This window comes from Canis lupus, chromosome X (assembly GCF_011100685.1).
Source record: "Canis lupus familiaris isolate Mischka breed German Shepherd chromosome X, alternate assembly UU_Cfam_GSD_1.0, whole genome shotgun sequence".
In the NCBI taxonomy this organism is placed as follows: Eukaryota; Metazoa; Chordata; class Mammalia; order Carnivora; family Canidae; genus Canis; species Canis lupus.
In genome coordinates, this window is record NC_049260.1 from 92,325,810 (window position 1) to 92,469,435 (window position 143,626).

A 143,626-nucleotide genomic window follows, 5' to 3' on the forward strand; every position below is an offset into this window, starting at 1 on the left:
TGAGGTTGAGGAACCCTGGATAAGAGGAGCCTAAGGTACTTCAAGTAAAGGGAAAACTCTATCCTTAATAAGGGATATGGTTTATTGAACAACCAGGTTGTTAATTTACATTAGCTCATGTAGCTTTCACAATCACCCTGCAAGAGCATTACTTCTATTTTCCTTTTATAGAGAAGTTTTTAACCCAACTTGCCCCCGAGCACACACCGACAGCAAGGGTGTCTGGCTCCAGAGCCGGTGTTTTTCCACACACACTCGGTGCCTGCCACCGCTCAGTGACGTCACAAGCCACTGCTCTCTCCTGCCCTCTAGTGTGCGAGCTGCGCATACGCAGGTCAGTGTCGTTTCCTCGGGTTCGGAGAGGATAGGAACGGCTCTCCGGGTCTCGGGTCTCAGGTCTCCAGTCTCCAGCATTGGGCCAATCGGGAAATGAAACCGAGGGGAGAAAACCCTACCTTGATCGCAACCAGAATTGTAGAAAGCTAACCCTTCTCCCCTCTTGCCCACCTTAATAATGCTGGGGGCACCAGGAGGCTTCCCTCACTGGTAGACCCAACACATACAGTCCTACTTGCTATCTATACAAGTATTTTCAAGTTTTTTTAAAATTATTTATTTATTTATGATAGACATAGAAAGAGGCAGAGACACGGGAGGAGGGAGAAGCAGGCTCCATGCAGGGAACCCGACGCGGGACTCGATCCCGGACTCCAGGATCGCGCCCTGGGACAAAGGCAGGCGCTAAACCGCTGAGCCACCCAGGGATCCCATATTTTCAAGTCTTAATGGACAGTCAGGTTCATGAATTTCCGGGCGGCTCCCATCACAAGATTGAATGAAAGATGACATGCAGTTCAGAGTTCTTTTCCTTCAGGAACTAAAACTCACCAGAATCTTGCTTGGTAGGATCTGGAACTCCACTTTCTCCACCCTTTATCCTACATGATAATCAGCTCAATGCATCAGTTAAATACATGCTAATGAAGGAAAAGTAGGACTTCCTGCTCACCCCCACACTGCCCAAGGGAATTGCAGGCCCAAATGGAGAGGGGGGCACAAAGTAGCCCACCTACGAAGTTTGTGTATGGGCTTGCCTCCCTGAGCCTCTTCAGTCACCCACGTGGAAGGCAGCTACCCACTCCTCCTGGGGCAAACCGTGGTGGAATACTTCACCTGACGATTTAAGATCAGATCACACAACCATTGAGCATTTCTTTGAATTTTATTGAAAATTGACATGGACATTAGAAAGGTATCAAGCTAAACAGTGCTGGTTTTGGGATGTTTCTCCTGGCGAATGAAAGCCCCAGAGGGGCAGGGACCCGTCACACTTTTGAACAAAAAGAACAAAGAGAAGAAAGGAAAAACAAACACAGATTCTGGAAAACATGCAAAGAGGCTCTCTCAGGAGATGCCAGGACAGTGGAATGGCAATGGTTGTAGGGATGTACGGTAATGAGCACACTCACACGGATTTTGATGCAAGTTAAGCCAATGAATTCAACTCAGATTGATCAACATGAAAGCTCTCCTTGCCAATCCTAGGTTGTGCAGAAACCTCTCTCAAAACCCCAACTGGCCCTGGAGGGTTAAATGGAGTAATTTCGCTTACTAAGCTTAAACCCCCTCCTGCCTTTCTCTTCCCCACCTGAGTGTGAGTGGATCCATTTTCCCCCTTGCTGGGGGCAGGGTGGTCTGCAGAAGGCCCGTCAATGCTGAAGACTGGACTGTCGCTTGACTTTCTCTTCCATACTCAGAAATGTTTAATAGTGGCTGTAGACTGTCAACCCTTTGAACTGGAGAATCGGTGTTTAAAAAGGAAAATTGAAAAACGTGGACAACACTTCCACACCCACAGCTGAGGTCCTCCTGCCCCAGTCACTTACACTTGGGTGAGTCGTCCTGCAGTTCTCTCTCTGAGGTTACATTTGGTCCATTCTCCAGCTTGGAAGGTTCTTTTCCTGCCTTGGTTAGGTCAGGACAAGACATTTTCATTGAAAATACCATGTAAGCCAGGAGAGAGCTTCTTGCCTGGACACAGGACCACATGAACACCTGTTGAGTGTGTGGTGTGAGTATGTGCGCAGTTTGAGGGGAGGGGATTGGGTAGTTTCTGGTTTGAGACAATATAATGGCAGTCTTCTCCTTTAGACTTAGTGCAGCTGCTGAAGACAAGATTAAAAAAAGCTGGAGAGGGAGAGAGAAAGAGAAAGAAAACAGGAAATTAGCCAAAGAAAAAGGACATTCAAAGAAAGACAAGGCAAGGGGAGTGGGCAGTGTGAGGTAGCACAGATTATACTCTTGAAGAAGACAGGTTAGAAATGGAGTCACCGATGGACCATAACCACCTGGAACTCTGCTGAGAAGGTTTTAAGAACACCACACACCGGTTGAAGCTTCTTATTTTAATGGAAAACAGCCCATGTGAATGCCAGATGATTAAAACCAAAACCAAAAGTGATCTGCACCGCAGCAAGGAAAAGCAAAGTTCTCAGCTTAAAACAAATGGCGTGTGAGTGTATGTGATCACATATGGGGATTTTTCAGGAAAGCCTTTCCATTCCAGTCTGGGAAAATTAAAAGCGCAGACCATTTCTGATGACTGGATTTGTTTCACCACAAGTTAACAGAGTACTCAGGGTATTTTAAAAAAATAACAATTGTACTGATTAAAAACCTTCTTCACTGAATGGGGGGGGGAACCCCGTTTCTGTCGACAGTGAGAAAAGCTACCCAGGAAAATAACTATTTTAATCCTTTTAATCAACTTTCTAAAGGCCTTATGTTTACTCACAAGTTAGACTTTTTTTGTTTACCAAACTTCCTTGATTACAAGGATCATGTAGGGCACCTGTTGAACATTCGCAGGCCTGGGCCCCATTCCAGACTTCCAGGAAAACTGACCAGCCAACAGGCGCCGTCAGCAGAAACGCTCAGTTCAGGAGCTGGCCTGGAGTCCTCTGCTTTGCCCGCTCCTACCCACTCCATCCTCAGATATTTTTCTATGGGGGGAAAAAACCCTCAAAGGCCCTGCAATGCTAACTATTCATTTTCTCTGAACATCAAAGGACCTTGGTATCCAGCACCACATAGGAGAGGTTGAATCCATTTGTGAAACGGATCCAGAGTCAGGGGACACTGAATTTCGCCTGGCTTCTGCCACCAAGCAGCACTGGGACATATCGCAAGTCCCTCGACTTCTCCAGGTCTGTTTCCTTTGGGTTGCGTCTGACAGACCAAAATTTCTCCCTTGACACGAAATTCCTGCTTGGTTTCTGAAGTTTTCCCAAAGGCCGGGTGGCAGTCTGCTACTTATGAAGTTTTCAGAGCTCTTCAGGCCTCAAGTAGTTAATGTGTAAACAAATGCAAATGAGGGCCCTATTATTTGTGATGCAAATAATAACCCAGGGAAAAGGAGATCAGCTGGTCCTGTAAGTTTGGGATTCTTAGGAAAGCTGTAAAACTGGATGGAGAGACAGCAAAGCAGCAAGTAAGATGCCTTTCCCAAGGAGACGTGTCAGCCCTAATTTAGCATCTCTCAGAGCTACTGGCTGAGTATTCACGTTTTTGTTTGTTTTGTTTGGAACCTCCAAGCATGGGGTCTCCTAAAATGCTCCACTGTGAGACTTGGATTTTTCTCAAGAAACTAGTGTATACTTCAAACTTGCCTCTGGCCACTAACCAATCAGTGACTCACCCCACAATACCCATCAAAACTGCACTCTTGCTCTGCCAACAAGAAAATATAAAGGGTGTGTGTACGTTTGCTTTTTGTTTGCTCTACTTTACCACTTCCTTTTATTTATTACCTATTATGGAAGAGAGAGGGAAACCCCTCCCTCCCCATTCTCAATGCTTCAAAAAGCCCTGAAAATTTGGCACAGCCAGGTTTAACTGTGTGTTTTGGAAAATTAAAAAAATAAAAGGCGATCAAAAAAAAAAAAAAAAGAGAGAGAGAAGAGTCATGATCAGTGCCAGTGGACTCGGAGGCAGAACTCAGAAGAGGTGGGACTCCAAGTGGAAGTACACGGCAGGGACAGGGGTGGGGGCTGCTGCCTGGCACCCCAAAGGAAAGCTGTCAGTTAAAATCAGAACCTTGGCTTTAAAAGGCTAAATGGAGTCCAGTCCAGCTGTAGCGGGGAATACTATTCAGTACACAGCCATGGATTACTGCAAAGGAAGGGCAGAAAAACGGAGCATTAGCCACACATCATTGCCAGGTGACCTTCAGCTCGCTCGCTTGCTCGCTCCCTCGCTCTCTCTTTCTTGCTGGCCAAATACCAAAGGCCATCGTACCTCGTGGCCCTGACAGTGGAGGGTTCTCTACTTCAAAGGGGTTCGCAAAGCCACCAGCAGATGGGTCCATTATAAAAATTGGGGCTGGAATCTTTTTTAAAATATCACATCCTTAGACTGGAGATAAAGTCAGGGAACCTTCTGAGATGCAACATGTCTTCTTTCCTCCCCAGCGGATTGTCTCACCTCTTCCTATGAGGGGGTGGGGGGGGTGGAGGGTGGGGAATGCATGCAAAATACAGATCAAAACTCATCACATGCACCAAATAAACAGACTGGAAGACTCAGCAGAGCAAAAAACTGAAAACACTGCTTCTCTGGGGTTTTTTGTTTTTTTCTATCTCTAATTTCTCTCTTGATCTCGTGGAATATCATTGCTTTAAATTTCATCTGTGTGAAGATTAATCCCTAATTTATGTTTCCCTGGTTAACACTGCTTCTTTGACCACCCAGTTTGGCAGCTTCCAACATGAACCTGCTCCTGGGCCCTGCCCGACTGGGATGGTGCAGAGCCCTAAGGGAGGTTATAGGGATAGTGAGGCACTGCAGAAGAGTTCCAGAAGTCTATTATTGAAGACACTAGGCTGGTAATAATATTCAGGTTTATTCTTCCCTCTGCATTTGTAGGGTACCCAGAATTATAGAGAGCAGAAATGTATGCCATTTTCTTCAGCAGTCATGCTTTCTGGAAAGGGCTTGGCGTAAATAAACTCGTTCTGGACTTCTAACGCAACTTTAGTGCACTTACTTAGAGCAACTCAAAACTGGGAAAGACTGGGCTGAGAGGCCAGAACAAAAGGCACCAGAGTGTCTCCTTTTGGAGCCCTCTCAGAAGGGGCCAGGCTCCCGTTGGGGGTTGGGGGTGCTCAAGGAAGCCCAGGGCCTGGACAGTAACGGGAATGATCAGCGCTTACCCAGCCCTGGTGGAGGCAGATACTTCAGGGAACCAAGCACCGATCAGAATTGGAACAGGGGAGCTGATGGTGGAGACTAGCAGATGGGACCCTTGAACACGTTAGGGTCTGGCAAAGATGGTGGGGAAGGGGTTGGTGGAGTGGGGGGGGGTTGGCAGGTTGGGGGGTGGGTGGGGCAACGGGAGGGGGACTGGGATGCACAAGCCATCTCTGAGCCATGTGACTGCTGGCTTCTTGACCAGAGGCCAGACACCATCCTCAGACCCCCAAGGCTTCTATAAACTTTGGCAGGAAGAGAGGGGAGGGCATGGGCTGTGTGCCCCTTCAGACGTGTTAAGGGGGAGTTAGAGAAAGTGAGGCCCAGCTCTGGTGCGCAGGAAAAGGGCGTCTACAGGAAGCCCAAACTGAAAATGAAAAGAGAACTTGGGTTAATGAATGGATGGATTAATGTACAACAATAACAACAACAGCAACAAAAAGGTTAGAAGAAAATTGTCATGATGACTAATGGATAAATTAGAATACAGCTATGTTAGAATAAGGTCTCATCGCATTGGCTCCTGGGAACATGCTTTCATGCGTGCGCCCCCACACACCTCTAAGTGGCAGTAGAGTGGCACGAGCTAAGCAAAATAATTATCAACAGCCCCGAGAATACTTTATCTCTTCTGAATTACTAGGTCCTAACGCCCACCCAGACACTACACAGGAGTCCTGTCACCAAATCTCTGGGGTGCCTCAGGCCACTGGGTAGAAGGCCAGGCTCTCAGCCACGAATTGCCTTGTCTTATAGGGAAAGCAGATGAGGTGGAGGTTTCTCCTCAGTTAGACTCTGGAGCAGCCCCAGTTAGCTAACTGGTACCCCCCTCCCAGGGGCAAGATTGCTTGAGAAGTATCTAGGGATGGCTGAGGGGTCTGCAATAGGGTCCAGACCACAGTTACCTGAAAACCTGAACTATGGCAATCCATTATGGGTCTGTGTTCACACAGCACTTTGACTTTTCTCTCATGTAAACTTCATGCCAGGGACATTTACAGAGCAAGTAGCATCAATCTCCATTCAACATAGGAGGAGACCGGGGAACACAGATACCAGCTGACTTTTCCGTGGTCACAAAGAAAGAGTCACAGGGTCAGAGATTGTTTCCCTTGGCTGTTTGATCAAGACTCTTTCCATCACACTGCAGTGTTGAGAACTCCTTGCCTGTGTTTCTAAGCCTCTGTTTATTGCCCAAAGAATACATCTATCTCATTAAATCAAGGCTGTTAGATGTCTAGGGGGGCTGTTACAAGCACATGCATATGGGAGTATGTTTGAACATTGAGTCACCTTCCTCAGACCGAATACATCTATACAGCTCTCCACACACGCACCTCTTTTCTCCTCTCTCTCTCTCTCTCTCTCTCTCTCTCTCTCGTAAATAGCCATTTATGCTAGGAATTAGGAGTTCTGCATTCTTGTTCCAGTTCTGCCACTAACTTGCTGTGTGACCCCTGGTAAGTCTCTGAAATTCCCCACTCCTTCATTCGCTCATTGGCAAACTGAAGATGATTCCTTTCTGCTCTACCTCACAGGACTGTTGTAAGGTGAAAATTATATGTCATCTGGGGAAACCCTTTGAAAAGCATTAAAATGCCATACGAATGCTCACCTCTTATTTTAGTCTTTGTCTACTTTCCCCGGGAAGAGAGACTTAAACAACCCGGTGATGGCCTATATTCTGGGCTGTGTCGGAAGGTGGACCTATTTTGGCACATGTATACTGTCCACATACTGTGCACACCTCCCTAAGAGCCAAGGGGCCAATAACCATTGAGGCATAGTAGCCACAACTGTGTAGGATCCCAGGGGAATTTCTCTTACAATTGCAGAGTGCGGGCCCCTAGCGCCTCCAGCAATTTCAAAACCCACTGAGGAACAGCAGGCCTCCCCTCAGCCCACACTCCAGTTAATGAGGCCTGGCCTTTGTGATCTGCGCCTGGAATGAGAGCTTTGGGGAGGGGACAGGCTGCCTCTGTGGCTTTCAGATCCCTTGGAGCCTCCCTCCCTTATTTGGTTTGGAACCGCTCTTGCGGTCCGCAGGGGAAAAGCCTGCCAGGAAAAGCCAACCTCCTTGGGGTTGGGGTTGGCTGTTCCCACTGTTGGCCAATTGCCTCTCACTTGTACAGCATGGCTTTAATTATAGTTTTGCCAGAATTCATTTTCATAATGGCTACTAACAAGGATTTGGAAACCTGAACCAAATTGTGTCAAGCCATGTGCACTGCAAGCTGAATCAACTGAAATCTAACCTCCCAGGATACATCTTTCTTGTGGTCCTTACTGAACATGGGCAAACAAATGAACTGAATTCCTACGAGTGCCAGACACTTTGCTAGGCATGAGAGTCGGCAGTAGACTGATGCTCTAGAAATTCAAAGTCTTCCCAAATGGAGTTTAATTCCCATCAACTAACAGGGGCTCCACCACTTGCCTTCAAGCCAGACGATATATCATTTCATTGTTCTTTTAGGGTTGTTTCCTTTGGCCCAATTTCAGGGGCCTTACGTTTCAGAAGCCTCTGTGGACTTCCTCTTAGAGATTTGCTTGAAAGTAGGATGTTTTGCCAGCTGCCCGAAGTCCCCAGAGCAATAGCTACAGCAATCAGTTTGGCGACTAAACAGCAGGCTCTCTATTTAAATCATAAACTACATTGGTGAGTGGGGAGAAGTCTTCTCAGTATTTTATATTCCCTGATCCAAACAAACCAAACATAAAAGGCATTTATGAGACAACCAGGGTATTCGGAGCACTGGCTAGAAATTTTATGTTAACAAATTGTTAATTTTTTAGGTGTGCTAATGGTGGTTTTGTGGTTATGTTTTTTTAAGAGTCATTATCTCTTAGAGATTCCTGCTAAAGTATCTACAGATGAAAAGATATAGCTTTTGCTTTACAATAATCCAGCAGGTTTGGGATAATAGATGAGATGGCATTGGCCATATGTTGACAGTTGTCTGGGGGCTGGGTCGTGGGCACATGGGGTTTCATTATACCATCTTCTCTCTAGTTCCTGTTTAGAAGTTTCTATGGTAAGGTTTAAAAAATAGCAATAAGCCTAATTATGTTCCTAATTATGTTCCCTCCCTACTCACTGAGTCTAAAAGAACAGATAGAAGGTGCTTAATCATTGGTATAATCAACCTATAAACTATTACAAGCTGCTTCCACTTTTATTATAGTTTTTGGGGGAGGCACACAGCGAAAGGAAATTTGAGAATTTGAACCCCTTGGATAAGAAATAGCCACCAGAGGGAAATAGAGAAGCAAGTTTCCATTGACTTGGAACATTCCCAAACCTGGGGGTCAAGGCCACTCTGACATTGTAAGACAGACTTGCAAGCCCAGTGATTTCCCTCATCGCTACACGTTAGTTAATTTTGAAAGCAATGATTAAGGCATGAGATACTGATCACAGGATCTACCTATGCTACTTAACTGTTCTAGCAGCAAGTCTGAAAACACTCCACTTTTCATCATGCAGGCAAACATTCCACATGTACACTTGAGACTACAGCAAACTATTTCTTAATACTGTCAGTCACAAGAGCTAGGAGAGTGAAGCACTTTTTTTCGTGATTAGATATTTGTGTTGGGTGGGGGGCGGGATTTGGCTTTTGTAGAAGCCACTGCCAGTTCTACTTAGAGTTAATAAAGCTTACCAGGACCCAGGGTCTCATGCAGCATGCAGCAAACAGCAGAGTTAACTGTAAAACAGTAAGAGCTGATGAAGATGGAGTGAGCTTGAGGAGAAATCCAATATTATGAGTTGACGCAAACAACGAAGGTTAGCGATCAAAGGAAACGAGGAAGAGAGGGTGGGAGAGAGGGACGGTGGGCTGGTAGGGACCCCTAAAACACCGGTACTCTCTTAATCTCTTTAAGGGCAGCCAAAGGAAGTTCTGAATGTGTGACTCCATTAGATCCAACCACCATCTTTTAAGAGTCAGTGCCCACTACCCCCACTTCTGCCCTCAAAACCTATCCCCGCCATCATCACCATGGGCCCTGAGTGGCACAGATGTAAAGAAAGGTTTTCCAGAAGTTAGCCAACTTTTCATGGAATTACAGAAGCAGCCCAGGCCTGGGGCCATTTATATATCTGGAAGGAAGGAAGAGGACAGTCTATTTTGTCAGAACCTGGTCACTAATATGAGGTGCCACATGCCAGCAAGGCCTTCACCCATCTCAGAGTTGGGAAAGGTGCTGTCACCAATCCCAAATATTCCTGGAGACTGGAGAGACATGTCTCCCTATGTAGGGTCTTCTGCCTGGAGTGGGAGAGGGGAGATCAGTTCATGTGAGACAACTAAGAGAGAGCCTGGTCTGGGAGGAACTTCCACTGAACATCTAAGTAGGGAATATTTATAGTTTAGTGTCAGTGGGGTTCAAACAAAGGAATCTCCTAATTCCTGCAAGCAGGCTGTGAGGCTGCCCCAGGGATTGAGTTAATAAATACCACAGGCCAAGAAGGCAACAGGTTAGAACGAGGAGACAAATTTAGGTTTTTCTGATCTTAAAAATAGGAACCCTTTCCTGCAGGTGCAACTAACACACAAGGCCCAATCAGTTAATATACAGTATGTCCAAAGAGGCTTTTTTTTCTGACTAGTTAAACTTTATCCATCAGGTAACACCAAATCAAGGTCATGAGTGAGTGAATCTGACACAGAGTGTGGTGACTCGGTAACAAAAATCTGTGGACTAGTGGGTGAACGTGTTCAAATTACACTTTTGAATAAATGGATCGCAAAATCGAGTGCCTTCAAATATTAACTGTCGTACTGTTGTACAGAAGTCACTGTCTCATTCCTAAGTGATCAGCCAGGCCCAGAGGAAAGGAGGATGTTTCCCTCCTTCTGGCAGATATCCAGCAGCTGAGCCAGGGACAGGTTGCTGAGAACAAAAGGTATCGACCACGGGCACTTTTTGGATCCTCAGGCCCTTTGGGTAAGGACATGGCCCAACACTCCATGTGAGGGCCCCCCAAGTCTCGCAGCACAAGCAACTCCAGCATAAGGGACCCCGGCATAGTTTCCTGGCGCTGCCCAGGTCCCACCAGAAATCCTTTCCTCTCCTCTGGTTCCGGGACGATGGATGGGGAGCTCCAGCCAGCAAAGCCTGCAGTCAGCTCAGGGTTATGGACCCACATGTAAGCAGGAGCCCCTGCTCTCCTGCCTTACCACACACCAGGGGAGATAGAGGGACAGACTGTGCCATCACTGCCCAGCTTAAGGATGGGGCACGTGGAGTCTACTACCATCTGGGGGCTCCCCAGTAAGCTCTCAGCACCTCAGGCCAGGAGCAATGAAGCAGCCAAGAGAGAGGGATGGCATAGGGTGGGAGACCTGGACTGGGCTGCAGCTAAGTGAGAAAATGGGGCTGGGGGGCTTCAGGCATGGGGAGGTGAACCCCTCAAACACAGGACAAACAAGGCGGCCTGTGAGCCAGATCAGCACCAACCTCTTGGGGAGGAAGAGGGTGCCCAGAGGCTTCCGCTTGAGGTGCCCTCTCTCCTCTACCCTCTGGGGGGGAGGGTCCCTCTTTTCATTCACCTCTTTCTTACAACACTACAGATTTCATGGTTTCCTCCTTGCTTGCTCCCCTCCCACATTCCACATTCCATTTGCCTGTCTTCTATCCCTCCCTCTCCTCCTACCTAGAGCTTACAGGGCTTTCCCAAAAGCAAAGCAGAGGGGCTGTGCCCCTGGGGACTACAACCCTCCCCTATTCTCACCTCCCCCAACTCAGGGGACACAAAGACCAGTTACAGGGACCGAAATGCATTTGTCAGTCTACAGGTCACCTCTGGCCACTACCCCTCAGCATGAGGCCTCCACCGGAGTCTCCAGGCCCTGCACTGAGGGGATGAGCAGGAGTAGGAAGGAGTCACAGGCCCAGAGCAGCCTACCACTTACTTTTTCTTTTCTTTGTCCCTTTTCAGAGTCTGTGAGCCTCCAGCCTGCGAGCCCTGGGACTGGAGCAGCTCAGCTGCTGTCTTTCTCTGTTTGAAGGCGTTCACTTCATCGTCCAGGGATTTCTTCTTATCCTCCAGCTTCTTCTTCTCGTCCTGGTGTAGTTTCTTCAGGCGGTCAAACTTCTCATGCAGCTGGCAGGGGAGCACAGGGAGTCTGAGCAGTGTCCCCTGGGAACAGCTCCTTGAGGAGCCAAGCCCAGGGTTAAGTGGGGACCGGCAGGGCTGCCATCCTGCAGGACTGGGGGACCTGAGGAGACATTTCTGCCAGGGACTGCCCCGATGGCACCAAGGCACCATGTTCTGGGGAAGTCCCTTCTCCTGTCACTTCACCTCCACATTTCTGCTCTTGAATGTAGTCACAGAACTATTATTAATGAATAGTAATTAATAATTAGCATCAAGAAATATTCTGTGATTCTCTGTGTTTTATGAGGAAACAGGAGGTCAGAGAAGTTAAGGAATTTGCCCAAGGTTAATCCATTCTTTAGAGGATTATATAGCGAGATCGCCCAATGTGAGTGGGGCCCCTGCCTTTCCTTACCCCCTCTGGTCAAGGAGGATCACCATGGGTTGCAGAGAAAACCTCAGCAATGCCAAAGCTGGTCAAAGGAAATACTTGTCCTCAGACATGGAAGGAGATAAAAGAGTTTTATAAAATGGAATGAGGGCAGAGACCTCAGCTTTGACCAAGGGGAGACTCAGCTAGCCCTGAATAGAACCAGACACCCAAAGGAGAACAGTACAAATACTGAGTATTTCTTTTGAGGATTCTGGAGAGAATTTAGGATTCCGTAGCACTCAAAGCGTACCATGTAGGAGGTCAGGTCTCCAGGTCTTACAGGTATTTGGGACTTAGTAAGGGGTGGTGGATGACAGGCCTGCTGTCTAGACCAGCTTTTTACTAGTCCCTTGGGGTACGGTGGTGGTCAGTTGCTCTAACCTAGTTTCTGTCTATTGGCTTTTCATTCATTTATCTTTGAGATCCTCTCACCTCTCCTCCAAACGTACTGGGTGGCATTTTCTTTTGGAAAGGGAAACTGAAAAAAAAAAATCCGATATCCATGCCACGGACTCTGGTCTTGACTCTTGAGCAGTATTGCCCAACAGAACTTTCTACGGTGATGAAAATGTTCTATATCTGTGCTGTCCAATAGGACACACAGTAGTTGCAGGACAACTTAGCATGTGGCTAATGGGACTGGGGGACTGAGTTTTACATTTTATTTAATTTAAATTCATTTAAATATAAGTAGCATGGCTACCATTTGGGAGAGGGTGGCTCTAGAGAATAAAGTAACCGCCTGGCCTTGGGGAATGAGGGATGAAGAAGACACAGATCTTGCTGCGGCCTTCCCTTGGTACCAGCCAAGGCAGGGCTGCAGATGCCTTGCCCCATTCCTGCCTGGAAGCTGCGGGGCTCTGCCCAAGCTCAGCCCCGTCTTCCTGCCTGTTGGACAGTCAGGGTCATATTTACCTCTTTCTCTGCCTCTTTAAGTTCAGCTTCTTTCTCTTTGACTCTCTGGACGAACATCTGTCTCATCTCCTCTTCTTTTTTCTGGAGCTCCCCTAGGAACTCATTCCTTTTGGCCTCATATGTCTCCTGTAAGCTGCAAATATGGTCAGGTTAATTCCCCTGCCTTTATTTATTTATTTATTTTCCCCTGCCTTTAGAATGGCTCTTATTCAATGAAAACTGGCTCCAGTGGTCCTCCTTGGGTTCCCCACCACCACCACCATCCTCCTTTTCCCCAATTCTGAGACAGGTGCAAAAACAGAACCACAAAGCTGTAGGCAGCTGGCCTGGCATGTGACAGCAGGGTCACAAGGCTGCTTAAGTGGGGGCGGGGCAGCCCTGGTGAACTGACATATTTACAACTGGAAGTGACTCAGAACACCTGTTTCTCTGCCCTGGTGATACAGATGAGGAAAGAGGACCAGAGAGGCAAGGTGATTTGCTCAAGACCACACAGCTAGTTACAGGCAAGGGAGGGACCCGAAGCTGGGTCTCTCATCTTAATCTGGGTCCTTCCTCTGCACTGGACTCCCAGGTTCTGGCTCTGAAACTGACCACATTAATGAACTATTTCAAAAAAACACTTGATGAGATTCCATTGTGTGCTACGCACAGGACTCAGTGATACTATGCTAGTCATTCAACATCTCAAGCCAACAGCCACTGTGCCCACCATCAAGGAACTCACGGTCTACCTGGGAGATGCCTGAGCCAAGTCTCCCTGCCCCCAGCCTCAGGTTTAAAGCAACAGGAGCCAGCCTAGTGAAGAAGAGGAGGAATCATGCTCCAAAGAGGGCAGATGTGGAAGGGCACACGTGGAGAGAGGATGATGTACTTGGGGAGCCAGGCAGAGTCCAACATGGCCGGAGACGATCACAGAAGCTGTGGAGTACAGGGAGGTGGGGTTCCTGAGTCTCGCAGGAAAGACTGGGTGTTGGATGCCACATTACAGGCCTGGTCATTTATCCATGGCAGGGTTTCAAGCAGGAGGACTGACTTCATACAATTTGAAAATGAGAAAGACCACCCTGGCTGTTGCATGAAGGAGAGACTTCCCAACAATCCAAATAAATGATTGGATCTCTCACTTCCATAAGAAAGCCATAAAAAATAATGAGATCTTGTCATATGGCCCGATATGGATGGAGCTAGGAGGTGTAAGGCTAGGTGAAATAAGTCAGTCCGAGAAAGACAAATGCCATGTAATTTCACTCATAAGTGCAACTTAAGAAACAAAACAAACGAATAAAGAAAAAAGAGGCAAACCCAGACCCTTAAATACAGAGAACAAACCGTGGTTGCCAAGGGGGCGGTGGGTGGCATATGAAGGAAACAGGATAAAAAGAAATAATGGGATCTGAATGTTAAGGGCTGGTAGAGATGAAGGATTTGGGGGAACTTAAGAACAGTGAGGGAAGCAGGACTCCTAGGACTTGGGGACGCCTGAGTGGCTCTGTGGTTGAGCATCTGCCTTTGGCTCAGGGCATGATCCCGGAATCCTTGGATCGAGTCCCACATCGGGCTCCTGGCAGGAAGCCTGCTTCTGTCTCTGTCTATGTCTCTGCCTCTTTCTCTGTGTCTCTCATAAATAAATTTTTAAAAAAATCTTTTTTAAAAAAAGGAACTCCTAGGACTTGGAAGGAATTTCAAATGATTTGAGTGTTTTGGCTTGGGCAACCAGGTGGATGGTGGAATCATGAAGTGCAGCAGGGAATGCTGGACGTTTAAAAAGGAAGATGAACTGAAACTTAGACCGCTGGACTTTTTGAGGTACGTCCTCCGTGGGATGTCTGAGCGAGAATATCTGGTAGGCAGTTGGAGCAATGGGCTTGGAGTTCAAAAGTAAGATTTTGCGTGGGAGTCATTTCTTTCTAGGTGGGAAGTAGGGCCGATAGTAGAAAGAAGCTGCTGCCAAGAGAACACAGAGTGACAGGAGCAGGGGCCTGAGGAGAGACCCCTGGGGCATACCAACATGTAAAGGAAAAAGCTGAAGAAGAGGAGTCTGCCAATGAGACCCAGAGGGTAGCGAGAGAGAAGGACTTGAACCAGCCAGGCCAGTGCTTAAAAAGCCAAAGGCTGAGGGAATTTCAGCAAAGAGGCAGTAGGGAGGAATATCTAACGTTCAGGTGAAATCGGAAAAGATGGGACTCAGAGGCCCCATCATGGCCAGTCAATGTGATTGTTGACCTCAGAGAGAGGCATTTCAGAGGCGCAGGGGTGGGGGGCAGGAGCCAGTAAATACAAACAACTCTTTTTCTCACCAGAGCTAAACTTCTTGAAAGAGCAGGGAATGGTGAGGAGGAGGAGCTAAGGGAGCTGTTTCTTCAGGATGCGCATGTTTGCATGCAATAAGGGAAGAAGACTCAGGTAAACAGGCGTTCAGAATGGAGCAGGAGGAGGGGAGGGGCCTAGAGAGGAACCGGCAGAGGCACACCTCTTCCCCCACAGATGCAGATTAAAGCTATGGGAGGGGAAGGAGAGAGCAAACCGAGGGAGTGCCCACCAGAGAGATAAGCACAATTTCCTCCATCCCAGCAGCTCCAGCAGCCCCTGCCCCTGAAGGGGAGCGAGTCCACCCTTCTGGAACCAGGCATCCCTGCAGGACTGGCCATGCTCTGCCCAGAGGCCAAGAGGCCAACTTCGTGCTCTGAAGCACCCCCCTCCCGTCCTAACTGAGGCCTGGCACTTCCTGAGGGGGCACTGAGCTGTAACAAAGAACACCACTAGGTAATTTAAAATGTGGGGCGTATGTCTTGCATCACGCATACAGATCAGACGAGGACACTTGGCAGACGGCTCCTGTGGGGCTAATAAACTGCTTTCGGAGACATGCCTCTCCTCTGAAAGCTTCTCAGATTCGGATTTGAGAAGTATAACAAGGATTAACATCTGGTGGTCAAAACAAAACTTGCACCCGAACTTCGGCACTAAGGACAGCACCTGAAGAGCCTGAAGGTCCCTGATGTGCGTGTGCAACAACTGTAACCGGGTCCCATCTGGTCCCATAGACTGGGTTTGGTAAGGGGAAGGAGGGGAAGGAGCCGCCCGGAAACCTGGCGGGGCAGAGGACAGGCACAGACTGCCATGCTGCAGAACAAAGCCTCTGGCACAACTGACCGCGGCTGATGCCCGTGCGTGTGTGTGTGTGTGTGTGTGCGCGCGCGTGTGTCTGTGTGGCAGGGAGCCCATGGGCCTTGCTGGTCGTCTGGGCCTCCTCCCTGCGCTCACCAAGCCCACTCTGCCACTGCAGAGGGGACAAGTAGAAGGGGCAAGTGACAGCCCTGCTGCTGTAGGTCCCGGCACCTGTGTCTCGCTTCCCTGGGTGATTCCTCCCCAGCCAGCCTTCCCCAGCCACTGGGTGGGCTGGGCTGGCCAGAGGGGTACCTGAAGGGTTTGCTGTCGGGGTCGGTGTCCTTGAAGCCCATCTCCTCCAGCTTGCAGCGCCGGTACAGCTCGTAGTGCCGGCTGTGGGTCTGCTCCCGGAGGTCATCCATGTTCACCCGGATCAGCATCTCCCGCAGCTTCACGAAGTCGCAGTGGGCCTCGTTCTCGACTGCACAGCAGGGGAGGGGGATTGAAAGCATACTGAAAGGAGGGCCAGAAGCAGCGGAAATGGATGAATGGAGAGGCCAGATGCCTCACAGCCACATTGCCTTTCCATCTGTGTACATGGAGCCTGTGAATTTGCCTCCTGACTCACTTTTCCACTGAAAACGCACATGGAAAGTTACAGGGCTGACAGTAGTGGAAAACTGCAAGACCATAAAAAATATCTAAGAAAACATTCAGTAGCACCTCAACCCAAATTCACCAATCAGGCACTCAGGGGAATGTTCGTTTGCTCTTCACCACTTTTAGGCTAATAGCAAATGCACATTCAGCCATCTGTCCAATAAATATTTGCAGCATCTCTGCTCCTGCTATTGTGTGACTCACCGGGAATTCAGAAACGAAGTCATGGAGTCTTGCCCTAAGGAGCTTACAGTGTAGTGGAAGAAAAGATGCAAATAGACAAATATAATACAATGCAAAAATTACCAAAATGGAGGTATATGGCCAAGGTGCAGTGCAAGCTCAGAAGAGGGGAGCCCAAGAAGCACCAGCAGAGAGAAGGCTTCACCAGAGGCAACCCTTAAGATGACTCTTGAGGGAAGAATCAGAATTTATCAGGCAGATCAGCAAATAGCCCACACAAGGTCTCAACAAGGTTAGGCAAGGTTCCATAGCTAGCAAGTTGCAGTTAGGATTGAAATGCAGGCGATCTAAAGGAGAGGCAAAGGCTCTGAGCAGGTGCCAGGTCTCCAAAGAATAAAGGGGAAGAACTAGGACATCTATAGGTGGCAGTGAGACAAGGAGGGGTGTGGACCAAGGTGTGGCCCATCTGGATGGTAGGTAGTAGCTTCAAAGGAGGTGCTTTTTAGAGGATGGATAATGGCCTGAAAGCAGCAATGATGACCAGGACAAAGTGGACCTCACTTTCTAGCCTGAATGAACAAGCCTCCCTCCTCAAAAGAGTATGGCAAAGATTTGCATTTGGGCCAGTGGCCAAGAAGGACAGAAATAGACCAAATCATAACAAAGTGGACTTCCAGTTGGAACACAAGGTTGTGAGCAGTGTTCTGGTATGTGCCTCAGCCATGGCTGCGGTGGGGTTGCCTGAGATGATAAACTGACATAGTCACCCTAGGTTCTGTCTTCCAGGGCCAGGGAGAGGGGTGTGGGGGCAGGGAGGGGGTCCAGGATGACAGGTGGGCCTTGTGGCAGAGTAACCCTTCCAAAGCTTGGATGGGCTCACATAACCCTTCTGCTGAAAATCCATTGCCTTGGGGTACCTGGCTGGCTCAGTCGGAAGAACATTGCAACCCTTGATCTTGGGGTCGTGGGTTTGAGCCCCACATTGGGTGTAGAGATTATTTAAATAAATAAAACCTTAAAAGCTTTTCTTAAAGATCCATTTCCTTGGGGATAAAGCTCCTCGCTGCCATAGAACATAAGCTAATATTAAAAATCCCATCAGTCAGGCAACTTCTCAGGAATAGTTCTTCCTCCATCTCCAGATAGTGATCCCTGGTGGCCAGTCAGGAATGACTCCAAAAACAAAAACAAAAACAAACAAAAAAACAAACAAACAAAAAACACAAAAATTTAAAAAAAAGGAGTGACTCCAAGGTCACTTGAACAGAACAGTGAACTCCAACTTATCAGAAAAACCTTCAAAAACCCTTTGTTGGTTAGGTGTGCGTGATCTAAATTAGAGGAAGTCACTGGAACCATGTCTGCTGGTTTCTCCTCATTTTACTTTAGGCTCCTGTCTCTCAGACCACAAACTCACTCCCAGTTAGGACTCTGGGTCCAGGAACCATTCACAAATGTTCCTCAGATGGCAGAGAAGACCAAAACCTAGCACAGCTCTGATAACCAGTCTTGTCCTACCTATGGAAAATCTAGCGATCACTGGAGAGTCTATGGCATGCCCTAAAGCATGCTAGCCTTGTATGCAAGATGGACAATTTCTCACCCACTTCCCGTTGTTTGTTCAGTGGCAGGGATGAGGGTGCAGTGAATCAGCCAGCCTCTCACACATGGTGCCCCTGTGCTCAGAGACCCAGCCTAGAGCTGAAGACTTGAAGACACCTCTTCCTCCAATGGCAGCGTCCCAGGCCTTGCTTCATCCATAGAACTGACTAGTCCCACGGGTAGCTTATGCCGTGGTCAGGCACACCATGAAAGGAAGTTTCCTGAGTGTATATACATCTGTTTTGAAATTGTATAATAACCATATATATATGTATATATATACAAATATATATATATATACACACATACAGAAATAAAGAAGAAATTAATAACAATGTGTCTATAACGCAGGTGAAATAGTACCAGCACCTTGTGTCTCTTGACCTGGTCTTGAAAGAGACTTAACCACTATCCTGATTTGGGCTTTATCATCCTTCCTTTCTCTCTCTTTTTTTTTTTTAAAGATTTTATTTATTTATTCATGAGAGACACACACACAGAGAGAGAGGCAGAGACACAGGCAGAAGGAGAAGCAGGCTCCATGCGGGAGCCCTATGTGGGACTCGATCCCAGGACTCCAGGATCACGCCCTGGGCTAAAGGCGGCGCTAAACTGCTGAGCCACCCGGGCTGCCTTATTATCCTTTTTCTTTATAGTTTCGTCACTTATGTACGAATTACTCAAAATATAGATCTTGTTCCATTTTGTCTACTTTGGGAATTCATATTGATGGAATCACATGGCATGCATTCTTCTATGATTTATTGCGTTCAACATTATGTTTCTGAGGTTCATTCGTGCAGCAGTAACTATAATCCATTCATTTTCGCCACTGTCTGACATCCCATTAGATGAACATTTTGCAATTCATCTGATCTATTTTTGGTGGATATCTGGGTTGTTTGCTGATCATCTGCTATATTCTTGTACGTCTCCTAGTGCCCTTGGGCCAATACACATGCTTTCTCACATATTCCTTCTTACCTGGCTCCCCCTACATGTGTTTTTGTTTTAGGAATGCTTTCTCCATGAGGGACAAAGAGAGCTTGCTCACAGCAGAGAATCCAGGTGTGGGGCCAGAGTTTGCCCATCGCTGCCAGAAGCCCAAGCCAAAGGAGTACAGACCAGGGGACAAATTAGGGACTGGTCACATAACGGCTGGAGACAAAGAACGAGGCAGATGGCAGGGGCTCCCCAGGCCCCATCTCCCAGAGACTCACTCACCCTGCACCGTGCCCCAAGGATACTGCCGTGCCTTCATCATCTTGTTGCCTATCTTCAGCTCCTCCGTGCTACCGATGACAGCAAATGGCAGATGGGCCTGGAACAGAAGGCAAACTGGCTCAGAGCAGAGCTCCGGGAGGGAGGCACCCAGCATCCCTTGATATGACCATGGCCCAGGCTCCGGGGCCTTGGGCCCATCACACTGTGGTGTCCCTCCCCATCACTATCACCAAGAGGCATTTTTTCAGCTCTGAGCTGTGTGGGGCTAAGAGGCCTAGTCCGTTCAGAAATTCTCAATGACATGGCCGAGCAGAGAGAACAGACAAAGATGAAAAATAAGCAGAATGAGCAGATACACAGATGAGCATGCTTTTCAGAATACACAGGTACTGAGGGGTAAAGCCTTTGGAAGGTGGCTAAATGGGATGAGGGGGGCTAACAGGGACTGAGAGGGCAAGGATCGCTGCCCCCTCCCTGGGGTGTGAGAGCCGCAGGAGCCGGGATGTACTGCAATCACACTGTGGACTGAGTTGTATGTTCCTCATTTTCAAGGTTCCCTGAAGCAAGAGCTCACACTGAACTCTTGAGTCTAGAAGTCCACAAGTATTTTCCCACATGCTCATAACTGTGCTGAGTTGTTTTAAATGCCCTAAGGGAGACAAAAGAAGTAGAAGACACTCTAGGAGCTTATCTTGTTCAGAGCACCTGAATTGCACACCCAGAATCATATAAGACACAGTATGACCAAGGGCTCAAATGTAGGGTCTTATACCTGCACACAGAAGGTGCTTAATAAATACTACTTGAATGGCAGTAGCAGGGCCAAAAACAGGAGAGGAAAGAAAGGCAAAGTACAGAGGCACCTGGATGGCTCAGTGGTTGAGCATCTGCCTTTGGCTCAGGTCGTGATCCCAGGGTCCTGGGATCGAGTCCTGCATCAGGCTCCCCACAGGGATCCTGCTTCTCCCTCTGCCTATGTGTCTGCCTCTCTGTGTCTCTCATGAATAAATAAATAAAATCTTAAAAAAAAAGAAAATAAAGGCACAGTACAAACTCAGGAGTATGAGTGTGGTGCCTGCAGGGTGATAAGGAGCTGGGCCTGGCTGATGAAGGCTTTGTAGGTCCAAGAAGAGGCAACTAACTGCCCCCAACAGGTAGCATGGAGCTTGGGAACTGCCTCTGGTGCCCAGTCTCTCAGGGAGCTGGCCAAGTTATAAGTGCTATGATCACTGGCTAAGAGGAACCACTGAATAAATACTGTTGACCAATATTGTTTACAAAAATAAATAGTGGGTGAAGCCTCACCCAAAAGGGCTTTACACAGACAAGGGAAAGTCCACTGGAGCAAGCTTTCTGAGCTTGCTTGGAGAAACAGGTCTCAAGCACAGATATTTGGACTCGTTTGCTTACTCATCCATGCTACAAGTATTTACTGAGTCCCTACTATGTGCTAGGTATCAATAGTACAACGTTGAAAAAAATCTGCGAGCCTGCTCCTGGGGAGTACACAGTCTGGTACGGGAGAAAGACGTGCCCATAATAATAATACAGTAAAGTCTAGACTATAGACAGAAGTTCGAGAGCTGGAGGATCAGAGGGAGCAGCTTACTTCATGAAGTCACAGCAGGCTTCACAGAGGAGGTAGTAGCAATTATACCAATAGTTGGGGCACCTGGGTGGCTCAGTGGTTGAGCGTCTGCCTTCGGATCAGGTCATGATCCCGGGGTCCTGGGATCGAGTCCCACATCAGGCTCCCCACAGGGAACCTGCTTCTCCCTCTGCCTATGTCTCTGCCACCCTCTCTGTGTCTCTCATAAATAAATCCAAAAAATTCATACCAACAGTTGTGGTAGCTATAGAACTGGTGTGAGCAGCAGCAGCAGCTTAGGCAGCTCTAGGTCCCACCTGTCAGGTCCTCTACATGGCATGGCATCATTTTGTTGACCCTTTCCAACAGCACTGTGGAGTTAGGTATTATCAGCCCCATTTTATAGACAAGGAAACTGAGGTCCAGTTGCCAGCAGGCACACAATAGCAGGGGCCAGAGTAGGGATGGGACCCAGAACTCACTGGCTTCAAAGCCCACCACTGGACTTTGAAGTGGCCTGCCACTCTCACCTAGGGGGTTTGAGCAGCAGATGATGTGAGCACTCTCAAACCCTGGAGTGCCCCTGCGGCTCAAAGCCAGGTTATCAGAAGCAGTTCAATTCTGACAAACCTACAGCAAATGTCTTTTGCTTGCTGAATCAGTGTGCTGATGTCATAGCCACTCCCTCCCCTTTATTCTCTTTAGCATCTGCCCCCCCCCACCTCCAAGAATATTCTTCAGAGTGGAAAACCACAGGACTTAACCGGGAACTCAGCTCCAGGACACCCGCAAGTTCCCGAGGCGCTCGGCCATCCTGCAGAGGTGGCTCTCCCATCACCCCCTCTCAGCTGCTCTGAGTATCACCTCAGCAGACCCCTCCAGGCCTTCCCCCTGGCTGTGCCTGAAGTGGGGATGTGGAAAGAAGGAGGGACGAGGTTATGGATATATGGAAGACGGGCCAGGCTGGACACAGCAAATGCTACATTGGTCCTGGGGTGGGGGGGGGACTGAACAAGAGGGTCATTGGGAGTGCGACACATGGGGCGTTGGGGGGCCCCGAAGTCCTGACAACCCTGCCCAAGGGCCAGAGCTTTGTCGGAGGGACATCCAGGCACCGTCCATTCCCACTCAGGGCCCCACAACATGTTGGGAAGCTCAGATCCACCCCCAAGCACTTTCTGGGGGAAAATGCTGCCCCTCCTGCCAAGACCCAACGCTTCAGCCACATAACACAAAAGAGCCAGAGGGCGACCATGGCAGAGGGCTAGACCGAGGGAGGAGGTGAGAAAGAGAACCTTCTGGAGCATCCCTGACTCTCAGCTGAAAGTGATAGAGGAGGGTGTGTGAAGTGGGTGGGGACTTCTCTGGGCTAAAGAGGAAAGGAAGGGAAAAAAATCTGAGAATAAAGGCATTAAAGAAAACACACACACACATCAGTTTTTTATTCCCTTGAGCCTGTTATATTTATCCCCGCAAGACATTGTTAGTTAGGATGACAGGGTCACTTGCTTCCTCTCTTCCTTATAGCGCTGTCAATCTGTCTGTCAATCCCCACACTAAGGCACAGCTCCCGCCACAGCAGCTTCGGGGCTCCTGAGACCTCCCCCAGCACACTCTTGGCAACTGGCATCAATGTCTGTTTCGAGAAGCATATGCCAGGGTAATTTTTCTGAGTGCTCCCAGGCAGATCTCACTGGCTTCTCATGACAACTATACAGGGCGGTTCTCAAACACCCCACTTGTGATTAGGGGGAAACGACTCGCCCAGGTCCGTAAGTCCTGTGCCCAAATCTTCCCAGGGAGCAGTAAAGCCACCATGCTTTTGCTGCCAGCCTCTCCTAGCCACCCGCAGCAGCCTGCAGCCTGCCTCCTGGCTAAACAGCATCTGCTGGAAGTCACCTAACCATGCAGGGCGGGAAATCACGGAGCCAGGCTTTGGCCCTCTTTCTGCTGCTCTTCAGAGACTGGTGGCTTTGACCACCAGGAGAGAGTCGAGCAGAGCAAGGAGACGGTAAACCATCCAACCGACCACATTCCCAGGGGTGACACTTTGTTTGTGTGGGCCCAGGGAGGAGACTCTGCTGGCTGCAGGGACTGAAACACGGGCAGATGTGCCTCCAGATGTCAGACGTCCTGTCTCCGAAAATTCCAACAGATACTCTCAAGCCTCCTCTTGGAAGCCTGTTCTCAGATTCACTACCTTTCCAGTATTGTGTCTACCTTAAATTCTTCTCTATAGGGCAGCCCCGGGGGCCCAGCAATTTAGCGCCGCCTTAGGCCCAGGGTGTGATCCTGGAGACCCAGGATCGAGTCCCACATCGGGCTCCCTTCAAGGAGCCTGCTTCTCCCTCTGCCTGTGTCTCTGCCTCTCTCTCTCTGTGTCTCTCATGAATAAATAATACCTTAAAAAAGATTCCTCTCCATATATTTTAAAGTGTTTGATGATCCAATTGGCACGAATTATTCTATTCCAGTTCCAGTACATCCTTTAGAGTTGGGAAGCTGGATGACTGTTCTCCTCGCCCTGGTGAAACAGAGACTGTTGGGACTGTTTATTCCTTGTCTGAGAATAACCTGATCAGGAGTGGCTTCCTCTCAGTGAGGACACGATTTCCGAGGCATGCTGCTGCTTATGCCCATCCCCATTTCAGGCTCCTGCTGCCGACTGAGCAAAAGCACTGCTCAATCCTCTCTCAAGTCGACCTTGGGTGATTCCCACAAAAGTACATGCAAACATTGGAAATGGCACTGCTGCCTTGGACAAGGGACAAGCTTATGGCTGTGGGTCTCCCTGTGATCCATGTGCTCTCACTGGGCTTCTATGCTTTTGGGGGAGCCAAACCCAAGACCTCACAGATGGCCAATAGACCGAGCCAAGTCAAGTAACTGGGCCTATGCCCTCCCTGGCCCCTGGCCATGGTTTGAGCCATTCAAAGAACAACATTCAATTTGAACAACATAGCAATTTTTATCATTAAAGTCTACAGCCTTGAAAGTTATCAGAGCATGGGTTGAAGAAGCATGCAACAAGACCTCTCACTCCCTTCTCTCACTGACCCCCAATCTGAAGCCATTTTTCAGACCCACCTACAGGCCGAGAGGGAGGCTGAGACCTCATTACTCTTATTTCCCACCATGCAAATCCCTAGTGGGGAGCGGTGGCATGCCTGTATGCTCTTCTCCACTTAGGCAAGAGGCTTCTTCCACTTCTAAATCCAGTCCCCATGATGATTGGCTGGAATCAAATCCAGAATTGAAAGGCCAGTACCCATTCCTCCTACCACCCGCACCAGAGATATTGATGATGCAGCTTCATACACCACAGCTTGTCTGAAGACCTTGGGGACTTTCAACAGTTGTTCTAGTGGCAGACAGGTTAAGTCATCCCACATATGCATGTTAGAGCAGCGACTCCCCACCCTTTCCCCATCACAAGAGATAACACGTGGCATTCACATGCATGCCCCTTCCCACGGACATGCCCAATTCCAGGCACATTCTTCCCCACTCAAAAAAGCACAGTGGGATGTCAAGGAATGAGTGCTGAGTGATGTTATTATGGGGATAATCCTAAATCCACTCAAATTTAGTTTTTGTTTAAATATTTCATTTATTTATTTGAGAAAGAAATAGAGCAAGTGTGTGCACAGAGTGAGAGGGAGAAGCAGACCCCTCAGTGATCAGGGAGCCCAACATGGGGCTCAGTCCCAGGACCCCCGGATCATGACCTGAGCCAAAGGCAGATACTTCACTGACTGAGCCACCCAGGCATCCCTCAAATTTAGTTTTTCAAAGTGAAACACTGGCATACTTTGGACTGTTATAAGAAATGACCCAGAACTTCTTCACATCCAAAACAGCGTGGTTGAGAACCACTGCTTCACAGCACGAGAAGTTTCCAACCCTGAGGCTGAGCCTACCTACCCTAAGTTCAATCAGGAGGGCACAGCTGGGTGCAGAACAGAGCCCAAAATGACTGTCATTCCTGATTCACAATGTAGTGAGCTGTCGTTTGGGGTGAGGTCTTGAGATTGCTGACAATCCTTTACCCTATTTATTTGTAGCAAATCAAATCACCAGTCTGAAAGCTACCTGGTAACATAGGGCACCCAAGTTTGAAGGTATCTACTAGGGCCTGATGCTCTGAAGTGACTAAGTGCTTCTAGACATCAGTGCCAGTGACACCAGAAGACGCTTCCCTCGAGGTTCCCCTTTTTCTGCAGGCTAGGCACCCTTTCAGGTTTCCTCATCACAACAGAGCCTGGTTCTCATAGAAGTGCCCAGACTGCTTGAAAGGAGAAGTGTTCATCTTTCTGTTCCCCCTTTTTTCATGCTCATGATGGGTCAGAGAGGATAGGACTCCACCCACACCAATCCATGCATCCTTACTCATAGGCCACAGGAGTCAAAAGATGATGAGGGACTCCTAATAATGAACATATCTCAGGTTGTACCGATGGGCGGGCAGGCCAGTCAAGACAAGGACTTGCTGCCCCGCTGCTCATTTGTTGGCCAAATTCTAAGAGGTAGCAACTGATACCATAATGATAACTCAGGGGCGGTGGCAGCAGCAGGAAAATTTTCTAAAAATGGCTTTTACTGCAAGGCTTTCCTGAGTTTGGTTATGCCCAGGCATTATGTCATTAGGAAAAACTGATGCCTCTCAACAGAGGGAAAAAAAAGTCTGTTCCCAAAGCAGAGGCTTTCTGAAAGCTATTAGCTGTCTCCTTGAAATCACAACATTGAAGATTTCGCAGCAACAGCATCAACATGTTGTAAAGAAGCATGAGGAGATGTTTGACTGTCCGCCTTGCTCATTACTCATTCCTCTAGTTGGGGGGGTTAGCAGAAGAGGAGGCTATATGTCATTCTCCCATTCCCAGGGGTTGAGAGCTCGATTATCTGAGTACATATTATCCTGGAAGTCTCGGAAGCCAGCCAGCTTTTTCGCTGATTGTCATGGCACTGTTTTGGTCAGAGAGGAGAACCGGTTGCCTTTCTGGCAGTCCCCACAGGGGGTGGGGGGGTGCTGGCTTAGACTGAAGCAGCACCAAAGAGGAAAGTGGAAGGAGAGGTCTGAATCTCCAGCTCCAGACTCTTCCTCAGGTTGGCCTTTCCCTCCCTCGGTCTCTGGCTATTAATCTCTGCCTCTCTGAGGCTTTGAAGCCATCACCGCTAAGGGAGAAGAGCTGTTCTGGTTCTGGATTCTTTCTCACAAACCCCTGAGATTTAGATGATCGAGAGTCGACCGCGCTAAAATGGACTGTGATGTTCAGCGGCTTGTTTGTAAAATAATGACAATAGAAATAAGCAGCAAATGGTCAGAAAGATGAACGAACCCCTGTGCTCCCACTCACGTTCATGGTTCCGTTGATCTCTGCCACAGACTCATCATCTGTAGGGAATTGGTAGATCTGGACCCCATTGCTGACAAGTTCGCTGGTGATTTTGATTTTGAACTTTGTTAGCTCACTCTTAGAGATGGCATCTGATTTGGCAATGATAGGGATGATGTTCACCTAGGGAAGGGAGGAGCAAAGCAGGATCATTGTTGGTAATCTGCAACCCATAGCAGCATGACAGAGGACTTCCACCAGGTGCCAGAAGGAACAGCTCGACCCAATGGTCCAGAACTGGCCACCTCCGTCGCCAAAGAACAATATGACAAATGACAATGGGTGCTGCTTACTAAGCGCTGAGTACTGAACTAAGTGCTTTGACATGGATTAACACAATGAGTCCTGACAACAACCCTCTCACTTTACCGATGAGAAACTGAGGCGTAGAGAGGCTAAGTAACTTGTCCAAGGCAGGTAAATAGCAGAACTGAGATCCAGATCCAAGTTTAGCCTTATTCCTAAATCCACAGTCTTAGCCAGCTCAGTTCCAAATTGATGAGCTGTGTGATATTTTCCTTATCAAGATCACCACTTGGGTGATTCCAAAGCAGAAAGATGACAGTTGGGGATCTGTGGTTGACAAGGAGGGGAGGTGGCGACTCCTTGTAAAAAGTAAATTGTCCCAACCTATCCAGTGCAGGCGAGCCCCAGGATTTTAGGGACCCATCCCCATGGGCCACGGCAGGGAAGGGAGGCAGGGCAGAGCTCCGTGCAGATGCTCACCTGGCAGCAAACATGCGAACCAGCCCAGCTGGATGAAGATGACCCTCTCAGTTACCAGTGTGATCCGAGACTTAATGCAAAAAGAGGTATACTGCCTGAGTTTCACGATTAATTTCTGCATAAAGCAAGCAGATTTATGTGCCCAATATCAGACAGCAGGATGAAGGCCTAATGCCACCCCAAAGTTCAATCCACCTGAACCCTGCTCCTTGAAGTTACTCCAAGGAGAGACAAGGCTTTTGCTGAGGGAAGGGAAAGAATGGTGAAATGCACATGCATTTGTGAGCCAGAGCACACCTAAGCTCAGGTGCCCAAGGAGAACATGGGTGTCCCCGCCAGCAGACTCCGGCGGGGCAACACGGATAGTGCTTGGGCCCCAGAAGGAGCTCTACACTTGGAACCTGAAATCGCCTGCTTTACGCTTTTGCCTTCGGAGTAGCCATAAAGGCTGCCACCAGTTTCACATGCTAGGTCAAAGAAAGATTGGACCCTATAGGCACCCTCCTTGAAGTCTTTGCAGGAGGATGGCGGGTCAAAGCCCTTGCCAAGGTAGAACAGCAGGCAGAGCCAATCCGCCCTGTCACTTTCCACCATGTCCCCATCGACACTACAAGCATATGCCAAGGCTGCTTAACTTCAACCGACCCACGCCCCAGGTCACCAGCGCATGGCTCTCTGCTGCCCTATACAGGACATGCAGGGCATAGCGACATTTCCAGAGCAGCCCCCTTACTGGTGGGTGGGGAGCTCATTGCTGTAAAAAAAAAAAAAAGAAAGAAAAGAAAAAAATCACTCCTATTTTGATTTAAGCTCAATATCGGTTTTTATCACGTATATGCTACTACATAATGCCTATCAGTTAGAAATGTCAGAAAATAAAATGCCTTGGAGTCAGAGAGAGCCAGGTCCGAATCACAGACCCATTACAAGTTGTCTGACCTGGAACGAGCTACTTCATTCTCCGTGCCTCACTCTTCTCATGAGGAAATGGGAACAACAGTATCCACCACACTGGATAATACTGGAAGGATGAAATAAAGTAATGCATACTAAGTACTCATCCCAGGGCCAGGCACATATGAAATGCTAGCGGAAAATGTATTCGGCTTTTGAAAGAATCCTGTGTCAATTCTTCTGTGCAGCCAACAGTCCTTTCACATGAAGAATCCTCGTCTGATTTCTACCTGGCATGGCACTTTCATTTTTCAGTTCCTTTTAGAGCAGGACATGACTGATTCACACAGCCATCTTTCTCAGGAATAGAGGCCATAGAACTTGGTTCCATGGATCTGAGTTCGAATCTAGCCTCTACCTGGAGCTAGCTATATGACAACAGGCAGGTCCCTGCACCTCTTAGAGCCTCGGTTTCCCCTTCCGTGAGTGGGGAATAATGATAATGCTTGCCTTACTGGCTTGTGAAAATTCAAGGAGATACTCCAGGGGGTACGTGCACAGCAGTGCTTGAGGATTTAACAAATGTTAGCTGCTGTTACTAAAATTATAATTGATAATAAAAACAATAACTTTCCAAGTCCAGTTTGCATGTCTGATTCTCGTCCAGGCCAGTTAATCCTGGGGCAAAGGAAAAACATCTTTCCGTCCCAAAAGGCTGAGCCCCTAGACCTAAACGGCCACCTTGCTCACAGTCACCCTTGACACCCCTAGATGGATCAGGGCAGAAAGACAGCTCAGGGCAAACCCATGCCATCATGCAGGGAAGACGGATCACAAAGCACACCACACAGGTGCTGGATCTATACCACCATTTTGGGACGTCTGGGTGGCTCAGTGGTTGAGTGTCTGCCTTCGGCTCAGGGCCTGATCCCAGAGTCCTGGGATCAAGTCCTGCATTGGGCTCCCCATGGGGAACCTGCTTCTCCTTCTGTCTCTGCTTCTCTCTCTGTGTCTCTTATGACTAAATAAATATTTTTTTAAATACCACCATCTTTCTGGAGGGACAGGGAATGAAGGAGAGGATGAGGCCACAAATTGTCTCCTGGAACCCGGCACATATGTGGCAAGAGAGATCAGTAAGAGTGATTCCGGTGTGCCCAGCCTCCCGCCGGCCCTCGCCCCTGCTGCGCACCTTACTATCCAGCTTCTTCATGGTCACCAGGTCCAGAGACTTCAGGGAATGGCCCGTGGGGGCGATGAAGTACAAGCAGGCGTGGATTCGGGAGTCGTGGTAGGTGTGCAGTACCCTGCGGATCTTCAGCTCCTCCTGCAGGTAGGCTTCGAACTGGGCGTCGATGAATTCTACGATGGGCTTGTAGCTGGGGGTGGGATGCGGGGCGGGGAGGGGGAGAGCAAGGAAATGGCCTGACAGCTTCCAAAACCCCGGGTTTGGAGACAGTCCCTTTCCAAAGTTTAAAATGCCCTTGGTAACCTGACTTTCCCCTCCAGCTGGGTTCCTCCATCTCCCTTCGAAGGGCCGCCCACCCACAGTTGCTGCCAGTGGGCAGGAGACCTTGGCTCTGGAATGCCCACATCTCCCCTCTCATCCCAATCCTGCCCTCCCAGACCTCGGGGTCATGGAATGTCCACCTCCTCTTCCATACAGCCTTCCCCACTTCCCCATTTCTGCCAGAAATCCCTACCGCGACCCCAGAGCATAAAAAATAATAATTATGCTATTGGATCGCTTCCTCTGGTTTTACCAGGATTGCTGTTCCCTCAGATAGACTGTATCCCTCTGAGGGGCAGAGACCATGGAGGGCACTTGTCTACACTGTGTGGGGCCCCAATGCCATGTAGAACCCACTGGCAGCGTCTGTGGGTGGACTGGTTCCACGTCTGTGCTTCATGAGTCTCACCCCAGTGCCTAGCATGGGAGCCGGCTACACAGTGGTGGCCAGGACGTCTCCTTGACCCAACGCTGGGGCATCTGGTCAGAATGCTCCGGGTGCTGCTCTGTCTTGCTGGGTTTACGGCACAGCCCACATAGCTCCCCTAAGATCCACATATTTTTCTCGTTCTCATTTCCCCCAAGAGTGTGACTTTAAAATCTAAGCATGTGGACAACATTTGGTAAAGAGTCTTCCCACCCCAACCCCCACTCCCTCCCAACCCCAGCTCACTGAGTCTCCAGGCCAGGTCCCCTTTATGACCCAGATTCTTGCCAGGGCGTCTTAAACAAGAGCCAGTCCTCCGCTCCTCCCTGTCCTGGGAAGCTTCTCTCTTCTCTCCCCGGCCATTCCTGCCACCCCTGCAGCTTCCTTCTGCTCTAACTAGGTCAGCTGGGCTTCAGCTCGGCCTCTCCCCCTCTGCCCACTGCCTTGCTGTCCAGGGCTTCCTCCCTTCAAGCCAGAGGAGGTTTGTTATCCAACCCTGGGGCAGTGAGCTTGCAGCTACCACTGCCAGATGGAAACACCATCAAAGGGAGCTGGGCCCAGCCAAGTCTTCCCACCTGCAGCAGCCCCCAACCTGAGCCTTTTTTGAAAGATCCCCGTGGTCGAGAAGGGAAAATAGCTTAAAAAAAAAAAAAAGAATCACCAAATTCTAGATTCTGAGAGCTACAGACAGAGGAGAGATCCAGGTGCAAGGTATCTCTGGAGCCCCAGAGAAGAATCTAAAAATAAAATCTTTTTTTGCTTCTTTTGATCTGAGCCAAACATCATTCTGAAGGGTAACAGCATCCAAGAAACTCTTGGTTGTAGAGATCCTTAGAAGGTTCCTGAAGAATTAGGAGCAAGGCTGGGGGATGCATCCCTTAGACTTATCTAATTAATTTTCAGATGATTGGCTCATTTAAACTATCTAATCATGGCACTGCTTCTTTTTTTTCCTCCATTACATAGCTTCTCTTACTTCATTTTTTTTTTTTTTTTTGGTCTGCAAAAGGAACCAAAGGAGGGGAAAAAAGGTGCATTCTGAGCTTTTTCTCACCCTCCCCACCACCCCCACCCCAGCCCATCCCAGTATCTAGTGATACTGGGCCTATCTTTCTACTGCTGCCAGGCTCTTAGAGGTCTTGGAAGAGGTGCCTGGATCAGACCAGCCAAACCAGCCAATCAACCCACAGCATTTGGTTTAGACTAATCATAATGGCTGATTCATCTCTGTCTTACTCATCTGTGTATCATTGGTGACCAGTGTGGTCATCTGGAATATAGTATGGTCTCCGCCCCACTCTGTTGTAGTCTGGAATACAGTATGGTTTCTGCCTCCAGTCTATGATAAACCTTACTCCCATAGGTAGGCTCTGCACAAATGTTTCCTTCTCCTAGGTGACACCTGATTCTCCTCCGTCAAAGACCTGCCTTCCTTCATAGACCTTCTCAGCTGGAAATTTCTCCATCTCTCACACCCAAGTTCATGGAGGGGTGGGGAGGGCAGCTTCCTTCTAGCTCATTACTCCCCAGCCTCCTACAATCTCTTCCATCTGCTACAAAACCCAGTCCCAAGGAGCGCCTGGGTGGCTCACTCCATCAAGCATCTGACTCTTGGTTTCTGTTCAGGTCGTGATTCAGGGTCATGAGATTGAGCCCCGCTGTGGGCTCCTCACTCAGCGGGGAGTCTGCTTGAGATTTTCCCTCGGGATGCCTGGGTGACTCAGTGGTTGAGCATCTGCCTTCGGCTCAGGTCATGATCCCGGGGCCTTGGAATCGAGTCCCACGTCGGACTCCCTGCAGGGAGTCTGCTTCTCCCTCTGCCTATGTCTCTGCCTCTCATGAATAAATAAATAATCTTAAAAAAAAAAAGTGATTCTCCCTCTCCCTCTGCCGCAACCCCCACTGGCGTGCATGCGCTCTTTTTTTCCAAAATAGTCTTTCTTTAAAAATTTTTTATTTATTTATGATAGTCACACACACACACACACACACACACACACACACACACACAGAGAAGCAGGTACAAAATAGTCTTTAAAAAAAAAAAAAAACAGCTTCAACATGATCCACCCCTCCTTGTCACTACTGTTTGGCTTTCATGTTTTAGGGCAGGAGCTCTTAACCAGGGCTCCAGACTTCCAAGGGAAGAAGACTTCCAATGGAAAGAATTCATAGGATCCACAAAGTTGGATAGGAAAAAAAAATCTTCTTCACTAAGCGCTCTCAGTGGTTCCTTCAGGTACAAACATGGGTAACAATCTATAGTAATTTTAAGCAGTACCTGTGATTTCACAGTCAATAGAAATCACTGATATTTTTGCTTCCAATCACAAGTTGTTGCAAATATCTCAAAATAGCAGTTATACTTACACGACTTCTAAATTATGATAGTTATTAGAGCTGCACACATAGGTATTATTTCAGGAACTAATAAAGAAGGACATGGATTACTAAATAACAATTTGAAAATATTTTGGGAACTGTATTTTTAGTATAACTGGCATGTTTTAGGCATTTAAAATCTAAGAATGAGGTCCATAGGCCTCACTAGATTGCTAAAGAGGCCAAAAGCACAAAGAATTCATGGTCTGGACACTACATCTTATTCCTTTCAATAACAGGGATAAAGAGTGACGGGGCAGGGGGACGCCTGGGTGGCTCAGCAGTTGGGTGTCTGCCTTTGACTCAGGGCGTGATCCCAGGGTCTGGGATCGAGTCCCACATCAGCCTCCTTGCAGGGAGCCTGCTTCTCCCTCTGCCTGTGTCTCTCCCCGTCTGTGTGTGTGTCTCTCATGAATAAATAAAATCTTTTTTTAAAAAGTGACTGGGAAGGCTTCCCAGACAATGTGATCTTTGAGCTGCATGGATGGGAATAAGAGAGCCATGGGCGAATTTGGGAGAAGAGCATTCCAGAGAGGAATAACAAAAGTAATGGTCCAGAGGCAGAAAAGAGCTTGAGGAGATTTGCCATAAAAAGAAGGCAAGGGGGGCACCTGGATGGCCCAGTGGTTGAGCATCTGCCTTTGGCTCAGGTCATGATCCCAAGGTCCTGAGATTGAGCATCACATTGGGCTCTCTGATCAGCGGGGGTCTGCTCCCTCTCCCTCTGCCCCCTCGCCCTGCCCCTGCTCTCTCTGTCTCTCAAATTACCAAAAAAAAACTTTAATATTAAAAAAAAAGAAAGAAGGCAAGGGAGCTGGGAGCTAGTAGTGCAGGAAGGAAGAATAATGAAGTACTCACAATTGCCAAAAGATGAAAACAACCCAATGGCCATCAACTGATGACTGGCTAAACAAAAGTTGGGAGATCCATACAATGGAATATTATTCAGTCTCTAAAAGGAAGACAAAAAAAAAAACAAAAACAAAAAAAAAACAAAAAAAAAACAAAAAACAAAAACAAACAAAAAAAATAAAATAAATAAAATAAAATAAAAGGAAGACAAGTCTGATGCATGCTGCCCCGGGGGGGTGAACCTCGAAAACACCTTTCAAGTGAAAGAAATCAGACACAAAAGGTCGAATGTTGTATGATTCCACTTACATGAGGTGCCTACAATAGTCAGTCATCAAGAAAGAAAATAGAATCGTGGTTACCATGGAATGAGCGGAGAGAATGGAGAGTTAGCGTTTAATGTTTCCTTTTGGGGTGATGAGAATGTTTGGAACTAGGTGGTTGCACAGCGTTTTGAATGTATTAAGTGCCACTGAATTGTTCACTTTAAAATAGTTAATTGTATATTGTGGGAATTTCTCCTTATTAAAAACAAGAACAGGGGCACCTGGGTGGCTCAGTTGGTTAACAGTCCGACTCTGGATCTCAGCTCAGGTCCTTCCTTTTTTTTAAGATTTTATTTATTTATTTATTTATTTATTTATTTATTTATTTATTTATTTATTCATGAGAGACACAGGCAGAGGGAGACGCAGGCTCCCTATGGGGAGCCTGATGCGGGACTGGATCCTAGGACCCCGGGATCACGCCCTGACCTGAAGGCAGATGCTCAACCACTGAGCCACCCAGGCGTCCCTCAGCTCAGGTCTTGATCTCAGAGTCATGGGTTCAAGCCCCACGTTGGGCTCCATGCTGGGTGTGGAGTCTACTTAAAAAAAAATAAATAAAGGAAAAAAACCCAAGAATAGTAAAAGATGAAGCAAACAAGGTAGCAGGGGATAGATCACATAGGGTTTATGAGCAGGATATAGTAAGGGGTTTTTACTGTGAACAGGGTCTTCTGTTCCATAATGTTCTCTAGTTAGTTATTGTTGCTTGATAAGAAGTCCTTGGTTTTCTTCATGTCTGCCTATTTTGAAACTGGCTACCTAACCGAACTGTTATTCATTAGAATTGTTTTCCAGGTGATTGATTACCTCGGGTTTCTTAAACAGTCCTACTATAGAAAAATAATGATTTTACCTCTCGGTGAGCACTTTTCAATTGTCATCTTTCTAGACACTGTTGACCAGTTCCTTCTTGAAACACTGCCCTCTGACTTCATTGCCACCATTATCTCCTACCTCTAGAACTCTTCTTTCTCACTCACCTCAAATCTTGGCTTGTCTCGAAGGTTCCATCCTGGACCATCTTTCGCTGTCATTCCACATATTGCACACACCTATCCCTGAGTGGTCTCCCTCATTCCGGTGGCTGCAGCTGTCACCGCCTCCCAATCACACTTCCTAGACACCTCAGGGTGATCCCGGTCCCTCCCTCTCCCATGTGCCAGTCCTCTGGGCAGACACAGCCATCAGAGCCCCCCAACTCCTGCTAGAAACTCACAAAGCCCAGTCACAGACACTGTGCTTGAGCATAACCATCTCGGGCATTGGCACCAAGGTAGCACCAGGTCAGGTCTGCAGGAACAAAGCCAAAAATGATGACAGCTAATTTAGTCTATCACCCTCCCTGCAGTCACCTCTCCTTCCCTCCTCGGGAATCCCGAGTCTGCTCTGTCCTCCACGGACTCTCCCCCTGGAGCTCTCCTGCTTCACATGCTCTTGCACTGTGACCTCTGAAACCACCACCCCCAGAACCCTGATAAACGCAACTGCCTACAGTTTTGGCACTCAGGGTCTGGTCCTTGGACCAGCAGCACAGAGACGCCACCTGAGGCTTGTTGGAAATGCACAATCCCAGTCCCCAACCCAGACCTACAGGATCAGAGTCTGCATTTTCTCAAGAGCCTCGGGGGCTTGAATGCTTGAATGCAAGATGAAAGTTTAAGCAGCGCTGACCTCTATCAGCTTCCTTTTACAGAACTTGCCTACTTCTTTGCCCTAAATGGAAACCTAATCCCCTCTGTCCTACCCCCAGGATACCACCACCCTGAAGACCTCATTACGCAGCAGCCCTCTCTGGAGGAGGCTGCTCATTCTCCCACGACCTGGGTGCCTTGGGGTCAGCGGGGTGGGCATTCGTGTAGCTTCCCAGTGCCACTTCCAGACTGTTCCTCCACTACCTCAGTGTAAAACCTTTTCTTCATCTGAGACGTATTCCATCCTCTCCTGGTGGCACCTGACCCACAGTCTCTCTCTCCCCATCCTGGGTGACGGCCATGTGCTTGTAGACAACCCATCAACCTTCAGCCTCTCTTCCCTGATTGTCTGAACTCCACAACGTTCGGGCTCCCTCTACTGCAGCCGCCTACACACCTCACCATGAGCCAGACCAGCTTCCCCCAAGACAGCCTCTAACTTCCCGCTCTCTGGCCACAGCCTCACATCTTTCCAACACTCTTACATCCTGGATCTTTCACCTCATGGAATCCTCAGGTACCTTGACCTCTTTATTATCTCACAGGTGATCAGCCCCTTGCTGGCCTCATCTCCTTCTCGGCCCTGGCTGAACCCTTAACTGATTACCCGAACCACTTTTAGCCACACTTGCATCTCCACGATACCCCTGCCATCCACCCTACTGGCCCAGCAAACTGCTGCGATGAATCAATTTCAGGATCTGTCCTTCACTCCTACACTGAGGCTGCTCAAATTAGCTAGAGGCCATCACCAAAGTCTTTGCACCCAAAGCCATGGCCTCCAGCCTCAGAGAGAACAACAAGACAATGCCATTACTTGACCTTGATTGGCTGCATTTCCCATCACCTCCATTGGGCATTCCAAACTTTCACTACTTTCCTCAAGCTCCAAAACCTACTCGTGACATCTTCATTCTCACAAGATGGTCTTACCTCCTACGTTACCAACAAAATTTGGGCCATCAGCCTCACAGCAGCTAGATTCCCCTCTCCTCTAAAACTGAATCAGCCCTTCCTGACTGCCTTCTAGTCTCAGAAGACAAAGGGCCCCTCATAGTGTGCAAGGCCCATTGTCCTTCGTGCACTAGCTCTCATTCCTTTTAGGCTCTTTGAGAATCTTGCTTCATCTATTAGCTCCTCGCCCCCTACTGACTCTTTCTCCTCAACCTATAAACATGCTTAAGTCTTCCTGCATCTCAAAAGAAAGATCTTTCCTCAACCCAACCCCCTCAACTACCCATTTCTTCCCAACTGCTGCCCTTTCTTTTCCTCCCTTAGCAATCGAGTTTGTCTTTTGCATCTACCACAGGGCTTAGCATAAAACAGAAGTTCAATAAATGTGTAATGGGTAAGTGGGGAATTTTTTTTTTTTTGGAAAGAACAATCTACTCATTCATTCCTTCTCATTCATTCCTCAACACATTGTAGACTGTTTTCTACCCTCGGCATCCTAGTTAACACATTCAATGGACACGTTTGGTCTTGAAAGATAAAAACTTAGAGGGTTTTTTTCTTTATTTTCCCCACCACATTTAGGGACAATTAGGTACTGAATACCCATGGTATGCCAGTTGGCTAACTTGCACGCATCCTAGAAGATTTCAAGACTTAGCTCAGCCATTCCTGAGCACCTCCTCTCCACCTTATCCCCCGACTGGGCTGTGCCGCTTGCCATTCTCATCCTCCATATGCCTTTGTTACTGTACTTACTACACTATGTAGAATTTGTATGCTACGTATTACCCCCTTCCACTAAACTACAAGTTCCTTATTTCTTAGTATTCCTGGCACCTGTACCTGACACACAGTTGGCATTTAGTATAATGTTATCAACTGTACTATATCCCCCAAATCAACTGGGTTACCAAGTGTGGTGGACTCTTTCTCTTTATCTGCCTCCTCCTCATCTCTGCCCTTGAAGCTTCTTATCCTGTTCAAGCTGTCTTCAGCTCAGCCTCAAAAACACGGCCCCTGGGGGGCCTGGCTGGCTCAGTAGGAAGAGCGTGCTACTCTTGATTTCGGGGTCATGAGTTCGAGCCCCACATTGGGTGTAGAGATTACTACAAAAAATAAATAAACTTAAAAAAGAAAAAAAAAGTCACCCCTGACCTCTGCCTCCCTCTAGACACTGCCTTATCTCTTTTTTCCAGTTCAGGAAATCTTTTTAAATGAGCGGTCTACACCCACTTTATCTGCTTCCTTTTAAAAAATTTCATTCTTTTAAAAAAGTTTATTCTTAATTATGTGACTGATACATGTACTTATGCTCCCCTTCTCAGAGGTAACTACTATTTTCAGTTTGTTGGTTCACCTTGCAGATCTTTTTCTATGCATTTATGTGGGGGGGGGAAGTGTTTGATGTTTCATTAGGAATGGTGGATTAAAAAAAAAAGGAATGGTGGATTTATACAATTGGTATCATGATTTTGTATATTCTGCAACCTCTATTTTCACTTGATAACACATCCACATGAGTGTGCACAGATCTACTGCATTCTTTTAAACTGCCAAATGTATGCCATAGTATATGGCTGTACCATAGCTCATTTAGTTGCCCTACTGATGGAAATTTAAGCTGTTTAAAGATTTTTTTATTCCACATCCAATGCTGCAGTGAACATCCTTTCTGTAAGTTTTTCATGAACATGTGCAATTGTTTCTCTAGGCTGTATACCTAAAAGTGGAACTGCTGGATCATAAGGTATTCACATTTGAAGTTTTAATAGGTCCCACCGAATTTGCACTCTAAAACATCTGTATCAATTTATATTCCCAGCAACATGAATGAAGTGAACTGTATTAACGGCCATTTATATTTTTATCTCTTATTTTTCAAATCTGATGGATAAAAAATATTCCATTGTTTCATTTTGCACTTCCCTAATCACTGGTGACATTGGATGAGCATCAGTTCATATGTTAATTGGCGATTTATATTTCCCCTTCTGTCAATTACCTGTTTATTTCACATTGAATTGTAGAAGTTCTTTTTACATTTTAGAAAAATCCTTTCTTTATGATATAAGTTGCAAGTATTTTCTCTCTATTCATAGTTTGTTTTTACTTTTGTTTAGTCTTTCAATATGCAAAGGGTTTTTTTTATCTTAAGTTTAAATCTGTCGATCTTTTCTTATATGGCTTTGGGATTTTGTGTCACGATCAGAAAAGCCTTCTCTACCCCTAAAGCTATAAAAACATTCTGCTATATTTTCTCTTATATTTTTAGAATTTGTTTTTAACCCATCTGGAATCTATTTTTGTGACTAGTGTTTGTGTGGGAGGGTCTCATTTTATTTTTTTCCTAATGGATTGCCTATTTTCCCAGCACATTTTCTTGAATAGTCCATTCTTTCCTTGCTCACTTACATATGCCAAATTCCCATATAAACGGGAATTTGATCTTGGTCTCGCTTTACTTATTGCTCTTTTTGCTATTCTGATGCCTTTACTAACTTATCTTCCATTCACTCATGGCAACTTAGCTTCCACCCACAACTTCCCTAGAATTATTATTCCTTAGTGTATTAATGACTTGCATGTTGCCAAACCCAAAGGATATTTTTTTCAGTTCCATTTGTCATTCCCCCCATTAAGCTACATGGTATAACTCTCCCTCGATTCTTCTACCAAAGAAAGTCATAATCGTAACAATATCTTCTATTCATTAGTTACTTAGTGCCAGGCACTGGTTTTTTTTAAGATTTGATTTATTTATTTGAGAGAGACAGAAAACGAGTGGAGGGGAGGGACAGAGGTAGAGAGGGAGAAGCAGACTCCCCGTGAAGCAGGGAGCCTGATGAGGGGCTTGATTCCAAGACCAGGGCATCATGACCTGAATCGAAGGCAGATGCTTTAACCAACTGAGCCACCCAGGTGCCACTGTGCCCAGCACTCTTGAAGCCTTTAATATGCCAAACATGTCAAGTATGCCTCACGTGACCCTCTAGGGTAGATATTAGTATTATGGTCATCCCCACTTTACAGGTGAAAAAACTGAGCCATAGAGAATTTAAGGGTCTTATAGTGTAAACTCTGAGAGTTGGTCTTTCTTTTCTGCCATGCAAGTGCCTGATTTAAGATTTATCGCTGAGGCATCCACTTCAAAGACAACTGACTATCTGGAATAAATACACTGCCAGCTACCTAAAGGTTAAGAGTCAGCCCTCCCTCCACAAACCACCCCTCACAGGGCTCCTTTGTTTTAGAAATCTTGATTGATTTCCATTAAGTGACCATTTGGGCCACTTGTTTTTTTCTCTTCTGCTGCCTTAAATTCTCGCTCTTGTGTTTTAAATTACCCCCCCCCCCCCAACCAGAGGATTCCCGGGTGGCTCAGTGGAGTCCCCGCACCGAATCCCCGGATCAAGTCCCAGGATCGAGTCCCACACTGGGCTCCCTGCATGGAGCCTGCTTCTCCCTCTGTTTGTGTCTCTGCCTCTCTCTCTCTCTGTGTCTCTCATGAATAAGTAAATAAAATCTTAAAAAATAAATAAATTCACCCACCCAGAGCAAGCCCACCAAATCCTAGCCCTAAATCCTCCATCTCAATAAAAACAGAACCCCAGACCCATGCCCTCTCTCTCTTTCTCTACCCTGTGACCTCACCATGTGGTCCCAGGTGTGCCCTGTGCTTTCCCGGACCTGTGAATAATAAAACTTTTTGGTACCCTGATGGTTATTGCTGACCGCGTCTTGCAAGAACCACAAGGGCCAGACCAGCCACAACACTAGTTACCAAGAGGCTGAGAGAGGCACAAAACACTGGTCCAACATCACCGGGCTAGTAGGTGGCAATGGGATTTGAACCCAGGTCAGTCTGAGACTGAAGCCTAAGTTCCTAAGCATGCCTCTTTCCAGCCTGCCCTGGGTCTCCCTCTTGAGTTCCTTTTGCTCCCGCATCTTTGAAATAGTGGCTTCCCCTAGAATATGGCCTTCATCTCTCCTTTTCTTAGTTGACCATGAACCCTGGGGAAAGTATCGCATTCTGGTGCTCTGCTTCCATGCAGCTGCACTGACAGATCTATGCCCAAATGATCCTGCCAGTACGGAGAAAACACTGCTTTTTATTACAAATCCCTGGAGCTTGCTCCATTCCTGCTCTCAGGCCCAATTTCGAGAGGCTTTTCATTTCTACTTATTCGAGTTTGTATTATTTGATTTTGTATTAATATGCATCTTGTTTATAATCAGGAAAAACAATAAGGACATTACAAATGTAATGGAAGTAGATTGGCCTCTAAGGGGCCAGATCAGTTCGGTCCTCCCAAACCATCATTACCAAAGCAGTTTCCAATGTCAAATATGTCAAATGTATGTTGCCGAGAATTGTGAGAAATCTAATTGAAAAGATCCTGAGCAGTCCGTGGCTGAGATGACCCCAAATATCCATCCCCTTTCCCCAGGGTCCAATTTATTCTCAACCAAACAAAATTAGCATAATAAGCAAGGCTATAAAAAGCAGAGGTGTCCGTCTAGAATTTCAAATGAAAAACAAAATTCAGTTCAATTATTAAGAAGCTAAATATATTTATTCATTATAAGGAAATGAGTATGGCTGTTGAAGCTTCAAGGGAGAGAAACAGGAGAATTTGGGATCCAGTTTATCTAGGAAGCCAGAGAATCCTCAAAGGATGAGCAGACACTGCTCAAAATGTTGAATGGCCTTTTCTGAGATGGGCACGTGTAATAACCATGTGACATCTAGTTAAATGCACATGGTGCCTGAACCCCCTCCCTGACCCCAGCCCTCAACACATTCCCTCCTCTGAGCCACTCCCCCCACTCCCACTCCATTCTCAAGCCACCCCCACCCGCTTGCAGTCCCTCCTCCTACCCCTCCGCATATTCCTGCTCAGTCTCTTTCCAGGATTTCTTTTCCTCCATCTGCTGACTTAACATCCTAAACTTTGTCTTTAGCCCAGTGTTCACCACGCTCCACTCTGATCCCTGGGTGATGCTACATGCGTCTGCGGTTGGAACATAGCACCTGTACCTTGATCATCCAAATCCATATTTCCAGGGCAGGCCTGCTGCTGATCTCTAACCCGGTATATCCAGCTGCCCACCACAAAAGGTCATCAGGTGTCTCGGTAGTCCGCAGACAGCTCAGCCTCAACAGGTCTAAAACACAGCTGAGTCTTTTAGAAACTGGCTCTCTGATATTAATTCCCCTCCTGAATGCCGCCACCATTTGTCCACCCTCCAAAGCCAGATATCTGGGCCTCATTCCAGATTCTTCTTTTGCCTTCACAATCCCACACCAAGTGTCTGCGGAGTCCCATTGATTCCATCTACTCAGTGTTTACCAAATCTGCCTCCTCCTCTTTCCTACCTTGCACCTGTGTTACCCCTGGCCTGCATCTAATTGGTCCAATAGTCTCCGAATTAGTCTTCCTGCTCTCCACCCCCTTCCAAAGAAACTTCAAGGCCAGACTATCTCATTCTTTTTTTTTTTAAGATTTTTTTTTTATTTGAGAGAGCGCAGAAGCCATGGAAGTAGCAGAGGGAGAGGGAGAAGCAGGCTCCCTGCTGAGCAGGGAGCCTGATGATGTGGGGCTCCATCCCAGGACCCCGGGATCATGACCTGAGCCAAAGGCAGAAGCCTAACTGACTAAGCCCCCAGGCTCCCTGAGACTCTCATTCCACTTCAGAAAACCTCTCAATGGCTCCATGTCTGACATTCTAGAAATTCCCCCATGATCTGACCCCTGCTTCCCTCTTCAGGCTCATCTCCCCCTCCTTTGCTCTAGCTCACGCCAAGCACCAGCCCAGGGGCAGACACAGGTACTGTGGGACCTTAAGCTCATACAATTAGAAGGGCCCTCCAAAAGACAACACAACATTATGACTAAAAATTAGTTACCGGACCTTGGAAGGGCCCATTCAAGTGAGGGCCCTAAAGCCTTAGCTTCATCAGTTCCACAGCAAATCTGCCTTTGAGCTAGCCAAACAGAGCAAGCGCCAGATCCCTGGAATATGCCATAACGTTCCACACTTCTTTGCCTTTGTACAAGCATTACCCCCCCCCCCCACCTAGACTTCCCTTCCCTCCCCTTTGTGTGGCAAAAAAGTTCTTCCTTCAAGGGCCAGCTGCGGAGGCACTTCCTCTGTGAAGGCCTCCCTGAGCTCCCCATGTGGAACTGACTGTTCCCTCCTTCATGTTTTCATGGTGACTTGTCCTTTACCTCTTCGTACCCTGTCCTTTCCAAAGCATATCACACTTGATGGAACTTATTTGTTCAAGACTGGTCTTTCCTGTGAGCACCTCAAAGGCTGAGACAAAGTTATTCCTTTTTAGCTTGACAGGGTATGGCTGCACCTGGCACAAGGCAGGAGTTCAATACGTGTCTGCCAAATGGAATGGAGACCTCACCTGTGTATATTGGAAAGACACCTTTCTTTGTCAAAGTGTGTGAGGTAAACAGGGACCCTGGGTGGAAGTGTCTGTGGCCTGCATGGGCCATTTTGGGAAGAGGTCGCAGGATTCCATGGTGAGCTCCTCCCTGCAGCCTCCCACCAGCCTCCACACCCCATCACCCTCCTTACCTGTCCTCCTTGTTGATCTGGTCCCCAAAGCCCACCGTGCTAACAATTGTGAGCTTTAGGCCCACGTTGCTCTCTTGGAGGTCGTAAGTATTGGACCGGAGCTGTACACCTGGTTGTGTGTGGGTGGCTGGCTCCCCCTCAAACTTGGTGTTAAACAAGGTGTCCATGAGGGTAGATTTGCCCAAACCTGTCTCTCCTGAAAAGCAAAAGGATAGATTATGGTCCATTCACACAACCACCACGCAGCCAGCCCACATCATGTTTTGGATGTGTATTCACAGACATGGGGATGTGTACACAATAACACATAAAACTAGATAGACTGCTCTCAGTTAAGTGAAAGAGACTGAAAGGAAGTGCATCAACGTGGCAGCAGCATCTCCGGAGAATGTGACTGGGGTGATTTTTCTTTTAGTCTCCATATTTTTGTGTCGTTTGAAGGTTGAGGACAGCTAGCTCAGTAGTTGAGTGTCTGCCTTCGGCTCCGGTCATGATCACAGGGTCCTGGGATGGAGTCCTGCATTGGGCTCCCCGCAGGAAGCCTGCTTCTCCCTCTGCCTGTGTCTCTGCCTCTGTGTGTCTCTCATGAATAAATAGAATCTATAATAATAATAATAATAATAATAATAATAATAATAATAATAATATGAAGGTTGAGGATGCACTGCTTTTGTGGTCAGAAAAAGAAACTATGGGGCAGCCCCGGTGGCTCAGCAGTTTAGTGCTGCCTGCAGCCCAGGGTGTGATCCTGGAGACCCTGGATCAAGTCCCACGTTGGGCTCCCTGCATGGGGCCTGCTTCTCCCTCTGCCTGTGTCTCTGCCTCTCTCTCTCTCTACATCTCTATGAATAAATAAATAAAATCTTAAAAAAAAAAGAAAAAGAAACTATGTTGCAGGCAGCGATGGAGAGGTAGCAGTTATGCCTGGAAAGTCTGGAAGGACATACAATATACTCTTACCAAGAGAGCTATCCCTGGGTGGTGGGGGTTATGTACAGCTTTCATTTCTCTCTGCAAGCTTTTGTGTATTTTCCAAGTTTTCTATGTGGAACATACTTAGCTTTTGTAATAAAAATTAAAGGGCTATTTTTGATTTTTTTTTAAGATTTTATTTATTTATTTATTTGTTTATTCATGAGAAAGAGAAAGAGAGGCAGAGACACAGGCTGAGGGAGAAGCAGGCTCCATGCAGGGAGCCCAACGTGGGACTTGATCCAGGGTCTCCAGGATCAGGCCCTGGGCTGAAGGCGGCCCTAAACCGCTGAGCCACCCGGGCTGCCCTATTTTTGATTTTAAAAGAAAGGGGTAGCAGTCCCTTGTCAAATAAATATCCTCTCCTTTTCATTGCCACCTCACCTCCCTGCCAGGCCCAGACTGCGCTCTGCAGATGCCGGAAGTGTATCCCAGTGGGGAGGCCATTTTTAGCTAAGGGGGAGGGAAGTTAGCAGGCCACAAATTCTTCTTCTCCTTAAATTTCAAACAAACCAGTCATTTGTTTGTTTAACTAACAGGCTGCGGGATACTAATAAATTAAACCATTGGAATTTCAAGTCTTGACTTTCACACCAGGGAGACGGAGGTGGGGGGGAGCCTGTGGAGACCGGTGAAGGTTTTTGGAGGTCATTCCTGGGAGACCTGAGGGATGTCAAGCCACTGCCAGGAGCCAAGGGGTCTTCAGGGAATTAAGATGTTGGAGAAAAATTGGTGGCTTGGGAGTTGGGCAGGAACGTGACCCAAGGCTACAAGCTAGGCTGGGTACCCACAAAGGCTTATCGTCTCCATGGATCCAGACCATATTAGGGCTTCCACCACAACCACCCCACCCCTGCGAGCAATTCAGGAATGCCAGGAATAAAAGATTCAGTAGCTAATCACCCTGGATTGCCTTTTGAATATCTAGACCACCCTGCTGTTCTGCTATCCTGACCCCAGGCTCCCCTATCCCCTCCCAACCCTTGGGAGGTCAGCGTTGCCTTGTCTCCGCATTAGGGAGTGGGTTAGCACTGGGCAAATCCTGGCCTAGCAAACCTCCCCCCCTTGTGGTCGGCAGCACAGATGATCGGCAAGGTGGTCCAGAGGCTGGCGTTAGAGCCACACAAAACGTGTGAATACAAATGGCCCACCTCCCCTCCACCCTCTGGGTGTGTCTAGCTTTGCATCTTGCATGCCTTTTATCCTGAATAATGAGCTATGAATAGAGGAAGTGCTTTTTAAAATATCTGTCTCCGATGAGAGCTTTCTGAGTGCACAGAGATTGGTGAGAGAGAGAACAAGAAGAACATTCAACTCAGCGGCTCCCCAGCCCCCCAGCCCAACTTCATAGCCAGGTCTGACTAACGTGGTGGATTGCCAGGGTGCGGGGGAAATGGTCCCTCACCCTGGACCATGTTTCCATGGTAAGATCATGTTTCCAGCCAAGGTCTGCTAGACCTATTAGCAGCAAAGATTCTCCCAGAAGAGGCCCCTTTTCCCTCCCTAAAGGAACAGGAAGTATTTGGGTCTCAAGAAAAATTTGGTGAGGTGGGGCCTTTGCAATGGGAGGTGACAGACTTGGCCAAGCAAGAGAATGTATCACCCTCCCCGCCCCGCCCGAGGTGGGGGTGCAGCTCCATTGCACAGGGGACCAGCACCTCTGAGGTGGGAACACTGGGGCGGCTCCCTCACCCCCAACTCACCTGCCCTCTGGACATGGAGGTTCAAGCTCCATTTGAGCCCATCTTTGCGGGTGCCTGATGAACTTTCCATGTCCATCCCCACCTCCACCCACTTCTGCTCCGGGAGCTCCTTGCTGAATGCCCCGCAGCTCCTAGACTGCTAGGCCTTGTCTCCCCAGCACCCAGAGCTGGCTCCCTGGCTCTTGATCCCAAGGATTCTCGGAGAGTGGGGGATGGGGCATCTTCCTGTACTCCTCAGAGGGCCTAGGCCTGGCGCACGCAGAGGCCTCTGGAGCAGACTACACAGCTCAGGCTGCTCTGTTTGCACAGCTGGAGGGATGGAGGCCGGCCAGGCAGGGCAGGGCAGGGCAGCCGGGAGGAGCGGCAGGGCAAATGACCACCCGAGTGCCTGCCAACACAAAAAGGCTGTGGAAATCAGATGCCCAGTGATGAGGGGAATAAAAGAACCCACAGGCGTCCAGGGGATTGTGATGAATGCGACATGAACAGAGGGCAGGGAATCAAGCGAGCTGGTGCCATGGCTATGGAGGGCAACCCGTCCCACTTTTCCATCCGTGTGGAGCCTGCGGGCTGCAGGGGGTCTCTCCTAATGGCTGGCACAGACCCAGCCTGAGCCTAGGACGCTGGCCCGTCCCAAGCTGCCCTAGGCCCAGCACAGAGGGGGAGCAGGTCGGCAGACTCCACACCCCTCCCACCCCTGCAGGAAGGTGGGGCCTTGGCAGATTCCAGCAGGAAACCTGGGGCATCCCCAGGGGCCAATTTCTCTCTCCTCTTCCCTTCTTAACCCTTTTAAGGTCATCACCAGGGGCCAAGAGGATTCCATCTTGCTTTGCTTAATGGAGACCGTATGCTGGAAACACCCGGTTTTTTTTTTTTTAAAGAATTTCCATTTAAAACGTGTAATGTGAAATATGCTTTTTCAAAGTACACTCCCTGGGATAATCCAACATTGACCTCTCTCCTCGGCCTTTCTCCTCATCTGCTGCTAATATCCACATCCTCTGGCACCCTGTGTAATGAAGTCCTTGCGCCAAAGGAAACGCAGAGGCCCAGCCAGGTGATCACCCGGGGCCCGGCCAGATGCCGTTCCCCACTCTGGGCCCCAGTCTCTTGCCCCAGAAAATGAACAGGTTGGACTAATAAAAATAGCACTTACCATGTGCCAGGCACAGCTGTTATACATATATTTTCTTATCTGCCCACCCCCCCCAAAAAAAACCTAGGAGGTAGATAGTACTCGTCCGTCCTTTGTCCACAGAAGGGTTAGCCACGCCGCTTCCCAGCTGTGCGAATTGGCCGCACTCCCCAGGCCCTCCACACCTTCCTTCCTCATCTGTAAAATGTGGTAAGTGGCAGAGCAGGTCCTGAACGGAGTCAGGCTGGCGCCGGAGCCCGTACTTCTAACCAGTAAATATGCCCCGGAGCGTCCCACAGGCAAGCTACGTCCGTTCATTGGTTCATTGGGTCCTACGACAACTGTCCACTGGATCTCTAGGAGGAGCTACACAGAGTGTTAGGGACCAAAGATACAAGGGTGAACAGGACCACCACGATCCCTGTCCACAGGGAGCTCACAGTCCCCTGAAGCTAAGATCTCAGCCAGCTCTGATGTTGGAATAAACTAAGAGAGACATCTCCCGAGGTCAACAAGGAGGTGTCCAAAGGGAAACTCTCCGGGAATTCCAGGGAGCCTACGGCCGGGGCAAGGTCACGGCTGGCTCTGTAACCTCGCCGTCTCCTCCTTCCTGATCTTGCCGAGCCCTGGCCGACAGGGGTGTACCGGCGCGGGCTGCCCCAGCTTCCTGCTGGATCTCCCCAATCCCACGTGCGACGATGTCCCAGCTGGCAGCTTAAGACCCGCTACAGTGGGGGCAATGACACCACGGAAATGGGCAAATGCTGCACAACCCAAAGCAGATTTTCTGCCGAGAGGGAGCTGGTACACACTGGCCGGCACAGCGCAGCTGACAGCCTGTCTCAGGTGAGCCGCTGCCTTTCCCAGACACCAACGGATGGACCAAGAGATCCTTGACCTGGACAGAATGCTAGCTGTCCCTCCCTCCTCTATAGTGAGCCTCCATCCTGCTTCTCTTGTGTGTTTTATTCCAAGTTCAACACAGCCCAGTTGAGCCTAGAATCCTGAGCAGCTTCAAAGTAAATATTATCATTATGAGTCTTTGCACTCCTCACAGGCATTACTGTTGCTGGCACATTTGGAGGGCAGCGTCTGTCTGGGGCTTTTTCCCAGCAGTGCAGAGTGATGGGCCCCAGAACATTTGTACTGCTGGCTCCGGTGGCTCCTCTGAGGCCTTCTGCATTATATCTAGGATCATGGGATCTTTGTCATTCCCAAAGCTAAGCACGAGTGTATGTTTTTTTGTCGGGGGTGAGGTGGGATGGGGAGGGAGAGGGGAACCTCACCTCACTCAGTAATTATTGTCAACCATAGAAAATCTGTTCGAGGGGCATCATAATATGCCCACACCTGTGTGCCTAGCCCTCTAAAAATAAGAAATGTAGGTGTCATTTATTGGTACCCTTACATATAAATTAGGCTCTGGATTCATAAAAATTCTCTCTCAATCCCACCATGCCCCTGTGCACACAGGCACACACATTCACAAGGGTGGAGAGGACTCACTCTCCTGGGACCTCTACAGTCAGCAGCCCAGCACCCAGATAAACAACACTGCGATAAAAATGTCCTAGGTCTCTGTCAATGATTGAAGCTAGCTCTGCTGCAATTTTACACTTAAAATGTCCTATGAGAAAAGAAAATCCTTTGGGGGAACATATTCTATGCCTAAACAGACTTGTTTGAAAACGGTCATTAAGAGAGTAAACCTGATTGTTATGCACAGGCAGTAAGCATGAAGGAACGGCCCTCGAAAGCCTCGCACGAGAGGAAAGATCACCTTCAGTAGTCAAGCCATGGACCCTTGGGCAGCCAGTGACAATACCCAGCCCCATGGCTGGGCTGAGATTGCAGCCTGAGAGCCAAGCTCAACTGCTCGTGACCTTGGCCCAAATTGTGGGTTCTCTGAGCAATGACAGGGTTGTGAGAACAGAAAGCAGGATGCACAGGCTGCTGTCTTTTTTGGATCAGGGATGGGGTGTGAAATTAACCCAGCCCAGGTGGGCACATCCAGTGTGCGTCCCCGCAGCTCTAAGACGGGGGATTCTAGGGCTATTCCCTAAGACTCGCCAAGTGAGGAAGGAGAGAGAGGGTGACTCTTTGGGGATGAGGATCTCCTTCCTATCCGTCCCCTCTTGAAGGGTCTGGGGCAGTTGACCAATTCCACTCCAGCAGGTGCATACTGAAGCGGCTGTAGCTATATAGCGCCTGGGTGGAAACTTGAGGACAGAGGTTTGCTATTTACTATCTCCCACTCACTTTGCCTTGAGCTTGACTGCTTCTTCCTCTGGGTCCTGGGGGGTCAGGAGGCCCATGGTCCCCAGGTCCAACTGCACCACACTTCTCGCGCTCGGAGAGCCATTCTGCTTTGCATGGCCTCCCCCCTAAAGTTTTACTCACCCACCCAACTGTACTTAGTTGAAAGGTTGATGAGGGTGGGCCTGTCATTTCACTTCCCAGCTCCTCAACTACAGTTCAGGTCACACCGAGCTCTGGGAGGAATGCCAAGGGAATCCAATATGTTTGTGCGGAAATTTTTCAGTAATCAAATATTATGCCAAAAAAGTTGGCCAACAGCCAAAGATCGGAGAGATCTGGCAGTGCTACTATTGAATGTGACAGTGTCTCGATGTTGATCACCGTGGCTTCTATTTATTTTGTATCCTTCTACTAATACCATCTCATCATAACCACCAGTAGACTTCTGGCATTTGAAGAATTAATGGCCCAGCTCTGGATGCTAAGGCCCATGGTATATATAATTCAATGAAGCACATATTTTCATCTCCTGGGTTCCCAAGCTGATATGTGGGAGTCATTCAGCCAGTGACTGAGCCTAGCTAACTGCTTGTCATCCACATTGAGAAGTGGCCTCATTGTTCTCTGTTCATCCCCGAATTCGCAGTTACTCTCCAACAGGAAATGATGGAGAAAGAGCACTAAGGATGGAGGAAAAGAAGAGTCCAAGGAAATGAACGCCCCTAGTTAGAAAGCAGAACTTTATTTTTTTAAAATATTTTATTTATTTATTCATGAGAGACACAGACACAGGCAGAGGGAGAAGCAGGCTCCATGCAGGGAGCCTGATATGGGACTCGATTCCGGGTCTCCAGGATCACACCCTGGGCTGAAGGCGGCGCTAAACCGCTGAGCCACCCGGGCTGCCCAGAAAGCAGAACTTTAGATTACATGAAAAAGTAAAAGATCTGGGTGCACCTGGGTGGCTCAGTGGTTGAATGGCTGCCTTTGGCTCAGCACGTGATCCCGGGGTCCTGGGATGGAGTCCTGCATCGGGCTCCCCACAGGGAGCCTGCTTCTCCCTCTGCCTGTGTCTCTCTGCTTCTCTCTGTGTCTCTCATGAATAAATAAATAAAATCTTTAAAAAAGAAAAGAATAAAATATCCAAGTCAGCAGTGGTTCAGAGCCTCAGGGTGAATGAGTTCCCCATACACTCTACAAACATAAGAAAGGGCAATTAGCAAAAGTGTCTGAGGGCTCTAACAAGCAGGAAAACAGACTCCATTACAGTATTTATGCAATCATTATTAAGGTCTGGAAGCAGGGTACTGAAAATATGCAGGTATACTCTACTATACTATAGGGTGAAAATCATATGCTGTGACCGTGTTTGCAAATTCCAGATTTTTTAAGGTTCAAGGGGAGATTCCTAAATAATGTCAAGCATCTGTTTTTCCTCCCATTTGTTTGGTTGGTGCTTGACAGTTTCCAAAGTGCCTTTGTGTTCTCAAGAGATGTCACTGGTGGCAGTTAGAGAAGCGGTGGGAGGGACAAGGGGTCAGCCAGACCTGGGGCCTTGTCCTGGCTCTGCCATTTATTCTCTGTTGCCCCGGGTAGTCCCTTATCCTCCCCAAATGTCTGAGTCTCCATCCGCTCCATGAAGATACAAATGTTACTCACTCTGCTCACTTCACAGTCCTAATCAGGACTCAAATTGCTACTACGGGCAAGTGCTGGAGAAGTATAATGAGTGGTTCCTGGGGGGTTAACTCATTTAATCGTTTCACAAACATCACTTAACTCTATTAGTGCTGTGATGAACACCTTAGGGGTGACTAAGGCATGGTTCCCACATTTGAGACTAAAGGTCCAGGTGGAAATATGCTTAAAAGGAATAAAAGAACTTGAGCTCAAGCTGTACCCAGCATTGCAGGGCTGCAGAGGAAACAGCCCCAGCCCACTGCCCACAGCCATCAACCTTCCTCCCGATTCTGCCCTGGCTCCTGTTTTCTGCAGTCCAAGTGAACCTGACAGCAGTAGCTGAGTCAGCCAGCCAGCGCCCTTACAAAATTTCCACTCGGTGTCACACGGCTCAGTTTCCCCCAAGGTACAGCCCCGTATTCTGGTCTGCCCTGAGAAAAATATAACCACAGTCGGCTGCTTACAAAAGCAAACGGAGGGAAAAAAGAGGAAGAGGGGGGAAAACGCTTTTGCAAATAGGCCAGAATGACACAGTATTTAACCTAATTACCTGCAAAGCCACATCCAGCCATTAAGGATCCATATTCTGTAATAGAATTTCCTGCTATGGAAATACTCACCCACGCACAGGATGTTGAAGCAGAAGCCCTGGCTGACTGACTTATTCACCAGCTGGTCGGGCAAGCTGTCAAACCCCACATGTCCAGCCAGGGGGACGGTTCGGCAACCTTCACCCTAATTTGGAAAGGGGAGGGAGGAGAGAAAAACGAAAATGTGCTTAAAAGCAATCTGGGCCTCACTTCTCATCCAAATGATTTGCGAGCAAGGAAGTAACTCCCCCTCCCAGGCCCAGTGTGTCATACCTTCCCTTAGCTACTCCCTGCTCCAAAGCGGAGTGGCCTGCCAGCTTGGAAGTCATGGACTCTCAGATGCAGGCGTCTCCAGACTCCGCCGTAAATATCACCATAGTTCTACACACAGCAAACTGCCCAGATGACTTACGAGAGGGCTGGGGAGGGCCAGGTTAGGGGGTAACGGTCACGAACTCGGGTTAACTCTCCACTCAACCACTTAGAAGCCAGGTGACCTCTCCGTGACTCCGTTTCCTTCCACGTCTGTCCGATGAGATAATATGACCTATCTGCCAGGTGATCGGGGGACTCAAAGGTACCACTACATGTAACGAGCGTAGCACAAGGCCTGGGCCATGCCTCAGGGTCCGGTAAATATTACAAAAGGTCTTCCCAAAGCAATTAGTCCTCTCTTGCGGGCATTTTGGGCGACTACAAAGGTGGTGCGGTGTACGGGCTAAGAGAATAGGCTTTGAAATGAGACAGGTCTCAGAGAGAGTCCCACCTCCTCCACCTTCGGACCTCAGACAAGTTACTTAGGTTCTCAGAGTTTTCCCATCTGTAAAATCAGGGCCAAGTGGTTACCAGCTCCTAGGACTGGGGCGAGGATCACACAGGCTCATGCCCTTCAAGCACTGAGCACGGGGCCTGGCATGTGGGGAGTATCCCATCAACAGAAGCTGCTCTTCCTATTGCTCTGCAAGGTGACCCCTCTACTCAGACTCTGAAAATAACACGTGATGCCATGGAACACTTGGGGCTCTCTCCCTCCGCAGCTAGAAAGAGCTGCCTCCCGGCTTCCCCCGGTTCCCTCGTCCCACGAGAGTCAGCCAAGCCATTCGCAGCCCTGGAAAGCAGAGGGCCCTTGCCTCACCTGTTAGGTCCAGAGCTCCTGACTGTTAATAGTTTTATAAAACAGGGAGAGCCTCAAACTGGGACAGGCTTGCAAGGAGCCAGGGGGAAGGAAAAAGAGGCCTGCATGTACTCCAGAAAAGTGCTAACTGCCAGCGGCCCCAGGGGAAGAGAGAAGGGGAGCTGGACACAGCCAGACAAGAGGTATGGGCCATGTAAGGAGTCGGGAATTTCTGTCGGGTGGGGCTACACCCAGATTTCAGGAACCAGAAAGGTGCCAAGAGCAATCCAAGAAGGGCATGGTTAGTGCCAGGAGGTCCGTACCAGCATCCGGGGCTGTGCTAGCAGGCAACTCTGTGCTCACCTGGACCTGCCTTTAGGCTAGGTCCCTAAGGGTACATTTGCATGCAGAGAGGGATGGCCTGAGCACCTCAGCAGCTGATATTGCCAGAACTGGTTCCCAGATAGCCCCTTCACTCAGTAGTGCCATCAGGTCTTCCAAGAGCGAGAGACAGTACTAGGGCCGGGGCTGCCATCTGGCAAATTCATGACCCTCACACATCTCACCCCCATGCACTCCCAGAGGAGCATTCCCACACCCAGCCATATGTCATCATTCAGTCTGACTTGGCGTATTCTGAGCCCCAGAGGGGCACCTGACGACAGCTGGGTTTCATGTGTGGCCCACATCACTTGGAGCTGGTTCTATGTACACCCCTTTCTGCCTCCCCTCACCCCTTCCTCCTTCTTTCTCTTAAAGCAAACAAATGAAGATGTTAAGTCTCCCACTGGTTGTTCTTGGTCCTCAACACTGCAGGGGAGACAGAGACTAAAGAGCCAATATGCTTTCTCCATGGATCCTCCTACATAGCAGGCATCGGAAATTGGGACAGACTCAGAGTTGAGGTTTCCTGAGCCATATTTTATCGCCCCTGGCTGCCTCTTCCTGTCTCCAAATTCAGCACCATGAAACTCTGGCCTCTGGTCCAACTGCCAAAAGGAGAGGAAAGGGAATTTTCAAACTGAACACAGTGGAGAGATGGAGAGAACTCCACTTCTTTTTTTTTTTTTTTTTTTTAAGAGAGGGAGACTGGAGTGCCTGAGAGGCTCAGTCGGCTGAGCGTTACACTCTTGGTTTCAGCTCAGGTCTGATCTCCCAATTGTGGGATCAAGTCCCACAACAGGCTCCGCACTAGGTGCAGAGTCCACTTCTGTTTCTCTCTCCCTCTCCCTCTGCCCCTCCCCTGCACTCTGTCTAAAATAAATTAATGGGGGGATCCCTGGGTGGCTCAGCGGTTTAGCGCCTGCCTTCGGCCCAGGGCCTGATCCTGGAGTCCCGGGATCAAGTCCCACGTCGGGCTCCCTGCATGGAGCCTGCTTCTCCCTCTGCCTGTGTCTCGGCCTCTCTCTCTCTCTCTCTCTCATGAATAAATAAATAAAATCTTAAAAAAAAAATAAAATAAATGAATGGATAAATCTTTAGGAAAAAGAGAGAGAGAGAGCAGGGGGAGGGGCAGAATCTTTTTTTTTTTCTCAGAGAGAGAGAAACCTGAGGAAGAGGGGCAGAGGGAGAGGGAGAGAGAGAATCTCAAGCATCTTAAGCGGGCTCCATGCTGGGTGTGGAGCACAACCCAAAGAGCTCGTTGCAGGGCTCAATCTCACAACCCTGAGATCATGACCTAACCCAAATTAAGAGTCGACGTTTAACCTACTGAGCCACCCAGGCTCCACACCTTAAAGACTTACTTCGTTGTCAATAATTCACCAAAAACCTCCCATGTGCCCCCCCTAATGTTACCTCCCACTTAGCACAGTTCTGTAAAGAGCCCTAAATAGCAGAAGAAAGAGGATGGGCTTTATTCCGTAGGCATCGGGGTTTGGGGGCCCTTTGAGTGTTTTGAGCAGGGAGAGCCATGATACAAGTAGCGTTTTTCAAAAGATCATTCCAGCTGCAGGACATTTGATTGATTGGAGGAGAGAGGAAGCAGAGGCAGGAAGACAGATGACTCCACTAACGTGGACCTGGCAGACTGACATGCAGGCACTGTGCCAACAAATGCTGGCTGAACTGAGCTGATCTGACTTGGGACTCAGGAGGGAGGAACACTCTTGAGACGTGTCCTAAAGAATGGTGATCACTCAATCAGTGATTGGGTACGTGGGAGCGAAGGGGGATCAAAGCTCCAAGCCTGCAAGGTTTTGAGCCTGGGAGCTTGGACTGATGGCACCATGGACAGAACAGAGAGAAGCCTGGGAAGGGTTCTTGCTTTGGGAAATGGAGGATTCTGGTTTTAAATAAGCTATTACGTAAACATTATACTTATCAGGGATTTTTCATTTCCTAAAAAGTAAGCAATGTTTGCTGTAGAGATTTTAGAACAGGGAGAAAATGATAAAGGAGAAAACAACAACTACTCATAACAGCACTCTCCAGAGGTAATCACTGTTAACATTTATATGGGTTTCCCTCCAGTCTGTATACCTTTTGTTTCTTACAAAATAGGGATAATTCTGGATATTCCTTTCCATTGCCTGACGTTTAACATAGTGTGGATGTTTTCTTGAGAAATTAAGCATAAACTTCTAAAACGTTATTTGTATTGGCCACAGCATTCCACTGAACCAATCTTCCATTGTTAGACATTTAGTGCGTTTCTGAGTTTTAAACAACATAAACATTATAATTCTTGTTCTTATAGGTTTCCATAGATCTTTGATTATTTCCTTAAGTTAAATTCCTAGAATTGAAGCTCGCTGGGTCCAAGGGCACACACGTTTGAAAGACTTCAGTATACACTGAGAAATCATTATAGTACAAATGTCTATTTCCGCCACCAATGTGCAAGAGGGTCTGTTTTACCTATACTTAGACCAACACTGAGTTTCTGAGGCTTTTTAACCACTGTGAACGGAATCATTGAAAAATGGCATCACGGGGCACCTGGATGGCTCAGTCAGGTACGTGTCTGCCTTCAGCTCAAGTCACCATCTCAGGGTCCTGGGATTGAGCCCTGTATTGGGCTCCACACTCAGCAGAGAGTCTGCTTCTCCCTTTCCCTCTGCCCCTACCCCCTGCACTCATGCTCTCTTTCTCTCTCTCTTTTTTAAGATTTATTTATTTATTTGTGAGAGACACACAGAGAGAGGCAGAGACACAGGCAGAGGGAGAAGCAGGCTTCTCAAAGAGAGCCCGATGTGGGACCAGATCTGGGATCCCAGGATCATGCCCTGAGCCGAAGGCAGATGCTCAACAGCTGAGCCACCCAGGCATCCCCCTCTCTCTCTCAAATAAATAAATAAAATCTTTATTTTTAAAAAGATTTTATTTAATTATTCATGAGAGACACAGAGAGGCAGAGACACAGGCTGAGGGAGAAGCAGGCTCCATGCAGGGAATCTGATGCGGGACTTGATCCCAGGACTCGGGAATCACACCCTGATCCAAAGGCAGACGCTCAATCACCCAGGCATCCCATAAAAGCATTTTTTTTAAAAGATTGTATTTATCTATTTATTTGAGAGTGATCGTGGGCACTCGTAGGGGAGGGGCAAGGGAGATGGCCAAGCAGACACCTCACTGATCGCATAGCCCGACATGGGGCTCGATCCCAGGACCCTGAGATCATGACCTGAGCCAAAATCAAGAGTCGGACAGACATTTAACCGACTGAACCACCCAGGTGCCCCAAAGCATTTTATGTGGTAAGGAAAATACGATGGCTTTTATTTTCTGGTGAGATATGCAGGGGAAGAAATCCAACAAGAACTTAGCAATATGGGATTGTAGGCTCAAGGAAAATTCAGGACTGGGGTATGAATTTAGGAGTGGGAGGTATGAATCTGGATGTGTTCTCCAAGAGATAGTACAGGGAGAAAAGAGCTGGAGACTGAATATAAGAAATGCCCACAAGTAAGGAATGGGAAGATGGAAAGGATTCTTCCAAGAGGAGGACATGATCAGAAAAATAAGAGATGCCCCAATAGTTTTCTATCACCAGAGGCCAAAGTTGAAGTCAGGAAGAATTACAGAGAAATAACCATCAATCTGGAATTTGGTGAAGGTCACTGGTAACTTTAGAATCCTTATTTCTTCTGTATCCTTTTATCCAATACACTGAAATTAACTGGATGTTGGGGACCAGGGAGCATGAGAGCTGGTTACTGTGTTTTTCTTGCTAAGATTTAAGGAGCAAACTTTTTGTCTCAGTGCTTATCCTCGAGAAAGCTTCAAAAATATATTTGTATATATATTTCCTGCTTTAGGAAATCCTGTCTAGCAAGCACCATTGACTCTTGTTTTGATAAATCTTATAAGATGTCAAGGTCATCATTATGAGTATTAGTCCTCATTGTTCAGAGTTAAATATGTAGAGGTAAAAAGGGCATCAGACAGAATGTATACTGACCCCAGGACAGCCCCTGGAAGTTTCTGTCTCCTCTCTCGCTAAAGCTCTGCTATCTTATCTCTTTCCTCTCTCTCCTTAAGGTGGCCTGATTAAGTGAGGTCTTAATTACTCTGATTGCAGTTAATTGAACGTTCCCTGGATTACAATGTGCACCAGAGAAGACAGAACTGATAACTCGGCCCAACGTTAAAACCTCAAGTTATCATCTCGAGTAGCAGGTGGCGTCATGTTTAAGGCCTGAATGAAGATGCCAGAAAGTCCACAAGTCACCAAAATGTTAAAGGGCCCATCTCCTGTCACCCTGCAAAGTCCCCTACGAATCTATTCTACAGAAACTCACATGTCTGTACAAAGACATATGTACAAGGAAATTCGTTACAGCCATCGATTATAATACTGGAAAACTAGGGGGGAAAACCCATAAATGTCTGATAATAGAAAAATATTTAACTACATTATGGTACATGCATATTTTAGAATACTCTGTAGCCATTAGGAAGAATGTGATCGGTCTTGGGGCGCCTGTGTGGCTCAGTCCGTTGAGCACCTGACTGTTGGTTTCGGCTCAAGACGTGACCTCTGGGTCGTGGGATCTCGCTCCATATCTCATGTCTGGGCTCTGTGCTCAGCAGGGAGTTTGCTTGAGATTCTCTCTCCCTTTCTGCCTCTGCCCCTCTCCTGCTCATGCTGTCTCTCTCTTTCTCTAAAATAAATAAATAAACCATTTTAAAAAAAAGAAGAATACAGCGGGTCTCTATGTTTTAATGCAAATATCTCCAGGACATATTATAATGTAGAAAGAAACTGTAGAACAAAAAGCACAGTAGGAGCCCCTATGTGCAAAAAAGCCCTATATATGTGTATTTGCACATAAATGCATGTGAGTGCAGAGAAAGGAGACAGAAAAGATTCCACCAAACCAGGGACATCTGCGGCCAGCTCAGGGGAGCTAAGCGGAAATAGGGGCTTACTCCAGGGGGTAGTCGGTATACTCCTGTATTGTTTGATCCTTTTACAGCAGGAATGTATTCATACATTACCCGTGTCATTTAAAAACATTTTTAATACTTCCGAGAGAAGAGACTTCTCACTCAGCTTTGCGGCAGGGGTAATTAGGATGCAGAGTCTGAGAAGAGCTAAAAGGAAGGCAAAATGAAAGAGTGCTCCTGAGAATTGAACGAGCCCCTTCCCCCTCCCCTCCCCAATTACATTTCCTGTTTTCTCCCCATCTGCAGTCACCTGCGGTTTGAAATACGTTATACCACACTTCATATCACGGGCAGAAACACCGCTCTCTTTCTCTTCCGCCTCCTCCCCTGGGGACACACCAATTTCATTTTTTAATTGAATATTCAAAGGTTCATGTTATGAAGAATGAGTTATGGCGGTTCCAGCTGTGCATCTTGCTCCCACTGCTGTTATTCTGAAAATAAAAAGTCCCGTAAGCACCCCAGTGGGCAATGCCTGTCCTGTCTTCCGCCCCCCACTCCGCCCCTCTTTCAAACTTAGTGGTATAGGAAGCAAGCAGTATTTGAGGCCTCTGGAACTGTGGGTGCATATGTGTCAAGGGAGTTTCCTGCCTCCGTTTCCAGTTGAGGTGGCTAAGTTAGTGCCTGATGTTTTGAAAGACAAGACCAAAACAAGGCACCTGGCTGGCTCAGCTGGTAGAGCATGGGACTCTTGATCGCTGGGTCCTGGGTTCAGTAACTCCGCAGTGGGGGTGGAGATTACTTAAATAAATAAATACGTAAGTATGAGGCCAAAACAAAAAGGTTGGCTCACAACTGGCCTTTCCCTAAACTTTCTCCCCTGCATGTCATAGACACACTGAAATCAGATGCACTCCAGCAGACTCGCGTGTCCCTTACTGGTGGGCCTGATCTTTCACACCTTTCCTTTTCCCCATCTCCATCCCAGCCCTGAAAACTCATCTTTGGGGGCAGGAGCGGGGACAGAGGGAGCAGAAGAGAGAGAATCTTTTTTTTTTTAAGATTTTATTTATTTATTCATGATAGACAGAGAGAGAGAGAGAGAGAGAGAGATACAGGCAGAGAGAGAAGCAGGCTCCATGCAGGGAGCCCGATGCAGGACTTGATCCCGGGACTCCAGGATCATGCCCTGGGCCAAAGGCAGGCACTGAACCACTGAGCCACCCAGGGATCCTCGAAGAGAGAGAATCTTAAGCAGGCTCCACCCCCAGTGCAGAGTCCAGCCCAGGCTCGATCCCACCACCCTGAGATCATGACCTGAACCCAAATCAAGAGCTGGATGCTTAACTGACTGAGCCATCCAGGTGCCCCTGAATACTGATCTTTGAGAGACCCTGCAAACCCTCAGGATGATTAAAATCAATTATATGTCATACATATAATATACAAAATACGTGCTAGTCTTACTATTTATGTTATTGGTAAGGCTTCCAGTCTGTAGTAGGCTGTTAGTAGTTAAATTTGGAGGGAGATGAAAGTTATATGTGGATTCCTTACTGTGCGGGGGTCGCCACCCCTTATCCCCTGCATTGTTCGAGGGTCAACCACCAAAATGGTGACAATAGTTACTTTTGAGTGGAGGGAATGTAGGTGTTGTTGCTTTTCTGTGTCTTCTGCATTTTCTACAACAGGCGTCTTTTACTTTTTTGGGGGGCAGAGTTTACTTTAATAATCAGAATAGAAATTTTATTTAAAAAAAAAGATTCTATGATGATGCTTTCCTAGGTAGGAAAGTAGCCTTGGATATTTTGGCAAAATCTTTGACCACAACTACCAAAAAGGTGCTTTACATACAGATAATCAGAAAATTCAGTTAAGTAGTCAGCTTTGGAGCAGTTTTATTGTACATAAATATTTATTTTACCAATACTACAATAAAGCCCTATTATTATCCTTATTATAACATTGTACATACATAACTTATTATTATACGGCATAACTTATTATTATAAGGATTCATGTGAACCAAAAGTCAAATCACATATCCTGAAACATGCAACAAAACTGCTCGCTGAAGCAATCAGGTGGATGATAGATAGCCCTATTTGCTGCCTCCAGTCAAGGGAGTGGATGCCACTGTATTATCAGCGGTAAGAACCACAAAAATACTGATAAGTTCTCAGAGGTTAAAAAAAATCCTCCAGTGTGCCTCACGCACCACATGTCAGGATTTCCCTCCTGAGGATTAAGCCAGGCAAAGGGGAAACTGACAATAGTAGCAATGCCCTGAATTGGGAGGAGAAATTTAGGAGCCCTTCCAAGGAGAAATAAGCCCTGCCGACACTGGCCTTTCAGTGGGGGAGCAGCTTTGGGGACCCCGGGGACACACAAAGGACATCCTCCTTATACACGGGGAAGGCCCATTTTTTTTTTTTTTTTTTTTTTTGCAAACCCAATAGAAGAAACTCTGGATTTTAATGCACCAGATCAATTCCTGAGTGGCTTTTCATTCTGTAAAAGGGTTCGCAGCAGGATTCCATTAAATGGCCAGCTCTCCTAGTGCATTTAAAATGGGATTCAATAGACAGAAATTCAGCTGTCATGTACCTTTATAGGAAGACAATAGCTATATCCACCTACAGGGACAGGCTATTTGAACGGTTGTTTCTATTCTGCTCAGGGAGACCCTGATGAGCTAAAAGCACAGACCTGCCTCTTCCACAACTCCCTCCTCACTCTGCGCAAGGAAGGAAAGCAGGGAAGAGGTGGAGTTAAGAGTCTGTTACCTCAGTGGGAAGCAGAAGCAGGCGAGACCCTAGATGAAATTAAGCTGGAGAGCAAGGAGATCCTAGAGAAAAGCTGGAGAGCAAGGAGATGTAAGGGCCATCCCGTGGGAGAGCTGGTAACACCCTGATGGCTCACCTACTCCAGCCCACTCTCTTGTTTTACCAAAGGGGAAACAAGACTCAGGGAGGGGAAGTGACTTGTCCAAGGTCACAGAGTGATTTAGGGGCAGAGAGCAAGCCGACTACCACTCCACGTGCCAGATAGATTTCTTCATGGTGTTCAAACTTTGGGGGCATTGGGCTGTGGCTTAATGGCAGTCAAGAGGGAGAAGGAGGGCAGCCTGGGTGGCTCAGCGGTTTAGCACCGCCTTCAGCCCAGAGCCTGATCCTGGAGACCCATGATCGAGTCGCACGTCGGGCTCCCTGCATGGAGCCTTCTTCTCCCTCGGCCTGTGTCTCTGCCTCTCTCTCTCCTCTCTGTATATTCTCATGAATAAATAAATAAAATCTTTACAAAAAAAAAAAAAGAGGGAGAAGGATCGGGACGCCTGGGCGGCTCTGGGGCGTGATCCCCGGGTCCTGGGACGAGTCCTACATTAGGCTCCCCACAGGGAGCCTGCTTCTCCCTCTGCCTATGTCACTGCCTCTCTGTGTGTGTGTCTCATGAATAAATAAATTAAAATCTTAAAAAAAATAATCAGGGGTGCCTGGGTGGCTCAGTGGTTGAGCATCTGCCTTCCGCTCAGGTTGTGATCCTGGGGTCCTGGGATGGAGTCTTACATCAGGCTCCCTGTGGGGTGCCTGCCTCTCCCTCTGCCTGTGTCTCTGCCTCTCTCTTTGTGTGTCTCCCATGAATAAATAAATAAAATCTTTTTTAAAAAAGGGAGAAAAAAATAAAAAATAAAAAAGGGAGAAGGGTCACGGGTCACGACCCAGAACACTGTGGGCTAATTGAAGTGACTCTGGCCCACGGAAGGCAACTGAGGCATCTGATGCCATAGAGAGGCTGGGACTTCTCTCTCTCAGGTTCTGTCATTTGCCTCTCTTGTGACTTGGGCCTAAGCCTGAGGCCCCAGGGCCACCTCAGCAACCAGCCAGATTCTAGGTAAAAACAGTTCCACCTCAGGCCACGAACAACTCCTGCTGGGAGGAGGTCACCTTTCCCACAAAAGCCAGACAGATTTCCTTCAAGCCAGGCTCTTTAAATAGTTTTCTAGGTGTGCTGGCCACTGTTATCTCCAATCTGCTAAAAAAAAAAAAAAAGAAGAAGAAGAAAAAAAAGAAAGAAAGAAAAAGAAAAAAGGTTTACTCACAGGCCTCTGGATGAATGCCCAACTGTCCTCTAGGGAGCCTGATTTTGCCTCTGCCTCCATCTGGTCTCATTTAAAGTGGATCTGAAAAAACACAGTTCCTGCCTCTGCGCCGCTGTTCAGCGCCGGGGCCTCCACTGGGAAAGGAAACCCAGCTCGGCCTCACACCTCATCAGGGTGGGAAAGCAGAGTTCTGCTCCTGTTACCCCAGGGCCTTCGCTGGGGGTCACGGGGGTGGGGGGGGGGGCGCTGGCCGGAGAAACCTGAGCCCTGAGTCCTGTTCCCCGCCCACCTCCACCCGGAGAGAGCCTGCAAATCGTTTACCGGGTCACATTTGAGTGGAAGGGATGACCCAAGTCAGGGCCAGCCAGGGCACGCGGCATCGCTCAGCAGATGGCTGTCTCTAACGGGGAGACGCAGCACAAGGGGGTAACATTATTTCTCACCCTCCTGAGCATGTGGCCTCCTTCCTCTGCGCCGGCAGCGGAGAAACCCACGGTTTCAAATCCCAGCAGCAGAAGCCTCCTCCTGCCAAAGCCAGGAGGAAGGGTCTGTGTTTCTAATTTATTCTGCTCCCCCCACCAAGTTGTTACTTAAAATAATCCATCATTACATGGCTGGTGGCTCCAAGATTTTTATTTAAAGCAATATGGGAAGAAAGGAAAAAAGAAAGAAAAAACCCACATATAACCCATGACTGAGCTCTCTGGGATTGAAGCTGAGAATATTTTTATCATCACAGAGCCTTCAGAGCACCCAAGTATACTCTCCTCTGACCCCCCGCTCCACAAGCGCACTGGGGTGGGGGACATGCAATGAAAAGAGGGGGAAGTCAGGGTAGGCAGAGTTTTTATCTCTTAGAAACGTCACGAAAAGGGCTGGTTTGGTTGTTTTTAAAGAATCTAAAAAAAATAAAAAATAAAAAATAAAAAAAAATAAAAAAAAAAAAAAAAAAAAAAAAAAGAATCTGTGTCATGGGGATCCCTGGGTGGCTCAGCGGTTTGGCGCCTGCCTTTGGCCCAGGGCGTGATCCTAGAGTTCCGGGATCGAGTCCCGCATCGGGCTCCTGACATGGAGCCTGCTTCTCCCTCTGCCTGTGTCTCTGCCTCTGTGTGTGTGTGTGTGTGTGTGTATGTGTCTATCATAAATAAATAAATAAATCTTTAAAAAAAAACAATCTGTGTCATCCAGTGTGTGCCCCATTGTTTCATCCACTGAACAGCGCTAACACTTTGAACTAAGTCACTCGGTCTCCCTGTACCCATAAAATAAGAAAACAAGAACACTTGTCCAGGCAATGTAGATAAAAGCATTTTGAGACCGTTGAAAGAAACATGTTACGCTTATCCATGGTGTTCTCTTTTCTTTCTTCTTTCTCTTTCTTGACTGTGGCCTTAAAAGTACACACAACTTAAAAGCCCTTCTCAATTGTTCATGCTAATATGAAACCACGACTCTGATAATCCAGAAACCCAGGCAAGTCTAGAAATCGGTCCTATTTAGTTTTGGAATACCTTTTTCCGGGGGACTTATCTTTCTAATTAGTTTTGCTCAGACTCATGCAACGGGTTTGTTCCTTTACAGCACACAAAGGGAGGGGCCGGGCCAGGTAACAAAGCCAGCAATTAACAGAAAATTTACAGCAGAGACGCCACAAGGTAAATGCTATGCACATGACTGCAGATCAAAATCTCATTATACTATACAGACAAATCGCTCAGCTGTAATGCAATTTTGTAATGAGAACGCTGCTAACTCTCACCATTTCCAGGATTTAGGAAATGAAAGGAAACGGGACTTATTCCTGCCTGTCATCTGGAAGCTCTCAGAGGGCACAGTCCTGTGTGCCTTGGCACCACCATATCCCTGGCACCTCAACACGTTGAAGGAATGAATGAGAATAAAAGTGTGTGAATTAGCAAATAAAGTGTTCCCAGCCCAGGAGCAGCATGAGAGCCTACTTTTCCTCATAGCTACCTCCTTTCTTAGCCAAAGCCCTCAGGAAGCCCCCAGTCGTGGCTGGATGAGGTCTGCTTGTAATGAAGTCTTTTTTTTTTTAAGATTTTATTTATTTATTTATTTATTTATTTATTTATTTATTTATTTATTTATTTATTTGAAAGAGAGAGAAAGCATGAATGGGGCAAGGGGCAGAAGGAAAAGCAGACTTCTCACTGAGCAGGGAGTCCCAATGCGGGGCTCCATCCCAGGACCCTGGGGATCATGACCTGAGTGAAAGGCAGACACTTAGCCGACTGAGCCAGCCAGGCGCCCCTGTAATGAATTCTTACAGTAGGCAGCAGCTCTTCTGTGCAGCATTGATCACAATGATAATTATAGTTATTTAAATCTGCCTCCACTACTAGAGCCCAAACTCCCTGAGGGAAGGGGCTGTATGCATTTGGTTAGGGGGAGGGGGACGTTGTCATTCCCCTCTCCCCACTTTTTCTTTGGAAAAGTCTCAAACACATAAAAAAGTTAGAAAATAGTACCATGATCACCAATGTACCCCTGATTTAGATTAAACAATTTTTAATATTTGGGGCCATGTAAATTTTCTTTTTATGTTTAAAGATGTATTTATTTGAGAGAGAGCAAGTACATGTGTGTGAACATGAGGGGGAGGGGCAGAGGCAGAGGGAGAGAGAATCTCAAGCAGACTCTCTGCTGAGCTTGGAGCCCCCTTGAGGGGCTTGATGCCCGGACCCTGAGATCATAACCTGAGCCAAAATCAAGAGTCAGCTGCTCAACCGACTGAGCCACCCAGGCACCTCAGCCATGTACATTTTCTTCTGTGCTGTATCCTCCGTGGAGGTATGGGTACATACTGGAGTTTTGCTCTCCCTGCTTGGAGTATAATATTACTTTTACTGTGAGGTGATAGAGATGGCTGAGGCAGGGAGCTTCCAGGGAAATCAAGGGTAAGTGCCACTTGGTAGTAAGACCAGAATGCAGAGGCAAGCTTCTCCCAGCCTGTAGGCAGTTGCCCTGAGATAGCTGCCCCAGAACGACCCAGGTGGAGGCAGAGTTAGTCCCTGCAAGATCTTTCATTAGGGAGAAAGACCATTACCTGGCTACCACCAGAGGAGAGCATCACTGTCCACATTGTGGGATTGGTTCAAGCCAGAATCAATGAGCCATTCTTTCTATGGGCCAACACTTACAATCTGGATCCCAAAATACACCATTGAAAGAAAGAGCTCAATAAAAGAGCCAGAAGATGCAGCCCCTGAGGTCTGGGCTATGCCTTGCTAGGTGACCTTGTACAAGTCACCCATAACCTCAAAGAGTATATTAATAGCAGCCCAAGCCACCTCACAGGTAGGGGCTGGGAGTGGGGACATCCCCAGAATCTTCTATAGATCTCTAATTATTTCACAGCATCTATAATTTGTCTCTCCAACTAGACTAAGCTTAAAAGCCAGGAACTATGTCTGCTACTTTTTTTTTTGGTAGAGTTGACCAGGGCTAGCCATGGTGCTGGACACTTATTAGACAAAAGTCAACGTGTGGACACAACGGAGAAATAGTTTTGTCACACATCTTCATGGTGTTCATTCGCGATGGGATGGGATTGTATTGTGTGCACAAGAGTTGAACTTCCAAGCTGCATGTATGCCTAAATAAGTGTCCTATCCAACAACTCCATGGCCTGTTTCAGGTCACTAATGAGGTTACCTTACTAGCCATGGTGACCCTCAACTGACTCTGGAAAGAACACTCCCTCCCCCACATGCACAAACACACCAGAGCAATGCTTGCATGGCACCATATCTCAGAGCTCATTCAAAAGAACTCCTACAATAGGCACACTTAGGTTTAATTTCCAGTCTTCTCTTCCCAAACCCTGGATACGTGATTCTTGGAAGAAACAAGCAGCAACCAGCCATCCAAGGTCTCCTGAGTTAATTCCATCTTCCCCTGGTGAATTACAACCTCTTGCAGACACAAAGGAGAGCAGAGACAAATGACACATAAACAAGAGCTTTACAGACTGGGGGAGGGGGGCAGAGAGAATGACGTCAGTTTTCCCAGAAACCCATTTATCCTGATAACAAGGTCTCAAGTGCTTGGGCTGTTCTTTCAGCTTCAGAATCTGGCGTACAATTATGTTCTTCATCATGCAGTATGGGCAAGGCCAGCCGGAGCAAACTAGAACCATGCGCAAACCAAATGGCCCTAAACCACTCTCACCTCCCATCTGCCGAACAAAGGGGACCTCTGGGTTGCCTGAATCTGCCTGAGGTGAAACACTACCTTCTGGAATGTTCCCCTTTGCAACGTCTGCCCTGCAATCCTAATCCAGGCAAGGAGGACTGGTGACAGAGCATGGACAGGTCGATGCAAATTAATTAGCTGACAAGAAAAATCATTAGCATCCTTTCTGGTCACTAAAGATGGAGCAAGTGTAATCCAGGAGACTAATCCCTCTACTTAAGCCATGCCATCTTTAAAATGCAGGTAACGGGGAGTAGAAAAGCACTCTGGGAACCCTCAAAATGCCCCAGCAATAAATATTACAGTGCCAATCTTAGAAGAGAATTCTCTCAAATTCGATTATCACAGAGCACTGCCCCCTATACTAGTCCTGGTCCTTCCACATCATGACTGCATGAAGAGCTTGGTGCTGGGGTCTGTAGGGGTTGGGGAGATTCAAGAAAAGTCACCCTGCCCTCCAAACAGGGACAAGAGGGTGGAATAAATTTATATATATCCTGTAGTGAAAATGCGACCAGATTCTGGATTCAGATTTTGAAAATAAATCAATTTAAATTACTTCAAATACCTAGAGGCTTTTTTTTTCCTTTTTTCTTTTTTCTTTTTTTTCTTTTCTTTTCTTTCTTTTTTTTTTCTTTTTCTTTTTTTTTTTTTTTTTTGGCACTGGAATCTCAGTGCATGGACTGTTTCCCTAAAAAAGTAAACCAATGGATTAAAAACTTGTGTGTGCGTGTGGTTCGGAGATTTTCATCCAGTAGGATTTGGTGCTATGGGGCTCACCTACCCCTACTTCACTCTCCTTCATCAGAGAGTGTGGATAATTGTGGGCTTCTGAAGATCCCAGATACCCATGGATGAAGAGAAAGATAGATTGTCCCCCTAGACGGAATTATCCCCTCCCTTTACAACCAAACTTCTGGTTAAATAAATAAATAAATAAATAAATAAATAAATAAATAAATAAATAAATAAGGAGCCTCAAGTCACTTCAGTATGATTTCTCTGAACATTCTAGGCTGGAAAACTTCAGTTCTTTAAAAGATTTTTTTTTTCCAGAGTCTGCTGCCAACAAAAAGAGAGACGGCACCGCTTCAGCAAGCCTCACACTTATATGTTCCTGAGTCCCCACAGAAAGAAGCCAGCGCCCCGGCTTTGGCGAACAAGCCCTGTTACACTGGACACGCACCCGAGACAGACCCCCAGAGGCCCGCAAAACCCGGGTCAAGGCTTCCAGAAACATGCCAAACTACGCAGCCAGCCACCTACAGGCCAACGAGCTGCACGCGCGCGCGCACACACACACACACACACACTCCGCCACACGCGCGCACACTCGGGACCCAGAGGCACCCAGCCCAGCAGAGAGCAGTCGGGACACACGGACACACGTCACGGAGGTGAGCGCACACGGAGCGCACACGGGGAAACAGACGGACTCCTGCAGGGTCACGGACAAGCCCGGCGCCGCCACCCGCCCCGGAGGCACGAGTGCGCGCGCGTGCACTCATACGAACACGGTGATACACACACACAGACGCAGTCACATATGTAATGCATATGGAGAAACCCTACCCCAGCCAGTCACCTCCCCGCCCCCCTCGCCACTCGCCGCCTCCGGCCCCAGGCTCACCCCAGCCCCGCGCCCCTCTTCCGCAGGAGGCCCGGGTGGGGGGCGGCTGGGCGCAGGGGCGCGGCCCCACGGCCGGAGAAAGCAAGACCAGGGGGCCAGGGACCCCGAGGGCTCGGCGGCTCCTGCGGCCATTCATTCGGCAACGCCCCAGCGGCGCGGCGGCAGCTGCAGCGAGGGAGGCGGCGGCGCTCACTGCAGCTCTTGGGCAATGGAAGTTCAGCTGCCCGCCCGCAGCCTCGCCCGGGTCCCCCGGCCGCCCGCCACCACCGATCGCGGGGACAGGACGGGGGAGTGAGCCGCTGACCCCGGGGGAGAAGTCCCGCCGCGCCGTGGCTCCGGGATGCTGCCCACTGCCCTCCTCGCCGGGGCCGCGGCGGCGGCCAGGTCTCCTCCGCCCTTCCCGGGCCCCCGGCCCCCCGCGCCGCGCCGGCCCCCCAGCCCCGCACTCACCACCTGGCGAGCTATGTCGGTCGCTGCCATCGCTCCTGCGTCCGCCAGGGCTGCCACGGGTGCCGCCGCAACCGGAGGTACAGCACAAGAAACAGCGAAGCTCCTCCGACAAAGAGAAAGTGTTACACTTCGGGCGCGACCAAGTCCGGTGGGGGGAGGTGCGAGGGAGGGGCCCCCGCGCCGCTGCTCCAACCCCAACCTCCCCTCTATCAACCCACTCCCTCGGAAGTGGGGTTCGGGGTGGGGGGCGGATTTCACGCGCCGCTTCCCCCTACGGCGAGCTCAGTTCCAGTTCTCCCTGCAACCTCAGCTGTAGGCCTGTGCGAAGGGGGGCTGGGGCTCCCCTCGGTGACCACGTCCTCTGTCCCCCCCCCCCCGCCACTGGGCTCCGTGGTACGTCCCGACCTCTGCTGAATTGTCACACCCCCCTGCTCTCGCCTTACATCCCAGAGTCCCCAGACCCCTGAGGCTGGAAGGGAGCCCCTGCCCCTCCCCCTCCCGCGCACAGCTCCGCTGCTGAGCTCCGCAATCCTCCTCCCCCTCTTCCCCGCCCCCTGTACCCCCTCTTCCTCTCCAGCGAGATCTCAGGGTGCTCCGATGGGAGCGCCAGCGGCCGGAGACCTGAGGCTCCACCACACCTCCTCCCACCCCCCCTAGCCCGGGAGTGCTGCTGCAGCGGGAGTGGGGGGGCGGCTGCGGCACCTGCCGCTCCACAGTGGAGCTTACCAGGGGGCAGCTGGGGGGAGCCGCACTGCGGCCCCGCCACTGAGCGGTGACGTGCGGAGTCCGAGGCCCGCGGCCTCGAGGTCCCCTTCTGCCCCGGGGTTTCCAAGCCTCGGATGCTGTGGGCGGTAATTTCGTGAAGCCGAGCTCACCACTGTTGGGTACTTAATACGGACGGTCCCCACGCCTCCTCTTCCTACCAAGCCCCAAAAGCGCAGCGTGTGAGCGGGGCCCTGACCACGACCCCCTTCTAGTGCCTAGGTCGCCGGGGCGTCTCAGAGGAGGAGTTTGAGGGTGAAGCCCCCCAGCTCTGTCGGGCGGGACGTGGGAGTGACGGGGAGCGGCCTCCGGTGGCTCTGTCCCGCCCGGATTTCCCCTTCACCTTCGCTCAGCCGGGGAGAAGGCGGCCGGCGGTGCGCAGTAAGAGCCTCCGAAGGCAGAGGCTGTCAGCCTGGTTCCCCTTTCCTCCTGGCCAGCGGCCGCCGCGGATCCTCTCCGGCCCTGAGCCCCCTACCCCAGTCCCCCAGTCCCGGGAGCGGCCCCGTGCCAGCTCCCTGGGACTAGCGAACCCTGGTCGACCGCCTTGCCCCAGGCCCTAGCGTGCAGACGCTGCGCTCCACTCCTCGGTAGGGCTGTGCCCTGGTCTCGGAGAGGCGCCAGAACCCCCAGTGGAACCCGGGACCGCAGCGGGAGGCTGGCCCGCGGGCAGAAGCCCGGACAGCGAGGTGGCCCGGCTGCAGCCCAAAGGCGCGAGCGGCGGAGGGGGAGGCAGGAGGGAGGAAAGGAGAAGAACAGGAACCAGAGAGAGAAGGCACCCCGTCGCAGAAGCCCAGGCCTGGGGAGAAAGAGGGAAGGCAGGGAAATGGGGTGGCCACAGGAAGTGCTTCCCTGGCACTAGGTTCCACCTGCCGGGATAGTGCTTCACACTGTCTCAGAGAGCTGCCTATGTGCGATGTGCACCTGGAGAAGGACTCCGGAAAATGCATCCCCAGTGCCTAGTCCGGGGTCTGGCACCCAGGAAGCGCCCAATTAAGCGTTTCCTGAGCAGGAGGACTGGGGATTTGGATGGGAGGAGGCGCGCAGGTACCGAAGAAAGAGACACAATGAGGGGGTAGTAGTTGGGACAGTCGCGAGGAGCCAAGTATTGAAGGTGCCGTCATTGCGCTAGAGACCAAGGAGAACGATCAGGGACCAGGACAGGGGAGTTCAGCAGACAGCGCGGGCCCTCGGGGCAGATGGTGACGGCAAGGAAGAGGGGCGACTGTAGTCTCTGAGGCCCGCCAGGGTGCTGGGGCAGGGCCAGGGGGCGGCGCCGGGCCCTGGATTGGGGTGGCAGCGACACGCGGGACCAGCGCTGTGTAAGAGGAACCGCGCGGTAAGGCTGGGCCCTGGCCGGATGGGGGCGGGAAGTCAGAGGTGACTGGCCGTTCTGGCTGGGTGTCTGGGAGGGAGACCGGTCTTCTCCGGCAAAGGCTGCTGTGCGGTGGGCGACGGAGAAGGGCCCGAGGTCACTAAATGATCTGGACATGGGACTTTGTTGGTGGCAGGACCAGAGGGGCGTATCTGGAAGCCAGAGGTTAGAGCTGATACCCAGAGCTTCCGTGAGCCGAGCCCAGCGGGGAGGAGGGCCTGGTGCAGCTGGGCTTCCTGGGAATCCTACCTGCTCTCGGGGTGCACTGTCCGCCACTGCCCCTCCCATTCCTCCAACACCACCCCCACCCCTGGCCTTAGCGCTCTGCGCTCACCAAAGCTCCGTACATTTTTCAGCCCTTCAGAGGAGGTACCTTGGCTGGAAATCCTTAGTTCCCTGGCCATGTGACCCACTCTACCCGCCTGTCCCTGGGGACCCTCAGAACCTCAGAGGCCCCCTCCTCCAAAAATCTGGACTGCCAGACTGGAACCAAGTTTGTAACTCAAGTCTCTGGCAACCCTTTGGTCCCTCTGAGACCTGCTGCCTGCGGCTGCAAGCACTTGCTGGGGCCTGGGCATCCTGGTCTCCGTGGGCTGTAGGTCGCTGGATATTGATGTGTGAGTAGGTGTGTATTTGCATGTATCAGTGTGTGTGTCAGCTATGTGTCTGCGTGTTTCAGTATCTGTCGATGTGTGTGTTGGCATGTGTTTACTCACACACTGGTGTGTGTCTGCCAGTGTGTATGTTTCAGTGTGCATCTGTGTCTGTGTTGATGTGTGTGTCAGTGTGTTTTCAGTGTGTGTTGGTATGTGTATAAAGGGTGTATATGCCAGTTTTGTGTGTTGGTGTGTGTGTGTCAATATGTGTGTGTGTCGGTGTTTGTGTCATTGTTTGTGTGTCGCTGTGTGTCTGTCAGCATGGGGGTGTAGATGTGCAGAGAGGTTTTAGCTCACTGTGTTCTGGGCTTTACATACCTTGCCTCACTCAATATAATGGGCCAATAGCTGAGAGGTGTGGATTACAATGCTTATTTCAACAAAGAGGTTTGGAAACTCCCTGGGTTGGTGTCTCCCAATCTTTGGTCCTGGGTCACCTGTCCAGGCACAGGGCAGGCAGGGAAACCGAGGCAAGAGGGGCCCATGAGTGGTCAGTTCCTTCCTTGAATGTCTGTCCCCATTGATGAGTGGAACAAAAGATCCCCTTCCTGAAGAGGCATCATAAACTCTCAGGCATGCCATGCATACATGCTCATGTTCCATGGGGCCTGGCGGGATCCGTTGGGCCCAGGGCAGTGTCTGGCAGGTGCTCAGTCAGTGTTTGTTGAGTGAATGAATAAACGGAAGCATTCAAACGTGCTGTTTTCAGTGTTTCCACTGTCCTTGAGAAAGCTGAAGCACGCAACGGATTTCCCAGGGCCAGCAGGTGACTGTCATTAGCATGCTAATGTTGTTTGTGGAGCCAGACTGGTGGGGGGGGAAGAGCTACCCCTGCTTGGTGAGAGTGGACCCTAATTGGAGCCAAGCTTTGGAAAGCTCACTCACTGCTGGGCTAGGGGGATTGCTAAGACTGAATGGGGGAACGGGGAGGGGAAAGAGGGCAATGAAATGGAGCTAAGGGCTCAGGAAAGCCTTTGTCCTGAAATGGTGGCTTTAGGAAAGGAGAAGGAGAAGGATAGTAGTAGGGTAAAGCAAAGAAACTAGAGACCCAGCTGAAAAAAATCAGAAGGTTGGAGGAGGAGGAGAAGACAAAGCAGAGGGAAAATGTTCTGGAATTAAAGAAATCCAGATAGTGCCAACGGAATCAGAAGCTCAGTTACGGGGCTGAGTCAAGATGAAGTTAGGGTTCCTTTGTGCATTATTACCTGCTGCCCCTGGTTTTACATTAATTTATCCCAATGGTTCTGACAATGTGGTCTTTGTCTAGCAGCATCACCTGGGAAGTTAGTAGAAATGCAAATTCCTAGCCCCTACCCAACACCTGCTGAATCAGACCCTGGAAGCCTGGGACCCAGAAACCTGTGTTTGAACTTAATGCCAAAGTGCGAGAACCACTGGCTCATCTGAAATCTAGCCCATGGAGGGATGGGACATAGGACTGGTAAGGCCAGAGAAAGGCTTGAAGCCTGGACTCTAGCAATGATGGCAGATCCTGGTGGATTTCTACATGGACAGCATAAGGTTACAGAGTGCATTGGATTGGGGAAGGGGTGCCAAAAAAGGTGCAGATGGCACCCCCGTAGGGAACTGGAAGGTTCTAAAAATAAACTTCACTTCCTTTGCAATTTAACTCATTCATCCCACAAATATGCACCAAGTCACTGCTGCACATCAGCCACTGTGCCAAGTGCCAGGGAACTCAAGAAAAAAATGAGTGACAAGAATCCCTACCGCCACCTGAGGGAGTTCCCAGGCCAGTTGCCAACAGCTCCACGAACAAGCAGTGGCGTGATAAGTGATGTTACCAAGCAGAAGCAAGAGCTTGGGGAGAGAGAGACCCAGAGAGGTGAAGAAAGGCACATGAAAGAAGAGTGACTGGGTGGAGTCTTGAAGAATGAGCGGTAGTTTATCTGGTCATCGAGGGGGCAGGGTGGGAGGGGAGGCAGTAAAAGAATGGTATTTGTAAAATTACGGGGAAAAAAAAACATTTAAGGAATTCCAAGTCTTGGCCAGGGCAAGTGGGGGCGGTGGCTATAAATGAGGCTAGAAGATAAGATGGGGTCAGATCTGGAAGCATCATATCGGTCATGCCAAAGAGTTTAGACTTCATGCTCTGTAGTAGGGGTTCCCAAGTTGGGCTCTCCAGAGACAATGCCTGCTCAGTCTGGAAACATGCCCACCACAAATGGGATGGATGCTCAGAGTGAAAAAAAATCAGATAATGGGTAGAAATTTCTCTATTTTAACTTTTTTTAAGCATATTTTTTTCCTAAATCTTTGACAGATGCTCCTGCTTATCTGCTAGCAAGCAACAAAATGAATGAACAAGAAGCAAATGAATATTAAACAGACGATCCCAGTATTGATCATGCTTAATTCAACAGTTTATTTTTTCATGGACATCTGTGCTTGTGGCTGTGATTTCCTATTGCACACACATAATGTGGATGTATTTTCTGCTAGCAGAAGTATTCTTTTGAAAAGTGTTTTTTTTTATTTCATATGGTGCGATTTAATATATCAATTATTTCATGGCATTCTGGAAAGAATACCACGACATCTAAATGCTGTGCCACCTGAGCCAGCTAGAGAAACTGTCCCTTAGATGGTGAGGAGTCACCGAATGGTTTTGACCAAGGGAGTGATATGAACATACTTGCAATTCTGGAAGGTCAGTCTGGCTCCAGCTTGGGGAAAACATTGGAGCAGGGAGTGATTAATGCAGTTGGAACTTGGGAATCAGAACACTGTTGCAGCAAGAAATGATGGTGACAGTGACATGAGAGTGGAGTGGCAGGGAGGAAACAGAGTCAGCATTAAAAGGGGCCAATCTTGGACCTGCTGAATCAGACTCTGCGTGGGAAAAGTACTAGTTTGTAACAAGCTCCTCAGGTGGCCCTGAGGTACATCACAGCTGGAGAACCACTGCATGAATGGTTATTGAGCAGTGGCATGACACAGTGAGATCTGTGTCCACACAGGTCACTTGAGCCACTACATGAAGAACAGACTGAATGAGGGCAAGAGGAGAGACCGGGGGATGCCTGGGTGGCTCAGCGGTTGAGCATCTGCCTTCAGCTCAGGTCGTGGTCCTGGGGTCCTGGGATCAGGTCCCATGTCAGGCTCCCTGCAAAGAGCCTGCTTCTCCCTCTGCCTGTGTCTCTGCCTCTCTCTCTGTGTCCCTCATGAATAAATAAATAAATAAATCTTAAAAAAAAAGATAAGGACCTGAAGGCCAGTTAGGAGGCTACTCCAATAGTTCCAGGCTGGCTTCATACATTGGACAAGAGCCAGAACTCAAGAGAAGGCTGGGCTGACGGCCCACATCATAATATATTAGTTACCTTATATCCCAATCTGTACACACAGATTTGGACAAATTATATGGTTTTGTATGTCCTCAAACAGTTACTCCTCAGTGATCTTCCTAGAGTCACAGAGTTAAGCTAAGATGCATAATCCTGTAAAATGCATTGCACACCTACTATATCTAGGGCACTCACTGTACTCAGCACTGTGGGAGGTCTAAAGAAATATAAGGTATGATTTCTGTTCTTGGGAACTGTCTTAACTGAGGAGATTAGCTATTTATGCACTTAAAGTCAAGTAGTAAGTACCAGATGTGCCATAAAGCAGTGTCCAACACGCACCATAGACAATAAATACCAATACTTTATTTCTTAACCTGGTGGTGGTCACATGACTGTTTGCTTTATAAATATTGATTTTTGCTGAATATGCCTTAGGAACTCTTCTAGAGTGTGTTACATTTCACAAAGTAAAAAATGGTTTAAAAAGACAAGGGGCCCCTGGCTGGCTCAGTTGGTGGAGTGTGGGAGACTCTTGGTCTCGGGGTTGTGAGTTCGAGTCCCACATTGAGTATAGAGATTACTTTAAAACAAAATCTTTTTTTAAAAAAGATTTTATGGGATCCCTGGGTGGCTCAGCGGTTTGGCGCCTGCCTTTGGCCCAGGGCACGATCCTGGAGTCCGGGGATCGAGTCCCGCGTCAGGCTCCCGGCATGGAGCCTGCTTCTCCCTCTGCCTGTGTCTCTGCCTCTCTCTCTCTCTCTCTGTGTGACTATCATAAATAAATAAAAAAAATAAAAATAAAAAAGATTTTATTTATTTATTCATGAGAGACACAGAGAAAGAGGCAGAGACATAGGCAGAGGGAGAAGCAGGCTCCCTGTGCGGAGCCCGATGTGGGATTCATTCCCAGGACCCTGGGATCACGCCCTGAGCGAAGGCAGAAGCTCAACCACTGAGCCATTCAGGCACTCCTAAAACAAAAATCTTTTAAAAAAATTTTAAACAATAAGTTTGGGGTGCCTGGGTGGCTCAGTTGGTTGGGTGTCTGCCTTTGGCTTGGGTCATGGTCTCAGGGCCTTGAGATCCAGCCCCATGTTGGGGTCCCCACTGAGTGAGGAGTCTGCTTCTCTCTCTCCCTCTGCTCCTCCTCCCAGCTTATGCTCACTCGCTTGCTCTCTCTCTCAAATAAATAAATTTAAAAAGGAAAAAAAGACAAGAAGTTCTGTGATTTGAATGATATTAATCAACAGACCCTAGTCATGCTACAGAATCTAGAGAAACAAGGGCTCTACCCTGTGCCCTTACAGTCTACAGGTGAACCACAAGCACTGTGAAAGTTTTGAAATATGAGACAAAAAAATTTTAAACAATAAGTTTGGGGTGCCTGGTTGGCTCAGTTGGTAGAGCATGACCTTGGAGCTCCATGTTGGGGATAGAGTTTGAAAAAAAAAAAAAAAAGAGCTGGAAAAAAGATGGTAACGACATGTTGGTAAAACACTGGCTTCACCATCACCATCATGATTGTCTTAAAAAAGAGGGGGCATCTGGGTGGCTCAGTCAGTTAAGCGTCCAATTCTTGATTTCAGCTGAGGTCATGATCTTGCAGTCCTGGGATCAAGCCCTGCATGGGGCTCTCTCTCAAATAAATAAATAAATCTTAAAAAAAAAACAAAAAACAAAAAACGATGAGGTCTTCATTTGTCTCAATCTCTGAACACTTTGCACTTAGGTACTGATTTATCTTTGTATCCACATATATGTTCACATGCATGTGTGTACGTGTGCACACACATGAACACAACACATAGCATTTTTTTCCAAAACAGATTTTATGGATCAATAAACTAGGAATAGAACATCAAGATTAAAAGAGATAATTCAAATATGTTATTTTTAGTGGGCTGATATGATTACTGTGATTAAGCTTTATTTTTTTTATTTTTATTTTTTTGTGATTAAGCTTTAAATATGATTCTTAGCTTCCTGGAAGCCTTAATGAAAGAAGAAATGGAGGTGTCTGGGTAGCTCAGTCAGTTAAGCATCTACCTTCTGCTCAGGTCATGATCTCAGGGTCCTGGGATCGAGCTCCACCTTGAGCTCCCTGCTCAGCAGGGAGTCTGCTTCTCCCTCTGCCTCTGCATCTCTCCCCTGCTCATGCTCTCTCTTGCTCTCTCTCACTCTCTCAAATAAATATATAAAATCCTTAAAATCTCAAATAAATAAATTAAAGGAGAAATACTAGCTCGCCTAGTTTTATGAATTTCCTATACACAAAAATCACTAAGTGGTTTATTAATTCCACAAATATTAATTATGTACCTATTGTGTGCCAAGTCTTAGACTAGATGCTGGAGGTCAATGATGAGCAAAAAGCAGACTTAATCCTTGGAGTTTATGGTCTAGTGGAGAAAACAGATAATAATCAAATAACCATACACATAAACACAAAAATAAAACTGTAATAATAACAATTAAGGAGCTATTTATTGCTGAGCATCCAACTCTTGGTTTTGGCTCAGGTCATGATCTCAGAATCCTGAGATCCAGCCTCACTTTGGGCTTCCTGCTTGGCAGGGAGTCTGCTTCCCCTCTTTCTCTCCCTCTGCCCCTCCCCTACTCATTCTCTCTCTCTCTTAAATAAATAAATAAATAAATCTTTAAAAAATAAAATAAAGTCACACGAATGGATGACCTTACCTAAAGAGAGAATAGAGAAGAGAAGAGGACTCAAGACTAATCTCGAAAACACCAACATTTATACGTGGGGAATGGAAAGAAGAATCTGAGAAGGGAACTGAAAAGGAGGAACTTTAAAAGGTTGAAGGAAAACCAGGATTATGTATCACACTGAAGCCCAAGGACAAGAAGATTTCAAGAAAGTAATGGTTAACAGAATTGAATACCTCCAAGAGGTTAGAAAGGTAAGGGAAAACTCTCCATAGAATTTAGGGTTCACAAAGGTCATTGAGCGGGGCAAGAGCTGTTTCAGGGGAGTGATGGTGGTAAAAAAAATGGCTTAAGTGTATTGAAGAATAATTAGGAAATGAGTAAATGGATTCAGCAAGTCTAGTCAATTCTTTGAAGAAGTTTGTGAAGGAAAACAGAGATGGTATGGCAGCTGGAGAAGGATGAAGTACGGATTAGGGTTGCTTTAAAGATGGCAGAGAAGACTTGAGAGTGTTTAAACATAGTTGGAAAGGAAGCAGGTGAGAGAGAATGACTGAATATGCACAGTAGTTTGCTGGTAAATGTTTAACAACCTGTTCTCCAAGGAAGAAAACCAAACTCTGATATGTAGCACTTGCTGATTTCCATGGTGGAAATACTCTCACCATGACTGATTTCAAGCTATCAGTATGAGGTACCCCAGTCCTCAATTAGACTCCAGCATTCCACTAACACGACAAAGAGGACTGAAATGTTCAGTTGTCACCCAACTGTATTTTTTCTTTTATGAATTTTCTGTTCATGTCCTTTGCCATTTTTATATCGAAACACATATTTTCCTGTTAATTCGTATGAGCTCTTTATATAGCATAGATATTAATCCTTTGTCATTCATTTTACGATGGAGTTTTGTGTAAAGAGATTTAAAATATTTATATAGTCAAAGTCTATCAATATTCCTCTTTATTATTTTTCTCTTGGTGTCCTAGAGTTCTTTGTAGGTTGGTAAATTGGCATTCTGCTTTAATTAATGTGAGTTTGGCTATCATGAGTTAGTTTTCCTGGGTTGAAGTGTTTTATTTTTTGTTTGTTTTCAAAGTTTTTATTATTATTTTTTAGTCATAGAAATATATACATAAAATTTACCATTCTAACCAATTTTTAAGTGTACAGTTTACTAGCATTTTAAGTCATTCATTGTTATGCAACCATCACCACCATCCATCTCCAGAACTTTTCTCATTTCCAAAATGGCAACTCTATACCTCTTAAATAATAACTCCCCATCACTTTTGCCCCCAGCCTTTGGTAACTACCATTGTTCTTTCTATCTCTAAGAATGTGACAACTCTAGGTAAGCATAACGTCTTTAAGATTCGTCCATGTTGTAGCATGTGTCAGAGTTTCCTTTCTTGTTCAGACTGAATAATATTCCATTGCATATATATAGCACATTTTGTTTATCCAGACACTGAAGCATTTTAAGTTGCAAAGGTGAAGAACAGACTGTGGGTCTTAGTAAATTCACCAAAGTACTACCATCCTGTGAGTTCTCTTGGTGGCTGGGTAACTCCTCTGACCTCATCTTTTCTGCTAATTATTTCAAATATTTTAGTAGGTCAGAAAGCACTTGCCAAGAGCCTGCCTTCTTCTTTTTAAAATTGTACTCCAATAATCTGAATCACATTTCAATCACCCGGCCCGATATTCTTCTCTACCACGGCAAATAGACATGGGGACTTTTAGTAGGCTGGTGACATGATTCTATCATCTCCTGTCAAGAGGTATTTCAAAAGATAGGCATGGTACTTTGCCCCTGTTAGAAGTGATTGAGATGAAATTGTAGGGGCGACTGGGTGGCTCAGTTGGTTAGGCATCTGCCTTCAGCTCAGGTCATGATCCTGGGGTCTTGGAATCGAGCCCCTCGCCAGGGCTCACTACTCAGCAGGAGGCCAGCTTCTCCCTCTCTCTCTGCCTGCTTGTGCTCTCTCTCTGTGTCAAATACATAGAATCTTTAAAAAAAATGAGGGACATCTGAGTGGCTCAGCGGTTGAGCATCTGCCTTTGGCTCAGGGCATGATCCCAGGGACCTGGGATCGAGTCCCGCATTGGGCTCCCTGCGTGGAGCCTGCTTCTCCCTCTGCCTATGTCTCTGCCTCTCTCTGTGTCTTTCATGAATAAATAAATATCGTTTTTTAAAAAAAGATGAAGGGCAGCCCTGGTGGCGCAGCGGTTTAGCGCTGCCTGCAGCCCAAGGCATGATCCTGGAGACCCTGGATCGAGTCCCACATCAGGCTCTCTGCGTGGAGCCTGCTTCTCCCTCCGCCTGTGTCTCTGCCTCTCTCTCTCTCTCTCATGAATAAATAAATAAAATCTTTAATAAAAAATAAAGATGAAATTGTAACCATTGACTTCAGCACATATTTTCTGTACTCAATTAGTCAATATTAAATAACTTTATAAAATAGGTTCAGTCACCTGGGGCATATTGACTTGCAGGTAATTCAGCAGAGCCAACTCATGGGGAAGTCATGTTACTTAAAATCAGACTCTTCAGGACACCTGGGTGGCTCAGTCGGTTAAGCATCTGCCTTGGGCTCAGGTCATGATCCCAGGGTCCTGGGATAGAGTTCAGCATCGGGCTTCTCCCTCTGCCTGCTGCTCCCCCTGCTTGTGCTCTCTCTCTTTCTCTGAAAAATCCATCTCTGACAAATAAATAAAAATAAAATCTTTAAAGTAAAAAAAGAAATCAGTCATTTCATAGTGTCAATCTCCAGCTAAGGGTTCAAATCAAGGACACAGCCAGGGTTTCAAGGAGTGAGTAAGCCAGTAGAATGAATTCACTTATCTGTTTATTTGGTACAGGTTTATGGGGTCCTGCTGGCACTGTGTATAACACCAGGGATGCAGCAAGGAACAAGTGCTATTATGGAACTTACATTCTAGGTGGGTGTGGAGAAAGAAAAAGACATACAAAAGAAAAGAAAAGAAAAGAGAAGAGAAGAGAAGAGAAGAAAAGAAAAGAAAGAAAAGAAAAGAAAAGAAAAGAAAAGAAAAGAAAAGAAAAGAAAAGAAAAAAAAGAAAAGAAAAGAAAAGAAAAAGACATACAGGCTATTTTAATACAAAATGATAAAGAGAACAATGCAATGTTCTGGAATACCTAGTGGGAAGTATATAATTCAGACTCAGATAATTCATTCAGAGGTAGTGATAATTAAGTTGAGGTCTCAATGGCAGTAGAAGTTGGTTGAGTGAAGGAGACAAAAGAAGTTATCATCTTCTCAGGATGAGGTCTAAGAATCAAACACTAGTAACCAGAAATGGGTTGAGAAATGCCAAGCAGTCAACAAAGGCTCAGGAGTGGACTCCGATAATATGAGTCCATCACCTTGAGCTGGAATCAAAAACTGAAGGTGAGCAGGATGCCTGGGTGGCTCAGTGGTTGCGCATCTGCCTTTGGCTCAGGTCGTGATCCTGGAGTCCTGGGATCAAGTCCCACATGGGGCTCCCCACAGAGAGCCTGCTACTCCCTCTGCCTATGTCTCTGCCTCTCTCTGTGTGTCCCTCATGAATAAATAAATAAAAATATTTATTTAAAAAACCCTGAAGGTGAGCATGAATGTGTATCTAGGAGGTGGGGCCATAGGTTCTAGAACCTTTGGTTCTCCCTGCAGAGACATAGGATATAGGAACTTTGAAGAGACCTCTAAAGTAAGTAAGGCTGAAATAATCATGCCTTTCATATGGTGTGCCCCCACTCCCACTCCTCAAAGGGGTCTACGTGTTATCTCCAGAGCTAGAATAGTATTGAGGTTATTGATTAATTACATGCTTCATATTGTGAACCTCAGGGACTTGGTGAAGCACTTTTTGACATGCTGACAAATAGCCAAAGTTGCTTACTGAGGAAGATCTGGGCTCCATTATACGTAGCTTCGTGGCGCACTTCCAGGGGTCTTCTGACCTTCCATCTAGGTGAGAGCAGAGATTCAGCTTCTCAGCTTCCATAAAAGAATATCTACCAACCACCTCCTCTATTGGTTTCCAAAATAAATGGATTAGCCCTCGATAAACAAGAGATAAAATACTAGCTGTCTAAGCCCCTTATCAGATATTACAGGTTTAAATGACTTCCCATGTAGTTCTGATCACAAATCCAGACAAGAGCACTGAAATTTCAGTAAAGTTTGTTTAAGGAGGGGCATCCACATTTTTTCTATCATAGGTCACATAATAAAAGATGCAGATATTTACAAGCCACACAAATTTATTGTAATAGTGAAATATGGCTAATTGGCCATTCAATACTAGGGACTGCAGGGACAGTAATACAAAAGCATCTGGAGGGACGCCTGGGTGGCTCAGGGTGTGATACCACGCTCCCGGGATCGAGTTCCGCATCGGGCTCCCTGCATGGAGCCTGCTTCTCCCTCTGCCTGTATCTCTGCCTCTCTGTGTCTCTCATGAAGAGATAAATAAAATCTTTTTTTAAAAGCATCTAGAAAAAGTTAAGTCAACTGTATTCATTCAAAAGTGCACATTTATAGGCCTATTATTGGCCATTGGTCAATTTCCATTGGTTTGACAGGAATAGAACACTGATATTTACCAAAACAAACTGGAAAAGTGGAAGCTATTCAATCTGGGCGTGTCTCATGCTGACTCCAGAGACAGACCATGCTGGGCTTCAGTTGTAGCAGTTTTAAGAAAGAGAACACAGGGCACCTGGGTGGCTCCGTCAGTCAGTGAAGGATCTGCCTTCAGCTCAGGTCATGATCCCAGGGTCCAGAGATTCATTCTCTCTCTCTCTCTCTCTCTCTCTCTCTCTCTCAAATATAGAAATAAAATCTTAAAAGGAGAGAGAGAGAAAGAGAACACAATTTCAGCTGCATCAGGAAGACCCTAACCTTGTCTAGAGATTGGCTATCCAACTGGAGAAGGTGGGATAATGTTTACCTGCAAAATTCTTGGCGGATTCCAGTTGACTGAGCTGAATGTTGACACACACTAGTGGGTCTAATAATTTAGCAATAGGCAGGGTATACATAAATAAATGACAACCTAATATCTGTATTCTCGAGGCAATCATAAAAATGTCTTTTAAATTATATTTTGTTAGTTTATGAAAATTAAAGACTGCCTGTATTCACCAAAACATATAAGGCAGATGAGTTGTGTGGTATGTGAATTATCGCTCACTAAAACTGTTAATACTAGAGAAAACAAAAGCTAGCAACCTCTTCTGGCCATCCCACCCCTGTGCCATCAATTCAGCTGGGACCTCTGCATCCTGTCAAGGCTGTTGCACAAAACGCAGGACAATCAAGCGTGCTCAGTGCCTGCCAAGCATGGCCAAGGCCTGGAAGTTGGCTCTGATCCCTGCTGTCATTGCTCTGGCCTTTTTGGCACACAGATTGCTGGCTCTGTGTGTCCAGCCTAAGTTAAGAGACTCGCTCCTCCAGTCCTGGGTTCTCAGGATCCTGCAGTCAAACTCTCCTCTGCACCCATCCCCCTGCCTCCAGGGAAGAAGATCCTCACACAAACTGACTTATTTTCCACCAAATGGAGTGCAGCATACTTCAAAATCCATGAATGCATTGAACTCAAGATAGCTTGATAATGGAAAATGAGCGGCTTCCTGTCACCATCTGCCCAATCCGCATGTCCAGCTGGAGTCTACATTTCCTTGAACAAATCAACGGAGCTCTTGTTTGTCCCCTGCAGTTTCAAGTCCAATGTGTTTAGATGTCTTGTCACATCTATGCGAAAATATAATCTTGCGCATCACTAGAGGGCTAACAAATTGGATTTGGGAACTCTTATTCCAAAAGCCCTTGATTGGAGATGGCAGCTCAGTAAATCTCCATACTTGAGATCAATCTCTTCTAAATGACTCATAAACTGCTCCTGATTAAAGGCATGAGCACAGATAAAATTAATCTTTATTGCTGTCTCCAGCACATCGTGTGGTGAACTGGACTTGCAAAATTCATGGCATGAGGCACAAGACAATGACAGCTGGGCCCACCAAATTTCTCTTGGCTTGAATGAATTGTTTAAATGTAGGTTTAGATTGCAGCATGTGTCTTACTAGCCATGTGATTCTAAGCAAAATGCTTAACCTCTTCTTTCCCTATAGAATTCAGATAACAATAGTAACAATACCTATTTTATGGGACTCTTATGAAGATTTTATTTATTTATTTATTTATTTATTTATTTATTTATTTATTTAGAGCATGGAAGCGGAAGAAGGGGTAGAGGGAGAGGAAGAGGGAGAGGGAGAGAATCTCAAGAAGACTCCCACTGAGCATGGAGCCCAACACAGGGTTTCATCTCATGACCCTGAGATCATGACCCGAGTCGAAATCAACAGTTGGGTGCTTATCCGACTGAGCCACCCCGGCGCCCCTAAATATATTTAAATTTTGCAAAATTCTTAGAACAATCCTGGCATATAGTAATGTCATATATCAATTATGCCTCAATAAAAAAATAAAAGGCAAAAAAAATAGGTAGGTGATCTGAATATACATTTCTCCAAAGAAGATAGACAGATGGCCAATAAGTTTGTGAAAAGATGCTCAACATCACTAGCCTTCAGGGAAATGTAAATCGAAACCATGAGAAACCCCTACTTCACATGTACTAGGACAGCTACAATAAAAAAGACATACAAAGCAAGTGTTGGCAAGAAATTGGAACCCTCCTTCACACCTGGTTGTACAGTATAAGGGTGCAGCTGCTTTGGAAAACAGGCTGGCAGTTTCTAAAATGTTAAGCATAGTTATTATATGATCCAGAAGAATGACCCAAAAGAAATGAAAACATTTGTCTACCCAAAAACTTGTATGCGAAAGCACAAAGTAGGCTTCATCATAATGACAAAAAGTGTAAACAATCCAAATGTCCATCAATGGACGGATGGAGAAATAACATGTGGTATGTCTATACGATGGAACACTATTCTTCCTTGAAAAGGAATGAAGTTCTGATGCATGTTGCAACAGGATTAACCTTGCAAACTCGATGCCAAGTGAAAGAAGCTAGTCCCCAAAGACCATATGTTATACAATTCTAATTTTACTAAGTATCCAGAGTAGGGAAATCTATAGAGACAGAGAGGAGATTTGTATTTGCCTAGAGCTTGAAAGGTTGGAAGGGGATGGAGAGCGACTGCTGATGGCTATGGGGTTTCTTTTGGAGGTGAAGAAAATGTTCTAAAATTATATTGTGACAATGGTTGCACGTATCCATGAAGTGCTAAAAGTCACTAAATTGTACCTTTTAAAAAGGAAAATCGTATGATATGTGAATTATATCCCAATAAAGGCATTACTAAGAAAAATCTTGTGGTGACAGGTGCAGAAAAGAAACAGGAGGTAGTGAGACTGGGGGCCACAGAAGTGACTGTGCAGGAGACGATGAGGTCTGAACTGGAACAGGGTTTGTGGAAGAGATTCAAGAGAGAGATTCCAGATGGATATAAGCCAGGACTCGGGGATGATTGAGCAATGGCTTAATTTTTGGTTCCATAGTATCTGTTCTGATGCTACCAGAGTTTATATCTATGCATTACTCTTTTTTTTTCTTTTAAGATTTTATTTATTTATTCGAGAGAGAGAGAGAAGCAGAGACACAGGCAGAGGGAGAAGCAGGCTCCATGCCGGGAGCCCGACGTGGGACTTGATCTTGGGACCCCAGGATCGCACCCCGGGGCCGATGGCGGCGCTAAACTGCTGAGCCACCCAGGGATCCCCTGCATTACTTTTTGTATATAAAACTGCCACACTGCTCCAAGCCACCACCATTATTATTCATCTCAACTACTGCCCTCTCAGATGGCCTACCTGCATCCACTCCTGTTCCCTGCCAATCTTGACTCTGCACTGGAGTCACAGTGATCTTTCCACGCTGCAGATCTGATCATGTCAACCTCCTGCTTTAAATTCATCAATGATTTCCCTTTGCACTTCAGATAAAGACCAAAATCCTTAGCCCACTTGACCAGCCGAATGTCCTAGCTCCTGCCTACCTCTCTGAACCTGTCCTTCACTCTTTGTGCTCCAAGTCCACTGACTGCTTTTCAGTGCCTCACCATGCTCTCTCCTACCACATGATCTTTGCATATATTGTTTTCACAGTGGAATACTTCCTTACTTCACTTGATGACTCCAATTCTCCCTTCAGTTACCAACCTAACCGTCACTTCCTCTGGGAAGCCTTCCCTGATGGCCCAAGTCCCCTATTTTGTGTTTGCCAAGCTCTTTGTACCTCTCCTTCATGACTCTTATCACAGGTGTGTTTATTTCTGGCATCCTTTGATTAATGTCTGTGTCTTTCATTCAACTGTAAGCTCCATTAAGATCAGTATCTGTGGCCATTTTTGTTCACCATCATATCTCGAGTACCTAATACAGTGTTCAGCACATAGTTGGTCCTGATTTATATCTGTTAAATAAATAAACTCCAGGAACAATTTTAAATGCTAATGAAAGCCAACAGTGATCTACCCTGTTGTGCCTATAGATTGGCAAAGTTTAAAAAGATTAAAAATACTCAGTGTAGGCAATGATTGAAGAAAATGAGTACCCTCATACTCTGGTTGCTGGGTGTATAGATTGCCATGTCCTTTGTGGAGGGCAATTGGACCTCCAAAGGTTCACACTGTTGGACTCCAAAATTCTACTCCTGAAAATTTATTCCAAGAAAATGATCACTCACGTGCACAATGGTGTATACACAGGAGGATATTTACTGAAGCCCTGTGTGTAACAAGAAAAGGTTGAAAATGACCTAAATGTTCAATAGTAGGATATTAGTTCAATAAATCATGGTACATTCATACAATGGAATACTGTGCAGCCATTTAAAAAATCATGTAAATTGTATTTATTGACATCACAAGATGTTCATGATAGAATCTGTAGTAAACTTGACAGGATGAGCACTGGGTGTTATTCTGTATGTTGGTAAATTGAACACCAATAAAAAATAAATTTATCATAAAAAAAGAATCTGTAGTAAAAATAAGCTATTACTAGTAAGTGTGATAGAGGGATCCAAGGTTTTCTATTTTAATAGTATGTAATACAGATCTCTAAATTCAGAGGAAAACAACTGCAAGGATAAATGTGAAGCTATTTACTATGAATTGCTTCTGGGGTCTTTCACATTTTACCCTATATTGTTCTATATTGTGCTAAAAACTTTATGAAAACGGACTCACTATCTTTTGCATAATTGAAGAAGTTTCAAATAAAAAAGGAAAAAGAAAGATAGAAAAAAAAACAAAAAAAAAGGAAAAAGAAAGATAGAATACCAAAGGTAAATATCCATATATGATCATATGGATATCTATTGTAGATAAATGTACATATTCTGTGATCCCAACTAATCACAGAAGTACTAACACAAAATCACAAAAGTACTAACAGTGGTTGTCCTGGGTTGTGGGGTTTACAGGGGAAATTTATGCTCTCCTCTTGCTTGTCTGTATTTTCCATAAATAGCATCTATTACTTCTGTAATAAGAGAACATTATGAGATATATTTTGCTTTGAAAAAACATTACAATGAGAAATAGAGGCCAAGAGAGAAGGACTATTTATGTGGGCTAGCCAGCCCATTATGCTCCCCCGGGGCAGATCCATGAGAGGGGCCACATTTGAATGAGAAGGTTGCTAAGTGACCATAGAACCAGAGCAAAGGGCTTAGCTGGACGGCTCTAATGTCCAAAGACAGCAAGCAATGGTAGCGGGCTACGTTCACCTCCACTGCAGGCATCAACTGTCTGCCCCGAATAAACTGCCTTTAAAACAACCTCACATACCTAGTGCCCCTAGAATAATCCACCCCAAGATTGATCCAAGATTGTTGGATCCCATTGCACTGGATACACGTATGTATATATATGACTTAGCCTCACCTGACTGTGTCTTAGGGGCTGACAGTAAACTCTCAGCTGCATGACTCAGCTTTGCATCCATTTGAGGTCTGGCGTCTGACCCTCTGTTTTGACATTTGCCTTTGGTCTTCTTGAGGCTTCACCTGCAGCCTCTCCCCAACAGCTTTCACCCTGGACTTGCTCCTTTGCTTTTCCAGCTAAGCTTCTCTAGCTCTACAACCCGGTAGGGGGCCCTGCCTCCACCTGCTCCACTCCTGGTGAGGGGCAGGACGTGGGGATTCAGACACACATCTGACAGGTGACCCAGACATTTCAAGAAGCTGGGTGAGGCCCTCAGACGTGACAGCACTGGGTGGGCCTTGCCAACTCTTTTTCTAGTTTCGGTTTCCCTGGGTCTCGTGCGGACTGCTCCCCTTCTGACCAACACATCCGTTTTTTAGCTTGTAACTCTTCTGTTAAGTTACAGTCTGTTTCTTACTCTCCCTGCTTTGGGCCTGGTAAATATTTTGCCCTTAAAATATTTTTTAAAGATTTTATTTATTTATTTGACACAGAGAGAACAAGCGCAAGCAGGGGGAGGGGCAGAGGGACAGGGAGAGGCGGACTCCCCATTGAGCAGGGAGCCTGATGCGGGGCTCGATCCCAGGACCCCGGGATCATGACCTGAGCTGAAGGCAGATGCTTAACCAGGTGCCCCCAAAATATTATTTTTAATGTATCATTTTCTCCATCATACACCAATTTTATCACTTCGAGGGAGGAATTGCCCTGCAATTCTCCTACACAGATTTAAAGCTGTTAATCAACAGAAACCAAATCATACTTTCAATTTCTTATATACCCTTTGTGTCTAACACAAGGCCATTCATTCAGCAGGTGCTCAGTAATAATGGAGTGAAAGAATGAATACAATGAAAGCAGATGCGAAACATATGGACAACAGTGTGGGGATATGGAATAAATCAGCCTTTTAGAGTTTGAGTCTTTAAATATAAATTTATTATTAATTGCACAGATAATACATGAATCGAATGTTATAAAAAAGAAGACAAGGGATGCCTGGATGACTCAGCGGTAGAGCACCTGCCTTTGGCCCAGGGCGTGATCCTGGAGACCCGGGATCGAGTCCCACATGGGGCTCCCTGCATGGAGCCTGCTTCTCCCTCTGCCTGTGTCTCTACCTCTCTCTGTGTGTGTTTCTCATGTATAAATAAATAAAATATTTAAAAAAGAAGAAGAAGAAGAAGAGAAACAAAAAAATGAAGTCAAAGTTCCCAGGGCACCTGGCTGGCTGGGTCCGAGCAGCGTGGGACTCTTGATCTCGGGGTTGTGAGTTTGAGCCCCACATTAGGGGTAGAGATGACTTAAATTAAAAAAAAAACTTTTTAAAAGTCAAGTTCCCTTTCAACTATCCCCAAACCTAATGTCTTCCCTAGAGGTAACCACTATTTGACACACATCTTCTGAAACACTTTATATGTACATATCTATGTGCTCTGACATGGAGTGAACTCAAAGATACAGTGTAAAATGAAAAAATATTGCAAAGCAATATTTACAATTTGGCACCACATATGCTTTTTTAAAAAACTCTCATTAACTATTACTTTGGTTCTGGACACAATTCCAATGCGTCGTGGGGGTGGGGTGGGGAAGGGGCTCCCCTCATACCCACAAACAATTCTCAGCTGCCAGCAGCGTGACTGAAGATTCTTCTCAATACTGACACTATTGGGGCGCCCAGGTGGCTCAGTCAGTTAAGCTCAGGTCATGATCCCGGGACCCTGGGATCGAGCCCCGCATCGGGCTCCCTGCTCACTGGGGAGTCTGCCTCTCCCTCTCCCTCTGCTCCCCCCTGCTCGTTCTCTCTCTCTCTCTCTCTCTCAAATAAATAAATATATTTTTAAAAAATACTGACACTATCTGATAGTGTGAGATCTCACAGGTCAAGGGTTGAATCTTGCAAGACTGTCCTCTTTGCCGCCACTTCAGATACCAATGGCAAGTAGGGGTTGTTAGGGCTGTACATCAGAGGGTCCCAGAGCCCCCTCCTCGGGTTCAATTACTTTGCTTGAGTGGCTCATAGAACCCAGGGAACCACGTTTACCAGTTTATTGAAGTGTATGATAAGGACTCAGATGAACAGTCAGATGGAAGAGGCGCCTAGGGCAAGATGTGTGGAAAGTGGCCCAGAGCTTCCACACCCTCTCCAGGAATGCCACTGTCCCCAATCTCCACATGTTCGCCAACCTGGAAGCCCTCTGAACCTCATACTTGGGGGACTTTATGGAGGCCCCCCTTACGCAATTACGATCAATATCATTTTCAGCCCTTCTCCCTTCTCAAGGAAATAAGGGGCAGGGCAGAACATTCCAAGCTTCTAATCAAGGCTTGGTCTTTCTGGTGAGCAGTGCTCATCCAGGAGTCATCCAAGAGCCCACACAGAGTTGTCTCATTAGAACAAAAAACATTCCTGTCACCCTGAAATTATAAGGGTTCAGGAGTCCTATGTCTAAAATTGTCCCCCCAAAATCCTGACATTAGAGCAAAAGATACTTCTAGTGCTCTTATCACTTGGGAAATGGTTCGGGAGCCCTGTTCTAGGAACCGGGAGCAGAGACAAACACGTATTTTTTTTATTCTATCATCTCACAGCTCACCCTCTGGTCTCTGGCCACAAAACCCTTACAGCAAAATGATTCACGAGTCAAAAGATGCAGACACATTACTAGACCCTCAGTAATCCCTACCCAGTCCATCATCATACTGGGTGAAAATATCTCCCAGAACAAGGCCACTCAGGCGTGCAGGCTTCCACTCGATCTTGTCAGGTCCCCAAAGCAAGAGTGGTTTCAGCAAACATATGGCTCCACCATTTCAGGCATCTGGTATAATTCAGCTAAGAGCCAACATCATCTTTTGCTCTGAGCTTCTTTCGAGGTGTTAATGTAATATTGGATTTCCCTTGATTGCATAATCCATGTGTTTATTTCCTAACCCTCCATGACTCTTCTTCCTTCTCTCCATTTATACCCAGACTTTTTCAGCTTTGGGAGGGACATCAGGTCGGGCCACTATGCTGGCCTAGACTGCAGGAAGCACTACCAATCCAGCAAGTGCCTCCCCTCAGCCCACTGCTGTTCACACGTACAGAACTGGCCGGATCTCTTTCCCACCAGGAAGTATATAGCTGCATTTGCTGTTAATTCTAATTTTGCCAGATGAGGTGAAGGTACATCCTGCCCCATTAGGCCCTGAGAAGCTATCTGACATTCAGGTTAAAATTAGAGTTACTGTGTCTTGTTCAGAATTCAGCCCTGCTTCCAGCCCTTGTAATTGCAGCTCTGGTCCTATGACCACTGCACCATGTAGGGGGAGAAAAGATGAGGTGATATGGGGAAGAAGGGGGGAGAAGTATAGCCATGATGCCTGTGTCTTCTCTTGGCATGAGCTGCATAGTCACTATTCTGTGATGCTAAGTGAAATAAGTCAGACAGAGAAAGACAAATACTGTATGATTTCTCTTATATGTGAAATCTAAAAAACAAAACAAAAATAAATAAATAAAAAACAAAACAAAGGAACAGACAGGGTGCCTGGTCGGCTCAGTCAGTTAAGTGTCTGCCTTTGGCTCAGGTCATGACCAGGGTCCTGGGATCGAGCCCTGCATCGGGCTCCCTGCTCAGTGCAGAGTCTGCTTAGTGCAGAGTCTGCTTCTCCTCCCCTCAGTTCATGCTCACTCACTCTCTCTCTCTCCATCTCTCTCTCTCTCTCTCTCTCAAATAAACAAATTAAAAAATCTTTAAAAACAACAAAGGAACAACAGAACAAAGACAGACTCATAAGTATAGAGGACAAACTGGTGGATGCCAGAGGGGAGGGGGCAGGGGGCTGCATGAGGTAGGTGGAGTGGATCCGAAAGGTACATATTTCCAGTTATAAATAAGCCATGGGGATGAAAAGTACAGCACCAGGGAATGTAGTCAGTAATACCGTAATGAATCTGTGGGGTGACTACACTTATCACGGTGAGCACTTTGCAATGTATATAATCCTCAAATCACTATGGTGTACACCTGAAAGTAATTTTTAAAAGAATTGGAGTTTTAAACCATGAATTGAATAGTCATACCAGTCATTCCCCACCCCCTGTTCTCCAGACCCGCCAGAAGACAGAGGAACCTAGCCAGTCAGTGGAGACACTCTATGTTCGTGTCGGGTGTGAGCACATACTTGTGAAGGCACATAAGCCAGCCCTTCATGCTTTTCTGTCCCCAGGTTAGACAATCACTGTTTTAATTGTCGGTTCCCTTCTCTGTCACATCAGAACTCCAGGGGCGCCTGGGTGGCTCAGTTGGTTAAGCGTCTGGCTTTGGCTCAGGTTATGATCTCAGGGTCCTGGGATCAAGCCTCGCATCAGACTCCTTGCTCAGTGCCTCTACCTGCCACTTCCCCTGCTTGTGCTCGCTCTCTCTCTGTCAAATAAATAAAATATTTAAAAAAAATCAAAATTCCAGGGACACCTCTCTACCCATGGTTGGGCACTATGGGCTTCAAAGTGAGTCCTGTGGTCTGAAAAAATGGCAGCCAGCTGTCCACACTGCTGCAATGTCTTCTGTTCCAGTTCTTTTATAGCACTCAGAGCATTGGCCTCTACCACTGGGGAGGCAGCACCTACACTAGAGCCAGTGTCCATTTGTGTCAGGACCCACCGGTGGCCCCCACCGCTGCCACCATCAGCCTCACTTGCCAGCTACGTCCAGGGCCTTCCGACCCTCAGTCTCACAGCCACCTGCAGTCTGTGCCTCTCTTGATGGCAGACACAACAGTTTTCATTGGCATTTTGTGCCTCGGAGGGTGCAAGAGACTAGATCGTCTAGACTCAGCCCAGCTCTGCCTTGCTCTAATGGAAATGGCAAGTAGACTTCCAATGTCTACTTATTCCATGGGCCCAGGTGGCCATAGCAAGGGAGCACCCGGGGATATCTGCTTGTCGATTCCAGTCATCTTCCAAACCTGAGAGGGAGCTCTTCTGCTGGGTATTAACGTGCCCCTCTTTAACACACCCATCTAACTTCCAGAGATCTGTGCCCCATACAGGCATCCTTGTAATAGACCAGGTTTTCATTCTCCTCCTCTCTGACCCTATGTCCAGGCCATTGGCCACTTCCCATGAGTCGGTAAAAACCCCAACATAGGGGCTTTTGCACTATTCAATTCTACCACTGCAGGAAAACAGTGTGCACTTCAGCCCACTGAGCTGATTTGCTTCTACCTTCTTCAGTCAGAGTGGTGGCCATCCAAACAAGATGTTGCCCATTCACTGTGGCACTGCCACCCACAATTTAAGCGGCTCTTTGTTGGTCCATCGAGAGCCATGTAGAGGGCACTGTCCAAGTACCAGCAGACTCCAGCAGGTCCTCACGCAGTTCCAGAGTCAGTCTAGGGGGGGAAAAAGTCTCCTTGCTCACGAGTTGCTCCTCCTCAAGATCCCATATAAACCACTTCCAATTTATTATGGAACTCTTCTGGGTGCTGCCATTTCCATTAGAGCTTTGCCTCAACATCACCCAAGATATTGCAAGTATTTCAGGATTCAAGAACATTTTATGTCCTTCACTCATCGGGGTAGTTTTTTAAAATATTATTTATTTATTTATTTATTCATGAGAGACACACACAGAGAGAGGCAGAGACACAGGCAGAGGGAGAAGCAGGCTCCCTGCAAGGAGCCCGAGGCAGGACTCATCCCAGGACCCCGGGATCATGCCCCAAGTGATTGCTGGTCAGCTTTCTCATAGTCATCTCTACCTTGCAGCTTTTAACATTTTAACACCAGTAGTGCCTGGATGGCTCGGTTGGTGAACTCGGTGTCAGCTCAGGTCGTAATCTCACGATGGAGCCCCACGTTGGGCTCTACACTGGGTGTGGAGCTTGCTCAAGATTCTCTCTCTAGGGGCAGCCCCGGTGGCGCAGCGGTTTAGCGCCGCCTGCAGCCTAGGGCGTGATCCTGGAGACCCTGGATCGAGTCCCACATCAGGCTCTCTGAATGGTGCCTGCTTCTCCCTCTGCCTGTGTCTCTGCCTCTCTGTGTGTGTGTGTCTCTATGAATAAAAAAAAAAATCTTAAAAAAAAAAGATTCTCTCTCTAACCTCTACCCCTCCCCCTCCCCCTGCCCTCCTCTAAAAAAAAAAAAATAACATCAAAAATAAATAAATGTTAACACCAAACAGGGATCAATAGACTTATTTGGGTCACTCTGCTGTTTTTTAAAGATTTTATTTATTTATTTATTTATTTATTTATTTATTTGACAGAGAGAGAGAAAGAGAAAGAGAAAGGGCACAAGCAGGGAGGAGAGGCAGGAAGAGGGAGAAGTGGGGAGTTGGGGCTCGATCCCAGAACATGAGCCAAAGGCAGATACAACCAACTGAGCCACCCAAGCACCCTCATTTTAGTTTGTTAACTTTAAAAATAATACTGTCAGTTATGGGGGTGCCTGGATGGCTTAGTGGGTCGAGCGTCTGCTTTCGGCTCAGGTCATGATCTCAGGGTCCTGGGATCACCTCGTATAGGGCTCTCTGCTCAGTGGGGGAGTCTGCTTCTCCCTCTCCCTCTGACCCTCCTGCTCCTCCTCTCACTTGCATGCTCTCTCTCTCTCAAATGAATTTTAAAAAATCATTTAAAAAAAACCCTGTCAGTTATTTTACCAGCAACAATGGGTTTATTCCAGAATAGCGATTCAGGACAAGAAAGCTACACAAATCCATAGGTCAGTCCAGAGAACAAAGAAGAAGACCACCCTTTTATAGAGGAGGAAAGCAGGGGAGAGTTGGGAGGGCTTTTATAAGCACATTGCTAGGGCCTCACGGCCCCTGTGGTGATGGCCAAGAGGATTTGCTTTGCAGGCCTCTGCTCAGCTCTTGTCATCGCCAGTAAAAAAAGGCACCTTTCCCGGGGCAGGAGCTAATTGCCCCAACGTCTTCAGAGAGCCATTCGGATCTGCAAGGTGTAGCCTTGCACAGACGAACACTCCCGGAGAGTCCTTGTAAACTCTCAGTATTTACAGTCTAACTGTACCTTTGGTATAGCTGCTTCTTGATATGTTTTTATTGATGAGCCCCCAGTGGGGCTCTGCAGCTGAGCTACGAGTTCTTTATTATTTAAATATTTATTTATTTGAGGAAGAGAGTGTGTGTGTATGTGCGTGAGCTGGCGGTGGGTGGAAAGCGGCAGAGGGAGACAATCTTAAGCAGTCTTCACCCTCAATGTGGGGCTCGATTCCACAAACCCGAGACCATGACCTGAGCCGAAACCAAGAGTCCCACACTCAACTGACGGTTGAGTCAGTCCACCAGGTCCCCACCCCAAGCCACTGAGCTCTTATCAGTGAGAACAGGTGAGAGGATAATATCCTAACACGACTTACTCCATTCTTATATCAGAACAACTTTCCCTCCAAAAACAACTTTTTTTGGTATTTGTTATAAATAAGTATATTAAAATAACTTGACTTGAGTTGTAAACAAGTGGATTTGAAATCATAACAAGCCGATACACAAGAATCACTCTGCGGTGTCTGCCTGTCTCAGAGCCATCCCTTTCCTGCTCTGGGGAGCACCCCCACCCATCCGCAGGATGGGTCCTGCACTGATCCCCAGGGCTGCTGTAGCAAAGTACCACAAGCTAGGTGACTCTGAAAGCTGCACAGGAATCCCTCGTCTCTTCCTAGCTTCTGGTGGTTCACCAGCAACCTTTGGTGTTCCCTGGCTGGGAGGTGCATTGCTCCAGCCCTCCAGGATCCTGTGCCTTTCTCCCCGTGTGTCTCACATCATCTTTGCTCTGGCCACGTCTCTGTGTTCGAATTCCCCCTTTCCATGAGGACACCAGCTGTATCGAATTAAGGCCTACTCTGTTGGCTTCATGTCAACTTGATGACTTCTGTAAAGACCTTCTCTCCAAATAAGGTCACATTATGATGTGCAAAGGGTTCGGACTTCAACATATCTTTTTTTGGAGGGACACACTTCAGCCCATAACAACCCCCAGGAAACCACGTTTAGGTTACAGTGTTTGCCTTCCTGTCCGTGGCTGATTGAACTAGGGTGACTCAAGGTGAATTAATAGACCTTTTGCTCTCAGGATTTTGGATCTAGAATCGAGAAACCTATAGTCTTCAGGTGCGGCTGGAATTGTACCATGTGAACTGGGAGCTGAAAAGGGCTATTTTGCACTGCGGATGAGAAAAGCAAAAAAAGCCAGTCTGCAGAGGGAATATGGAAGCAGATGCACATAGAGACATAGAAGAGGAAAATACTTAAAGTCTACACAGTTTCCATTTACTGAATATGGATGATGTGCAAAGTCTGGTAAACTGCTTTCTTCCTGTTAGCTGATTGCCTCATCTTAACATATACTATCCCCATTGTAAAGATGAGAAAAGTGAAATTCAGAAAAGGTAAGTTACTTGCCAAAAGCCAGCCGGCTATTAAATCGCAAAGTTTCAAATCTGCCTGGATTCACAGTTTTATACTCTCAGTACTCACAGGAGATTGTTACCCTGGCTCTAGTCCATCCTGAGACCCAAATACATTTTTGCCTTGAATTCCAGTACACATTATAATAAAGTACACATATGCTAAGTATATAGATCAATACATTTTTATATATTTTGGGGGCAATATAACTGACTGGGTGGCTCAGTCAGTTAAGCATCTGCCTTCAGCTCAGGTCATGATCCTGCGATCCTGGGGTTTAGCCCTGCATAGGCTCCCTGCTCAGCGGAGAGTCTGCTTCTCCCTCTGCCCCTCCCCCCACTTGTATTCTTGAGCGCTCTCTCTCTCCCTCTCTCAAATAAATAAATAAAATCTTTCTAGAAATAAATAAATTTTTGGGACGCCTGGGTGGCTCAGCAGTTGAGCGTCTGCCTTTAGCTCAGGGCATGATCCCAGTCCACGGATCGAGTCCCACATCAGGCTCCCGGTGAGGAGCCTACTTCTCCCTCTGCCTGTGTCTCTGCTTCTCTTTGTGTCTCTCATGAATAAATAAATAAAATATTTTTTTAAAAAAGATATGTAAAATATTTATTATTTATTTTAAGATTTTATTTATTTATTCATGAGAGACACACAAAGAGAGAGAGAGAGAGAGAGGCGGAGACACAGGCGGAGTGGGGAGCAGGCTCCATGCAGGGAGCCTGATGTGGGACTGGATCCCAGGACTCTAGGATCACGCCCTGTGCCGAAGGTGGTACCAAACCGCTGGGCCACCCGGGCTGCTTATTTTACGTATCTTTATGTACACCAGTGTACATATACCTAATTCATGATGGAGGACATTTCTGGCACCTCCCAGTCAATTCCCCCCAAAGGTGACCACTTATCTGATCTCCTTAGCACAAAAGACAAAGGTGTGTTAGTTTTTTTTTTTTCACCAGCTCTTGTGATCTTTCCTTACCTACAACCTGAGAGTCCTCTAATTCAGTGTGTTTCATACCAAGTTTCAACCCATTAGTGGCTTTTGAAATCGAGCATTTTCTTTTTAAGGGAAGAGAAAATATCAGAGTACATACATCAGACATAGTAAGGGTGTTATTTTGAAACTTTTATGATCATCTGTGTGCGTATGAGTGTGTGTGTACTGGGTTGTGATGGAAAATGCATTTCTCTGTATGGGTCATGTTTAAAAAGTGTTTTCAAAACACTGCATTAACTCCCACAGAGGGCTGGGAGAACGGTGGCCTCTTCTCAGGCCCGGGCCTAGGGGGTATCCATCTCAGCTGGCCAGCTACGAGGGCCTCAGAGGACACAGAACACCTCCCTGAGCCCTGGGTCTCCCTGTGAGGTGACTCTGGCTCCCTCCACGCCCCGCTATGTGCATCCGTCAAGCCCCAAGGAGATGTGTCCACGCAGGCTGGCTGCGAGCTAAGCTGTGCAGCTGGATCTGTGGCGAGCAGGGCCATGCACAGCACCTCCTGACCTAGGGCTGCCCTTGAGCCTGGCTTCTTCATGCTGCCTTCAGATCATGTGGGACTGGCTGCCGTCCCCTCGCCTGGTGTGTTATCTTGGCTGCTGGAGGTCCAGGGTGGCTGAGAGGAAGGCAGGGCTGGCAGCCCCCCGAGAAACAAAGCCCTTTTAAACTGGAGTGAACACGGAGAGGTCTGTGCCCACATCTTGCAGCTTTTTCTGGAAGCTAGAAATCATTTCCGAAATAAAGAATTTTAATTTGAAACCATTTTAATTGCCTTCTGGAGACTTCCCGATAGAAACAGCTCACAGAAGCCAGGATGGTTCTCACTGGATCCTCGGTGGTAGATGCAATGGTAGAGCCTCAGGAAAAAAATAAAAAGATTCATTTTCATTCCTCCATTCCATAAATATTCCTCAAGAAGCTGCTCTGTGCTGGAAACTAGGGATACAGCTGAGGGAAGGACCGCCAGCATCCAGCTCTCATGGAGCTCACAGTCTAGTAGAGGTCACTAATTAAAAATCACATACAGGGGCACTCACGGCTGGCTCAGTCCGTAGAGCATGTGACAATTAATCTCCAGGTTGTGAGTTCAAGCCCCACGTAGGGCATGGAGCCTACTTAAAATTCTTAAAAATCACATATGGGGCACCTAGGTGGTTCAGTTGGTTAAGTATCCGACTCTTGGTTTCAGCTCAGGCCATGGTCTTGGGGTCCTGGGATCAAGTCCTGGGTCAGGCTCTGCAGTCAGCAGGGAGATTTTTCAAGGATTCTCTCCCTCTGCCTCCTCCCCCTGCTCACTCGCTCTCTTTCTTTTTTTTTAAGATTTTATTTATTTATTCATGAGAGACATAGAGAGAAGACAGACACACAGGCAGAGGGAGAAGCAGGCTCCCTGCATGGAGCCCGATGCAGGACTCGATCCCGGGACTCTGGGATCATGCCCTGAGCCAAAGGCAGATGCTCAACTGCTGAGCGTTGAGGCGTCCCTCTCTTTCTTAAATAAAAAAAACCTTTTAAAAAGATAAAAATAAATAAACACATCACATGTGTTTTACATCACAACATGTAAAATTATAACCATAATCAGGTCCAGGAAGGAGAATTAGGTGAGAACCCATAACAGGAGGAATTCTCAGGCCTTTTCTGAGGCAATGATCATAAGATCAAAAGGATGAAAAGGTATTAACTAGGCAGAGTGGAAGGAAGACTTGTTTCAAAACTGGAGGGGGCAGTATATGCAAAGGCCCTGTGGTGGGAGGTCACTGGGCATCCATAAGGAACTGAAAGTATGTCAGTGACACTAGAGTCCTGAGAGCAAGGGGGACCTTGGGGATGATGAGACTGGAGAAGAAGCAGAGCCAGACCACACAAGACCCCAGAGGCCAGGTCAAGAATTGTGACCTTTATTTTAACAGGGAAGGGAAACAATTGAACTATTTTTGACAGGGGTGAGTAGAAGCAGGGAAACCAGTTAGATGACCAACCAGGATTCCAGTAAGAAAGATGAGTACACTGGTGAGAGTGGAGGTGGAGACCCAAAGAAGATCGGTAGCCACAGGACTTGGTGGGTTAAACAGAGAGGGTGGAAGAAGAGAGTGCAGATATGGAACCCACTGGAAGACAAGAGGGCCAGAGGTCTGGAGGTGAGCAATCATGTTCGAGAAGCAGCTAGATATGTGGTCTGGAGTTCAGTGGCATGTCTGGGTTAGCCGTGGGAGTCAGCGGCACATAGATGGTATTGCTGCTGGGAAAGACGCAGAGAGGAGCCCAGAGGGAGGACGAGTGCAGAGACCAGAAGGAACGAGGCTTGAGGCACACCTCCTTCATGGCCAGGGAGAGAAGACGGAGCCTGCGAAGGAGACAGAAGGAGCAGCCAGAGAGGTGGGAAGAAACCCAAGGGACTGTGGGCCGCAGAAGCCCAGGATACCAGCAACATCAAAATTGGAAAACCCAGAATCTTCAGAAGAGGGCTGCAAAATGACTTTTGCCTGGGTGACACAGAGACCCTTAGTGACCTCGCTGATGGCTATTTCTGCAGAGTGCTGGTGGCAGGAGCCAGGCTGGTGAGGGTGGAAGCCAAGGTGAACAGGGAACAAGTGGAGGTATCAAGTATAGACAACCCATGGGGTGTCATGACAAGGGGGCGGGAGAGATGGCAGTGGCTGGGAAGGGGTGTTGTGGGGTCGAGGCAGGGATTGTGTGTTGTGTTTCACGTGAGGATCTTGAGCTGACTTTGATGCAAACTAGCCTAGAAACAGCAGAGGATGGTCGAAAGAATTTGGCTTTGACCTCAGTTTAAATTTCATCTGTGACAGGTTGTGGCTAGACTGCCTCAGCTGTAACCCCAGCTCTCCACTCAGGTCACACCAGGGAGTGAGCGTGGGTCAGTTACGTGCTATGCCATGGTTTCCCTTTCTGTCAAATGAGCATAGTCATGGGACCCACCCATAGAATTGCTGGAAGAAGTGAGATAATTCCTGCAAAGTGCTTAGAACAGTGAGTGCCCTGGGCAGAGTTAGTGCTTGTGGGGCGCATCAACTGCTATTAGTCTTACCAGTGAATTGACCTTGGCCGTGCCATTTAACCTTCCATTTTTCTTTCTTTTCTTTTTTTTTTTTTAAGATTTTATTTTATTCACAAGAGACACAGAGAGAGGCAGACACAGAAGCAGGATCCTCAGGGAGCCCGATGTAGGACTCGATCCCAGGACCCCAGGATCACAACCTGAGCCTAAGGCAGATGCTCAACCACTGAGCCACCCAGGTGCCCCCCATCTGTCTTTCAAGCTCTCATTTAGCTTCTCATCATTCCTCTCTTGATTGCTCTAAGGATTCAAAGCACGTGGTACATAACACCCAATTGCACTTCCCTTAATCCTTTTTTTCTTCATTCTTTATACAGTAATAATATTTCACATATGAATCCTTACTATATGCTGAGCATTTTACCTATTGCCTTAATTATCCTACTGTGTGAGGAAGGTGTGACATTGGGAAGCGGGTATCTCCCCGAGTTTACAGGTGAGGAAACGGAGGGGGGCGTATAGATTGCGACTGGCCCAAGGGCATAGACAAAGTGGTGGCGCTGCGATCTAAACGATTTCTTTTTCAAATATCGATGCTGGAGCGGGTGATGGCCCTTCGTCTGTGAATTCAGTGGTTGGTCCTTTACTGCTGTGCGGCTTCAGACTGATGCTCCTCATAGGATGCCTAGCCTCCCTCTGAGCAGGAACACTTTGCTGCCCCCTTGTGACTCATCAAGGTCTTCCTTCCAAATTCGGCTTCATTAAAAAAAAAAAAAAGGATATCTCTTTTCTTTCTTTCAAGATTTTATCCATTTATTCATGAGAGACACAGAGAGAGGCAGAGATACAGGCAGAGGGAGAAGCAGGCTCCATGCAGGGAGCCCAATGTGGGACTCGATCCCAGGACTCCAGGGTCACACCCTGGGCCGAAGGCAGGGGCCAAACCGTTGAGCCACCCGGGATGGATGCCTGAGTATCTCTTTTCTATTATAATAATTTCCTCCTAGGAAAGGTGTTGCTATGGCAGCGGCAAGGAAAAGAGATAATTGGGGTTGACTTCTTCTAATAGAGAGGAGACAAACATGGGTGTCTCTTACACCAACGGGGGTGGTACGCCCGGTATATTTTCCCCCAAGGGAAAAAAGCAACACAGCAGCTGACCTTGGTGGAGGGGAATGTTCTGACAACCAATTCAGGCTACAGAGCCTCCCCACTGCTGGATTTCTCCAAGCAGGGCTCCCAGTTTGTGTCCCGCCTCAGCTCCCAGGAAAGCGGGTACTGGCCCTGCATCTGTTCCTGGACCTCACAAGAAGGATCCAGGGGAGCTGTGGGAGGGCTGCCGGCTCCTGGTTCTGCCCACTGTTGCTTCTGTTCACGCACAGCTGGCCCTGGCCCACTGGGTACCTTGGCACTCCTAGAGATACCACTTGTGGATGGGGGCCGCAGTGAGGCGCCTGGGCAAAGCCAGACCTCCTAAGGTCAGGTGTAGATACCAGACTGTCTTCCGGAGAACTTCCTTGAAATGGTTAGTCCGCTACCCATGGAATTAAGATGGTCGGCAGGCACCTGCTACAATGTGAGGATGCTACTGGAATAGAATGGAAGGTTCAGTGTGACTTTACTGGTGTATTTTTTAAGGAATTAATTTTTTTTATAGATTTTATTTATTTATTCATAAGAGACACAGAGAGAGAGAGGCACAGAGACACAGGCAGAGGGAGAAGCAGGTTCCATGCAAGGAGCCAGATGTGGGACTCGATCCTGGGTCTCCAGGATCACACCCCGGGCTGCAGGCGGCGCTAAACCGCTGCGCCACCGGGGCTGCCCTGGTGTATTTTATATATGCACGTAGAGGCATCTATTGTTCTGTATACACACATGTGCATGTTGATGCCTACACACATACCAGGGGAGGTTATGTCCAGATATTAAGTGTTTAGCACCAAGGATACAAGACTGTGGATGGGTTTTCTCTACACTTTCTAAATATTCTCTAGTAAATACGCACTAGATCCAAAAGCCCTGACTCTAAGGTGCATTCACCCTAACAGAACCCTGAGCAGCCATAGGTCCCACCTATGATAAGTTTTAAAATTTTTCAGTTGAGCATATTTGAAGATCTAATTGGCTTTATTCGACAATTCATGGATTGAGCAGCATCCCACCCAGCAAATAGAAAGGAGCTCTGAAGAGCTACACAAAATAAAGGGCTTTTATGGACAGAGAGGGGGCAGGAAAAGGAAATTTCTAACAAATAGTGGATTTTAAAAAATATTTGTGAGAGAGAGAAAGAGAGAACGCAGGCATGCATGGGGGGGGGGGGCAGAGGAAGAGGGAGAGAAGCAGACTCCCCACTGAGCAGGGAGCCTGATATGGGGTTCCATCTCATGACCCATGAGATCATGACTGGAGCTGAAATCAAGAGTTGGATGCTCAATCAGCTGAACCACCCAGGCATTCACAAGAGTGGATTGTTTTAGGCAAGGTCATTGTCTTATTGGGGACAGGCAAGGTTTGTCAGGTAGATTACCTCCCTAGCTGACCAGTGCTACTCAACCAGATTGACTGGTTGAGTTTACATTCCTGGGAGAGGCTGAAACTGCAGGTAGGTTAGGTATTAAGTCTTAGTTTGCCAATGTGGGGCTTAGCACGAATGACTCCATTTTCAGCCTGCTATTTCTTTTTTTTTTAACAGATAGATTTTTAAAATTCAGTCTTGTTGTCTCCAAAACACATGATCAAACTTGTCAGATAGTGGGTCCTAATTCTGGAGTTTGGAAACTAAAGTCATTGTGGTTGAGAGGTTAGTGTCTGTTTCTAGAAAGTTTGGGTAGGGGGCACCTGGGTGGTTCAGTGGCTGAGTGTCTCCCTTTGGCTCAGGTGGTGATCCTGGGGTTCTGGGATCAAGTCCCACATCGGGCTCCCTGCGGGGAACCTGCTTCTCTCTCTGCCTATGTCTCTGCCTCTCTCTGTGTGTCTCTCATGAATAAATAAATAAAATCTTTTTAAAAATTTCTTTAAAATAATAGATAGATAGATAGATAGATAGATAGATAGATAGATAGATAGAGCCTGGAGGCCAGAAGGGGGAGCTATAGTGCCCCACTACTCCTCATCAATGGCAAACCCGGCAGGATGAGAGGTACCTGACCTCCTCGCCCAGCAACAAGCTCAGCCAATAAGAAAGTAGCACAACTCAGCCAATGAGAAACTGCCACCCCTAAACTTTCGGTTTCCTCCAATAAGCTTTAGTTCAAAGTAGCGCCTTCCAACTTCCTCTTTTTCTCTATAAAGTAACATTCCTATCCCCTTTGCCTTTTTAAAGATTTTAAGTAATTTCTACCCCCACGGTGGGGCTTGAACTCACAACCCCGAGATTAAGAGGCACAATGGCCATTGACTGAGCTGGCCAGGCACCCCTCCTCTCCTTTGAGCTCCCCACTTGCCAGCTTTGCGTCCCTTTCATGCCCTGAATTGCAGTTTCCCCCTTTCAGAATAATTCATTTTGCTGATGTAGCAACTGGCTGTTTTACTTTTAAGGTCGACAGATTTCAGAGAAGAATCAATGGGAAATTTTATCTGTTCACACACAAACACACAGAGACGCTTTTATTTTTTTACTTTACAAAATATAAGCATTTATTTGTATTTATTTAAATTCAAATAATTAACATATCATGTATTATTCGTTTCATAGGTCAGGGACTCATCAGTTGCACGTCACACCCAGTGCTCATTACATCACGTGCCCTCCTTAGTGCCCATCACCCAGTTACCCCAACCCCCACCCCCTCCTGCAGCAGCCCTCAGTTTATTCCCTATGGTTAAGAGTCTCTCATGGTTTGTCTCCCTCTCTGATTTCGTCTTGTTTCATTTTTCCCTCCCTTCCCCCGTGATCCTGTTTTGTTTCTTAAATTCCACACATGAGTGAGATCATATGGATACGGGACAGCTAGGTTCTTGTCTCACCGAGTCCAAGGACGAATCCTGCTGACAACAGAGAGTGAGCAAAGCCATAGAAGTATATTAAGCACAGATACAGAGAAAGCTCCCAGAAGTCCCACGGGTCCCAACAGGGGTGCCACTGAGGGATTTTATGGTCTTTTATAGGAAACTGACCAACTGACTTGGTAAATTTCTTGTCAATATCAGGGTGGCTACCCCAAAGATACAGATGCAGTGAAACGCCGGGACACCTGCACCCCGATGTTTATAGCAGCAATGGCCACGGTAGCCAAACTGTGGAAGGAGCCTCGGTGTCCATCGAAAGATGAATGGATAAAGAAGATGTGGTCTATGTATACAATGGAATATTACTCAGCCATTAGAAACGACAAATACCCACCATTTGCTTCAATGTGGATGGAACTGGAGGGTATTATGCTGAGTGAAGTAAGTCAGTCGGAGAAGGACAAACATTATATGGTCTCATTCATTTGGGGAATATAAATAATAGTGAAAGGGAATATAAGGGAAGGGAGAAGAAATGTGTGGGAAATATCAGAAAGGGAGACAGAACGTACAGACTCCTAACTCTGGGAAACGAACTAGGGGTGGTGGAAGGGGAGGAGGGCGGGGGGTGGGAGTGAATGGGTGACGGGCACTGGGGGTTATTCTGTATGTTAGTAAATTGAACACCAATAAAAAATAAATTAAAAAAAATATCAGGGTGGATTTTAGCAGAAACACGGGTGGACTAGTAACTATCATAATAACAAACAAGATGTTTTTGTAAATATCATGAGCCCAAGCAAGGTGTTCCCTTCTCTCTGGTTAATATTTCCTCCATAATATTTCCCTACAGCTGGGATTTCTGTGAGCCTAGTCAGGTAGCCCGTGGCCTTGAGATTCTTGTGCCGTCTTGGTTTGAGCAGGGACTATTGATAACACCTTAATGACATATTTCTGTGATTACTCAGTAGCCATTAAAGGGGGGATACTCCCTAACATTTTGGAGCTGGGGGATCAAGTTTATTTTTTCTGTTTTTACTGTCTTATCTCTGTTTTCTTGGGACGGGTAGGAGCCTGACTCTGGGGCCTTTCCTTTATCTTTTCCTGTCTGCCCCTAATTTGTTCCTACATCAATATGATAATTGTCTTTCTCTGATTGACTTATTTCGCTTAGCCAAATACCCTCTAGTTCCATCCACATTATTGCAAATGGCAAGATTTCTTTTTTTTTGATGGCTGAGTAGTATTCCAGTGTGTGTGGGTGTGTGTGTGGGGGGTTGCGGGTATATATATATAACCACCCAGTGTTAAGAGGGTCCCCCTTTCTCTGCATCCTCACCAACAGCTGTCGTTTCCTGACTTGTTAATTTTAGCCATTCTGACCAGCACACACAGTTTTTAAATCAGTGTTTTTGTGTCTTGTTTGAAATGCTGCACGCATACCACACAGCAACAGCAGTACGTCTCGGCACCAGTATGCTTACCTAGAGTGTTCCTGTCCATACGCTTACCTAGAATGTTCCTGTCCCTGATCTCATTTGATCCTCACAAAAAGCCTGTGAGGTAAAAAGCAGTTCCTTTTGGGCAGCCCTGGTGGCGCAGCGGTTTGGCGCCGCCTGCAGCCTGGGGTGTGATACTGGAGACCCCGAATCGAGTCCCACGTCGGGCTCCCTGCATGGAGCCTGCTTCTCCCTCTGCCTGTGTCTCTGCCTCTCTCTCTGTGTCTATGAATGAATAAATAAAATCTTTTTTAAAAAAAGCAGTTCCTTTCATGTCTATTTTTCAGATGAGAAAATAGACTCTCAGAAAGGTTAAGTAATCACCCAAGGTCACACAACCGGTGACAGGCAGACAGACCTAGGACTCTGATCACATGAGGTCTTAACCTCTCTCTTGGCTGCCCATTTTTAGCCAATTTTCAAAGTATGAGGAGTGTAGGCAGCAAATTCCTGAGGCATGTCCACTCACGAGTTTGGAAACCAATGTCTCTGTGGGGAGTGGTGGCTGCTTCTCTCACAACAGTGATCCAGGCCAGCCCTTGGCAGGACTCCCTCCCTAGAGTTGGCTTCAGAGTCAGCCAGCTGGCAGCCAGCCAGGCTCACAGAGAGGACCCAAATGGAGTTAAGAGCCCTGTGAAGAGCATTGTAGGGACATGGGGTCCAAAGGGCTGGGCCCGTGTGCTTCTGCTCCAGGGAAGACCATGGTGTGGGGGGAGACAGAAGGCACAGGCGAGGGCTTCCTTGAGAAGCACTAGAATCTTCCATGTGACTGCTGAGCAGGGGTGGGCAAAGAAGGCAGATGGAAGAGTACACACAGGCAGTGGCCGTCGAGCTGAGGCTGTATCAGGATGCCAGTTTGAGCTGCTGGTTGAAGGAGGGAAGTGACAAGCTGAGCTAAGTGGTGAGAATGGGAAGAAGGGCAGTCCAGGTTCTGGTGAGAACAGCACATGATCTTTCCTATGTGACCATGGACTGAGCAGGAAAATATCACTTTAGGGCCTGGAAGTGGCCAGAGAGGCATAATACAGATTCCTGCTGCAGCCTCCTTCCCAGCCAGAAGCTAAGGCAGTAGGGCAAGGCTGCCAGACTTGTGCCATCCCAAGCTGACAACAAATACACTTGGCATTCAATGTTCAGTCACCAAAGTCAAAATCAGGAGCCCCGAAGACGCATCGCTGGAGGAGCTGTGTGGCCCAGATGCTTCAGGGGGCCAGAGGATGGACAGGGCCACATGTGGGGCACTTGTGACAGCCCATCAGGCAGGAACCCAGGGGAGAGAGGCCGGCTCGATCTTGTTCTCTGAATGACAGCTGAAGAAAGCAAGCCCCAGGGAGAGGACAGAGGAGCCCATGGCCAGCCAGGGAGGTCACAGCTGACTTGGGATCATAAAACAAAACCAAATCAAATCCAGCTGCCATTAACAGAGGCTTGCCACACTCCAGGCACGGTGCTAAATGCTTTCTTTGGATCTGCTACTTCAATTCCTAGGACTACCTTAGGAGGCGGTCATAATTATTATGACCTCCACTTTCGACACGTGAAAGCTAAAGTACAGAACAGCAAACTGCCTTACAAAGGTCACATAGTGAAGTCTCCAAACTGAAGTTCACTCCAGGTCTGTCTGACTCCAAAGCCCATTCTGTTCATTCTCCCCCATACAGGGCTATTGTAAGCATGAAGTAAAATAAAGCATGATACTAATAATAGAAAAATAACCATCTCCTTGCATTGCACACCTATTATGAACCAGACATTTCTTCTAAGGGCTTTTACTGGCCAAAAAAAAAAAAAAAACTCATTTAATTGTCACTATCAGCCTGGAAGTAGATTTTATCATTGCTGTCACCTTCCTTCTACAAATGAAGAAACTAATTTATGAAAACTGAGGCAGAAGGCCCAGTTTTTGCAAATTGCCCAAGGGCTCCTGGATGGCTCCTGGACGAGGGCTGATCAGAAAGGCCAAGGGCATCTGGCTGGCTCAGTGGGTAGAGCATATGACTCTTGACCTCGGGGTAGTGAGTTCAAGTCCCATGTTGGGTGTGGGGATTACTTAAAAATAAAATCTTTTTAAAAGATTTTTTAAAAGAATCTTTCTTTTTAAAAAGAAAGACCAAGCCATAATTAGAAACGTGGAACTTTCAGCCCACCCCCTCCATCCTCCAGAGAGAAATAAAGTTAATAATCAATTATGCCTGCATAAGAAAGACTCCATAAAATTCCAATAGTGGGGTTTGGAGAGCTTCCAGGCTGGCGAAAACATCCACACCGGGAGAGTGACACATCCCGATTTCAAGGTGACAGAAGCTCCTGCACGCAAAACCCCCCTGGTCCTTGCCCTATGTATCTCTATCTGGCTATTTCTCTTGTTAAACAATAAAATTTCAGGGCACCCTGGTGGCCCAGCGGTTTGGTGCCACCTTCGGCCCAGGGTGTGATCCTAGAGTCCTGGGATCCAGTCCCATGTTGGGCTCCCTGCATGGAGCCTGCTTCTCCCTCTGCCTGTGTCTCTGCCTCTGTCTCTGCCTCTGTGTGTGTGTGTGTATGTGTGTGTGTGTGTGTGTGTGTGTGTGTGCGTGTGTGTCTCTCATGAATAAATAAATGGGGTCTTTGAAAAGAACAATAAAATTTCCACTGAGTACATTTATTTTGTGTCCATTTTTTTAAAGCTTTATTTATTTACCTTAGAGAGAGAGAGAGAGAGAGAGAGAACGAGTGTGTGCAGGGGCAGAAGGAGAGAATCCTCAGACTCCTTGCTGGGCAGGGGAGCCTGACTTGGGGCTGGATCCCAGGATCCTGAGATTATGACCTGAACCAAAACCAAGAGTCAGAGCTTAACTGACTGAGCCACCCAGGTACCCCTCAACTGAGTACATTTAAGGATCAAATTAGCTTTATTCAATGATTCGTGAATCGGGCAGCATCCCATCTAACAAATAGAAAGGAGCTCCAAGGAACTGCACAAAATGGAAGGCTTTTACAGGCAGGAGGGGGAAGAGATAAGGAAAGAACAGATTGTCTCACCTTCCTTTGGGGGATAGAAAGTATTTATGTGGAAGATTACCTCACAAGTGCTAACCAGGTTATTCCATATTGACAGGTTAAAAGTCACATTCCTGGGAGATGTTCAAACTGTACTGTGCTAGGTATTAAGTCTTGGTGTGCCAACATGGGCCTTAGCACAAGTGACTCCATTTTGGGCCTGCTGTCTCCTTTTTAAAAATCTATATCTTCAGGATCCCTGGGTGGCACAGCAGTTTAGCGCCTGCCTTTGGCCCAGGGCGCGATCCTGGAGACCCGGGATCGAATCCCACGTCGGGCTCCCGGTGCATGGAGCCTGCTTCTCCCTCTGCCTATGTCTCTGCCTCTCTCTCTCTCTCTGTGTGACTATCATAAATAAATAAAAATTTTAAAAAATCTATATCTTCTATCATATCCCTTATTTTCATTTTATTTTTTATTTTTTTTTTTAAATTTTTATTTATTTATGATAGTCACACAGAGAGAGAGAGAGGCATAGACACAGGCAGAGGGAGAAGCAGGCTCCATGCACCGGGAGCCCGACGTGGGATTCGATCCCGGGTCTCCAGGATCGCGCCCTGGGCCAAAGGCAGGCGCCAAACCGCTGCGCCACCCAGGGTTCCCCCTTATTTTCATTTTATTTATTTTATTTTTAAAAAGATTTTATTTATTTATTCATGAGAGACACAGAGAGAGGCAGAGACATAGGTGTAGGGAGAAGCAGGCTCCATTCAGGGAGCCTGGTTCGAGACTCAATCCCAGGATTCCAGGATCATGACCTGAGCTGAAGGCAGGCCTCCACTGCTGAGCCACCAGGCGTCCTTATCATATCCTTTAATAAACTAGTAAACATAAATGTTTCCCTGAGCTCTATGAGCTATTCTAGCAAATTAATCTAAACCAAAGAGGTTGTTGGAACCTCGGTCTATAGCCAATTGGACATTGATAGTGTTAGAATTGAATGAAATTGTAGGACACCCAGCTGGTGTCACAGAGAATTGCTTGATGTGGGGGGAAAACCTCCACACATTTGGGGGACCAGGAGTGAAGTGTTTTGTGTGAGCAGTAAAGGAGGCTCACAGGAAAGAAACACACAAGGGGAAGAACTGGGTTTTCCCCTACATAGCATGGAGGGAGGAAAAATAATTTCTCCCCTATCCTTCTAGGTACATGGCTGAGACATCCCTGCAATAAAAGACATAGTCACAGGAGAAAAGCAAGCAAAAGTTTACTAACATGTATACCTCCTGCATCCATGGGAGAGACCCAGGAAAACAGGAACTCTCCTAAATGGCCCAAAACACCAGCTTAAATATCTCCAGCTAAAGGCACAAGAAGCTGGGCGGTGGGGACAGGAGGAAGTAGATACAAAAGAAATGACCACAGTCCCTTTTTCCTCAGTATAAACGGAATGGTGGGGGCACCTGGGTGACTCATTGGTTGGGAGTCTGCCTTCAGCTCCGGTTGTGATCCCGGGGTCCTGGGATCGAGTCCTGCATCATACTCCCCACAGGGAGCCTGCTTCTCCCTCTGCCTATGTCTCTGCCTCTCTCTGTGTGTCTCTTGATGAATACATAAAATCTTTAAAAAATAGAAATGGGGGGATCTCTGGGTGGCTCAGTGGTTTGGCGCCTGCCTTTGGCCCAGGGCGTGGATCCTGGAGACCCGGGATCGAGTCCCGCGTCGGGCTCCCGGTGCATGGAGCCTGCTTCTCCCTCTGCCTATGTCTCTGCCTCTCTCTCTCTCTCTCCTCTCTCTCTCTCTGTCTATCATGAATAAATAAATCTTTAAAAAAATAGAAATGGAATGTTGTTTTGACAGTGGGGATTTGAAAGAGGACCGCAACTACCTCCATTTTGACTTCAGTCTACCCCCTAATTGATTAAATTCTTCTTTCCAGCTTATCTCTTAACTCGGGGGAAAGATCCTGTGGGCCAAGCGTCCCAGGATGGGCACTGAAACTACCCCCTCAAACAATGGGGGCTGCCCTGAGCCAGCAAGATGCCCCATGACTGACCCCAAGAAAATTATCAACCTGACCTTCTCCCCACCCGACCCAATGACCTTTGTTCCACTTCTCCTTACGTGAACCTGGAAGGCTTTTCAGCTCTTCAACATGGTCTTGGAGCTGCTAGTCTGCCGTCTTCCTCGTGGCGGCCTCACTGAAATAAATCCCTTTCTCGTCTCACCACCACTCATCCCTCTGCCTTTGGATTTTGGAGTGACCCAGCCTGGCCTGTTTGCCCCCCCCCCCCAACCCCGCCCGGCAGCCAGGTGCTCTCACACCCCTGTGGCCTGGTTACAAGAAAATGGGGGGCCTGCTCATGGGTGACCCTGCCCTGCTGATGAGAACATGGGGTGAGGGACGGCCGGAGGCCAGAAGCCCCATCTTCCTGGATCTACTGTCTTCAGGTGCAGAATGGGGGCGCCCACAGACCAGGCGGGTGTGGGCAAGAAAGGTCAAGAAAGATCCCCGGAAGAGTCAATATCTGTTAACTCCCGATCAGTGTGGTGGTGTTATTCCATCCCCTAACCCCAGCCACGTGGGAAGGCTCCTTCGTTCTCTGCGAGGCCAGACTCCCAGGGCAGGTCCCCGGAGGCCCGAGACAGCCTGCCAGGATGTGGGCCTCCAGGGACACCGTCTCTGTGCCTGTGGAACCCACGCCTTCCACCTAACAGGCCTGGCTGAGCCCCTGGGGAGGTCCCTGGCTCCCCCCCAGGACGTCAACCCTGTGAGGAAAAAGGCTGTTTCTCCATCCCCAGCTCTTAGAACAACCCAACAAGGGATAGGCACCACGTAAACGTCATGTGTGAGGTGCGGGGGGCAGGGGGGCTGGAAAGGGGGGCAGCACGAGAGACCATCAGCAGCCCTCAGCCCAAGAATGGCTTGTGGCACTTACGGAGTCCTCCAAACCTTTTCTGTTTACTTCCTAGAAACCGTTGCCATGTATCATTTTTAATGGACCTCATTTCTATCTCTTTTAAATCCCACAAAAGTAATACAGGAATACATTTTCCTTGGCAAAGAACCATTACGGACGCCACTGAAGTCTTCTTTGGCACCCCTCCCCCCACCCCCAGGCCCACTAGTTCTAACTGCTGCTACTGCTTTGGTGTGGTCGTTCCAGAGCCCACTCCGTGCATTTCCATCCATTTGCATGCATATATACAGAGAATGGTGCCCCGTGGGTGTTTTACATAAATCAGATCACACTATTCTTGTTGCTCTGCAGCTTGCATTTGTCATTTACCAGTCCGTCTGGGGAGATTAACAAACATTTATTGAGCACTTGTCCTGTGCCAGGCACTGTTCTAGATGCTGGAGAGACCTCATGACCCACAAGTGTACAACACAATGCAACACAAAAATCCCTGTGCTTACGGAGCTTACGTTGTCCTGGGAGGGAAACAGTTAATAATAAAGAAAATAATTGCGTAAAACAGATAGATGGTGAAGAGGCCTGTGGGAAAAATAAACCAGGGAAAGGAAAGTGGTACAGAGAGGCTGGGCGGGGAGAGTGGGGAGAGCTGCAATTTTAAGTAGGATGGTCGGGGAAGGCCTCCCCAAGAACCCCTGAAGGAGGTGGGTGAGCGAGCAGACCAGGTATCTGGGGAAAGAGCATTCCAGGCCAGGGGCTTGGCTGGCATCTTGGAGGACTAGCAAGGAGGTCCACTGATTCCTGGAGCAGGTTAAATGGGGAGAATAGTTGGGAGATGAGGACTTGGGATTTTGCATTGGTTAAGATGGAGCCAGGGGCACCTGGGTGTCTCAGGTGGTTAAGCGTCGGCCTTGGGCTCAGGTCAGGACCCCAGGGTCCTAGAATCGAGTTCAGATTGGCTCCCAGATCAGTGAGGAGTCTGCCCCTCCCTCTGCCTCTGCCCCCACCCTGCCTGGGCCTCCTCCCTCTACGCATGGCTACCTCCCCCTTGCCGGCTTGCCTCTCAGATGAATAAAAAATAAAAAAAAAAAGTTGGAGCCATTGGGCCGTTCTGAGCAGAAAGAGGAGTCGTGGTCTGATTTATGTTTTACCGGGAAGTGAGAAGAGGCTAGGTTGTGGATGCATGTTGAAGACAGAGCTGACAGGATTTGCTGATGAATTGGACAAGGGGTGCTAGATGACCCCGAGGTTTTCACTTGCAGGACTGAAAGCATGGTGTTGCCATTTGCAGAATGAGGAAGACTGCCGGAGGAGCGGTTTGGGGGCAAGGTGGGGAGGATCTGGTGTGGAGCCTGCCGAATATGATATGGCAGTTAAACATCCAGGCGGTGACGTCAAGGCTGACCACCCAGGTGTGGAGTTCACGGCAGAGGCCTCTGGGCTGGAGATGCGAGCATGGAGCTGTCCTGCATCCGCAGGCAAGAACCGCCTTCAGCGTCTATTTAAAGCCGCGGCCTGGAGGACACCGCTAGGAAACACTGGGGAGGAAAGGCTCGGAGGACACAGCCCCGCAGACTGTTTAGAAGTCGGGCGAGGAGGGCAGCGTGAGGGGGCTGAGGGCCAGTGGGGTAGGAGAAAGGCCAGGAGAGTGCGATGTCCTGGAGAGCAAGGGAAAGGTCAACTTTACGGACTACGCAGAAGGGATAAGTCAGGAAGATGGAGAAAACTGATCCTCGGCTTCGGCAGCATATAAATCGTTGGTGATTGTATAGCGAAAACCTCGGTTTTATTCCTTCCACTCCAGGGGCAAACCAGGTTCTTTCCTGTGTGTCTCCTTTGCCTTCACGGAGAACGCTTCACTTCTGCCCCTTTCTGGTCGCCAGAGGTGGCGGTCTTTCCCCACACCAGCAAGCAATCCGTGGACACCAGTACGGTGTCCAGGAATCCAACTCAGTTTGGACAGTAGTTACCTACAAATGACATCAGATTCCAGGAGTTAAGAGCTTAGCCCAGAAGACTGCCCCCCCAATTTCAGGTGCCAGTCACAAGCCCAGGCTTTTCCCTGTGTTTCTGATCTACCAGCTATGGACCAGAAGTTCTGATAACCTTTCCCCATGTTAGGTTCCATGAATTTGCTACAGCAGCTCACAGAACTCAGGGAAACACATTTACCAGTTTATTCAAGGATATGATAAGGGACACAGATGACCAGCCAGCCAGGTGAAGAGATACACGGGCAAGGAGCTCCAGGTTTCCAGGTGACTGGGACACCTCACCCTTCCGGTGTGGATGTGTATGGATGTATTGTTCACCAACCTGGAAGCTCTCTGAATCCCCTACTATTGGAATGTTAGGGGGCCATCCTCATGTAGGCACAGTCCATTATTAGCTCCATTTCCAGCCCCATTTCCCCTCTCTGGAGGATGGGGTTGAGGCTGAAAATCCCAAGCCAATCATGGCTTGGTCTTTCTGGTGACCAGCCCCCCATCCAAGAGCCATCCAGGTGTCCACTCAGAGTCACTGCAATAGCACAACAGATGCTCCTAGTGCTTAGGAACTTAAGAAATTGCAAAGGTGGAATGCCTGGGTGGCTCTGTGGTTTAGTGCCTGCCTTTGGCCCAGGGCATGATCCTGGGGTCCCAGGATCGAGTCCCACATCGGGCTCCCTGCATGGAGCCTGCTTCTCCCTCTATCTATGTCTCTGCCTCTGTGTGTGTGTGTGTGTGTCATGAATAAATAAAATCTTTAAAAAAATTGCAAAGTTTCAGGAGCTCAGTGCCAGGAACTAGGGGCAGAGACCAATATATATTTTGTCTATGAACTCACAATGATCTTAAGAACATCTTTTGGTGTAGTGGTGGGGGCAAAGGCCAGATGGGAGTATGTACAAGAGAGGCCCGGAGGAGAAAGATGAAAGGCAGCAAACTCAGGCAGCTCTTTTGAACTGTTTAAAAAAAAAGGGAAGGAGAGAAATTAGGCAACAGCTAGAGGAAATCGGTTTTCTTTTTCTTCAGTTGGAGAATAAACAGCATATGTGTGTGCGAATAGAAAAGATCTAATGGAGAAGGAAAAGCTGATGAGAGGAGAGAGGGGCCAACTGCTAGGCAAGGAATCGCAAAAAAGCGGGAGGGAAAGAGACCCAATGCAGAAGTGGAGCATGCACAATTCCTTATAGTCACAGGCCTGTGCAGGGACTCAGTATAGAATCTTCAAGCCTTTTAAAGGTTGGAAAAGACCTGAGAACTGATGCACTCTGGGGCTCCTGGCTGGCTCAGTCCGAAGAGCATGCGGCTTTTGATCTTGGGGTTGTGAGTTCAAGCCCCACGTTGGGTGTAGAGATCACTTAAAAAAATAAAGTTAAAAAAAAAGAAGAAGAAGAAGAAATAATGCGCTCCAACTTTATTCTGCATGCAGGAATTCCCCCCTGCAGCCTTCCAGAAAATACTGGTCCAGCCTCTGCTTGAACATCTCCAGTGATGATGAACTGGCTCCTTCACAAAGCAGCTATTTGCATGTTAAGATCTCTCTGTGGGTTAGGTAGCTCTTTGTAATCAATGGGACGGCGCCAGTCTCCCTCTCAGTTTCAGCCAGGGCACCGCGCTCTGTGCTCTGCTGCCACAGAAACTCACAGGAATATAAATCGCCAAGGATTTTGCAGATTTCAAGCACTCTTTAATAGACCACCTCTCACTGAATCTTCACAACAGCACGACATTATTCCCCTCCTCGCACCAATGGAGAAACTGAGGCTCAGGGAGATTGAGTGACTTACCGAAGGGAGCAGCCTTGGTAAGTTGCAGAGCCGTGAATTCAGCTGGGGGTCCTGAGTCCAAAGCCCACCCTACACTCCTCCACTCTGAGTCCCCTCCAGCTCTCCCATGGGCCAGCCCTTTGTTTTTTTAAAGGCAGCTGTCATGTTCCCCCGTGAGCCTCCTCCTCCTCCAGCTAAACAGTCTCAGTTTCTCTCAGCTGTTTCTCATCAGAGTCCCTCCACTCCTGGCCACTCCCACGAATGGGCTCCAAAACCTGAGTACCATGTTCCAGGTGGGGTCTGGCCAGTCCCGTGGAGAGCAACCTTCTCGTGCCCCCCCCCCTTTGCTCTGGACACTGTCCCACTGTTCCTGCAGCCTAGAATCAAATGCCTGCATTGCTAACAAAGCCTCATCAATCTGGTGTCTTACTTATTTTTCACTCACAAATATGAATAATTTGCATCTGTGTTTGGTCTGTTTTGTTCCTTTACAAAATCTTCAGTCCCCAGGAGCTCCGAGAAACAAGTGTTATATGAGCACAGAAGGAGATGCATGAGGCAGCCCCGACATTTAATTATACTTTGAAATGTGTGGAGAAGTGTGAAACCTACCCTCCCCGACTTGCTAGATTAGGCTTGTGGGTCCTATCGTCTTTGGAAGGAGTGTGTCCCCTCCCCCTGGATCTCGATGAATGAAACCATGTCTAGTTGTTGCATCCGTGTGGATTTCCAGCAGCTCTGAGCGTCTGGCAGACAGGAAACAACAAATCAAGTGACTATTCTTCACAGCCTGCTCTTGCCAAACCGGCTGCCAGGGGACCCTAGCCACAGAACCCTCGATGATGCCAGCTGGCCAAACTGGAATGAGGGGGCCAAATCGGGGCAGATTCTTACTGCCAGATAAAAAGGAACCAACTCTTGATAGGTAATACTGAGCTGTAGGCTTCAGGCATTTGACCCCGATCCCTCCAGGGGGTCCTGCCAGGGCCAGGCAGGGTTGTTTTCCTTCAAGGGGTTGACAACCTGCGGCATGCATGCCAAGGATGGCAGGCAAATCAGCGATGGCCCTGGGACCAGTCCCTCTCCCTTCCTCTGCTGTTTGTGGGCACTGCTAGCCATTCACTGGAAGAGCTAATCCAAGAACAGTGTCTTCTCTTGAGAGCCATGCTGAGCTTGAGGCCCTCCTTGCCCCCTCTACCAACCTGAAGCAAACCCAGCACATCAGACAGAGAGATTGTGCTCTTAGCAGACCAATTGTAAGAGACCGTCCACACCTGCCCTAACCGGTAGATGAGAACAGAGTTATGATTTCCACAAGGCCATGGAATGCACAGGTGACAGCCACAGACTCGGTGCCATCAAAGCACAGGCCCTGTTTCTTTTTTCTTTTTAAAGATTTTATTTATTTATTTGAGAGAGAGAGAGAGAGAGAGAGAGAGCACAAATGAGGGGAGGGGCAGAGGGAGAGGGAGAAGCAGGCTCCCCGCTGAGGAGGGACCTGAGATCATGACCTTGAGCCAAAGTCAGATGCTCAACGGACTGAGCCACTCAGCCGCCCTTCTTCTTTTTTTTTTTAATCAATTAATTAGCATATAGTGTATAATTAGTTTCAAAGACAGGCCCTGTTTCTTAATCTCCAGAGCCAGGACAAATGACAAGTAAGGATGATACAAAGTAAATCCAAAAATGCTTTCCATTGAGATCGTTGCCCACCCGAGTCAGAACAATATTCAAGTGAACTCAGGCCTTACAAGGTGGCTGAAACATTGAGGCCAAGGCTTGGAGGCCTTGAGTCATTCGGGAAGATGCCACGAGTGCCCAAGTAAGGAGCTATCTTCCCTCATGTACTTCATGCAAGAGGCAGGATGGTCTCCCAGAGGAGCTGCCATGAAACATAGGGCTCGGATGGCAGAGTTGAGTGTGCCTCCAGGAAAGGACTCCAAGACCAGCATTCTCTCCCCTGTCAGGCTCTCCCAGGTCTGAGATCTCCACCATTAGAGCCTCTCCTTCAGTTTTAGGCATTGAAGGCTCATCGTGATAATAAGGCAAATAGTTCACAGTATAAACTATTGGCTAAACATCTGCCCTTTGAGCCACACTGCCTGGGTTTGAATCCCAACTGCACTATTAACTGTGCAATCTTGGGTGAGTCATTTAACCTTTGAACTTCTCTGTGCCTCAATTTTCCCATCTGTAAAATGGAGACAATAATGGAATCTTCCGATGAGGTTAGTTGAGGGATTCAATGAGTTAATACATGTAAACCTAGGAAGTGCTCACCAGATGTTAACTGTTACCATTATGATGGGATCAGATTGTGGAGGGCTTTGAATGCCAGCCTAAGGAGCAATGCGGGCTCAGGTCCTGCCTAGTTTCCAGACTCTACTCCGCCCCACTCTGTGGCTGGAGCCAGTTTCCAAGGATCCACCAACCCTCTAGCGATGGGCTCAGGCCTGCCCCAGGCTCTAGGCCAGAAGGACACCAGAGACAGAGGGACACCACAGAAGCTCCAGCTCCAGGAGTGCCCAAGTGGCTCAATGGTTGAGCATCTGCCTTTGGCTCAGGTTGTGTGATCCCAGGGTCCCGTGGAGTCCCGTATTGGGCTCCCCACAGGGAGCCTGCTTCTCCCTCTGCCTCTGTCTCTGCCTCTCTCCATGTGCCTCTCATGAATAAATAAATAAAATCTTTAAAAGAAGAAGAAGCAGCTCCAGCTCCGTACTCTGAGACTCTGCCTGGGGTCACCCTACTGCTGAGCCAGCCCTAACTTCAGACCTCCGTTCTGATAACTGGGCAGCCCCTCTGTGTCCCCTCCCATCATGCTTCAGTTCTGGCCGCTAAATTATTGCCTTTTCCCCTATGCTTGCTTTGGGGACCTTTCACCCAGCTGGGACATTGAGATGTCAGTCACTGAGAACCATCCAGGCTCCTATATGATAACATGTTGGGTTGGGCGTTCCAGACTGCAAGGGTCCTGTGAAGGGGCAAGTGATTAGGATTTGAGCAGTCAGGCAGAGCTGCCTGGAGGAGCAGAGCTGGGATAGGTAGCAGTCACTCTGGCAGAGTGGAAGGGAAAGGCCGGAGTCTGGTCACATGCCTGGACCTTTAGCTTAGCCCCTTAAAACTCACTTTACAATCTAGTTCTAGTTCCCACTATCCTGTTCCACAGCAGTTAATGGGTCATGTCCAGCTGCATCTGGAGAGATGGCAATGCCCATTAAAACTGAGGACAGCAGTGGCAGGTGTGGACTTTGAGGACGGTGCATCGATGCCCTCTGTTGATGGATGGTCATCGGAGTACCACCAAGCAAGCCCTCAAAATAAAAATGACACTGGATCTTTAAAGGCAGCATCATAGGGCAGCCCGGGTGGCTCAGCAGTTTAGCACCGCCTTCAGCCTGGGGCCTGATTCTGGAGACCCAGGATTGAGTCCCAGTTGGGCTCCCTGCATGGAGCCTGCTTCTCCATCTGCCTCTCTCTCTCTCTCTCTCTCTCTCTCTCTGTGTGTCTCTCATGAATAAATAAATAAAATCTTTTTTTAAAAAGGCAGCATCATAAAATAAATAAAGGCAGCATCATTATATCATCTAAAGCCAACTGCCTCCTCCTCTTTGGAGAACCCCTGAGAGGAACAGGGTCAGGCCCTTATTGTTTTCCACAAACCCTCATCACCAGGTTCAACCCAGGATGAATCAAGTCACTCCTAGAATCCTTTGGGAACCACTTGCAGGCAGCTCACCACTCCTCTGGCTTGGAGTTGCCCACTCCCGCTCTCAAAATGACAGACCATGGGCATGGGTGGTGCACAGGATTTGTTTATACTAGTGCTTTTCAAATGATCTGTGGTGAAAGAGAAGTTTTTTTTTTTTAATTTCCAATCTGTCACGAGCAGATACTTTAGTAAGATAAAAAAAAATGTATCATGTGCTTCAATGCCGCAGTCATATAGAATTTCCATAAATGCTTCTAAGCTCTCAATTTCTTTTCTTATCCTGTTGGACTGGCATCAGTCCACAGACCACACCATTCTAGGCCTCTCTGGATTCCCTCTGCTCAGTGAGGAGATGCCGATGGCACAGCTATCCAACTCCCTAAGAAAGGCTGACTCTCAGGGTGCCTGGGTGGCTCAGTCGGATAAGCGTCTACGTTCGGCTCAGGTCATGATCTCGGGGTCCAGAGATCGAGTCCCACATTGGGCTCCCTGCTGGATAGGCAGCCTGCTTCTCCATCTCCACTGCTTGTGCTCTCTCGTGCACTCTCAGATAAATAAATAACATCTTTAGAAAAAAAAAAAAAGGAAGACAGAAAAGAAAGGCTGGCTCTACTTAGATTCTATCCATTCTCTACCCAAAGCCATGACAGAAGGGATGCTTGACTGATAGATCTGCCACTTGCTAGCAGCCGTGTGACCCCGGACAAGCTGCCTAGCCTCCCTGAGCCTCAGTTTCTGCATCTGTAAAATGCGTATCTTTCTCGTGAGACTGTTGTTTGAATGCAATGAGATACAACACACGGAACGCAGTTGTCAGAGCCTGGCATGTTGCTAAGTCTTACCGTATGCTTGCTAAAACCACATCATCTATGAGGCGATGGACTAGAGGCAATACTGCATATTGGCTAAGGGCCCAGGTTGAGGGGTCACTGCAATTCTGGCTTGGCTTGCCTGCGTGGCCACCTAATCCATTTGTCATCTGTGAAATGGAGATAACACTCAGACCCAACTCCTAGGGCTGCGATGAGGATTCAGTACTCAGCTCTGCGTCTTGCACATAATAAGTGCCCAGTGACTGGTAGTTAGATTCCAATTTTGCCCACATCCTCTCTCTAATCCTAAACCCTACTCTGCCATAGACCACCCGGAGGGAAATGTGCCCTCAGCTGAGAAAATAAGATTCAGCATTCACCATTCTGGCATCTGAAACCAGAAACTACGTGTCACTGAATCAGCCAGAACCTTTGGGGTGTAATTGAAGGAGCGTGGGCACTGGAGGCAAACAGACCTGTTTGAATACTGGCTCCATCCCATATCGGCTGTGTATCCTGCCAGCACTTCAGTTACCTGATTTGTAAAACGGAACCGATGCAATGGACCACTTGTCTCCAAAGTGAAGGGTGTGAGATGACTCACTGAGGTGTGGGAAGAAAATATGAGAACTTCTATTCAAATTTCTTTTGTGACAAAGATGTAAGAGAAATGGAAGTGTAATGTACACAACACATGGGTTGACGCTGGCACCCTCATCCGGTCTCTTTGTGAGATGATGCCCGATAGATGTCCGGAGGGAAGACCAGGAATTCCATGACAGAAAGACTGATGGTGACGCCAGCCCTCTTTCATTTTATTTTTAACTTATTGCAAAGTTCTGCAATTTTTGTGTTGTGTTGTGAATTTCCAGATTATATCATCTGGTTTTAACTAAACGAGTCCTCCCCAAATGGAAAAGTGGCTTGAAGAGATTCCTAGAAAACCACAGCCTGAATGAAGATAATATGAAGGATACAAGTACAAATGGGCAAAGGAAAATGCAGAACCGATTCCTCTCCATTCTTAGTGTGAGCTTCTTATCCGCCCTATTAGAAAGGAACAGCAACAACAAATTGATTCCGGTAAGAAATCAGCCAAAAGAAAAAAGAAACAACAACAAAAAGAAAATATCAAGAAAGCTACTTAAAGTATGATTTGCATCCACTTTGTTAATAATAAACTAATTATAAGTGTGTACTTTGCCTCAATATACTGGCTAATAATAACATGAAGGGATCATGATTAACAGAGTCCATGAGCATGATAAAATGGTTATTTCTCACCACTAAGTTTTCAGGTGATTTGTTACACAGCAGTAGGAACTGAAGGAATAATGAAAAGGTAAGGACTCTTCTAGGTGCTATGATACCCTATTTCTTGATTTAGTTGCTGGTGGTAAATCTGTAAAAATTCATCCAGCTGTACACTTACGATTTGTGTAAAGTATGTCCTAATTTTTTTTAAGTTTACATTAAAAAACTGGGCATCCAGAACATAATGATAAATCTCTGGGGCGGCTGGGTGGTGCCCAACTCTTGGTTTCAGCTCAAGTCATGATCTCAGGGTCGTGAGATCTAGCCCCATGTCAGGCACTGTGCTCAGCAGGAATCTGGTTGAGCATTCTCTCTCCCTGCCCCTCTCCCTACTGGTGTGCTCTCTTTCTCTCTCAAGTAAATAAATAAATATTTTTTAAAAAGATAAATCTCTACTACTTTTTTTGGCAATGTTTAACATCATGTGAGTTTCTTTTTTTTTAAGATTTTATTTTTTTATTCATGAGAGTCAGAGGCAGAGACACAGGCTCCATGCAGGGAGCCCGACGTGGGACTGGATCCCACGTCTCCAGGATCACGCCCTGGGCTGCAGGCAGCGCTAAACTGCTGAGCCACCCGGGCTGCCCTCATGTGAGTTTCTAGACAGTATTCTATTAAATCTCACTAAATGGGATGCCTGGGTGGCTCAGCGGCTAAGTGTCTGCCTTCAGCTCAGGATGTGATCCCAGAGTTCTGGGATCGAGTCCCACATCAGGCTCCCTGAGAGGAGCCTGCTTTTCCCTCTGCCTATGTCTCTAACTCTCTCTGTGTGTCTCTCATGAGTAAATAAGTAAAATCTTTAAAATAAATAAATAAATTTCACTAAATGTAAAGATACATGTTTAGAAGCTTTGTTTGGAGTTTCTTGGTAAATAATGAAAATGAAAAACAAAAGTCCATAGATCCCTTTGGGAAAACACTTGTTTTTCCTATCACGGTAAAAATGGTCAAAATCAGGGTAACTGGGTGGCTCAACTGGTTAAGGGTCTACCTTCGGCCCAGGTCATGATCTCAGGTTCCTGGGATCAAGTCCCATGTTGGAGTCCCAGCTCAGAGGGAAGTCTGCTTCTCCCTCTCCTCTGCCCCTACCCCTCCTCTCATTTTCTCTCTCTCTCTCCCTCTCTCTAATAAATAAATAAATACAATTTTAAGAAAATAAATTAAAATGGTCAAAATAAATCCATGTGAAAAATATGGTGACAAACTGAAATTCATTCTTTTGTCAGCAAATACTGTTGGAAGGCATCTAAAGAACATTCCTGAAGATTTGAGCACAGAGTATTAGAATAAATGATACAGTATGGGAAGTTCGCTATACAACTGGATAAAGTGTTTCTAACATTTGCAGCTTTGTATTTGCTAGATTGTTTAATGAAATCCACAAAAAACTACTTTTTTGTGGGCTACTAAAGGAAATATATAAATATGTCATTTAATCAAAACATGACTTTTTAAAAAAATGACTGGTTTAATTATTTTAAATTATTTTTAAATTATTTTTATTATTATTTTAGAAGACTTTTTATTTATTTATTCATGAGAGACACAGAGAGGCAGAGACATAGGCAGAGGGAGAAGCAGGCTCCCTGCGGGGAGCCTGATGCGGGACTCGATTCCAGGACCCCGGGATCATGCCCTGAGCCAAAAGCAGACGCTCAACTGTTGAGCCACGGGGTGCCCCTTAGTTTATTATTTTATTTTATTTTTTTTTAAAGATTTTATTTATTTATTAGAGACAGAGAGAGAGAGAGAGGCAGAGACACAGGCAGAGGGAGAAGCAGGCTCCATGCAGGGATCCCGATGTGGGACTCGATCCCGGGTCTTCAGGATTCTGCCCTGGGCCAAAGGCAGTGCTAAACCGCTGAGCCACACCGGGCTGCCCCAGTTTATTATTTTAAAAAAAGTTTTAAGTAGGCTCCACACCCAACATGGGGCTTGAACTCACGACCCTGAGATCAAGAGTCCTATGCTCTATCAACAGAGCTGGTCAGGCACCCCCTAATTTTTAAAAATATCTTATAGAAAAACTAGAAATACAGTAGTGCTGCTTTGACAGGGATTTTTTTTCAAAAGGTAGGGGTGGATTTCAAGGTAAGTTACTGAGCAGGTTGGCGAGATGTTACAACTAAGATACTAAAGCATGCAAAGTGCTATAGGATTCATCCAGTATGGTCTAGAAACAAGATATTTTGATACACAGTGTTCTATTTTGTAACAAGGTAGAGAATGACACTCCCATTGTCACTTTGGTACCACATAGAGGCTGTTTATTTTGTGACAAAGTCCTTAAGAGTTTTCAACCTAAAAGATACACTTTCCTTTCCCACAAAGATATGTGTTTCAAATTTCAGTAAATTTACTGAATGTCCTATAGCAGTCAGTGAACAACAAAAAAAAAAAGTCCCAGGGACGCCTGGGTGGGTCAGCGGTTAAGCGTCTGCCTTGGGCCCAGGGTGTGACCCTGGAGACCCGGGATCGAGTCCCACATCGGGCTTCCTGCATGGAGCCTGCTTCTCCCTCTGCCTGTGTCTCTGCCTCTCTCTGTCTCTCAAGAATAGATAAATAAAATCTTTAAAAAAACAATTATAATAAACATACCCAATCTAGCTATTCAAGGTTAAACTGATAGTTTAAGAATGAGGGAGAAAGTAACTGCTCTGTAAGGAAACTCAGTACATGGAGAGAACATTTGGAAAATGAATACATGTTTTTCACTGTTATGTAATTTTATTGCCAACAATGATGTAAGCTGCATACCTAGAAAACCTCTCGTATCTCCACACTTACAAAACTGGGACTGAAATTTTCTACACTGGTTTAAAATCTCTCAAATGTAGAGTTTTTGTGGGTTTTGAAGACATTTGTTAAAAACGCAAAAGTACAAAAGGGTCTGATTGGTTGGCAAGAAAAATGATTGATGGGCACCTGGGTGATTTAGTCGGTTAAACGCTTGCCTTTGGCTCAGGTCATGAAATTAGGATCCTGGGATCAAGCCCCATGTTGGGCTCCCAACTCAGTGGGAGGTCTGCATTTCCCTCCTCCTCTCCCGCTGCCCCAACCCCTCTCGTGCTCTCTCTCTCTAAAATAAATAAATAAAATCTTAAAGAAAGAACAAATGATTGAGATCAGGAAAGGTGACCGTTTACCAGCTGAATTTCATCAAAAACCATTGCATAATTGGTGGGTGGAATTGAAAAATGAGAATCATGATGTAGTAAGCCTAGCCAGTGGAATTTGCCTTCTGTTGCGGGCTGTGTCTCTTTGAGATATCTTTCTCATCTATGACAGCTCCTGAAGCCAAGTGCTGAAATAAACTAAGTTTAGAACCACACCTTTGCGTAGCTACATTACAGTGTTAACCTGTTTTTTTTTTTAATTTTTTAAAAATGTATTCCTGAAAGACGGAGAGAGAGAGAGAGAGAGAGAGAGAGAGAGAGAGAAGAGAGGCAGAGACACAGGCAGAGGGAGAAGCAGGCTCCATGCCGGGAGCCTGACGCGGGACTCGATCCTGGGACTCCAGGATCATGCCCTGGGCTGAAGGCAGGTGCTAAACCGCTGAGCCACCCAGGGATCCCCAGGTTTTGTTTTTTTTTTTAATGAAGCATATGCAATCACATTATCTTGTGAAAAAAATATTTTTTTAAAATTTTTTTTTCTTTAATTATTTATGATAGTCACACAGAGAGAGAGAGAGAGAGAGAGAGAGAGGCAGAGACACAGGCAGAGGGAGAAGCAAGCTCCATGCACTGGGAGCCCGACGTGGGATTCGATCCCGGGTCTCCGGGATCGCGCCCTGGGCCAAAGGCAGGCGCCAAACCGCTGCGCCACCCAGGGATCCCGAAAAAAATATTTATAACACTGTAGTGACAGTCAAAATCGGTTTTGTACTCTATATAAAAAATTTGTTATTTGTAAACAGTTTATTTCATCCTTGTCTCACCCATGAAACTGTCCTTTTGTGTATGCTTTATAATATACATCATATATCAATACGGTAACACACATCATTTTGAAATTACAAAACACTCAAATGCAGAGAATACTGGCTCAAAATATTTTCATTCCAGGGATGTACAATCAAAAACGTTGGGAGAGGGGATCCCTGGGTGGCTCAGTGGTTTAGCACCGCCTTCAGCCCAGGGCGTGATCCTGGAGACCTGGGATCGAGTCCCACGTCGGGCTCCCTGCATGGAGCCTGCTTCTCCCTCTGCTTGTGTCTCTGCTTCTTTCTCTCTCTGTGTCTCTCATGAATAAATAAATAAATAAAATCTTTAAAAAAAAAACACATTGGGAGACCAGGGCGCCTTGGTGGCTCAGTCGGTTAAGCATCCAACTCTGTATTTCGGCTGACTCGAGTTACGATCAGGGTTGTGAGATCAACTCCCGCCCCGCATCAGGCTCCAAGCTGGGTGTGGAGCCTGCTTGAGATTCTCTCTCTCCCTCTCCCTCTGCCCCCTCCCCCGTCCCCAGTCACGCAAGCACGTGTGGGTTCTCTAACTCTCTCTAAAAAAAAGAAAAAAGTTGGGAGACCACTGCTTTTATAGTATCTACCTTGTTTTAAGCATCAATAAGATCACGAACGTAATGTGCTTGGCACATGAGTCCTCAGTAAGTGTCAGCTCTATCAGCATCCTCTATCTTAGCAAAGCACTCGAGGCAGTGTAAGATGTGGTCGAAGGCAAGGATGCCTGGGTGGCTCAGCGGTTGAGCATCTGCCTTCATCTCAGGGTGTGATCCCGGGGTCCCAGGATTGAGTCCCACATTGGGCTCCTTGCATGGAGCCTGCTTCTGTCTCTGCCTGTGCCTCTGCCTCTCTCTGTGTGTCTCTAAGGAATAAATAAATAAAAATGTTTTTTAAAAAGGATATGATCAAAGGCAGGAGCCTTGTAGTCAGGCCAGATTGAATGGGTTCCCCTGACACTGAGTGAACGTGACCACATTATTTTCGTTGGGCTTCAATTTCTCACTAGTCCCCATCTCTTAGAGTTGTAAAGATTATGAGAGAGAGTGCACCTTTTTTAGGTAACAGCTTTACTGAAATATAATCCACATACCATATAATTCACCCTTTTAAAAGTGTACACCTCAGCGATGCCCGGGTGGCTCAGCGGTTGAGCATTTGCCTTTGGCTCAGGACATGATCCTGGGGTCTGGGGATTGGGTCCCACATCGGGTTCCCTGCATGGAGCTTGCTCCTCCCCCTGCCTCTCTCTCTGTGTCTCTCATGAATAAATAAATAAAATATTTTTTAAAAGTGTACACCTCAGTGATTCTTGGTATATTCACCTGGTTATGCAACCATCACCACTATCCAATTCCAGAACCTTTTTGACACCCCAAAGACAAATCTGTACCCATTAGTGGTCATTCTCCAATAGCCCTTTCCTGCCTCCACCCTACCTGCCAGCCCTAGGCAACCACTAACCTACTTTCTCTCTCTATGGATTTGGCTCTTCTGAATATTTCATATAAATGGAATCAGACAATATGCAGTCTTTTGTGTTGGGCTTCTTTCACTTAGCCTCATGTTTTTGGGGCCCCTCCATGCTGTAGCAGGTGTCATTATTTGATTACTTTTTATGACCAAGTAATATTCCACTGCATGGATGCACCACATCTGGTCCATCCACTCATCTGTTGGACACTGGGATCGTTCCTACCTTTCGACCACTGTGCATAGAACTGCTATGAGCTTTCATGTAGGATTATGCACATTTAATACTTGGCACAGGGCCTGCCAGGCAGTCAAGTGCCCAATACCAGCAGGTGGCTGTCACCCTTGTTACTAGGGAGTGCTACGTTGGGTAATGTGGGGCACAGGGTGTCTGGATTCAAAACAGAAGGCAGAAGGCACCATGGACAATATTCATATACCACACAACGCTGCTGACAGCTGTCCCCTGCCCACCATCCCCAAAAGAGTAAGGCAGCACGACAGGGAGGCAGGAGCGCAGACCCTGTTCCATCACTTTTGCTCTATCACTTTTGCGCTGTGTGACTCTGGGCAAGTCACTTAACCTCTCTGAGGCTTAGGTATGAATTGGTGATAAATACTGTCTTTTCTACATACCTCACAGGCTTGCCGCCTGGGTCAAAGAGATAATCAAAAAATGTGAAAGTGTTCTGAAAAATCACAAGGGATTATTATTCCAAGCCTTACATATTACAGAAGCCCACCCACCCCTCTCGAATAAAGTAAGGAAACACTTCGCTCTGTTCACGTCCTCCTCTTTCCAGATTGTTCGCATTCTCTTCAAGATGACGCCTCGGCCTCCTCACCACAGGCCCTGCTGCTACAGCCTCCTTCTTCGCATCTATTTAAGGGCCGAGGGTGAGCCGCCTCGGTGAAAACCTGAATCCACATCAACAAAGGACCCGCAAGGCCTCTTTCCTCCCAGGTTGACATCGGCGCGACCTTCCCGGGGTGCCCCAGCTCCGGTGGGTTAGAGCGCCCTCGTGTGTCTCCACGTGGTAACGCTTCAGGTCTTGTCCGGAATGTGACATTTTCACAGCAGTGTCATATAATGGGTCCTGGATTTTTTTTTTTTTTTTTCTCTAGTCACACTTCAGAGCCCGTGCTTGACACGGGGAAGGCAGTTAAGCATTGCAGCCCAAATCTGAGGAAGCTTAATGTTTGCTCCGGGGCTTCAAGATTTCTTTGTGCTCCCTGTACACCCCTTTCTCAGCCGTTTTGAAAAACTCTGCTCCCTTCGTTCACAGATGTCAACTCAGGCCTACCACCTTCTCCTGTTCCAAGCTTACCCTGCTCCTGGAGCAAGATCGTAACTCTTTAAAAAATATTTTATTTATTTATTCATGAGAGACACAGAGAGAGGCAGAGACACAGGCAGAGGGAGAAGCAGATTCCCTGCGGGAAGCCCGATGTGGGACTCGATCCCAGAACCTCGGGACCATGACCTGAGCCGGAGGCAGGTGCTCAACCGCTAAGCCACCCAGGTGCCCCAAGATCATAACTTTTTTTCTCTAAAATATACATCCCGGGGATCCCTGGGTGGCTCAGCGGTTAAGCATCTGCCTTTGGCCCAGGATGTAGTCCTGGAGTCCCGGGATCGAGTCCCACATTGGGCTCCCTGCATGGAGCCTGCTTCTCTCTCTGCCTATATCTCTGCCTCTCTCTCTCTCTCTCTGTGTGTGTGTGTGTGTCTCTCATGAATAAATAAATAAAATCTTAAAAAAAATACATCCCACTTTACTGAAGGACTGGGGGGGGGGGGTAATTCCAAAACACTAGGAAAGAATTTTAAAAGAGCTTCTAAGTAATTTGTTCTATCAGGCAAGGAAAAGATATTCAGAATGTTAAACCTTTCACAAGGGTATCCTCATATAAAGACCTAACACTTGGAAAGTGGAAAATGACAACCAGAGATGGTCACGCCTGGCAGTGTGTGCGAGCACACGAACACACACTCAAGCATACACTCACACATGCGTTTACACACAGCCACACACTCTTTTGCTCAGTGGGAAAGGAACCTCCTCTCATGGCTTTCTCCTTCACTGAGAATCATGTCATGATATTAGTACAGGTCTCTGGAAGAAAGAAAACATTTTATATCTAGAACCTCAAGAATGTTCCCTACTCCCTCCATCAGCCAGGATTATAGAAGTTGGAGGGACTTCCTTCCCGCATCCCACCTATTCCCCTCTTGCCTGTCTCATAGCTGTGGATTTTTCTAAATCTATCAGCCTCACGGGCAAACTCCACCAAAACCAAAGATACAAGTGCCTTTGGCTTCCCCCCAGGACCGCGTTCCTGGAAAGTGGCATACAAATTACATTTTTTGCAGATCGTTTATCACTCCCCACTGACTTCTAATAAGATAGGCCAGCCCCTCTTCACTGAGATCAAGTTTCAGTGTATGCCTAACACCTCAGCTTGAAGCTTCTCTGCCTCCTGCCATCCTTTCTGACAGTTAAACCATGCCTGAAAAATGAAGAAATAACCGACGAAGACGACAAAACATTAAGTTCTAGTTCAAGTAGTCCAGGATCTGTAAACAAACCCAGAAATACATCAGAGAGGCTATCTGGAAAAGACACCAGGCATCACCATTTGAAATGCAAATACCCATCCTGCAGGCAACTTTGGGGGAGACTGTTTCCAGAGTCTTAAGGGTTTTTGTCCCCTCTCTTGGGAAGGGGCAGCCACTTCAGGTGATAGGCATCTTCATTTTAGGGGGTCAGTACTGCCCCTTCTGCTTTCAGCTTCTTCTACCCCACTCCCAGCTCTGAAACTCCAGAGACCCTCTCTACTGGCATAGAGACAGAGTGCTGTGGCTCTGGGGAATCCGTGTATGCAACTGGCTACCTAGGGTAGGAAGTACTTGCTAAGTAAAGATGGAACCAGTTGTTAGGGAGGTGCCATGGCTTCGGTCTCTGGCAACAGACCCAGGCAAGGGCACGTGCGTCATGGGTGTGTGGTGCTGGTCAGGCAACTGCCTTTGCAGTCTTTGGACTGGAACCAGAGATATTATTAGTGCTGATAGGGAACGGACTTGCCTGCTCAGTGACGAGGAAAGTTAATAGTCCAAGCATTCTTCCCTCCTGCATTCTCCGTGCTGGCATTTTGATTAAAAAATATATATATATATATATATCGCTGCAGCTGTTTGCATATTCTGGAAGTGTGTGTGCATGTATGTGGTTTGGTGTTTACAAATTTGGGGTTATGAAGGGGAGTTTCCAGAGCAACGGAAGTAGCTGCTTGTCAGTCAGGGTTCATTTTGAAAATGAAAGCCTGAAAGCTTGGGGCCCACTCTGAGCCTGGGCCTGGTCTCTGAGGAGTCAGCAAAGGCCAGGAGGTGGCTTTGGCTGGTTGGCTCAGTGAAGCAACTACTGGATCACTCCTTTACTTTTTATGAATCGATGAAATAGGAGTTGTTTTTGGTGTCCTGCAGGTTCTGAGGCAGAGATGTGGGAGCGGGCATGGGGGTTCCAGCAGCAGATGCACCCCACCCCAACACACACGCACACAGTGCCCCCCTCCACATACACACACGATCACATTTTCCCAGGCTGCCGAATCAGAACAAGGTAACAAATGTTTCTCACGCCTCTACTAGGTGCACAGGATAGTGTGACGGAATTGTCAAAGAGTTTCCAGTTTAGCTGGCCTTTTGGAGCAAAGGAAAAGAAACACAACACAGGGCAGTCTGTGCTGGGTGCCAAAGGAGGAATACAACCAGCCGGCTGGGAGGGGGAGAGCCATCACTCTGGGCTAGGGTAATCCAAGGAGGATTACTGGAGAAGGTGGAAGCTGAGGCCAACCTTAAAGGACAAGGAGAATTTCCTAGACAGAAGCTCTGAGGGAGGACGTTCTTTTTTTTTCTTTTTAAAAGCTTTTATTTATTTATTTATGAGAGACACAGAGAGAGGCAGAGGCACAGGCAGAGGGAAAAGCGGGCTCCGTGGGGGAACCTGATGTGGGACTCCATCCCGGGACCCCGGGATCACACCCTGAGCCAAAGGCAGCTGCTCAACCACTGAGCCATGGAGGTGCACCCTGAAGGAGGACATTCTAGAAGAGGAGAGCAGCTTCAAGATATGCTCAGGTTAGGGCAAGTCCCTTTGTTGGGCTGGAATCTGGGGCTTGTGTGAGCGATCTACAGTTGATAAGCCTGGCTTGAATGCCAGTCCTTGGTGCCAGAACAAAGGCTATGGTGTCACACAGACCTGCTCTGCTACTTCCTGCTGAGTGACCTTGAGCAAGTGGCCTGACCTCTCAGCAAACTGGGGACAGTAATCACACTTAGCTTTTGATGTGGCTGGGAGGATTCAAAGTGTTTGTATCTATATATCTACATCTATCTATCTAAATATATGGCATCTAGCACAGTGCCTGGCACATAATAAATGTTCCAACATTGATTACAAATGCATAGGCTGTCAGGAAGGAAAGCTCAAGATATTTAGGGCAAAATATTTGAGGGCCAAGGAGGAAAGGTCTCTGATACCTTCCATCACGGTGGCCCAGTGGAGTGAGCTGGCTTGGCTTGAGACCCACATCCCCTTTGGCCTAGACTGTTGGGACAGTCTTCTGGCTTCTAGTCTCTGCGGCTCCCAGAGTCACCTTCTGAAACGCCACCTTAATCATGACTGTGTCCCTCTCTGACTCAAGAATCTTCTTTCAGGGCCTCAGTCGCTCAAAAACTGAACTCCCTAACATGGTGGGGGCAGGAGGCAAGACCTACCACTTACTGAGGGCAGGGAAGAGCAAAGAGAAGGCCACTGTTAGAAGTAAAAAGGCAAACTATCCTCAAGGAGACCACAGAGGGCAGGGCATTCCCGCGGCCACTGGCTGCTTCTTGGAGGCGACCTGGGAGGATAAAGAGGGGAGGCCGGGGGGCCGGGCAGGGACCCGCGGGGAGGAAGGGAGTATCCCTTCTCCGTCCCCCGCCAGAGCTTCTGCCTAGACCCCTGTCTCCGGTTCCGCGGCAGGAATCCCGGGCAACCCCGCGCTCTGCGGGGAGGGTCAAGGCCAGACAAAGGGCAAGGCGGGGGAGCCCGAGTCCCGGGCCGCCTCGGCGAATCTAGAGGCGGGACGAAGGCGCCTCGGGGACAAAGTGCAGGAGATAAGAGGGAAGGGCGAAGGAGGGGGGCGGGGAGCCAGCGCCCTGGAGCTGCAGGATCGCGCTCCCGGAGGCCTTGGCTGCCAGCCGAGCCCTGCCCGCCGGGGAGGGGGCGCCCTAGAGCCTCTTCACCCCGGCAGCTGCGGGGATGCCGAGAAGCCGGCGGCGCGGCGCCCGGGGCCCGCTCGCCCCCACCCGGTGCCCGCCCCGCCGTGGCGCGCGGTGCCGGAGGCGGGGCCGCCCGGCGCACCTGGCCGCTCGGGGCGGGGCCGCCCGCGACCCGGGACCGGGGAGGCGGCGGCGGTCCCCGCGGGGCGCTGCAAGGGCTGGCCCCGGGGACCCGGCCCGAGCTCCCACACTCCACGCCCCCCACCTCCCGCGCGGGGCCCTCCCCCGGCTCGCTGGCTCTCTCCCTCCCCCTCCCCTCCTTTGCTCCCTCCCTCCGAGCCCAGTTGCTCAAGCCGCTTCCTTCCCCAACGCCAGCGCCAGTTCCTCTCCCGGAGGGGCCCGGGAAGGGCAGCGGACGCTCCGCCCGGGAAGCGCGGCGGCGGCGGCGGCGGCGGCGGGACCATGGCCGAGCCCCGAGGGACCGCGGGACCGGGGCCCAAGGCCTCCCTGGTCGCCACCGCGCTGAGCCCGCGGAGCGCCCCGCCGCCCCGCCCCTCGAGAGCGGACACCGACAGCCTGGGCAGGTACCGGGGCCACGCCGCCGTCGCCTCCCGGGACCCCCTCCTCCACGGCTCGCTGATGCTCTCGGCGGCGGCGGGCTCGGGCCGCCGGCGGGGAGCGCTGCGGGAGCTGCTGGGGCTGCAGGGGGCGGCCCCCGCCGGCCGGCTGTCGGAGGAGCGCGCCGAGGAGCAGTCCCCCGCCGGGGCGAGCGCGCCGAACGCGGCGAATGGGCCAAACGGGCCGGGCGGCGGCGGGCTGGGCCTGGAGCCCCACGAGCACGCGTGGATACTGGCGGCCGCCGAGGGCCGCCTTGAGGTGCTGTGGGAGCAGCTGGAAGCCGAGCCCGGGCTGCTGCTGCGGGGCGACCCGGTCACGGGCTACACGGTGCTGCACTGGCTGGCCAAGCACGGGTGCCACGAGGAGCTCATCCTGGTGCATGACTTCGCCCAGCGCCGGGGCTTGAAGCTCGACGTGAGCGTCTCGGGCAGCGGCGGCCTCACGCCCCTCCACCTGGCGGCCCTGCAGGGCCACGACATGGTCATCAAGGTGCTGGTGGGCGCCCTGGGGGCTGACCCCACGCGCCGCGACTACAGCGGCCACCGGGCCTGCCACTACCTGCGGCCCAACGCGCCGCAGAGCCTGCGGGAGCTGTCGGGGGCCGAGGAGTGGGAGACGGCGGGCCGCAGCGAGCGGAACAATGCCAACAACAACAGCAGCGGCGCCGCCCCGTGGACGCCGCGACGGTCCCCGAGCTCAGTGGGCACGAACTCCGCGGAGACACAGGCGAGAGCAGCGGCGGCGACCGGCAAGGAGAAGAACTACACGGGCAGCCGGATGGCGCAGATTCAGGGCCTCCTCCGCCAAGTGTTCCCCTTCTTCCAGGACCGTTGAGGGCCACAGACACTGGAGAGCGCGGAGGGACGGCGACGCTGCGTCGAGGCCCCTGTCTCGGGTTGTCTTGGGCCGCACCCGAAGGGGTGGCAGCTCTGGCCGCAGCCGAGTGCGCCGGGCCGGCGAGCAGCGAACCACCTACAGGTTTGTCGCAGATGCCTGTCCCGGGTCTCCCGCGGTCATGGGTCAGGAGACCCGGGGACCAGGACGCGCCCTAATCGAGACGGAGAGCGCAAAGGCCAATCTGTCCTGGCGCCGAGGCCCAAGACTGGGGGACTAAGGAGTTAGGGGCAGGAGTGTGGTCCTGCTTGGGAGAGGAAGTCAGGCTTCCAGGAGCCGTTTCTGGGCAGGCAAAAGCTCAGGGTATTGGGAAGCACTTGCTAGAAGAAGGAGTTAAGACTGTAAACCACGGATACAGAGGAAGCGCCCAACTGAAGGCTGGACTCTGCTATTCCTGCGGGCGAGTCGTCCTTCCCCCCCAGCCTGCTCCGAGACATCCAGGCTCTACCGGTACTTGTTCTAATGTAGCGCGGATGACTTCTTAAGCATATTAAAGCGGGGTATGTTTTCCTTTCACATGACAAAGCTGTCCTTGGGGTGACTTTTTCCCCCCCCATTAACCACTGAGTGCGCCAAGCTTTCTACATTCGCAGGGAAAAGTTCACCAATCCTTGGCCCTGAGCTAGTGATCGGGCTGCTCTGGACCTCGTTCCCACAGCAAATGGCCAAGCCACCCGCTGGCAGGAGCTGCATTCACCTGGGCTCCGAGTAGAGACAGGCAGTTTGCCTGTCTCCTGGGCTCTTTGGCAGCTAGGTCCTGCTCCCGGCACAAGTCTCATCCCAGGCCAGTTGTCTGTAATGGGGGGGGGGGGGGGGTAAAAAGGGAAAAATCTCCAAATGTACATTTCTGATGTTTTGTGGTGAGTCATGTAATTTACCTTGACTTCTGCCTTCCTGTGAGACACACCCACTGACACTTTTTCCAAGATATAGGGCTTTAATCATCAGCATTGCCTTTTAATTACCTTTAATATGTAAGTTGTAGTTTGGAAAATGGCTCCCATTCAGAAATGGTCTGAATTGAGTGGAATACAGGAGGGTTGACTTTGAGAGGAGGGAAAGCAGTTGGTGGCCAGGGACCCATGCTGCCTTAAAGAATAGTGCATTTTCAACATAGCGCTGTATCCCTGGAAGCTTGGGGTGCTCTTGCAATGGATTGTTGTGTCCCCAAGCCCTCCCATCCCTGTCCTTAAACACCAGAAAGAAACTGAGTCATCACAGAGCACAGCCCAGAAACACTACCCTGAGCGAATCCATAGAAGTTTCTCTCTCTGCTGGCGGGCCTGTCTGCCCCCCCTAGTACCTCCTCTGTGCTCATAATGGTCCAATCTTCTCTTAACCCATTAGATTCTTCTCATCCATGAAATGACCCAAAACCCCCTATCAGTGTTTTTAGCCGGTCACATGTTTCTAGGAACTACACCTTAAAACATATTTACACAGTGTGATGTAGCAATAACTGCGTTCTCAATGAACTTCTCCAATGTCTGAAAGGGAGAGGGCAATTGGTTCTGGATTCTGGCAGTTGGCATCAGCATCTGGCATAACTCCCTCCATCCCCGGGCCCATTTTATAGTTTATTTTTTAAGAATTTATTTATTGATTTATGAGAGAGAGAGGGAGAGAGAGGCAATGAGCTGGTGGGAGGCAGAGGGAGAGGGACAAGCAGACTCTCCGCTGAGCGGGGAGCTGTCCCTGGGGCTCCATCCTAGCACCCCGAGATCACAACCTGATTGGAAGTCAGACGCTTAACCAACCGAGCCACCCAGGCGCCCTGCCCGTGCCCATTTGATAGATGTAGGGCTGCGGTTTCCGCTCCACAGTCGCCCTTGACAGCTGCCAAGGCGGGTCGGGTTTGATGAAGACTGCCAGGACGGGGCCTTCTTGCCAAATGGCTGGGTCTACAGGCTCCTGGCGCGGAGGGAAGAGTGGCTTGTGCCTTTGCCCAACATTCAAAGGACACTGAGAACAGTAGTCCCCTCTTCATGGGAAAAGGCTGAACCTAAGCATCTTAACTATTAGCAGATCTGGGGACCGGAGACAAGCATCTACCCTGCTTTTTCCAACATGAAAACCAAGGCAGCTGGGGGATTTGAAAGCTCTTTCTGTCGTTTCTCCTGCAGTCAGCTATTCTTCCCCACAGATTTTTCTCATCATGTGAAAGTGCCTAGCCTACCTCCTCCATGTAAAATTGAGGTTTGGCTGCAGGGGACAAACTCCCATGCTGAAAACTCTCCGTGCCTAACATCAAGCCATTGGCATTTCTGGTATGCTTTTTGAGGCAAGACTGGTATGCTTACCCCAAGAGAAAGAACAAATTCCCTAAGAAACTGCTTTCCAGGGGAGCAAAACGGAGCTAAGCAGATGATACAAATCTACGTTCTTGTAGAGCAAGGGACAAGAAAGGAGATAGAAGCAGGGTTGTGACAGGTAAGCGTGGCAGTTGGGGGCGGGGGAGGGGGGTTGTTTGCTGCACAGGCACGGCGATTGACCGAGGGTGAAAGATGCGGGAAAGGCTTTCCTGGGAGGAGGGTAAGGCCAGATCTGAGGTTCCAGGGGTGAGTGGGAGTTGGTCAGTGCAGAAGCAGAGGGGTCTCTTGGCAGAGCCCTGGGGTATGTCTGGGAGAATAGAGTGAGTACCAGGAAATGGAAGTCAGCCCTCGGGGCAGGAAGGTGGGAGCTGGAGAGTCACTAAAGGCAAAGCTGAATAAGTGGCTGGGCGCTCAGATCACCCAGGGTCTCATGGGGCCTGCTAAAAGAGGAACCCAGGTTTTAACCTAAAGGTAGCCAGGAACCCGAGAAAGTTTCTAAGCAGAGAGGAGTAACCTGATGGTATTTTAGAAAAGTCTCTCCAGCAGGCAGTCACACACAGGAGAGGATGGGATGTGCCAGGAAGCAAGGGGACAACTGGGGTGGGGGTGGGGAGGATGGAGCATCATGCAAGCAAAGCATTTCTGGAGAAAAGTCATGCTTCAGCTGAGACGTGCAAAGGAGCCTGTGGGGAGCACTGGCTTTCAGACTTTTATCCCCCCATAGAATTTGCTGTCACAGAGTTTACCTCGGAGCCCCACGTGTAAAACTGGCAAACACAGAGGCGAATAGATAGTAGCACACGGTGACGCCTGGAGCGAAATCCAAAATCACTGGTGTGCACGGCCAGCGGCTCAGCCTAACCTGAGTTTGAATGCTGACTACTGGTGAGTGACCTTGAGCAGGTCATTCACCCCTCTGTGTTGTGCTTTCCTCATCAGTAAAAGCAGACAAATACAATCTCCCTAGTAGGGTGCGGAGGGTTTGAGATCATGGATACGCATCACCTAACACGCTGCAGGACACAGAAAACAGGTAGCTGTTTGGAAGAATTGAAAGGTGTTCAGCAGGCTATTGTGGTAAAACTAGTTTCTCTGCCATGGTGGTCCGGGAAGGATCTTGTGGTTACCTGTGTTAACCTCTCTCTAAAATGTGTGCACACTGATTACAAGTCCTTGTCTCTCTGTGCCCGACAAGTGGTTGCTCCCTCTGCCGATGTTGTTTACAACCTACCTACTTTGACTTTATTTATTTATTTATTTATTTATTTGAGGAGAGAGAGAGCACAGTCAGGAGTTGCAGAGGGAGAGGGAGAGAGAATCTTAAGCAGACTCCACATTGAGTGTGGAGCCTGATGTGGGGCTCGATCTCACAACCCCAAGTAGAAACCAAGAGTCAGACACTTAACCCGCTGTGCCACCCAGGCACCACTGACTTTATTTTTTTTTTAAGATTTATATTCTTTATTTGAGAGAAACAGAGAAGAGAGAGAGAGAGAGGATGAGAACAAGCAGGGGGAGGGGCAGAAGGAGAGGAAGAAGCAGACTCCCCACCAGGCCTGGAGCCCAACCCAGGGCTCTATCCGGGGCTTGATCCCAGGACCCCAGGATCATGACCAGAGCCGAAGGCAGAGGCTTAACAAACTGAGCCACTCAGGAGCCCCTATACTTTGACTTTAGACAAGATCAAAGCAAGCTGACTTGGCTTGTTCTCCAGCCCACAGAAGTAAAAGCAGCAAGTTAACAGGGGTCCACCAAATACTAAGTAGGTTAGATATTGTTTCCAGATAAAGTCATAAACTAGAGTCAGGGCTAAACCCGAAATCCTCTGAAGAGGGTAAATGCATACAAGTGCTTTATCTCCTGACCCTACTATCTATACAAATGCCTCCTTCCATCCCTGACCCTACATTCCACATCCGGCCTCCTGAGACCTCTTCCCTCTTTCCATTCATGTTAAGGAAGGAGATGTCTGTCTCCTCTCAAGATGTGACTCTGGCTCTCCACACCAGCTCCTCCCAGGGCCTAATTCTGTCACTTGTCCCTCTTTCCTGTCTCCAAACTCCCCATCAGCGTGGTTCAGTATAACAAACGTTTATTAAGAAGCCAGGCTCTTGGGGGCAAGGAACAAATGGCCTCAAGTCTCTCCCCGCCACGCTGCCCCATCTTCTGGCCCAATCTCCTGACGCTCCCTCTCCTCTTCACAGCCAGTGCTCTCCAAAAGGAGGTCTCCTCCCCTCACTCTGTCCGGCTCCTTACTTCTTAATCTCTCCTCAATCTTCCGCATCCAGCTTTCCACCTCCACCATCCCCACACAGTTCCTTCCACAAGGCTCTCCAGCGATCACCTCCCAACTGCCAAATTCAAGTCCTTAAGTCACTTCTTGGCCTCACCAGCCACTGTTGGCTACTTTCCAGTCCTTGAAACTCTCTTCTCTACTCTTCCGTGATCTCTGGCAGCTTTAACTGCTGGCACTTACCAATTTGAAGTCTTAGCAAATCTTTCTTTTCACTCGACCTTCTCTGTTCTCTCCCTAAGATTTTTTCTCCTTTCCCGCTTCCCCCCCTTCTCCCTCCCTCTCTCCGCTCCAGTCACAGGGGTCTCCTAGCTATTCCTTGAAAGAGCCATGTTCGGGCTGCCTGGGTAGCTTAGCGGTCGAGTGTCTGCCTTTGGCTCAGGGTGTGATACTGGAGTCCCAGGATCAAGTCTCACATCAAGGCCCACATCGGACTCCCTGCAGGGAGCCTGCTTCTCTCTCTGCCTGTGTCTCTGCCTCTCTCTGTGTGTCTCTCATGAATATATAAATACAATCTTTTTTTTAAAGATTTGACTTTATTATTTATTCATGAGAGACACAGAGAAAGGCAGAGACACAGGCAGAAGGAGAAGCAGGCTCCATGCAGGGAGCCCGACGCGGGACTCGATCCTGGGACTCCAGGATCATGCCCTGGGCCAAAGGCAGATGCTAAACCGCTGAGCCACCCACGGATCCCTATAAATACAATCTTAAAAAAGAGAGAGAGACATGTTCTTCTGAGCTCTGGGATGCCTACGTACTGTTCCCTCTCCAGAAACACTCTTCCCTCTATTCCTTGCCCCCTTCACATGGCCCACTCCCCACTCATCCTTCAGATGTTAGTCACTGCCTTGGGGAGCACCTCCTGCCCCTTAGGCTAGGTTGGCACTTCACTCATTCTACTCCTTTCCTTTTTTTTTTTTTTAAAGATTGTATTTACTAAAAAAAAAAAAAAAAAAAAAAGATTGTATTTACTTATTTGAGAGAGAGTACGCAGGAGTGGGGTTGGGTAGAGGCAGGGGGAGAAGCAGACTCCCCGCTGGGCAGGGAACCCAATGCAGGACTCTGTCCCAGGACCCCGGGATCATGACCTGAGCCCAAGGCAGATGCTTAACCAACTGAGCCACCCAGGCTCCCCTTTTCTGCTCCTTTTTCATAGTCCTTATTACACTGGAGGAAATTATTCCAGCAGTTATTTAATTACTATTTCCCCCACTACCACTACACTGACATTCCAGGAGGACAGGGACTGAGTCATCTTATTCATCACAGTATCCCTAGTTCCTGGTAGATAGAAGGTGATCCATAAATCGATGTTGATTGGCAATGGAATCATAAATTTGAATTCAAAAGCACTGGAAACAAAACAAGAAATAGATAAATTGGACTTCATCCAAATTAAAGACTTCTGGGCTTCAAAGGACACCTATTGGTAAGGTAAAAACACAACCCACAGAACAGCAGAAAATATTTGCAGAAGTATATCTCATAAGGGTCCAAGATCCAAAATATATAAAGAATCCTACAACCCAATAACAAAAAAATATAAACAACCTGCCTTACAAATGGGCAAAAGAAGACTTGAACAGACATTTCTCCGAAGAAGATGTATATGAAATCTCCAACAAGCACGTGAAGAGATGCTCAACATCGTTAGTCATTAGGACTTTGTTTTGGTTTGGTTTGAGGGGGAGGGGCAAAGGGAGAGAGAATCTTTCTTTTAAGATTTTATTTATTTATTCATAAGAGACACACACACACAGAGAGAGAGGGAGAGAGAGAGAGAGAGAGAGGCAGAGACATAGGCAGAGGGAGAAGCAGGGTCCACGCAGGGAGCCCAACATGGGACTCGACCCCAGGACTCCAGGATCACACCCCGGGGCTGAAGGCAGGCACTAAACTGCTGGGCCACCCAGGGATCCCCGCCCCCAGAGAAAGATTCTTAAGCAGGCTCCACACTCAGCGTGGAGCCCAACATGGGGCTCTATCCCACAACTCTGAGATCATGACCTGAGCCAAAATCAAGAGGTGGATGCTTAACCGATTGAGCCACCCAGGCATCCCTGTTTTGTGTTTTTATAAGGAATCTCTAGGCCCAAAGTGGGGCTTGAATTCATGATCCCAAGATCAAGAGTTGCATGCTCTACCAACTGAGCCAGCCAAGTACCCCAGCATCATTAGTAGTTACAGAAATGCAAGTGAAACTCAGAATGAGATACCACTTTATATTTACTAGGATCGCTGTTATCAAAAAGGCAGATTAGGAGCACCTGGGTGGCTTAGTTGATTAAACATCTGCCTTTGGTTTGTCATGATTCCAGGTTCCTGGGATTGGGCCCTGAGTCCAGCTCTGCTTGGCGGGGAGCCTGCTTCTCCTTTTCCCTCTGCTGCTCCCCCTGCTTGTGCTCTCTCTCTCTGTCAAACAAACAAATAAATATCTTTTAAAAACCAGATTATAACAAGCATTGGGCAAAGATGCAGAAAAATTAGAACCCTCATACTCTGCTGGTAGGAATGTAAAATGGTGCATCCCCTTTAGAAAGCAGTCTGGCAGCTCATCAAAAAGTGAAACATAGACTTACCAATGTGATATTGTGATTTATAATAAATATATATTTGGTCTTGACCTTGTTCCAGGCCCAGAGCCCCTAAACCTTTGGAATTTCCTGTGATAAGAGTGAGCATGGTGTCTTTTGTTATGTTAAACAGGTGATTTTTGGAAAGCCCTTAAGATGAGGGCTAGTTGCCAGGGGAATCAACTTTGATAATAGGAATGGAACTTTCAGTACCTCCTCGCAAAACCTCCTGGGAAGGAAGAGGGCCTGGAGGTTGAGTCCATGGTCAATTGCCAATGATTTAATCAACTGGGGCTATGTTATGCCTCCACAAAGACCCAAAAGGACAAGGTTCAAAGAGATTCTGGGCTGGTAAACACATGGAGGTGCTGGCTGAGTGGCACCCTGGAGGGCATGTCAGCTCTGAGCCCCTTTCCCATGCCTTGCCCTATGCATCTCTTCCATCTGTCTCTTCCTGAGTCATATCCTTTTATAATAAACTCGGGACCTAATAAGTAAAATGTTTCTCTGATTTCTCTGAACTGTTCCAGCAAATTAATCAAACCCAAAGAAAGGGGCCATGGAATCTGCACTCTATAGCTGGTCAGTCAGAAGCACAGGTGACATCTGGGTTTATGACTGGTATCTAAAGTTGGCAGAGGAGGGGGTGAGTCTTCTAGGACTCCGTCCTCAACTTGTGGAATCTGATACTCTCAGTAGATAGTGTCAGAATTAAGTGAAATTGAGTTAAACTGTAGGATACTCAGCTGGCGTGGGAGAGTTTCTCCTTGTTAGCGTGGGGAACCCCGCCCCCGACACACACACACACACACACACACACGTTGGAATTGGTACAACAATCTGTTTACTATATAACCCAGAAATTCCACTCCTAGGTATCTACTTAGGAAAAATGACTTTTTTTAAAGATTATTTATTTATTTATTCATGAGAGACACAGAGACAGAGGTAGAAGCACAGGCAGAAGGAGAAGCAGGCTCCATGCAGGAAGCCTGATGCGGGACTCAATCCCAGGACCCTAGGATCATGCCCTGAGCCAAAGGCAGATGCTTAGCTGCTGAGCCCACCCAGGAGTTCCTTACCTCAGAGAAATGAAAGCGTATATCCGCACAAAAACTTCTATATGAATGTTCATAGTGACATCATTCATAATAGCCAAAAGGTAAAAATAACCCTAATGTCTATCGATAAATGTCTATCAACAGATAGATGAATAGATGAACAAAATTTGGGGTTTCCATATGATGGAATATTATTTGGCCATGAAAAGGAATGAAATTCTGATATACGCAACAATGTGGATGAACGTTGAAAAGGTAATGAGAAGTGAAATAAGCCAGTCACAAAATACCTTCTATTATATGATCCCATTGATATGAAATGTCCAGAATAGTCAAATCCATAGAGACAGAAAGGAGATTGATGGTTTCCTAGGGCTGTGGAGGATGGGAGACTACAAGTTGATAGCTAAAGGGCAGGGAATTTCTTTTCGAGGTGATGAAAATGTTCTAAAATGGACTATGGAGGGGTGCTTGACTGGCTCAGTTGGAAGAGCATGCAACTCTTTTCTTTTAAAAATTTATTTAGGGGGATCCCTGGGTGGTGCAGTGGTTTAGCGCCTGCCTTTGGCCCAGGGCGCGATCCTGGAGACCCGGGATCGAATCCCACGTCGGGCTCCCGGTGCATGGAGCCTGCTTCTCCCTCTGCCTGTGTCTCTGCCTCTCTCTCTCTCTCTCTTTCTCTCTCTCTCTCTCTCTCTGTGACTATCATAAATTTTAAAAAAATTATTTAGGGATGCCTGGGTGACTCAGCGGTTGAGCACCTGCCTTCAGCCCAGGGCATGATCCTGGAGTCCGAGGATCGAGTCCCGCATCGGGCTTCTTGCGTGGAGCCTGCTTCTCCCTCTGCCTGTGTCTCTGCCTCTCTCTCTCTCTCTCTCTCTCTCTCTCTCTCTCTCTCTGTGTGTGTGTGTATCTCTCATGAATAAATAAATCTTAAAAAAAAAGAAAAAAATTCCAGTAGAGTTAACATATGGTATTATATTAGTTTCAGGTGTACAATATACTAATTCAACAATTCTATACATTACTCAGTGCTCATCAAGATAAGTGTATTTTAAAGAGCCCAAGTGTTCATCAACTGATGATGACTGGACAAAGAAGATGTGGTACATACATACAATGGAATATTACTCGGCCATCCAAAAAGAACGAAATCCTGGGGCCCCTTGGTAGCTCAGTTGGTTAAGCATCCGACTTTGGATTTTGGCTCACGTCATGATATCAGGGTTGTGAAATTAGGACATGAGCCAAAATCAAGAGTCAGACACTTAACTGTGTCACCCAGGTGCCCCAAGCATGCAGTTCTTGATCTTGGGGTTGTGAGTTCTAGCCTCATGTTGGGAGCAGAGATTACTTAAATAAATTAACCTTTAAAAGAAATAAAAATTAAAATTTTCAAAAAGTGACTGTGGTAATGGTTGCACATAACTGTAAATATACTAAAAACCACTAAACTGTATTTTTTTATTTATTTACTTATTTTAGAGAGAGAGAGCGCGCATGAGCATGAGCAGAGGTGGGGGGCAGAGAGAGAGAAAATCTCAAGCAGACTTTCCATTGAGCACAGAGCCTGACACTGGGCTTGATCTCATGATCCTAAGATCATGACTCTTAGATCATGACCTGAGCCAAAATCAAGAGTTGGACACTCAACTAACTGAGCCACCCAGGCTCCCCTACACTTTAGTTTTTTAAACTGAAATATAGTTGACATACAATATTATATTAGTTTTAAGTGTACAATATAGTAATTCAACAATTATATATATTACAAAATGCTCATCATGATAAGTGTAGTTACTATTTGTCAACCATACAAAATTATTATAATATTATTGACTATATTCCCCATGCTGTATTTTTTATCCCTGTGATTTATTTCTTTTGTATCTGAAAGTTTGTACCTTTTATTTTTTTTAAGTAGGCTCCATGCCCAATGTGGGGCTTGAACTCATAACCCTGAGATTAAGAGTCACCAGCTCTACTGACTGAGCCAGCCAGGTGCCCCAAAATTTGTACCTCTTAATCCCCTTCAACTATTTCTTCTGTCCCACTACTCTTTCCCCTCTGGTAACCACCATTTTGTTATCTGTGTTCATGAGTCTGTTTCTATTTTGTTTGTTCTTTTGTTTTTTAGATTCCATATAAAAGTGAAATCCTATGGTAGTATCTTTTTCTGACTTATTTCACATGGCATAACACCCTCTAGGTCCATCCATGTTGTCATAAATGGTAAGATTTCATTATTTTTTATGGCTATGATTCCATTGCATATATATCCCACAAACGCTTGTACTGATGGACTTAAGTTGCTTCCATATCTTGGCTATTATAAATAACACTGCAAGAAATATAGGTGTGCATGTATCTTTTTGAAGTAGTGTTTTCATTATCTTTGGGTAAATAACCAGCAGTGGAATTACTAGATCATGTGATATTAGCGTTATTAATTTTTTAAAGATTTTATTTATTTATTCATGAGAGACACAGAGAGAGAGGCAGAGACACAGGCAGAGGGAGAAGCAGGCTCCCTGGGGGAGCCCAATGTGGTACTCGATCTCAGGACCCCAGGATCACTCCCTGAGCCAAAGGCAGATGCTCAGCCACTGAGCCACCCAGGTGCCCCTGTGTTATTTATTTTTTGAGGAACCTCCATATGTTTTCCATAGTGGCTGGACCAACTTACATTTCTGCCAACAGTGAATGAGGGCTTCCGTTTTCTCCACATCCTCCCCAACACTTGTGATTTCTTGTCTTTTTAATACTACCCATTCTGACTGGTATAAAATGATATCTCTTTGTGGTATTGATTTATATTTCTCTGATGATGAGTTATGTTGAGCATCCTTTCATGCGTGTGTTGGCCATCTGTATGTCTTTGGAAAAATGCCTATTCAGGCCCTTTGGCAATTTTAAAATCAGACTATTTGGGGTTTTTGTTTGTTGAGTTGTATGAGTTCTTTATATATTTTGGATATTAACGCCTTTTCAGATACATCATTTGCAAATACATTCTCACACTCAATAGGTTACCTTTTTCTTTTCTTGATGGTTTCCTTCACTGTGCAAAA

General features: G+C 47.7%; 2 protein-coding genes across 5 annotated transcripts; one reads left to right on the top strand and one right to left on the bottom strand.

Annotated features, from left to right (window-relative positions):
• Nucleotides 1-1,203: 1,203 nt before the first annotated feature.
• On the bottom strand, nt 1,204-68,319 carry SEPTIN6 (septin 6). 4 transcript variants are annotated; one of them, XM_038588185.1, is made up of 11 exons: nt 68,003-68,318; nt 51,191-51,305; nt 42,822-43,017; nt 29,278-29,464; nt 26,427-26,588; nt 19,482-19,578; nt 16,125-16,293; nt 12,702-12,834; nt 11,169-11,359; nt 8,913-8,957; nt 5,435-5,614 (listed from the first exon to the last, which is right to left on the bottom strand). In XM_038588185.1, the coding sequence occupies exons 1-10, from the start codon at nt 68,030-68,032 to the stop codon at nt 8,954-8,956; spliced, it is 1,284 nt and encodes a 427-aa protein (XP_038444113.1). In that variant the 5' UTR covers nt 68,033-68,318; the 3' UTR covers nt 5,435-5,614; nt 8,913-8,953. The 4 variants fall into 4 exon arrangements, with proteins under 4 accessions (XP_038444112.1, XP_038444110.1, XP_038444111.1 ...); XM_038588184.1 differs by lacking the exons at nt 5,435-5,614; nt 8,913-8,957 and adding an exon at nt 1,204-2,187; XM_038588182.1 differs by lacking the exons at nt 5,435-5,614; nt 8,913-8,957 and adding an exon at nt 2,391-4,170 and having other exon boundaries at nt 68,003-68,319.
• Nucleotides 68,320-131,263: 62,944 nt separating this feature from the next.
• SOWAHD (sosondowah ankyrin repeat domain family member D) lies at nt 131,264-132,834 on the top strand. The gene has a single exon (XM_038586597.1). The coding sequence runs from the start codon at nt 131,264-131,266 to the stop codon at nt 132,251-132,253; it is 990 nt and encodes a 329-aa protein (XP_038442525.1). The 3' UTR covers nt 132,254-132,834.
• The last annotated feature ends 10,792 nt before the right edge of the window (nt 132,835-143,626 follow it).

Bases quoted from the DNA above. Each gene is read 5' to 3' on its own strand.
- SEPTIN6 (XM_038588182.1), bottom strand. From the start codon at position 68,032: ATGGCAGCGACCGACATAGCTCGCCAGGTG. The intron at 26,589-29,277 runs GTGCGCAGCAGG...TCCCTTCCCTAG, and splicing joins TGAAGAAGCTGGATAGTAAG to GTGAACATCATCCCTATCAT. The intron at 16,294-19,481 runs GTGAGTGAGTCT...CCTGCTGTGCAG, and splicing joins TCCTTGGGGCACGGTGCAGG to TCGAGAACGAGGCCCACTGC.
- SOWAHD (XM_038586597.1), top strand. From the start codon at position 131,264: ATGGCCGAGCCCCGAGGGACCGCGGGACCGGGGCCCAAGGCCTCCCTG.